The sequence below is a fragment of the Ylistrum balloti genome, unplaced genomic scaffold (genome assembly GCF_031769215.1).
Source record: "Ylistrum balloti isolate Yb309-2 unplaced genomic scaffold, AGI_CSIRO_Ybal_v1 Utg370686, whole genome shotgun sequence".
Taxonomy (NCBI): domain Eukaryota; kingdom Metazoa; phylum Mollusca; class Bivalvia; order Pectinida; family Pectinidae; genus Ylistrum; species Ylistrum balloti.
Window position 1 is genome coordinate 218,039 of NW_026782413.1, and position 144,179 is coordinate 362,217.

At 35.4% G+C, this 144,179-nt stretch overlaps 9 protein-coding genes across 10 annotated transcripts in view; 4 read left to right on the plus strand and 5 right to left on the minus strand.

Annotated features, from left to right (window-relative positions):
- Nucleotides 1–1,202: 1,202 nt before the first annotated feature.
- On the minus strand, nt 1,203–26,149 carry LOC132557532 (DNA (cytosine-5)-methyltransferase 1-like). The gene is made up of 39 exons (XM_060222027.1): nt 26,097–26,149; nt 24,871–24,919; nt 24,407–24,514; nt 23,473–23,659; nt 23,240–23,334; nt 22,857–22,941; nt 22,573–22,660; nt 22,153–22,278; nt 21,809–21,938; nt 21,541–21,650; nt 21,243–21,361; nt 20,405–20,497; nt 18,662–18,813; nt 18,184–18,365; nt 16,743–16,911; nt 15,160–15,257; nt 14,533–14,611; nt 14,035–14,085; nt 13,775–13,858; nt 13,079–13,203; nt 12,538–12,643; nt 11,985–12,091; nt 11,272–11,386; nt 10,891–11,079; nt 10,595–10,773; nt 10,339–10,412; nt 10,055–10,170; nt 9,413–9,484; nt 9,012–9,129; nt 8,676–8,827; nt 8,197–8,328; nt 7,578–7,780; nt 7,054–7,165; nt 6,005–6,154; nt 5,669–5,835; nt 4,251–4,491; nt 3,772–3,888; nt 2,881–3,015; nt 1,203–2,823 (listed from the first exon to the last, which is right to left on the minus strand). Exons 1-39 carry the CDS (start codon nt 26,147–26,149, stop codon nt 2,734–2,736), a joined length of 4,758 nt encoding a protein of 1,585 aa, XP_060078010.1. The 3' UTR covers nt 1,203–2,733.
- A 2,659-nt stretch (nt 26,150–28,808) lies between these two features.
- Nucleotides 28,809–81,212, plus strand: LOC132557535 (FIGNL1-interacting regulator of recombination and mitosis-like). Its single transcript, XM_060222030.1, has 24 exons — nt 28,809–28,898; nt 29,911–29,950; nt 30,433–30,521; nt 33,682–33,786; nt 34,935–35,075; nt 54,796–54,882; nt 55,222–55,297; nt 66,627–66,711; nt 67,053–67,188; nt 68,165–68,316; nt 68,601–68,749; nt 69,108–69,182; nt 71,185–71,271; nt 71,937–72,000; nt 72,892–72,973; nt 73,370–73,452; nt 74,679–74,820; nt 76,226–76,408; nt 76,544–76,771; nt 77,370–77,483; nt 78,015–78,206; nt 78,409–78,510; nt 78,727–78,777; nt 80,847–81,212. Exons 1-24 carry the CDS (start codon nt 28,809–28,811, stop codon nt 81,210–81,212), a joined length of 2,919 nt encoding a protein of 972 aa, XP_060078013.1.
- LOC132557537 (uncharacterized) lies at nt 41,093–45,693 on the minus strand. The gene is made up of 4 exons (XM_060222032.1): nt 45,610–45,693; nt 44,122–44,302; nt 43,508–43,620; nt 41,093–41,357 (listed from the first exon to the last, which is right to left on the minus strand). The coding sequence occupies exons 1-4, from the start codon at nt 45,691–45,693 to the stop codon at nt 41,109–41,111; spliced, it is 627 nt and encodes a 208-aa protein (XP_060078015.1). The 3' UTR covers nt 41,093–41,108.
- On the plus strand, nt 60,674–61,906 carry LOC132557536 (uncharacterized). Its single transcript, XM_060222031.1, has one exon. It carries the CDS (start codon nt 60,674–60,676, stop codon nt 61,904–61,906), a length of 1,233 nt encoding a protein of 410 aa, XP_060078014.1.
- A 2,313-nt stretch (nt 81,213–83,525) lies between the features above and the next one.
- Nucleotides 83,526–105,122, minus strand: LOC132557533 (solute carrier family 53 member 1-like). 2 transcript variants are annotated; one of them, XM_060222029.1, is made up of 17 exons: nt 105,033–105,122; nt 104,495–104,585; nt 103,193–103,244; nt 102,360–102,461; nt 101,956–102,236; nt 101,288–101,389; nt 100,742–100,822; nt 98,926–99,004; nt 97,764–97,951; nt 97,317–97,496; nt 96,618–96,765; nt 95,960–96,154; nt 94,749–94,924; nt 94,169–94,302; nt 92,662–92,847; nt 88,455–88,554; nt 84,280–84,359 (listed from the first exon to the last, which is right to left on the minus strand). In XM_060222029.1, the coding sequence occupies exons 2-16, from the start codon at nt 104,561–104,563 to the stop codon at nt 88,479–88,481; spliced, it is 2,049 nt and encodes a 682-aa protein (XP_060078012.1). In that variant the 5' UTR covers nt 104,564–104,585; nt 105,033–105,122; the 3' UTR covers nt 84,280–84,359; nt 88,455–88,478. The 2 variants fall into 2 exon arrangements, with proteins under 2 accessions (XP_060078011.1, XP_060078012.1); XM_060222028.1 differs by lacking the exon at nt 88,455–88,554 and having other exon boundaries at nt 83,526–84,359.
- Nucleotides 105,123–105,384: 262 nt separating this feature from the next.
- Nucleotides 105,385–119,201, plus strand: LOC132557528 (uncharacterized). Its single transcript, XM_060222023.1, has 6 exons — nt 105,385–105,792; nt 109,140–110,370; nt 114,436–114,496; nt 115,847–118,080; nt 118,419–118,599; nt 118,850–119,201. Exons 1-6 carry the CDS (start codon nt 105,385–105,387, stop codon nt 119,199–119,201), a joined length of 4,467 nt encoding a protein of 1,488 aa, XP_060078006.1.
- Nucleotides 119,202–131,780: 12,579 nt separating this feature from the next.
- On the minus strand, nt 131,781–134,944 carry LOC132557539 (tRNA-splicing endonuclease subunit Sen15-like). Its single transcript, XM_060222035.1, has 4 exons — nt 134,894–134,944; nt 134,509–134,590; nt 132,742–132,928; nt 131,781–132,318 (listed from the first exon to the last, which is right to left on the minus strand). Exons 1-4 carry the CDS (start codon nt 134,942–134,944, stop codon nt 132,081–132,083), a joined length of 558 nt encoding a protein of 185 aa, XP_060078018.1. The 3' UTR covers nt 131,781–132,080.
- Nucleotides 134,945–135,203: 259 nt separating this feature from the next.
- On the plus strand, nt 135,204–137,359 carry LOC132557540 (uncharacterized). Its single transcript, XM_060222036.1, has 2 exons — nt 135,204–135,444; nt 135,890–137,359. Exons 1-2 carry the CDS (start codon nt 135,204–135,206, stop codon nt 136,936–136,938), a joined length of 1,290 nt encoding a protein of 429 aa, XP_060078019.1. The 3' UTR covers nt 136,939–137,359.
- A 1,868-nt stretch (nt 137,360–139,227) lies between these two features.
- LOC132557531 (crystallin J1A-like) overlaps nt 139,228–144,179 on the minus strand; it is an 8,845-nt gene continuing 3,893 nt past the window's right edge. The window contains exons 6-8 of the mRNA XM_060222026.1: nt 144,028–144,179; nt 141,155–141,294; nt 139,228–140,393 (exon numbers count right to left, since the gene is read on the minus strand). The exon at nt 144,028–144,179 is cut by the window's right edge and continues 39 nt beyond it. Of these exons, the coding sequence (XP_060078009.1) occupies nt 144,029–144,179 (151 nt within the window). The 3' untranslated portion in view covers nt 139,228–140,393; nt 141,155–141,294; nt 144,028. The remainder of the gene's footprint in view (nt 140,394–141,154; nt 141,295–144,027) is intronic.

Sequence of the window (144,179 nt, forward strand, 5' to 3'; positions counted from 1 at the left end):
ATGACACATTTCTTCCAAGAAATACTGTCGCTTGTCGTATGCCGAGTTGCGCAATATTCAAATACTGAATGTCGAACCGTGCAACTTTAAGATTTCGGGTATGTTAAATGTCGTTTTGTCGATCTACACAATCTTACGTCGAGCTGAGTAACATTCAAAGTCAGAGTCATATCAATGACTAAGAAAATACCAAGATAGTGAAAACAACTTTTCTGGATATGCCGCAGTGGCCAGTACTAAACAGGGACGAAGGGGGGCCACATACATCTATGACCAAGTGTTAACAAAGCATGCCGAATTGACTACAGTATATTGTTACCACCATGTTTTTACTCTATAATCTGTTTACCGTCTCATCACACTATTTTCAACCTTAGTGTACATAGGATTATAGTACAGCTGAGAAAGTTGATTGATTCCTACCGTCTTGTACACTACGACGCCAGTGCTAGTAAGCTCCACACTGGTCATGTCTGATGGAGGTGACGATGTGGTCATTGAAACGTCACACTAATATCTTCTACTAGTCGTGTTATTAGAACTTCTATAAGTGTACAACACATGAAATGAAGTAACATATACATATAATTTCTAGAGATAAAACATCAATGTTCCAACCAATAGAACCACAAGGTATGGAAAGATATCTTTACCTTAAAAGCCCTCAGATGTGGAAACATTGAATGCGCTGATGTTTTATTTATATCTTAATTCAAATCATGTCTTTTGTAAAAATAATTCTGTAGAGCTAATATTTCCTTTGTTTGTTACACTTATGATGTGAAGTAAATCTTCTTGTTGAAAGGAAAGAACAGATAAAGAGATGAAAGGACAAGTTGTCATTCCCATCCCAAAAGGGTTATCAGAGACCACCAAGGAGTATGCTACTCCCCTAATGCTGCAAGCCAGGACATCTCATAAGACGCCTTGATAACACCTAAAGAGAGTATCCCAAATGCCTGTAAACAATCTGAAGAACCAACCACCCATGGTATATTAGTATAACAGTTATATCTTGGGTTTGACCTGGAGTCTATCTGCAGGAAATGGGCATTAACAGATAAACATATATAGAGGAAAAACTAGTTTCAAGAAGCAAATCAAGGAAGCCATCAATTTACCAATATTTCTTTATACTCCAAAGTACTGATACAAGATACAAAACAAACATTTGCAATTTGTTTATTTTTACATTCATCCATGCCATACAGTTATTTCATATTCAATAGGCAATTGCAATGTATAACTAGTGCAACAGAACATGTGGAAATGTATCTATGTATAACTAGTGCTACAGAACATGACATGGACCTGTATAAATAGTGTGACAGAATGTGACGTGGACCTGTATAAATAGTGTGACAGAATGTGACGTGGACATTTATCTATGTATAAATAGTGTGACAGAATGTGACGTGGACATGTATCTATGTATAAATAGTGTGACAGAATGTGACGTGGACATGTATAAACAGTGTGACAGAATGTGACGAGGACCTGTATAAATAGTGTGACAGAATGTGACGTGGACATGTATAAATAGTGTGACAGAACGTGAGGTGGACGTGTATTTATGTACAGTGTGACAGAATGTGAGTTGGACATGTATTTATGTTAGTGTGACAGAATGTGAGGTGGACATGTATTTATGTATAGTGTGACAGAATGTGAGGTGGACGTGTATTTATGTATAGTGTGACAGAATGTGACGTGGACATGTATAAATAGTGTGACAGAACGTGAGGTGGACGTGTATTTATGTACAGTGTGACAGAATGTGAGGTGGACATGTATTTATGTTAGTGTGACAGAATGTGAGGTGGACATGTATTTATGTATAGTGTGACAGAATGTGAGGTGGACATATATTTATGTATAGTGTGACAGAATGTGACGTGGACATGTATTTATGTATAAAGAGTGTGACAGAATGTGAGGTGGACATGTATTTATGTATAAATAGTGTGACAGAATGTGACGTGGACATATATTTATGTATAAATAACACTATAGAACACGAGGCGAGTCCACAAACCTGACATGTATTAAGTTACTCAGACAGTTTAATCATTGACAAACTTTAGTGAAAAATAAATAGATGATCTTTGACAACATTTCATTCATAATTTAATCTTCACTGAACTATTAAGCTTAGAAAATGCCTTTCATGATCAAAGGTATTTAGAATGAAAATCAGCTGATCTAATAATTTGTCTAATGATTGGAACTGTATCAAATTTCATTCAAGATTTCTAGTGTAAGCAATGGGCGAAAATTAACACCGCAACATTTATTTATTTTCTGTTCACTCTCGCAAGGTCAAGGCCAAGGCCAAGACCATCATCTTTGAAATCCAATTATCTATATCTCCACTACCAATGTCACACACATCAACATCATTAAACATTAATATGATTCTGACATTTCCGTAACCATACAAAAGTTAATATCTAGAGTGGTATCATGTCTGTGACACAACAGATTACACACCTTGCGGTCATGAATTCTCAGTACTTTTCCTGTTTTTCTGACAAACTGTCCTGTAAATTCTCCATCATTACTCGAGAGGGTAGGTCCTGGACTAAGGATAGTTGTTTATCTCAGTCTTGTAAACTCTCTGTACTCTCCCATATGTTCAGACCTTGCACTTATTCTCCCCTACATTTGCCCTCGTGACTGCTCACTAAGTTCAATCTTGTGTCACTCTATCAAAATCAGTACAAAACACCATCGCTATGACGATGACCCCGGTTTACAAGGTGACATTTTTTCCACTTTCTGTTTTGTATCATTTGTCTCCTTAACCTCTGTCATTTCTATGTCCTTGTTTGTTTCATCTTTGATCTCTGACATATCTACATCATTTGATTCATCCTTGACCTTTGCCCTTTCTATGTCCTTGGGCTCTCCTTTGATTTGTCCATATTCCATCTTATGCTGTGCATTCCATTCTAAACACTTCCTGATTTCCAGGCCAATAGCCTTAGCCATGGGAGGTGGTACTGCATTACCAACCTGTAACAAAAGTACACAATGAATGGTCTTGATGACAAACCGATGCTGTAACACACTTTCAGATAGATAAAAGTTCACCAACTCACCACAGAAAGATTATTGTCCAATCATTTACCACAGAACAGATCATTGTCCAATCATTTATCACAGAACAGATCATTGTCCAATCATTTACCACAGAACAGATTATTGTCCAATCACTTCCCACAGAACAGATAACTGTTCACCAACTTTCTTCCAATAGCCACTAACTTACTATTATAAAACAGACAATGGGATGTTTGTTGATTATTATCGCTTTAAATTATGGAAGCCTATTACTACAACTTTAAAACTTTTTTATTTTATGTTTTACACAGATTAATGTGTAAATCTGTAAATTTTACACATTATTCTGTAATTTTACACTTTGATATATAAATTTTACACATAAGTCTTGCTTAATTGCCTGTCAACCACACGGAAAATAAGACAACCATTAATATATAGAATTTACAGATAAAAGTTGATTTTTTTCCAGATTAAAGTGTAAAATTTACAGATTAATGTATAAAACATAAAATAAAAAAGTTTAAAAGTTGCACTAATATGTTTCTGTACTATATTCCTAGATGAACTTTAGAAAATTTATTTTAATCACAAAATACATGTAAACTGTACAAGAAGAAATTTGGTTTACAGTAGCAGAAACCCTGCCAGTATTTGTCCACGAGATAATTTGTTAAACATAGATGTAATTAGGACAAAAGCTAGTACCTGTCTGTGACGGTCCAAGATGGTACCAAAGAAGCGGTAGGTGTCTGGAAATCCCTGTGACCGGGCACACTCTCTAACACTGACCACACGGTGCTGTTCTGGATGTAACACACGGCCCTGGAATGTATGGACAAAACAGAGTTATAGAACAAACTAAGCAGCAGCTCTTAATCAGAAACAAACAACTATGACAAATATACAGAGAGATTTGCTTCAGAATAACAAAGCAGAAATGAATTGATGTTAAATCACCATAGATGGCTAAATACCTTGTGGTATAACCTTCTTCATTTGCTCAGAGGTTTTGTTAATTTTCAGTATTTAAGGTTAAAATCAAGGTTAAACAAAAGTCTCAGATTCTCTGCTACATAATATTCACTGAGCTGATAACAATGGATTTCCATTGGAAAACAACTGCATATTAAGTACAAAATGACGACTTGTATTGATATTCAACTTGACTGGTTTCTTATAGTTACCTGTTTGCCCATGGGTTCAGGATTAGTGACAGTGGTGGAGAAGAATCCGTCCCACTCGAGTCGGCCATACAGTCCTGCCCAGTTGTTGTGACGGTTGCCTGTGTGAGGGAGACACCAGGGGATCACAGTATTGAACTGACGGTCCATAGTCTCACAGGCCTTTCCTTCAGCACAGGAACATACACCTCTCAGACTACCCTTGCTGTTCTTTCCCTTCTGCTTGTCGTGGTGGGTATATCGCCTATTCAACAAAGAGGCGGGTACATAGACACATGTCAATTAATGAACTAATGACAGACTATTATACTTTTGCCGAATAAAATTAATTCTTAGTTTCTCAGGCATTTTTTTTTAAAAATCCATGAGGGAGGCAGGTTTTTTTTGGTTTTGTTTCAGAAACAATGAGGCAGGTATGCATTTTGTTTTCTAAAATGATAGGGACATCAAGGTCTCCATCAAGCAACATTGTCAAAATCAATCTTGTTTTTGTCAACCATTGCCGACATGTTGTAGTTTTCAAATTGCTGTAGAAATTCCCATTCGATGTCTAACTTTCTCTGCTGAATGGCTAAGTACAGCTCGGAAACGGTGCAACTCACTGAATCTAGAGACAATGCTCCACAGGAGTATAATCTTTGTCCCTACACTTATTTGTACTGTTAGCACTGCCATTTGGGCATGGGCGGAAATGCTGTTTGGAAACTAAATTTCAAAACAGCACATTCCAGTAACGGTGCATGCCGGAGAAATCTGGCATATTCGGACAATGCTGATTTTTTATGCGGCGGTTTTCTTTTTAATTTTTTCATATTTTCTAATAAAAATGGTCAATGCGGCGCTGAAATTAAGATGCGGTGGTGCCTGAGAAACAAAGAATTAATTTTATTTGGCCTTATGGAGTGGCTAGCAGGACAAACACATGCTCTAAATTTCGTTTAAGTAATTAGACACTCTTTGACATGTTTCGGAATATTTTCATCTGCTCTTAAAACAAAACCAGTAAAAGATTTGAGTGTGATGTTTTGATGACTATGTTGTCATCTTCATCAGACAAATTAACAGTGTGAAGCATATTAGCACTGATGTACATAGATGATGAGATTGTACTTTTTGGGCTGTACTATAAGTGTTAAAAAAGGTAGCTGAATTGACTACAGTACATTAATACATCTTGTGTTGGTTGATTCCTTTCCGTCTCATACTCTAAGTCTGTCAATGCTAGTGCGCTCTACACTGGCCATTTTCTGATGAAGATGACCATATAGTCCTCCAAATGTTACACTCAAACCTTTTACTGATTGTTCTATAAGAATAATACATATGCCTTCACATGTCATTTATAGCTAGACAAGAAACTGTTTTATGAGTGAACAAAAAGCCTGAAATGATGTAGCAGTACATATATACAATAAACTTACAGTTTTTTAGTCTTGGTTCCATCAGAAAGCCTGATTTCCAGGTTAGGGAGTGAGCGCCAGTCAGATCCAGGGGCCAAGGGAATGTGCTGCATACGGGTATGGACAAGAGCTGACATCTCTTTACAAATGTGATCTCTTAGAATAGGCTGGTGCTGCTTTCCACGGATCTGAAACAAAGTTAGGGTTCAATATGCAAGAAAGCCCTTTAAAGATTTTTGGTATGAGAAGATGGGAGAGTCATGGATGCAATTTAAAATGAAAGAATTTGGAGTTAAAGAGATCAAGATAAGATAAGGAGTCATTGTCAAGTCTGTATCAACAGGGATGTGTATTTACCAGTTTTTGGAAGTGGGAGTGGCCATCCCCTTGGTAAGAGATTTCTTCTGCTTTTGCTCCGTTGCGAATCTCGGGCAAATCTGACATTGTATCCCGAACTGTGATGGTCCGGAAAGGTGCAGCCTCCATTCTAGTAATGTTCGAGCTAAACTGAAAAAGAGATAGGACATTTTGAATAAAATGTGGAAGGTCCAATGTCCTATCAATGTCAAAGTTCAGAGGTCCCAGAATGTCAAAGGTTAGAAATCTTATGAATGTCAGAAGTCCTGTTAATGTTATGAGATCAGAAGATCTATCAATGTAACATATCTGAGGATCTAACAACGAATCAGAATGGAGGATCTTACAACTAAACAGGTCAGAAGATGTAACAGGTCAGGTATATAACAATGAAAAAGGTCAGAGGATGTAACGGGCCAGAGGATGTAACAGGTCAGGGATATAACAATATAACAGGTCAGAGGATGTAACAATGTAACAGGTCAGAGGATGTAACAATGTAACAGGTCAGAGGATGTAGGTCAGAGGATGTAACAATGTAACAGATCAGAGGATGTAACAATGTAACAGGTCAGAGGATGTAACAATGTAACAGGTCAGAGGATGTAACAATGTAACAGATCAGAGGATGTAACAATGTAACAGATCAGAGGATGTAACAATGTAACAGGTCAGAGGATGTAACAATGTAACAGATCAGAGGATGTAACAATGTAACAGATCAGAGGATGTAACAATGTAACAGATCAGAGGATGTAACAATGTAACAGGTCAGAGGATGTAACAATGTAACAGATCAGAGGATGTCAGAGGATGTAACAGGTCAGAGGATGTAACAATGTAATTAACAATGTAACAGATCAGAGGATGTAACAATGTAACAGATCAGAGGATGTAACAATGTAACAGATCAGAGGATGTAACAATGTAACAGATCAGAGGATGTAACAATGTAACAGATCAGAGGATGTAACAATGTAACAGATCAGAGGATTAACAATGTAACAGATTTAACATTTGTTTGGAAAGTCTAAGGACAATGTTCAAACCTTTTTCTCATCTACTTGTACAGACAACTGCATTGCCCGAGGAGCAAACACATGTAGAGGTTCTGGATAGGAGGGCAACTTGTGTCCTGGGGCTGCTGCCAGGATGATAGCTCTAAAACATAATCACAGGTTGATCTTATCACAAGCAACAAATTATTATAAAACAAACATAATAAAGGAGTTAGAAATCTTTGTCAAAGTTAATTTTACCGACAACAAAAAGCAACATTTTGATTGTTTATGATGTCCCTACAAAAGAAGCTTTTTAAAGAGACGTGACTTTGATTGCATTACAGTTGTTTTACAAATAAACATTGAAATCTATAAATATCCAGTATTTAATTTGTCTAGGTGTGTTATACATTTTTAAACCATATAATTGATTACCATAAACAACAGCCTTATTATATGGGGATAGTTGTGTCTAGAATGTTGAATTCGGTTTTGCTAACCGCAAATGACCAATGTTACAAGATCTGTACAAGTCCTGGGTCTGACTAAGATCATGATAACAGTTATCTTACCTCCTGCGGGTTTGGGCAACTCCATAGCTGCCAGCTTGTAATACTCCAAAGGTGCACTGGTATCCCATACGGATAAGGCAACGCAGGGCCAGCTTCAGTACCATGCTGCGCTTGTAGGAGACAAAATTTCTCACATTCTCCAACAAGAAGTAGCGAGGTCGGTAGTAGTCACAGTATGATAAGTATGATGCGATAAGCGAATTCTGTAAAGATGAAAATTCTTGTTTCTAGTGAGGAGGTTTATTACAGAGTGTTGAGTTGAATTCTGTCAGGTGTGAAAGAAATGTTTAGTACATGTTCAGCAAGCTGTAGCAGGTTAACAGTTTGAAACATTTGTGAAATATGGTACAAAGAAAGACAGATTTATATGAGACAACAATTTGTGACAGTATTTATACATATTTTTGTTGATCAGGATCTTTTTGCTAAGTGTTATCATAACTTTACTATGAAAGCTTAGATGTCTATTTAAAGGATTTTCTCTCTCAGGTGGGTTCTGGCCCCACTTCTAGTGTTAAATGAAAACTGTATGATAAATACTGGGTAGTGACTAAGTTCCAATTGTGAATCTTTACCATGTGAGTATAAAAACAATACAAACCATATGAATTTGACTCACCTTGAATCTTGAGTACTCACGGCTGTTGAACCTGTTCATACCACTGAACCCCTGACAAGGAGGACCACCACACAGCAGCTCTACATCACCCTTTTGAGGCAGTTTCTGGCCTCTGTCATTGCTTGTCTCCCCCTAGAAGTGCAGAACAATGTGGTATTGTTTTGGGGCATTTCAAATTTACACTGCATAAAATATTTCTTGGGATTTTTAGAGTGGAGTAGAATACAGATGCACTGCAGAGTGAGTGGGTGTGATATTTGAGCTGTCCAGAGTGGAGAATTATACTCGTGTCCTGCAGAGTGGAGTATGACATTTGTGCTCTACAGCGTGGAGTATGACATTTGTGCTCTACAGAGTGTTATATTCGTATTCTGGAGAGTGGAGTATGATATTCGTTGCCCTGCAGAGTGGAGTAATACTCATACCCATGACTGGAGTATGATAAGTCCTATAACATGAAGTAGGGGTATAATACTCACATCCATGACAAGACGGAGCAGAATATTACAGTCATCTGTAAAAACTTCACAGCCAGGATTGTTAAGCCTGAATGCCTGAGCTGCAGGCTCTTCCTTCTCTATGGCCCAGCGACTCTCTGCCATACCAGCTTGGTGGAAACCCTCGGACAAACCTATCAATTAAACAAGTCTTTAATCATCACTGTGTCGTGTCAAAATTGCTTTATAATCTTCACATTGTCGTGTCAAAATTGCTTTCTATGTTGTTCTCTTGATTGTGATACAAAAAAATATTACTCAATACTTTGAGATTTCAAGTCTAAGGATATCCAATATGAATAAGAGTACAAATCTTGCCTCCACAGCCAGCAAATACATCCAGACAGCGCAGCCTCTGAAAGTCCACAGATTTTTGCTCACTCATGTCGGGCACCACAGCTGTACTCTTCCCTTTTCCTTTACCCTTTCCTTTCCCCTGTTAACAGTGAAAAGATAAGATTTCTCCTGTGTCAACAGTGAAAACATAAGATTTCCCCCCTGTCCACAGTAAAAAACAATGAAATTTCGCCCTTGACAACAGTAAAAACAATGAAATTTCTCCCTTGACAACAGTAAAAACAATGAAATTTCTCCCTTGACAACAGTAAACAACAATACAATTTCTACCCTATCAACAGTGAAACAATACATTGTGATAACATGCTGCAGAGATATAATTAATGCGATCCCTTGATGGATTACTTGGGGCCATAACTTACCTTGCCCTTGGAGCCACATTGTGTTGCCTTAGTAGGAGGCTCCTCAAACATCTTGTTCTCACTATCATACATCTGTAACATAAAACATCAGTCCATCATATTGTTTTCTTACTGAGCAGCTCCTTATGGGCATTTGTCTGATTACAAAAGCACAACCTCATTCATTAGTGAACGAAAAAGCTTCATAAGGTTGTTACAATGAGCTGCTCCAGAGAAGAGCTTGTTGCAGCAAAATGTTCTAGAGATTGTGTGGCAAGAGATGTTGTGTTAGTTACACTAGAAATATAGTGTTGCTAGATACACTACAGATATAGTGGTGTTAGTTACATTAGAGATGAAGTGGTGCTAGTTACACAAGAGATGAAGTGGTACTAGTTACACTAGAGATAAAGTGGTGCTAGATACACTTGGGATATTGTGGTGCTACATACACTAGAGATGAAGTGTTGTTAGTTACACTGGAGATGCAGTGGTACAAGTTACACTAGAGATGCAGAGGTACTAGTTACACTGGAGATGGTGGTGCTAAATGCACCAGATATATAAATGCTGGACATTTTAGAGATCTAGTGGTGCTAAATGTTCTAGAGATGTAGTGGCATTAGAAGATGTTTGTAAGAAGTAGTCTTCAAGATTACTTACCTCTGTAAAATAGAACCTGTCAGGAGCTCGTGAGAAATAGTCTTCGAGATCACGAATGTTCTCACTATATACCACCTCACACCTGCCACGCACCAGCTGAAATTCCACTGTGGTTTCTGTGAAGGTCACAAGGTAATTAGATTATCTTTGTTGTCAGGCCATGATAGAGGAGTTGTTTAGTTAGTCAAAGTTAAATCAGATCTCAACTGAATTTAGTTTCGTATACGTGTATTGTTTTAAATGCTAATCAGTATTTCTCTCAGAGTGATGTTTGCTCCCCTTACCTTCGTCTGACCAGAACAACACATTCATGTCCGTATGATAACCTGCCGTCACGCCTTTGTGAGTGTCTTCTGGCCTGTAGCAGACATTCAAAAAGAATAACCAAATATTGGAATTTTCTTTGCCAAAGCTATCAAACAACCATTGCTATGTGTCATCCTACATGTTGATATATTTTTAGGTTGGTATGAATCACAAAGATCAAGATGTACCTGGTTTCATTTTCATGTTGGTAAAGATGTTGTAGATCATAATTACCTGTAGAATTTGGCCACCTTCAGTCTGATATCTGTCATGTCAGAAATCTTTGAGGTATGTGACTTTTTACAGAAGATCTGTAATATACGGGCGACCCTAAAGGGGCTGGGCAATTTGTCATTGGATCCCTTTATGTACTCTGTCTTCCTGTAGGCCTCTGGGTACAGGTCCTCGTCCATCTGTAAACCAGGCAATCACATGTCAGGCTTTCATTATAACTCATCTCATTACATATTTTCACCTCACCACATACTTTCTGTCATTACACAACTAAAATTTGTCTGTTTTATACTTACATCAGTTTTCTCTTGTTTAGGCTTTTTTGGGACTGCAGGTTTGACGTTGAATGTGAAGCCATCAGGCTCTATGTAACAACAGTCCCCAACTTTGTACTCAAGGCCGTCACGCTTCACACAGCTATAGTACACCCGGCTGGATGTGCCATCATCCACACTGATCTCCTCACCCAGGGCAGGGTTCTCCCTCTGTAAATAAACATTCCAAATACTGTGACACTGGTGTAAGAAAATTCTCACCAACCTTCAAAATGAAAATAAAACTGAAAGAATCATTTCTAAAATGAATATTAAATTCCTAAAATTAAAAAAAAAAAAAAAAAAGAAAGAAAGAAAAAAGATTTTAGTCTTCATTGCTACTAGTTCTCACACAAGACTTACCTTCCTCAGCTCATTCAGTCTGTGACAGCTGGTACAGAACTTGTGTTTCAGGTGATCAGCTGGTTGGAAGTCACATATTGGTGGGTCCTCAAACCGGGCCAAGTCACTGTCATACCTGTTTTATATAATAAAATACGTTATAATCATCATCAGCTTTCACCTTTGAACCATTTCTTGTATTTGTTTTTAAAAAACTTTGTGTGACAATTTTATGACTTACAATGTTAATACGGTGTAATCAGAATAGAGTGATACGCTGTGTTAACATTTATCTTTTCCATCAGCTTCTGACATCCAGTTGTAACTTTAGTTAAAGAAATACTGGACACTAAGTAACTTTATTTGTGGCATTGAGTTTTTTACCATTTTGTCTGACCCGTACCATTAGTGATAGAATTCAGTCTAAACAGATGGATCAATAACTTTGGGGTGACTGATCCTTATCATTGGTGAGTCTGACTAGACAGTGACATCCTTACTATTAGTGATAGAAGTCATTCTAAACAGACTGACCAATAACTTTGGTGTGACTGATCCTTATCATTGGTGAGTCTGACTAGACAGTGACATCCGTACCATTAGTGATAGAAGTCAGTCTAAACAGACCGACCAATACCTTTGGTGTATCTGATCCTTATCATTGATGAGACTGACTAGACAGTGAAATCCTTACCATTAGTGATGGAAGTCTGTCTAAACAGATTGATCCTTACCATTTCTGATAGAAGTAGGTATTTTCATCTTCTCTGTCAATATCTTCATCAGCATGTTCTATACCTCCCAACATCCCCCAGTTGGAAGGAGTCTTTTTATGAATTACCTGCAACACATCTTACCTTAGTGATATGTGAATGCATAAAATCTTAAATAGATCTGTTGGAAATTGAGAGGGGATATTCAGACATGACGATAAAAAAGAATGCATAGCAATAACTTTTAGAAAAACTGACGAATCAAAATGCCAAATTAGAATACACAACATGTTAAACAAGAGCACTGCAAATAATGAACTGTCATATATCAGTTCTGAACTCCGTTTGTTCAAGTCAGTGCCTAGATGTTTGAGAGGTTCTGTGCCTTTTAAATATTCCTGGAAGCCAAAAATTGTTTTCAATCGAGAGAGAAACTCCATCAGATACCATATTATGAAGACATTTCTATCTCAAGGTACATTCCCAACGCATAGTTAAAGATACAACTCAGCTTGATATCCTTTGAAAACTTCATCTTTTAAACTTGACACTACGTGATGAAAGAAAGACTTACCTTTACCAGTCCTATGGCCGTTTCTAGTTTACAGTCTTCACAGTCGTCCATCAGGAATAACTCCTGGGGATCAGAGGTCTCCCCCAAAATTGTATCTGTACCTCGGCTGCAATAAATACAGTTGAAAATCAGAACAGGACAAGAATCACACACAGTAGAGTCAGAGAGTGTAGTGAACATATATATAAAACAGAAGAGAGTTGTTAACAAGAGAGACTTTGATATGTGTAAAAAAATAAAACAGCAAATTAAAAAAAAAAAAAAACTGAACATTTTTCTTTTCCAGCAACTAACTTTCACAATTTCAACAATACAAGCTGTGGCAATTTACTTCCAGAAACCAAGAATTATGAGCCTCCATTGTAAAATTTGATAAACAGTCTTCATTTAAATCCCATACAGTTAGAGTACCAAACACCAAACACTTGTCTGTTAATTTCTGAATTGAATGAAATCTTTAAATCATTGTCAAATCACTTGCCAAGGGACCCATTTGAAAATTGTTGTAATTGGCCTTGACAAAATGGTTGTGTATACTGACCAGAACCAGTGGGCATGGAACATCTTGTTGCCATGGGAATCCTCCCACAGATATGCAACACGAGCTAAGTACACAGCCATAGAGGTGCTCTCTGGCTTTACAGAGATATAGTCGTCAATGGTGACCTGGCAACACCAAAACATTTATATAGTGGTAAATGGTGACCTGGCAACACCAAAACATTTATATAGTGGTAAATGGTGACCTAGCAACACCAAAACATTTATATAGTGGTAAATGGTGACCTAGCAACACCAAAACATTTATATAGTGGTAAATGGTGACCTAGCAACACCAAAACATTTATATAGTGGTAAACGGTGACCTGGCAACACCAAAACATTTATAGAATTTTAAATGGTGACCTGGCAACACCATGACATTTATATAGTTGTAAATGGTGACCTAGCAACACCAAGACATTTACATAGTTGTAAATGGTGACTTGGCAACACCAAGACATTTATAGAGTTGTAAATGGTGACCTGGCAACACCAAGACATTTATAGAGTTGTAAATGGTAACTTGGTGATACCTACACATCTATATAACCTGATACCCAAACTTTCCTGTGCACTGGATGTATGTTATCATTAAAGTTTTGAGTATGACAAGAACAGTTATATAGTAACGGATTCAACTTAAACAACAATCAACAAACCTTTACACCAGCCATGAACCCTAATAAACACCCACCTCTTGACCGTTAATGTTGACCCTCTTATAGTAAGAGTTCTTTCCGTCATTTTTGATAGGCTCTCCGATCCACTTGAGTTTTGTCTACAAATAAAGGGATGATTTTTTTATCATAAGAATTAAAATGTAAGTTATATATCTGAAATCAGAAAGCATGAAATGTTGTATTTATTAAACCAGAACCTAGGTAGTGGTAGAATAGTAGTGGTGCTGTAATTAGAAAATGTTCATGAGATGACCATTAAGATCAGGGTACTTACCTTTGTGTTGACCGACAATCTGTGCTTTTTATCTGGAGTCGTCACTTCTTCCTGAAAGAGAAATTTAATCTCTGCTCACTTTCTGACACTTAAAAAAAGGGTTTTGTACATTAAAAAGTAATATGTCCTTTTTTAAAAACGTGAAAATACTTAGTGATGACACTGCTAATTGGATTCAATTAGAGGGATGTTGTCATCAAAAATCTCTTTAAGAATGTGAACTTTGGGTGGAGGGTGTAAGTAAAATGTGAGAAAACAACATTAGGGCTAAGTTTTTAGACATTATTGAAAAAACATGAGATATTATTGAAATTCATGAAAACTACTGACACACTGTGTCCTTACTCTATTTGGGTTGGTAGCAAACGAGGGAATACCATCTCAGACTGGAAAAATTAATATTGTCTAATTTTTCAGTTGATCAATTTATTTCAATACCTGTAATAAGTCTATGACTTAAGTATAAAGCTTGAACACAACTTATTTCTATTTACAAACCATTTTCAGCTTCTTATCATCGTCATCTTCCTCTCCCAAATCATCATCCTCAGCATCTTTAACTGCCATGTTTGGACACCTGAAATATAAATGGCATGGAGACAGCTATAAACACTAGCCCGTATTATCATTATAAACACTACCTCTGTAGTTGGAAATGAACATACTGAACCAGGACGCTTTTTTTGTTTGTTTTTGTTTTTCCAAATCAATAACCACATTTTGCAATAAATTATAGATTTTCAGTCTTGACAGATGTCTAAATGGGAAAAGTTACATCTATATAAAATTTTATAATATTCAGCAAGTCAGAAAATAATCCCTGAAAATTTGAATGTGACCTCAATGTAAAAGGGAAAGTTTACAAGCCAAAAGTGGTATGCTAGACATTACTTTTCAATCATGTATAAATATTATTGAGATTCACCAACAGCAAGTCAGAATTTATGGCCCACATCTTGGTCAACTAAATGCTCTAGCATGACATTTTGGTCAACATTAAAATGTTTCAATAATTTAAAAGTAAACAGCACCATAATCAAACCAAATGAGATGAAGATAAAATGATAAATGAAAGTATGATGAATTGCCCAATGACTTGCTATCTGTATACTGTGAAAAGCCTACCTGCGCTCCATGCAGGCCTGTTTCGATTTCCCGGTGCCACCAAACTTGATCATGTCCTGACACGCCCGGCACTTTCCGCAGTCTGACTGCTGGCACACCTGTAACATAGATCACTTTTAAATTAATTGAGATTGCGGGAGTTGGCTATGAGCCAAATGTCTGTTCTTTAAAGGGTTAATACAAATCTCAAAATCACCAAAGATTCATAATTTGTTTTTACTCAAAAATAATGATGTAGATATGAGGTACAGGTAACACCTTTTTCACCAAGGCAACACAAAAATATATATTTGGGACTGGAACAAGAGATCCCAGAGGGATCTTGGCACCCACCATTTGAGGATCTGTTTTCAGTTCCTGAAGATTTATTTATTTTTTGTTTGTTTGTTACAGGTGTTGTAAATGTTCATGAACTGGTCTTCATTGAATGTGCTCAATGATGGCACAAGATATTCCTATTAAGCACCTATTAGCAAATATCTTTTGAAAAAGATCCCAAAGTATTATTAGATAGCAGTCAGTTACAGGTGGATAATGGACAATATACTTGTGCTGTATTACTGTTGACATCCAAGATGGCTGCCTGTGGGCCACCTTGATTTCAAATCAGTCCAAAAAAGGTACAATTCACAACTAGGGACCAAGGGAAACCAATATCTATGAAATATCAGAAGGATCCATCCAGGACTTCCTCAGATATAGCAGTAACAAGATTTTACTCTAAAAATCCAAGATGGCTGCCTGTCAGCCATCTTGATTTCAGATCAGTCCAAAAAGGTATAATGCACAACTTGGAACCAAAGGGAACCTGCATATGAAATTTGAGAAAGATCCATCCAGTACTTTCCAAGAAATAGCAGTAACAATCTTTTATATCCAAAATCAAAGATGGCCACCTGTCGGCCATCTTGAATTCGAATCAGTCCAAAAAGGTACAATGCACAACTAGGGACCAAGGGGAACCTGCATATGAAATTTGAGAAAGATCCATCTAGTACTTTCCAAGAAATAGCGGTAACAAACTTTTACATCCAAAATCCAAGATGGCCACCTGTCGGCCATCTTGAATTCGAATCAGTCCAAAAAAGATACAATGCACAACTAGGGACCAAGGGGAACCTGCATATGAAATTTGAGAAAGATCCATCTAGTACTTTCCAAGAAATAGCGGTAACAAACTTTTACTTCCAAAATCCAAGATGGCCACCTGTCGGCCATCTTGAATTTGAATCAATCCAAAAAAAAGTACAATGCACAACTAGGGACCAAGGGGAACCTGCATATGAAATTTGAGAAAGATCCATCCATTACTTTTCCAGAAATAGCGGTAACAAGAATTGTTTACGGACGGACGGACCACGGACGCAGGGCGATTTGAATACCCCACCATCTGATGATGGTGGGCTAAAAATGCAATTTCATTTTTAATCCCATTGCATTCTTGATTATCTATTTATAGATGTCTCCAAACATCTCTTAACTTGCCTTATTGTAACTGAGCATTTCTTGCCATCACCTCCTAAAGTTCGTAATATATATATATATCTCTTATTGGACACTGTACTAATAAAAGTAGATTTTACCTCACATATTCCACATCGTCTTCGTTTTGCTCCCTGGCCAGTTTTCTCATCAAGTTGACCTTGAAACATTTTATCGAATATTTCGCTGACCAGTGGTGTTACAGTGGCCATTGTATGGCCAGGCTTCTTCTCTTTCTTCTCCTTGCGTAATTCTTTCCTTAGAGCTCGCCTGACAATGAAGACAGACTACAACTCAGGAAATGGTTTACTATCTAATTCGGTTAAATTTACCTTCTTGGTAATAAAACCTTGTGATCAAACATCAAATACCAAGAACTGAGTCTTTAGTATCAAGTTAAACCAATGACAATGTCTTTAGTATTAAGTTAAACCAAGGACAAAGTCTATAGTATCAAGTTTAACCAAGGACAAAGTCTATAGTATCAAGTTAAACCAAGGACAAAGTCTATAGCATCAAGTTAAACCAAAGACTAAGTCTATAGTATCAAGTTAAACCAAGGACTAAGTCTATAGTATCAAGTTAAACCAAGGACTTAGTCTATAGTATCAAGTTAAACCAAGGACAAAGTCTATATATCAAGTTAAACCAAGGACTAAGCCTATAGTATCATGTTAAACCAAGGACTAAATCTATAGTATCAAGTTAAACCAAAGACTAAGTCTATAGTATCAAGTTAAACCAAGGACTAAGTCTATAGTATCAAGTTAAACCAAGGACAAAGTCTATAGTATCAAGTTAAACCAAGGACTAAGCCTATAGTATCATGTTAAACCAAGTACTAAGGCTATAGTATCAAGTTAAACCAAGGACAAAGTCTATAGTATCAAGTTAAATCAAGGACTAAGCCTATAGTATCATGTTAAACCAAGGACTGAGTCTATAGTATCAAGTTAAACCAAGGACAAAGTCTATAGTATCAAGTTAAACCAAAGACTAAGTCTATAGTATCAAGTTAAACCAAGGACAAAGTCTATAGTATCAAGTTAAACCAAGGACAAAGTCTAAAGTATCAAGTTAAACCAAGGACTAAGTCTATAGTATCAAGTTAAACCAAGGACAAAGTCTATAGTATCAAGTTAAACCAAGGACTAAGCCTATAGTATCAAGTTAAACCAAGGACAAAGTCTATAGTATCAAGTTAAACCAAGGACAAAGTTTTTAGTATCAAGCTAAACAAAGGACTAAATCTACTGTATCAAGTTCACTGAACCAAGTTAAACCAAGGACAAAGTCTTCAGTAGCGAATTTGATTAGAGACCAATTTACAGGAATCAGCTAAATGCATTTAGTCAAATCTATTGATCAGGTAGAAAGAAACCTCCCAAACTATCAATTATATCGTTACCATTATACATAAATCAACCAGCAGACATTAACAGGCTTATTATCTATACTACTGTGATGGTTCTCTATCAAACTTTTGTTTCTCTATAATATGTAGATAAGTTCCTAATAAATCACTCTTAAAGAAATATTTACCTCTTGCCTAAAGTAACTCCAGCCAACTTGATAAGTCCCCTCATACAGGGAGTGGTGATGAGAAGACCTTCATCCTCATCAGCAGCCTCATCATAGCTCTGGACCTGGTCGACAACAAACTGGGCGTGGCGCAGCAGCGAGTCCTCTGTCAGACTCAATAAACCAGTGGGAGGAACTGTAGTCTACAAAGGTACCAGGTGAAAGGTCAAATGTAAACAAAGGCACCAGGTGAAAGGTCAAAGGTAAGCAAAGGCACCAGGTGAAAGGTCACAAGAAAACAATTTCCTTTTTAGTAGATTGTATTGCAGACAATGTTTATTCATGAAATGTTATGATTGCTAATGTAGGAATATTTTCCATGAATATCCAATGTAAGGCATTATCACAAAAAAATGGCTTCTCATTGCTTCTTGATCATATTTATGTGTCTGTATAAGGAAATATATATCAGTCCCAACTGAATCAGCTCCTTACTGACCTCTATCTTGTTGAGAAGATCCTCGTATGTAGCATCCTGGTTGCGCTGCAGAAACTCGATGACCACTTTACTGATGTGAATCTTCTCTCTCATTGTGTCCATAAATGGTTTGTATGCTTCACTAGGACCCATCAGAATGTACTCAGCATAGGCTAGGAACACAAAAACAATCTATAAGCTAGGGACACAAAAATAATATATAGGCTAGGAGCACAAAAATAATTTATAGGCTAGGAACACAAAAATAATTTATAGGCTAGGAACACAAAAATAATCTATAGGCTAGGGACACAAAAATAATCTATAGGCTAGGGACACAAAAATAATTTATAGGCTAGGGACACAAAAATAATCTATAGGCTAGGAACACAAAAATAATCTATAGGCTAGGGACACAAAAATAATCTATAGGCTAGGGACACAAAAATAATTTATAGGCTAGGAACACAAAAATAATCTATAGGCTAGGGACACAAAAATAATATATAGGCTAGGAACACAAAAATAATTTATAGGCTAGGAACACAAAAATAATCTATAGGCTAGGGACACAAAAATAATCTATAGGCTAGGGACACAAAAATAATTTATAGTCTAGGAACACAAAAATAATCTATAGGCTAGGGACACAAAAATAATCTATAGGCTGGGGACACAAAAACAAGCTACAGGCTAGGAACACAAAAATAATCTATAGGCTAGGGACACAAAAATAATCTATAGGCTAGGGACACAAAAACAATCTATAGGCTAGGAACACAAAAATAATCTATAGGCTAGGAACACAAAAATAACCTATAGGCTAGGAACACAAAAAATAATCTATAGGCTAGGAACACAAAAATAATTTATAGGCTAGGGACACAAAAATAATCTATAGGCTAGGAACACAAAAATAATCTATAGGCTAGAAACACAAAAATAATCTATAGGCTAGGAACACAAAAATAATCTATAGGCTAGGAACACAAAAATAATCTATAGGCTAGGAACACAAAAATAATTTATAGGCTAGGGACACAAAAAGAAATTTATAGGCTAGGAACACAAAAATAATCTATAGGCTAGGAACACAAAAATAATCTATAGGCTAGGAACACAAAAATAATCTATAGGCTAGGAGCACAAAAATAATCTATAGGCTAGGAGCACAAAAATAATCTATAGGCTAGGAACACAAAAATAAACTATAGGCTAGGAGCACAAAAATAATCTATAGGCTAGGAACACAAAAATAATCTATAGGCTAGGGACACAAAAATAATTTATAGGCTAGGGACACAAAAAGAAATTTATAGGCTAGGAACACAAAAATAATCTATAGGCTAGGAACACAAAAATAATCTATAGGCTAGGAACACAAAAATAATTTATAGGCTAGGAGCACAAAAATAATTTATAGGCTAGGAACACAAAAATAATCTATAGGCTAGGAACACAAAAATAATCTATAGGCTAGGAACACAAAAATAATCTATAGGCTAGGGACACAAAAACAATCTATAAGCTAGGGACACAAAAATAATCTATATGCTCCACACACATGTAGGCTTGGGACACAAAAACATTATCTACTCAACATGGGCTGGAGATACAATTCATACATAACCCTCCCAGAAGGTTACTTAACTGTGGTCAGTCATCCTTTTCTACTAGGTTGGCGATAAAATGAAGGTTGGGAAACTAAGAATAGTGCAGTGTCTTTTCAGTAATAAGTACAGAACAAATGTCTTTAATTCTTACCTGTGCTGAACCCAATAAGTGCATTCTCTCCACCATCAAAGCCTGCTGTCCACCATTCGTTGATTGGGCCCATGTTGCGACAAGCCACACCACCTGGAAATAGCATTGCAACTTGTTTTGAAAAAAGAAAGTTAAAACTATTGCTAGAAATTTTACAGCAGTAGTTATTTCTGAGGCCTGTTTGAGATGGTACAAAATGGCGGACCTGAGAATCCTTGGAAGACACACAGGAAATTTTCTAAAAATTGAACATGTGATTCTTTTCCAGCTAACTACTACTGGAAAGTATGAGGTATATTATGAGATGAGAGAAGAGAATCACACAAACACCCTACAAACACACTGTAACTGATAACCTATAACCTTATCCTCAATACACATTAACCTTACCATCAGGACTAGAGTTCTCATCAAAATGACCTATAACCTCATCCTCCACACACATTAACCTTACCATCAGGACTAGAGTTCTTATTAAAATGACCTATAACCTCATCCTCCACACACATTAACCTTACCCTCAGGACTGGAGTTCTCATCAAAATGACCTATAACCTCATCCTCCACACACATTAACCTTATCATCAGGACTAGAGTTCTCATCAAAATGACCTATAACCTCAACCTCCACACACATTAACCTTACCATCAGGACTAGAGTTCTTATCAAAATGACCTATAACCTCATCCTCCACACACATTAACCTTACCCTCAGGACTGGAGTTGTCATCAAAATGACCTATAACCTCATCCTCCACACACATTAAGCTTACCATCAGGACTGGAGTTGTCATCAAAATGACCTATAACCTCATCCTCCACACACATTAACCTTACCCTCAGGACTGGAGTTCTCATCGAAAATAGGTTTGAGGGAGCCACTGAAGTAGAGTAAGACATTCTTCTCTATCAGGCCGGTGTCAAATGGACAGAGATGGGTATTTTTGTCGTACACACTGAAAAACAAAATGGAAATATATTCACTCCAACAAAATCATAACCATCCCATCAAGGCTGTACACAACAAAGCAAGTGTTAACAAATATAACATATTGAAGCTTCAAAGAAATATGCAGAAATCGATAAGCTCTACACTCAATGCTGGTAATACCACCAATCAAACATTGACCCTCACCTAAAATTTGTTATCTTATGTTGTGGCCGTTCATCGTAACTGTTGATATTCTCTTCATCACCAGTAAACACAGACAACTTTGGGTTGGTCAATGCTATAAACTCCTCCACCTGTAAAAACACCAGGATAAGTTTACCCCATTCACTATAGCAACTTGTCAGATTAGCATTCAAATAATGGAATATGGAGATAAATTAGTAAGTAAAAGATTCTACAGCTTCCTGGGCCATTTCTCTTATCTTTATTGTTAGCAACAAAATATACATACTGCGTCCTCTGCGTCTCCTGGAAACATTAACAGATCTGGGTCATCAAGCAGTTGTTTACATTCACGACATTTAGCAGGAGGTAGTCTAGGGGCAGGGCTGGCTTCCACCTTCACCTTGTCACATGGGTCCCTGATTCGCACAAAATATGCTGAATATAATTTCACACAATAATTGCTACAAAGCTAAATATATCAAAGTGACCGGTAAACAAGATTTGAAACATCAATAATCGTGTAACTGCACAAACTGGGAGGAGTGTTCGTGTAAACATTTGAAGCATTATCATCAGAAGTGGTTCCACATGATAAATTAATTTTTGTTGTTCAACACTTTGTATACCCACTTTGTATCCGTATCATCTGTGTCCATTTTATCTTCACTATCCTCTATCTTGGCTTTTTTCAAATCCTTTTCTTCTTCACATTTTTTGTCCTCTTCCTCATCAGCGGTCGACTTCCTTTTTGCTGGCCTGGTATGGTAATGACTTGTTTTAACAATGTCACCACAAACTCATGTCAAGTTATACAGACAATGTTCTTAAGGGCTGATATCAAGTTTTACTGTTTATACCTAAATATGTTCTTACATAACACTTTGAATGAAAATTTTGAGAAATTTAAATGAGAAAATATGAATGTACATATTTGAATCTCAGAACCACTGTAGACAATACTCAATCCTACAAACAATAATTTCCTTAAGAAGTGTACAAATTTACAATTGTAATTACAACACTGAATCTCAGGGAAGGGACATAACTCACACTTTGCTAAACATTGACATGATGGATGGTTGTCCGGCTCCAGTGGAGTTCTTGCTTCCTCGACTTCTGCCTTTTTTCCCGGAAGTTTCTTTGTAAAATAAAAGTGACATTGGTGCAATTTAAGCTCTTAATCTTTAATGTTTTAGCAATTTTTCTGATTCATTTCCACTAATACTTTGCTGCTAGCCTGTCAGATCTATAGTCTAGTCTGACACATTGTTTTCCCAATATAACGTAACCTGTTCAGTTATTTCTCTTATTCCTAAATCAGCAGTAACACCAACCTCGAGGTGACTTCACTTCCACATCCTTCTCTTCATCTCTTTCTTCACTGCTACTTTCCTTTTCTTTTTGTATCTCCATTTGCCCCTGAAGGAATTATAACATTTAATATTTTATTAAAGTCATGTGTGTAATCCTAATTTGGTATAGGAATAACATTCAGAGTTAACATGTGTGTAGAGTGCAGACTAAGCTTAACCTATTATACCCGTGTTGATCTTGAATTAATTTACAATAAACAGAATAATCAAAGTGAAATAAAAAAAACAAAAAAAAAAAAAACAAGGAGACATTTAGATATAAATTACATCATGTGATTTATTTCTACAAATACAATATCATCCCTTTGTATAATTTAAAAGAATACTTTTTGATTACTATTCACCTCTTTATCTTCGGTGTGATTTTCAACAGACATGCCATTCGACCCATTGGTAGCTACGGCTCCATTAGATACACCATTACCGTTGGTACCACTTTCTGGGATTTCTTTGGTCTGTACATCAGTACCATTTTCTGGGATTTCTTTTGTCTGTACATCAGTACCATTTTCTGGGATATCTTTAGTCTGTACACCAGCACCATTTTCTGGAATATCTTTTGTCTGTACATCAGCACCATTTTCAGCAATGTCTTTAGTCTCAAATCCATTTGAGTGCCCATTGGACCCTCTATCTTTGTCTACTTGATGTCCGTTTTGTTTTTTTCCATACTCCTTCTTCTTAACTACCACTGGGTCCTTTGATGTCTCTGTCAGTTTGAAGAATAAATCAAACACCTTCTTCAGCTTCTTATAATATCCTTTCTGTAAATAAAAATAGTTCAAAATGTAGTTTGTTTTGTCATATTTTGTTTTTTGTTAGAAAGCTGATAAAAATTATTAGCTATGTCACTTCACATTGCAAAATGTTGCTGGACAGAATCAAATACAGTTATCATGTCATAAACTCAGTTAAACGTCACGGTAAAAATATTGATTTTGCTATTGACAGTTCTTGTTTCATACATTTCATTTATGTCTCTATATTATTGCAATATTCATTCTATTACCAATGTCCAGCTTGACCACTGTTTGGATAAAAAAAAACCTGTCTCAAATGTAGCGCCAATAATGTTACATAATGGTTTTAAAAATGAGACAGTTTGTTTTGTTAACACAAACACAATATGGGCAGAAATAACAGTGACAGTAATGATATGGTAAGTTAAATCCTGTTTTTCAGTATAAAATTTTATGGGTGTGGCAAATGTTATTTGATAACTCAATTTAGAATAAAGAGAATAAGTGACATTAATTGCCAACATTGTCATGACTAATTTAGGTGGAAGCAATTTTTGTTTACAGACAACAATGTTTTGTGCACGTGTCGTCATAAATGATGCAAAAGTTAACATATCCAGATTGTTGATCAACAGATACTTCTTACCTCAATTACCACACATACAGTAACAAAAATAATTTACCAAACAATTACAAACTTACTAAGTTAACAACGACACCGTTAATGAAAGTACCACATTCCTAAATACATTGTAATGGTACAAAATTTACCTCTGTGATAATTTTATCTTTTAAGTCACTCTCAAGAGACAGGACTTCCTTCCTAGTTCTGTCAGGAATACTATCACCCAGAAGTCGGCATTTCTTCTTCCAATAGCCCTGAAATGAAAATTGGAATAATTTGCCACTCTTAACTAATCATTATCACTTAGGACAATGAAAAATAATCAGAGTTACTTCCCCTTATCAAGGCATGATGCTGAAATGATAGAAAGAACCACTTTCCAGCAAGATTTCAATAACAAAGTAAGTAACAGATATTTGAATATATTTCACAGGAATAAACCTAGTTTCTACCTTGAAATTGAGGTAATCTGAGATCAGTCACTTTAATGATCACAATTGAAAACTGATGAAGTTTTAGAGCAATAGCTTTGCTCTCACACATAAACAATGATGATAAGTATGATGGAAAAGTGTCGTCTTTATTTACATGCAGGAAGTTTCAGACAAACCTTTTCAGTGATATCTCCATCTTCCAATTCTTCATCTAATTCAAGCAATCTGAAATGGACAAAACGATCAAAATTAAATGGTATATTTAAAGAGTATTTGTGGTTAGATGTTTGATATGAATATTTTAACATATCAACATGCAGCGTCACAAAGCCTTGGCTATGCCAAAAAATATGGTGTTTAAACATAAACAACATTGTTCATTCAAGTGTGCCTTGGCATTTCTTTCAAGATAAATTATTATTCATATTCTATATTAGTGATTTCAGGAATGAAATGGGATAATTAATGCATTAACATTAAGTTCACATTCAGCATGTTGTCATAAAGTTTAAGCCTTAAATAGAGAAAACCTTGATCTTCATTTTCCACCCTGAATTGCAGGGGGGACGAGCACCAAAGGACTAGTGTTTGGGAAACAAGAATATAATTTCACCAACTGGCAGCAACCTCTCAAGTTAAGTTAGGCCAATGGATGATATGATGAGCTCAGTCAAACTGAGTACATAACTTGCAAGTTTAAAGGTCAAGAAGTTAAATCTTGAGTCTCTGGATGTGGCACTTCCCCTCTAATGCTACATTTATGCAAATTCATTCTCAATTGTATTTTGCTGGTCTATTTTGTTCATCTATTTTTTCAAAGTTCATCTTCAAGTTTCATGTCTGTTATCAGGGCTCTTGATCTGCCAGATTTGGGGCCGAATATCCCAATTTAGACCCCAAGATTTCCCAATTCTATGGAAAACGTCACTATTTTTCCCAATTCCAATGGCCCCTGGCCCCAGTCCCAAAATGGGGTGCGAGAGCCCTGGTTATCATTGATAAATTGCAAAAAACAGGGCAAAACAAGACATATTTCTATTTTAGTGGCACTTTGACAAACTAGAAGATCAAGTATACATCATGTGTATTAATCTTCATTATGTCAAGACAATGACTGTAGCCATGAAGATTATGTCCTTGCATAAAAACGCAGATCACATTCAATAATGCTTAATCTGATATCAAAATGTATAGTGGTCAGTTGCGCAAACAAAATTACTAAGTTAAAGTAAAGAAGTATATCATGCGTGCAGTATTTATGACTAAATGCCCATCCATTGCCTGTATATTGGATTGTCAAACTGCATATGAAATGTAAGAAGTCAACAGTGGTGAAATAAATATGTCTATGGTTGATCATGACAACTGCTGCAAATAAGAAATCGGCAGAGAAAATAATCACTTATTCCTGACGTCTTCATTCAGCGATGCTTGTGGAAGAGTTGCACTCGGCATTGTTGATTGTTACCGTCAACAATACCTATAATTCAGAAAATATTTCTGATCACTGTCTTACGGCATTAAAGAAAGTTTCCCGCGAAATAATAGGATGATCCAACTTAGGTGACTGTTTACTCCTTTAAACTTCCGGTGTTATGTAAATCCATAAGCATATTAATATCTCTCGAAATTTTACTGCAACGACAAAAATTATAGTTATTTAAGATTTTATTGCTTATCTTGCAACTTGACCGAACATTCATATTTATCTTATTATGTACATTAGGAAACCTGTCCTCCCTAATGGGGAATGGAACAAACCGGAAGTTTACAGACGATTTCGCAGAAGAAAGCGGCATATTTGACAGGAAAAAATGGCATGGTATTACAATTTTCTTCATAGATAAGAACACCTTGAAACGATTGACTCGAAAACTTATCCCAAATTTCCACATGTTTGTAACAAATTGTAGTCGTGTACCTATCGCTGATATATAGTTTCCTGATTATACATAGCGCACTAGTCTGGAGTGCAGAGGGGTTGTTTACATATTTTCAATGAACCATTTTGAAGTAGTATTGGCCAAGGCCTACTTGTACACTAAATATAAGTGTCAGATCTGATCAGGAGAAGTTTCTTAACAACTTATGTTGTGTGAATGAATGGATGCACATGCTTAAACCAGAAAAAGGTTTAAAAGGAAAACAAGCTTTTTTTGAAGTTTTTGAATACTTCGAAAAGGCTCATTTTATATAAAAAACAGCATTATTAGGTTGCATAATTCTTTGGCTATGAATTATCATGTAATAGGCCTATGTTTAATTGCTGTTAGAGCACTCACTAGGATTATGTTATTTCCAGTTATATAATTATTGGAAAGAAACTGCCCCTAACGCGGTTTGAACTGTGAGCTACATTTGTCTCCAGCCTGAGACTTTTCAGTCACTTTTCCCATAAGTGGTTGAAACAGTTGGACTGGCTGAACTAGCTGGTTGGGTTGCGACAGATTGGGTTCAAGGCTAGATTGCAGGATATTCGGCACATGCAGTTTGAAGAGGCAAGCCGTACACGTACCTGGCCAAACCTAAATACTCTAGTTGAACTTAAATTTCTCCTTCACAAGTCCCTCCTTTTACCCATATGCTGCTCCCTTCTCCACAATATTTTGTAATTTTGGTGCCTCCAATGAAGCATCTTGATCTCTATAGCTTTTACCTTTGGACTGATCAATGGTACCATATCTAGTAGGAAATGTTTTGATTTGAACTACAGAGACCCTTCAATGTCTAAACTTGACACTCTACCACTTGAATTAAAAAGAGAAATTTCCAAAAACTGAGGCTAGTGATGTGTCGAGAATTTAGTTTCACTACTTGAATGAATAGTTGGATATTCTTTTAATTGATGTTACAAGACTCTTGTTTTGTTTTGTATCTTACTATTGACTGCGCCTTTGATAAAGCATGAAGAATGTGGTTAGCTAGTTCTGTATATTTACATGTATACTATTAGCGTGATTATTGATTAAGTAAAAAGAGGTTCTGATTTATGATGATAATGTAAGTATTTATATACCGGTGACATATCATATTTGGATCCACCATCAGAAAATGACCCCCCCCCCCCCCCCCTATAATATTTTGATCCCCCTTAAGAGAAGTTATATTAACAATGCATATATGTATATAAACTATGTATATTTAAGGTGATAGTGAAAATACGATGATAGGTGTTATGTTAGCTGTGAAGTTGTTAATTACACCTGGCCAACCAGTCAATTCCATAAGAGGATTAAGGGTAGAGGTGTTCAAACCTGAGTGAGCACCCATGTGCACATGGCAGGTATACCCAGTGATCAATTAAAGTTACCTGTGGATAAATTCCATTACAGATTGATTGAGGTCATCATTTTACATAAAAGCTGTGTTTAATATACATTTTCCACTTTAAAATTAATACATTCAATTTAAAAATACTATTTTCTTATTGTACGTCTCTTTCTGTTATAATTATTGACCATAAAATCTCTCTTTCATCAAAATATATCCTTTTAGGTCAACTGTTAATTTTCCCTTTGCACGTATATATGCAGAAGTCTACATGCATACATGTATATAACAATTCTCCATTGAATCCATAAACTTATTTTCCATGAAGTATATTTGGGACAGGTTATATATAGAGTAATTATGTATGCAGTCATCATTTAAGCCCCTGTCAATCACTACCTGTACAGGGTAATCTGGAGCTTGACCTCGTCAGCCTTGGCTCCACAGGTGTTATGTAATCACACCTGTACAGGTAACCCAGGTATCAGTGACCAAGTCCCAGACACAGTTACCTATCATATCTCATTTTATTTATAAAGCTATAAAGTTTAAAATAAAATTCACAAGGGGGATCAAAATACTAAAGGGGGGGATCCTTTTCTTACGGGGGGAAAAGCAATCCCAAGGTCCTTTTCTGTTGAGGAAAAAGTGATCCTGATCCTTTTCTGATGGGGGATACAAATATGATATGACAGGTGTCCCGTTAGTTAATTATTTGTCTTAATTACTGCACGAAATGTTTCAACAACAAATATTGGCCTGTGAATTTCAGCTATAGCCTGTTTTATCTTTCAGAAGGTACCAGTACAGAAGAAAAGACGAAGCTGAGATAAGAAAAATCATCATGTCCCAGACCACATTTCTGGAGTCTGTGGTCAGCTGGAATGAAGAACAATGCCAGCAGAATTTGGAAGAGGCCCTGCCCAAACTTGTTGTATCCTTTTGCAATTACCAATCGATCATCTGATTGCTCCTTTTCTTTCAGATATCATAAATTTATATGTCCCTCACCAGGAAATAGGGACGACAGGTTTTCATTTTGTCTGTCCTCTTTCCAGCCTTTATCTTGTCTGGGCTCTATTCTCCACTATATGTCACTTGAACTTAATACTTGGGTCATTGGTTCACTTTGCGGAGGCAGTGTGTTGGGTATCATTGACATTTGGTCTTCATCAAAGGAACGCTTTTCTGGGCTCTATATTGTAAACTACTAGTCACTGTAAGTTTATTTTGTGAGATGGTGTGTCCTGTACAAAACTACATTTTGACCTTCAACATATATGAAATATATTTGTCATTTGGACTTCTTACTTTGGCCACGGATTCACTGGCATTGGAGATGTTAAAGCATACTTGCCTAACAAACAAAAATTTATTTCAATTCATACCAACAAATGTAGTTATATGATGAAATATGATGGAATACATGGTGTCACCAAATTTAGTAATACAGTTTATCATCAATTACATAAAAGTCAGTTAAAACTTAATATCTAATAATATGTCTTTTGAAATACATTCTTTGTTGTTTTGAAATTGATCTTGATATGCACACTGAAGACTTATTTTCATGAAGTTTTGGCAGTGCGTCCAGAAACTTTGTGGCATGGCACCCACTCACACCTAGGCATTATAACTGTGAAAACTTCAAGTGACAAAGGATATAAAACCAGTTTTAACACTTGGACTGATCTACCCAACTAAAATACAAACAAATCAGACTTCGGTGGATCTAGCTGGACATAAAGAGAGTAAATCTATTCTTTGAGATTTGGGAGGAATGAACCCATGATTCTTGTCCTGTTTCTGAAGTTTGTGCCTTTGAATTTCACAATCTTGTATCCCATGTTTTGTTAAGTTGATGAAAACACAGTAAGGTAACTGTAGCTTGTTATAGTCAGGTTGGTTCAATTACAAGATGTTGATGGCCTTAATCACACAAATAGACCTATTGTCATGATGCACAGGGAATACAGGAACAAGTTGGTAAGTAGAAGATACAAACAATTAATGTATTAATATTTTCACTATAATTTACTCGCCTATTAAGAGGATTATCAATCATTGATCTGTTGGTAATTTGATATCAAAATCCAAGCCAGACTTCAGCAGATTTTGTAAATAAATTTGTAAATCAAACTTTTCTTTTATGTTGGATGATGTTTCTAGGCTCGTTTGAGTCACATTTTTTGGACATCAGCAGATGGAACAAATGGATTACAGGGAATACAAACACACACCTGGTATATTAACAGTATCATGAATAGTAACTGATACAGGATTGAACTCGAAATCACCGTTTGTAACATTAAGGAATAATTTACGTTCCTGGTGACTTTGAGAATTCCCCTCCAAACACCCTGTAGCAATATATATAAGTTTCAGCACGGAGGTCTACTGTCACAGCTTTACTTTTATAAGTTATCCTGGATATTTGTAAGTTAATCATGAATCTGATTTCATTTCAGGAATATTAAAAATCATTTGTCAATCCTTCCTTCCCTGTGTTGATGTTCTGGAAGCAGAGTGGCGGGTTTATAGCCAGATAGTATCAAAGGTACAGATTCTTTCACCATTTCAGCAGGGAATATGCCATTAGGGAAACAGAAAAAAAGTCCTATCACACACCTTTTTTTTTCTGTACAAATTATCAGTATCTATGATCTACATCATAATTTAGCCCAAGCTGTTTTGCATGAGTCAAATGTATTTATTTTTCAACAACTTTCTGAAATTAATTTCAACTGAAAAATGAAGGAGTAGAATATGAAGTTGACAAAATCTTTATATTTATTCATTAAATATGGAAAATGAAGGACAGCGACTGGTATGAAGATGTAGTTGACAACAATGTAACCATCTGAAGATGATTCCAAATGAAATGATAATGACACCTGTTAACAAAATGTATGACAGCGTAAAGTTGTGAAAATAATTAGAATACTCTAAAATAATAAATGAAACATTGAGGAATTTAAAGGAATGACAGAAAAAGGTGTATACTGTAAAAGTATTTATTTTTTGGGGGCTTTATTTTTGCGGAACTGCAAAGTGTTTCAGTAGCAATCTTCTATCAGGATGCAGTGAATTTCATATATTTTCTGTTAACTCATCACATCTGCAAATTTCACATCAGAATAACTTTACACATACTACCAACTGTTTTTGAAAATTTTATTGACCACTGAAATATATCTCAATTTGCCAACCACTAAGGCTATAATATGATCACAGCAATGTCTTCATGAAGTACTTGGTAGCCTATGGTTGTGCTTTTTCTGGACAAATGATGGATGGATCATTCTAAAATTTCATAAGTAGATATGCAGTAGTCTGTATTTATATATTTTTTGTTTTGGGACTGATCGGGTAAAAAAGATGGCTAGCAGGTGACCATCTTGAATTTTGATGATTGAAGATTGTTGTTGATGTTTCCTGAGAAGTACTGGATAGATCTTTCTCATATTTCATAGGTAGGTTGTTCACTTGTGCTCTTTCATTTTGAGACTGATCAGAAAAACAAATGGCGGACAGATGGCCATCTTTGATATTGAGAATGGTAGTTTGGTATGGCTGTTTCTTGAAGTACTTGAGGATCTTTCACAAATTTCATTTAAACACTCTTCTTGGTCCCTAATTTTGCCTTTTTGATTTTGGGATGGATCAGGAAAACAAAATGGCTGACAGGCGACTGTCTGGGATTTAGATATTGAAGTTTGTTAGCACTATTTCTTGAGAATAACGTGGATCTTTCTAATCTAGGATTTTGACTATAAAGGTTTGGTATCACTTTTTCTTGAAAAGAACTAGATGGAGCTTTCTCAAATTCAGTGTGTATGTTCCCCTTGGTATCTAGTTATTCCTTTTAGATTTTAAGAAAAAAGAAACATATTGGCTGACAGGTGGCCATCTTGGATTTTGCAGTTAATGATTATAATTGTTATATCTTAAGAAGAATTCTCAAATTTCATTAAGTAGAGCAAAAACAGAGGAAAGAAGTGGAAAATCTAACTTTTTAAGTACAAATAAAGATCAAATGATGGTGGGTGCTAGGATCTCTTGTATTTAAATGTTTGGCATTTATACCTGATGGTATTCAAGAAATAAATCAATATGAAAATTACTTCAGTATATCTGAAGGTCATGAAAAATCTTTTCATCTAAACCTGATGCTGTTTCTCTGACTGATGGTTTGATTTTGCATGAGAAAATCTAAATTCATTTTTTGCACATCATTGTCAGAAGTGATGTCAATGAAATTAATTATTTTTACCTTTAAGAGTAATATTGTCTTAATTCCATTTAGCTCACCTGTCTGAAAGGTGATTGATACAGGCCCATTGGACCCTTTGTTGTTGGCTTATATTTTCTCAATAATCAAGAGAAATGATGATTAATGTCCGAGTCTCTATCATAAACTTAACTTAATTACAAAGTGTAGATGATTGCTGTTTTCATACAGTAGTGTTTGCATCTCTTATAATTCAAGCATATATTAATTAGAGTTGTCTCCCCTATCCCAGAATGATTTTTTTTTTTGGATTGCTATAATTAATACTGCTCTCTGTAATAATGCTAAGCCCCATTTATACTCCCACTGTCATGAAAATGCCATAAGGTATTTTGATGGGGAAAGACAGGAGTATTTGTTTAAAATTTAATGAAAATATGATTATTTTGACCAGTTAGTAGCATGTGTCCTCTGCAACTTGTGTAACTACTCTGTCTTAACATTGGGATGTTAAAGTAAGTTTCTGGTATTACAAGTTCATTCTAAGCTATGCAAAAATTTTCCCTTGTTCTTGGTACAGAAATATATACATTATTTATCCAATACATGATATTATTCATATGAGAAATAAATCTTCTTCTTTCACTTTTGTTTTCCTAGAATTTTATATCATTTTCACTTTCAGTTTCGAACTACTTTCAGAAAAACTTATCTCATATTCAAAGAAGTATTTTTTCCAATTTTAACATGAAACTAGGAATATACATAATCAGTAGCTAACTGCAAATTAAATAAAACATTTTATGAATTTGAAAATAGAATTGTGTATTCCACAATAAAATAATTGTGAGATTGATAATTTGTTAATATGTTTTTTGTGAATTTGTCTCAGATGATAAGTAAAATAGATGTTTTTGACATTATAGGCATCCCTTATAGTAGACAAGGTAGATATCTGTGTTATCAATTCCATGATCTACCCTTTATCTTATGCTTCTTTTAGTGTGATTATTTTACAACAACTCTCCTTTTATTTACAAATTGAACAGAATATGTTTTGGAGTTATAGTGATATGTGTAGATACATTCAGATTTTTCAAACCAAGAGAAAATGAAAAATAGACACTTGAGTTCTTAGAAAGACCGTTGTACCTGTTGCCTTAGTTTTGGACTGTTCCTCCACCAGTAACACTGATAACATCTTTGTGAAAAACTAACATGTTAGTGAGTTATGTTTGAATGAGCACTGTCCCCTGCCTATGAAGCCTATGTCTCATGCTGAGGTAATGAAAAAATGGTTGGTGTTATTGTGAGTCATGATGTCACTTAAAGTCATAAACACACAACATACACTGGCCATTTTCTAGTTATGGCAAATATCATAAGATCTTTGTACTCAAATGGATTATGGAGGTGTTGTGGTTTTAAATTTTTTTTTTTTTTTTTTAAAGTGTTTAAGCCTATGTGTATTTTATTTCTTTTCCAGATATGTGATACATTTGATAATATCTTAGAGACAGTACAGAATCTTTTGGGTCAGAACAAGCAGGACCTTGACAGTGTCCAGGAGGACATTCTCACTTATCTACAGGTATACTACTTCTGATCCTCATTTCCCTGCATGCTCTCCAGCGTACATGACCAGGATCTTATTTCATATTAGTCACTGTTCATTTGAAATGATTTTAGATAACCTTTGTAGGAATCTTGATCTGGTCTGGATTCTGTTTATGATTCATTTAAAAAAAAAAAACAGGTCAAGATACAAAACTTGATCAATGTATTGAATAACTTTGGTAATTTCATAATGTCATATGTGTCATGATTATCCAAGAGGATTTCCTGATGTCAGAGGTCTAGAACTAATAGAATCATTTACTTTGAAATAGCCATGAAAGTGATGTGAAAATTCTGTAAGCAGTTAAAACTAATGAAATTGGTCTTGTTTCATATTTTTTCATTAGACATGCCCAGCATGTTTTTAATCAAAGTTTATTCGCATTAAATAGAAAACTTTTTTTTTTTTTTTTTTTTTTTAAATATGTAATTCCCTATTGTAACTGATCAACACATTTCATCTTTGTATAAAATGTGACATAGAAAGGTCAAATTATCTATGTTCCTTCGGAATCAAAATCAAACTTAATCAGACAGCTTTCTAACCTAGTTGAGACAACATTTCAGATGTATAGGTTTTTTACTGTCTTTGATTTGTCCCTGGTGTTTTTAGTTCAAAGACTTCTGAAGAAAGGCTTTGATTTGTTTTGTCAAATTTCCACAAAGCATTCTGGTATTAAAATACTATCAGCTTGAATCATGAATGAAATATATTAGTGTATTCTTAAGGGTGAGTGAAATGTGTGATATTCAGAAGGAAACAGTTAGATTTAAGAAACAAGTGTAGGGAATAGACTAATCAGGCTTTTACAACAACACAGTCATTTTTATTGAATTCTCATTGTATTTGTTTTCTTCTGTAGTCTTGTAAGAGTTTGTATTGGAATTAAAATAAAAAAGTACATAGGGAAATGAGCACTTGATCTGCTTTTTCTTCATCTGCATCTGTGTGTGAAACTGTGTATTTCAACATAGATAATAGAAAGTACATGTCTGATCGATGAGTAGTAGAAGTGACAACATACATAGTGTACCAGTTTGCATAACTTTTGAAAAAAAGCTTAACATGTCTTATGGTGCTTTTGAACTCTTTTTTACATGGATTGATGTATAATATTCCAGTTGCTACTAGAGATTGTGGACTGCTGTGAAACATGTGTAAGGTTTTCCCAGAGTTCCCAGGTAGCTCTGTGTTGGAGTCATGTGCACTCACTTCCTGTTGGAACTCTCCACATTCTGAAGGGTACATACAGTCACTGTAAGGTAGGATTTCTTAATTCTTTTTAATGTTTTCAAAGTAAGTTAAGAATATAATGGAACCTGAACAATCAATCAGCCTTATTACTGTACAGTAGAATGCATTTGCCTTAGAATCCAAAAATCCATCGACAAATAGATAAAGATATTCAATCAAAATACAAACTTTTTTTGATTCTGTATAAGACTTTTGAACAAATTGTCAGATGTATTCATATATTGAACATGGGTAATTTCAATTATTTTCCTACATTCTTCGGTAGAAATTAAGAGCTGAATTTTAAATGTCATCTAAAAATTCACACAGCAAATTTCTGACGACACGGGAACAGGGTTGAAGTAGTTATGGACAACATTATGAAATTCTATTTCATCCCAGTATTTTCTGAAAATCTTCAGGGATAAATGTATAAATGATAGAGAATTTGTAATGGTTTCCAGTTGAATATCATATAATTCAAAGACAGTTTGCGGGGGATATCTCTTTTTTTCAGGATTGTTATTTACATTTTTAAAATGTTTTTAAAATTTTTGAAAATCAATATGACAGAAGATTTGTATTTTTCTCTTGTGCTTCACACACATTAAAATTATAGATATATTCTGTTACTTGAGTGATGTATATGATGAGTAGATGGGAAACTGATAAATTTTCCTTTTAATGTTGTTTAAAAGAGTTCAGGAAAAATTAGTGCATTTTTTGACATCAGATAGTTTGACATTATGCTTGACAACAAGATGACATCATTTTCAAATTAACTGATTCATGCTGTTATCTGGTAAGAATTGCTTACAAAAAATTTGATATATCAGATTAAATAAAACCAGAAATTTGCTTGAAAACCAACTTATTCAACCTTTGCTTCATTTACATCTGAAGAGAAAGTCGCTACATTTTTAATGCATTGACTAGAAAGCACTGCTCTTGGTCAAAAGTATATAGTATATCATCAGTGGAAAAGTTTTATCATTTCAGCAGTGTTAATGAAATTGTTAAATTCCTATATTTCATTGAGAAAAAAATATGAGAAAGTTGATCATTTAGTTGTGGTACACATAGTTAAATGTGAAGCAGAATGTTGTATAAGAGACTGAAAAGGGATACACTTGCTATGAAATTTTGTATTGAACAAATAAGAACAGAGAGAATTCCTATGAATTTTTTATTGATGTAAACTTAAAAAGAGAAAAACAATCAACGTGTCTCTTCACACCTGGCCAAGATGTAAACATGATTGATGAAGGTTTGATCTCTAATTGATCACCTTATCATAGACCAGATGTAAAGAGTGATAATGATACCCAACAGTACTGTTAATTAGCATAGCAATAGATCTTATACTAGCCAGTTAATATTGATTTCAAGGATTTCTAGTACAGTAAAACCTGCAGTATTGCCAACTCACCTGATTTTGTCAGGTCAACCTGATGTTTGCCATAGGATTCACCTGCTCAAATTGTGAAAAATGTGAAAAAAAATCACATATCTCTTGAATTTGTGCAGTATTCTAAAAGATTTGAATAACTTTTTAGATCTGGTTTGGTCAAAACAATGTTCAAACATAATATTGGAACATCATCTCAGTATAAACAGATGGGATAACTATATGTTGGAATTGATTATAAGGTCGCTTTCCTTGATGACCCTTTTAATTTTGAAGGGCTACGACCAGATATCAGAGTACAAGAGGTTGGCAATACTGTAAACATCACTATAGAATAGACATCACAACCAATAACAAAAACTAGGTAGTTTTCTTTATTATCCCTCATTGAAGGGACAAAATCTCCTCCAGTTGATGAAATTTAAAACTTCTTCACATGGTTTTAAAGCATTCTCCAAAATATTACATTTTGGTGGGTACACTGTACTCACAGTTTCAAAATATTAGGATTAACACTGTTTATGTGTGATTTTTTATTGGCTACACCGTCACCTTTATCGAACAATGATTAGTGTACGAGATGGTAATGAATCAACAAAACTGTAATCCTATGTACACTAGCTGGAAAATAGTATAATGAAACGGTGATAACACAGTACAAACAAGTCATATTGGTAATTTTCTGGATGTACATCAAAAGGTTTTGGCCACAATTTATCATTATTGGGGCCAAAATCATGGCCAAAAAACCCTTTAAGTGGTAACAATGTACTATTCCATGAGAGTTGATTGGGCTACACTTTGTGTTTGAAATCTGGTCATAGATGTTCAAGAGTTTAAGGGCCCTTTTGTCTCTCTGTGGAACTGGCCACTACAGCATATCAAATGACTTCTTGTAAGAACTTTTACTTTACATATCCTCTCCAACCTGAAAAATATCTTGACAATTATATCACTGATGTGGAAAAAAATGACTGATGACTGGAATGTTCGATGTGGACCTGATCTCTGGTCTTTGATTTAGTAAAGTAACACTGGTATCAGTGTCTTACATTGTTCTTGAGTTAATCACCTTGTGCATACCCAGGGTCATTTTGAGGCACGGTCGTCTTATAGTAGCTGGTGACTATCACACTGATTAACACATGAGGGGCCTGTTACATGCCATTTTATGTAATAAGGGTAAAGTGTCTTGCTCAACAACTCAACCACGTCATTACAGACCTGTCAGTTTCACATCTCCCTGAGAAACACAAGCAGTCATGACTAGGGAGTGTCAAAACACACATTTCAGGTCTTTACCAAAGGCTATGTAGACCAACACATTAACCAACTAAACTAACAGAGCCCACCTTTTGTATGTGAATAGCTATTCCACACTGTCAATACACAATACTGATAAATGATAGCCAATATACATATAAACAAAAAAATGTCACCATGGTAACAGAATGAGCTACACAGAAAGCATGATGGAAACAAAAAAATTCATTTGAAACTATAAAATTTACTTGTGACTGACTCAGACAGTACTGTATGTATCAAGTAATAAGCCCATGCCTGGAACTAAGCTGATCTTTTTTGTCAATATACTATTTCATAGCCCTATAATAAGCCCATTCCAGTTTTATCGTTGTCCTGTAATAAGCCCACACCTGACTGTTTTTCTTTGTCCTGTAATAGGCCCACATCCCTAGGTTTATCTTTGTCTTGTAATAGGCCCACATCCCCAGGTTTATCTTTGTCTTGTAATAGGCCCATATCCCCAGGTTTATCTTTGTCTGTAATAGGCCCACATCCCCAGGTTTATCTTTGTCTTGTAATAGGCCCACACCCGCAGTTTTATTTTTGTCCTGTAATAAGCTCAAACCCCAAGTTTTATCTTTGTCCTGTAATAAGCACACACCCCAATTTTTATCTTTGCTCTGTAATAAGCCCACACCTCACTGTTTTTCTTTGTCCTGTAATAAGCAGACACCCCAAGTTTTATCTTTGCCCTGTAATAAGACCACACCTCACTGTTTTTCTTTGTCCTGTAATAAGACCACACCTCATTGTTTTTCTTTGTCCTGTAATAAGCAGACACCTCACTGTTTTTCTTTGTCCTGTAATAAGCACACACCCCAATTTTTATCTTTGCTCTGTAATAAGCCCACACCTCACTGTTTTTCTTTGTCCTGTAATAAGCAGACACCCCAAGTTTTATCTTTGCCCTGTAATAAGACCACACCTCACTGTTTTTCTTTGTCCTGTAATAAGCCCACACCTCATTGTTTTTCTTTGTCCTGTAATAAGCCCACACCTCACTGTTTTTCTTTGTCCTGTAATAAGACCACACCTCATTGTTTTTCTTTGTCCTGTAATAAGCCCACACCTCACTGTTTTTCTTTGTCCTGTAATAAGACCACACCTCATTGTTTTTCTTTGTCCTGTAATAAGCAGACACCCCAAGTTTTATCTTTGTCCTGTAATAAGCCCACACCTCACTGTTTTTCTTTGTCCTGTAATAAGCAGACACCCCAATTTTTATATTTGTCCTGTAATAAGACCACACCTCATTGTTTTTCTTTGTCCTGTAATAAGCAGACACCCCAAGTTTTATCTTTGCCCTGTAATAAGACCACACCTCACTGTTTTTCTTTGTCCTGTAATAAGCAGACACCCCAATTTTTATATTTGTCCTGTAATAAGACCACACCTCATTGTTTTTCTTTGTCCTGTAATAAGCAGACACCCCAAGTTTTATATTTGTCCTGTAATAAGACCACACCTCACTGTTTTTCTTTGTCCTGTAATAAGCAGACACCCCAATTTTTATATTTGTCCTGTAATAAGACCACACCTCATTGTTTTTCTTTGTCCTGTAATAAGCAGACACCCCAAGTTTTATATTTGTCCTGTAATAAGACCACACCTCACTGTTTTTCTTTGTCCTGTAATAAGCAGACACCCCAATTTTTATATTTGTCCTGTAATAAGACCACACCTCATTGTTTTTCTTTGTCCTGTAATAAGCAGACACCCCAATTTTTATATTTGTCCTGTAATAAGACCACACCTCACTGTTTTTCTTTGTCCTGTAATAAGACCACACCTCACTGTTTTTCTTTGCCCCGTAATAAGACCACACCTCACTGTTTTTCTTTGTCCTGTAATAAGCAGACACCCCAAGTTTTATATTTGTCCTGTAATAAGACCACACCTCACTGTTTTTCTTTGTCCTGTAATAAGACCACACCTCACTGTTTTTCTTTGCCCCGTAATAAGCACACACCTCATTGTTTTTCTTTGTCCTGTAATAAATAAGCCCACACCGGAATAATATCTTAACCCCCTGGGCTTATTGTCAGGTAGACTAAGTAACTGATAACTTAGGCTTAAAAGAAAAAAATCACTTGTAATTAAAGAAATAATATTTCCTGCTCTTTACAACCCTAATATCTGAAAAACATAGACTGAAATATAAAAAAAAATTATGACAGACTCAAGCAATTACTGATGTTAATTCAGCCAATTTCAAGAAACAGATATATGTATCTCCACTTACGATAGCTAAAATGTTTGTGATGGAAGGACGGACTGTTATAAAATTATGTTTTGTTTATATACAAGATTAATACCTGAAATATGGCAAGTAAACTTTAACTTAAATATCATCTTCATCATAACTTCTTATGACTCTTCTTAACTGAACAAAATTGATGATTAATTTAAACAAAGCTTATTTTACACTGCATAAAGGTCATGAATACTGATGGTTATAGGTTTGTGAAACTTGTCAAACATCCACCACTTCATCTAAAAATAGTGTTGAATAAAAAATGATACAAGACTAACAAACATGATATATTCTATACAATAAAGATGAAGGTTTGCTATGTTTCACTATTATCCTGTTATACAGGGGTGTAAACATTTTGTTCAATGCACTAGCCCAGGGCTAATGGCCTGCTAAATTCCACTAGCCCAAAACAATTTTCTGTTAGCCCCAAATATTTGCACCACTTTATGAAATATTAAAGAAATATGTTGATGTTTTAAAATTCATTAACAAATGAATTAATTTAAAAGAAAACAAATCTGAAAGGAATCTGTTGTCTACAAAATTCAGATTCATTACTCATTCCCTGAAATTGAAAGGGAAATAAATCAGAAAAAATTCAGGATTCTGGATTTTTCTCAGGCAAGTTTGTACAGATTTCATCTCCAGTGAAGTTATTCCAGTTCATGAATTAAGAAATACTTATGCTATGATCATAATTCACTAGTGACAGCTGAGAAAAAAACCCTAAAGAATGTCACTGACCCTGGGCTAGTGGGTCTGTAATTTCCACTAGCCAAAGTTTAAAAATGTCACTAACCCTGGGCTAGTGGGTCTGTAATTTCCACTAGCCAAAGTTTAAAAATGTCACTAACCCTGGGCTAGTGGGTCTGTAATTTCCACTAGCCAAAGTTTAAAAATGTCACTAACCCTGGGCTAGTGGGTCTGTAATTTCCACTAGCCAAAGTTTAAAAATGTCACTAACCCTGGGCTAGTGGGTCTGTAATTTCCACTAGCCAAAGTTTAAAAATGTCACAAACCCTGGGCTAGCCAAAGTTTTAAAATTTGGTAGCCACGGTCATCTGGCTAGTGGATTTTCATACCCTTGCTGTATTAGACTGTCGTTATTTTCATTTGTACCGGCACATATGCCTGCAATCGTGGACCAACATCAGGGTTACAGAAGATAGGAGGACTGGCCTTTTGATCATCAGCTTTCTTTGGCAGGTACATGCCTGTCTCTAAGTCAAACTCAATAACATGACCTGTTTCTTTTGCCATTATTTTCCATGAGTTATTTCCTATTAACTCAAAGACAAATCTTGTGTCAAGGCTGTTGTCATCATATCCATGTTTGTATTCCTGTTACATAGAAAGCATATCTGCATTAGTGGTTATCATAGCTGTATGTTATTCTGTAACATAGAATGTTTTCCTGTGTTATAACAAAATATCAACATGGTTATTAACATAGCTGTATGTTATTCTGTTACATAGATAGTTTTCCTGTGTAATAACAACAAAATATCAACATTGTCATAAACATGACTATGTTATTCTGTTACATAGAAAGTTTTCCTGTGTTATAACAAAATATCAACATGGTTATTAACATAGCTGTATGTTATTCTGTTACATAGATAGTTTTCCTGTGTAATAACAACAAAATATCAATATTGTCATAAACATGACTATGTTATTCTGTTACATAGAAAGTTTTCCTGTGTTATAACAAAATATCAACATTGTCATAAACATGGCTATGTTATTCTGTTACATAGAAAGTTTTCCTGTGTTATAACAAAATATCAACATTGTCATAAACATGACTGTATGTTATTCTGTTACATAGAAAGTTTTCCTGTGTTATAACAAAATATCAACATTGTCATAAGCATGGCTATGTTATTCTGTTACATAGAAAGTTTTCCTGTGTTATAACAAAATATCAACATTGTTATTAACATGACTATATTATTCTGTTACATAGAAAGTTTTCCTGTGTTATGACAAAATATCAACATTGTCATAAGCATGGCTATGTTATTCTGTTACATAGAAAGTTTTCCTGTGTTATAACAAAATATCAACATTGTTATTAACATGACTATATTATTCTGTTACATAGAAAGTTTTCCTGTTTTATGACAAAATATCAACATTGTCATAAACATGGCTATGTTATTCTGTTACATAGAAAGTTTTCCTGTGTTATAACAAAATATCAACATTGTCATAAACATGGCTATGTTATTCTGTTACATAGAATGTTTTCCTGTGTTATAACAAAATATCAACATTGTCATAAACATGGCTATGTTATTCTGTTACATAGAAAGTTTTCCTGTGTTATAACAAAATATCAACATTGTCATAAACATGGCTATGTTATTCTGTTACATAGAAAGTTTTCCTGTGTTATAACAAAATATCAACATTGTTATTAACATGACTATATTATTCTGTTACATAGAAAGTTTTCCTGTTTTATGACAAAATATCAACATTGTCATAAACATGACTGTATGTTATTCTGTTACATAGAAAGTTTTCCTGTGTTATAACAAAATATCAACATTGTCATAAACATGGCTATGTTATTCTGTTACATAGAAAGTTTTCCTGTGTTATAACAAAATATCAACATTGTCATAAACATGACTATGTTATTCTGTTACATAGAAAGTTTTCCTGTGTTATAACAAAATATCAACATTGTCATAAACATGGCTATGTTATTCTGTAACATAGAAAGTTTTCCTGTGTTATAACAAAATATCAACATTGTTATTAACATGACTATATTATTCTGTTACATAGAAAGTTTTCCTGTTTTATGACAAAATATCAACATTGTCATAAACATGACTGTATGTTATTCTGTTACATAGAAAGTTTTCCTGTGTTATAACAACAAAATATCAGCATTGTCATAAACATGACTCTGTTATTCTGTAACATAGAATGTTTTCCTGTTTTATAACAAAATATCAACATTTTTATTAACATGGCTGTATGTTATTCTGTTACATAGAAAGTTTTCCTGTGTTATAACAACAAAATATCAGCATGCTATGTCTTAATTCTTTCATTTAATTTTTTTTTCTTTTTATTTATCCAATAATAAAATGTCATTTACTGTGTTTTTGTAATGTGTTGAATGTTGGATTTAACGAGGCATCTCCATCTATACATTATTTTGGCTGATGAGTCCCACATGTAAGAACAAATCCTCGAAAGATGAAATGGCTAGATGATACAGATGATTTTTTTATTTACAATCAGCATATATACCATAGGTATACAATGTGCTGTGCATAACATTCATTTTGAAAAGAAAAGTGAATTTCGCTTCTGTGTCTAGGACATTCTGCTACATGGTAACTACACTTTACAATTACGTACCCTTTTTCTATACCAGATAGTCAGCGACATGTCATAACTCTATGCTCTGTACAGTATAGGAATGATATGACTATAGACGCATTGTCTATACATAAACTGTTTCTTACCCTTGTTTTGAGGTTTATGCCATCCATGTAGAGGACCTTGTTCTGGTTTTGATCAGTAATGCCTATGATTTGATAGTAGTTGTCGCTGAAATCGTGGATCACCTTGAAAAAAGCTGAAAAAGAATGGATTTTTGTAATGAAGGGCAAACAATTCAATAGAAAACAAATATTTACTGTTGTCTTGGAAAACCATTGATATTGAAAAATATTGATGGTAAAGTAGATGATCATTCCCATTTGTCTAGAAACCATTCATATTGTCCTGGTAAAGTTCACTGTAGGCTAGATACATAGGATTTTAGTCACTTCCATGCGACCTGCAGTGATACTTACTGTCCTGGTAAAGTTCACTGTAGGCTAGATACATAGAATTTTAGTCACTTCCATGTGCCTTGCTATGATACTTACCGTTCTGGCAATTTCACTGCTTCAAAGACTTGTTGAATGGACAATAGTCACATTGCTGTCATACATACTGTTCTTCAGGCAAATTTCACAGTTACATTGTAAAACTAACAGGTGTCATGTTACTATAATGCAAACTGCCCTGGCCAAATTAACTATTGACTAAACTTCTGCAAATGATAGTAGTCAAATGTTGTTATGATACTTACTGTCCTTATCACAAACTTCACCATTGACACACACTTGGCCATCATGTTGGATCTTTAGCAATCCATTTCGTCGTTCTGCATAGGCGTAACGAAACCGTAAAACTTGACTTTCATAGTGGTTATCTGACACAGATGGCTTGGCGGCATAATTTAACAGCTCCCAAGTATCAACAGGTACCTGCTATAAAATATCCAACAGAAAGTTCCTATAATGATTGTCCTTAAAGATGACCTGTTATTTTAACTTACAATATACACTACTATATGTTTTTCCAATTATGAAGTTCCTGGGGCTGTGTAACAATTAGTGTTGTTCCGATTAATCGAGTTAATCGAGTATCACTTGTTTGAGATGTTTGATCAATTAATCGAGTAAGAAATCTGTAATCGATCATCGTGATGTATGAAAATAGATTATTTCAACATTGAAATTATTTTCAACATTAATAAAACTATTTTAAAAATAATGACATTTGTTTATATTAAAAAGTATTCTGTGCAATAAACGATTAACAAGCACACAAAATGATGGTGTAGGTACAACAGTTTTAGTTATTACGTGAATTGCTGTTAAAACATAACACAAAATACGTATTTAGACTTGAATAATATCCAAAAACAGACAATTAAGAATTAATCGATTTTAATCAATCATCGATCGGTTACACAAAGTTGATGATCGATCAGGAAATCTCAACCGCTTCCCAACACTAGTAATAATTGTTATCTTTGGAAAAAAATTAATTTTGACCAGTTTGAAGATGCTTGCTGATGTCTTGTAATACCTATTAATTGCTTAATATTTGTATTAGACTGTAGGTCTTCTATTCTTCATTTAGTGTTGTTTATTTTGGGCCTGAACTTTACCATTTGAAGTACAAGATTTATCATTTATTTATGAATCGTTGATTATTTAAAATACCAGTTTTAACATTTTAAGTATAAATTTAACAATGATGTACTTCATTTACAATTAAAAGTGTTATTTTTTTTATGCTCATCTGACCTGAAAGGCCATGTGATTTTAAGGCATGCCATGGCATCTGTCATCTGTCCAGCAACTTTTCCTACAAATCACTAATTGTCGTGAATGACTGAACAGATTTCAGGGATGGGTGGAAGGGGAGGGGGTGGGGGTAAATAGGGGAAATAGAACTAATTATTTAAAATCATAATTATCCTGTAGCAATGATGGGATTTTGCTAAAATTCAGTCCATTGCGTCCTTGAGTGAAGAGGAATCAGATTTGTATAAATGTTGGGTCTTTGCTCTATAGGGTGAGTGGGGCAGGGCCCAATATGTGAGATAAAACAAACACATGAAAATCTTTATCAAGCTCACCTGGCTCAAAAAGCATTTTATTTTTGTGGTTTGTAGCCACGGAAGCAACAAGTGTGTCAACACAATGAACTTTTTTACGCAGCATTGGTTTACCATATTTACTTTTTCAAGCATTACCTTTACCGTTTCTATTGTTTCATTACTCACTGTAACATCTAAAATGTGTAGGTTCTCAGGATCTAACTTGTGCTGGAGTATGAAATCTGCCGGGAAGTCAATCTCACAATCCATGAAATCTGCCGGGTTGTGAATCACAAAATCGGTGGTGTAATGCTAAGGAGGCTGCTGAGTAACTGTAACTATCAAAGTAACCAGAAATACAAAAACTAGATTGAAGTATCAGCTACAAAGCTTCAGGTTCAGTCTAACATTCAACATTTCTTGTACATGTACATATGTGAACACCATGTTTCCTACTGACTGCAGCAAAGTCAAGATGAACAATCCCTTCATATGACTTGAGACATTTTCTATATCACCACTGATTAAAGTCACAATCAGGATAACTAATAACCTGGTTATTATACACTCTGGTAAACATACAGACTGATAACTAATAACCTGGTTAGTTTACAGTCTGGTAATCATACAGGCTGATAACTGATAACCTGGTTATTATACAGTCTGGTAAACATACAGACTGATAACCTGGTTAGTTTACAGTCTGGTAATCATACAGGCTAATAACTGATAACCTGGTTATTATACAGTCTGGTAAACCTACAGACTGATAACTAATAACCTGGTTAGTTTACAGTCTTGTAATCATACAGGCTGATAACTGATAACCTGGTTAGTTTACAGTCTGGTAAACCTACAGACCAATATCTAATAACCTGGTTATTATACAGTCTGGTAAACCTACAGACTGATAACTAATAACCTGGTTAGTTTACAGTCTGGTAAACATACATGCTGACAACTGATAACCTGGTTATTATACAGTCTGGTAAACATACAGGCTGATAACTGATAACCTGGTTAGTTTACAGTCTGGTAAACATACAGACTGATAACCTGGTTAGTTTACAGTCTGGTAATCATACAGGCTGATAACTGATAACCTAGTTATTATACAGTCTGGTAAACCTACAGACTGATAACTAATAACCTGGTTAGTTTACAGTCTGGTAATCATACAGGCTGATAACTGATAACCTGGTTAGTTTACAGTCTGGTAAACCTACAGACTGATAACTAATAACCTGGTTAGTTTACAGTCTGGTCATCATACAGGCTGATAGCTGATAACCTGGTTATTATACAGTTTGGTAAATATACAGGCTGATAACTGATAAACTGGTTAGTTTACAGTGTGGTAAACATACAGACTGATAACTAATAACCAACAATAATGAACCGTAAAATTGTACAGTCTGAATCATGTAAATACGACACATTTAAAAACCCACATTTGCATTATGTTAAAATTAATGAAAAACTGCAAACATTTTTGCTAGTCCATAATTCCATTTCGCTAGTAGAAATTTTTGGCACTCGAATTGACCCCTGGATACCCAAGTGGAACTTAGATAAGACACTGACTACAATATTTTCTGGATTATAGGCCTCACCAGTATTTAAGCCACAAAGCCAATTTTTCACGAATTTTTTCTGTTTGATTCGACGGAATATAAGTCGCCCCCTTTCATATGATGTGGTAACCGTAATGTTTAAATTTAATTTACAGTCTGGTAAACATACAGACTGCTAACTGATAACCTGGTTAGTTTACAGTCTGGTAAACATACAGACTGATAACCTGGTTAGTTTACAGTCTGGTAATCATACAGGCTGATAACTGATAACCTGGTTATTATACAGTCTGGTAAACCTACAGACCAATAACTAATAACCTGGTTAGTTTACAGTCTGGTAAACATAGAGACTGATAACTTGGTGAGTTTACAGTTTGGTAAATATACAGACTGACAACTGATAACATGGTTAGTTTACAGTCTGGTTAACATACAGACTGATAACTGATAACCTGGTTAGTTTACTGTCTGGTAAACATAGAGACTGATAACTTGGTGAGTTTACAGTTTGGTAAATATACAGACTGACAACTGATAACATGGTTAGTTTACAGTCTGGTTAACATACAGACTGATAACTGATAACCTGGTTAGTTTACTGTCTGGTAAACATACAGACTGATGAATAGTAAACTGTAAGGGTGACTATGGAGGCTAAAAAGCTATTACAATAGTATTGCAATAGGAAAATTACTCTTGCGGTAGTATTGTGATAGTGAAGCTTTTAAAATCTGTCTTTTTCTAATCCAAAAATATGGGTCACCATCCAATTAGATGTGTAAAATGAAAAAAATCTTCACAATTTTATACAATCAAGTTTAAGCTTGATTTATGTTTTAAAAGAAGATTAATTAATTCAACAATGATTAAATCATTTGGTTTCGATAGTAAGTCTGACACACTCATACATTGTTGGGAGATCATGTCGAAGGAAAATCTATATCCGCCTAGTTAAGGTAGGAAAATAGAGCTATTTACCTAATCAATGTGCCTGTACTTTCACAAACGGGAGTTAAATTGTGATCAGTTTTGAAACACTTATTTATTTTCACGGAACCCGAATGCTGCCCTACCCATGTTTTTGCCTTTATGATTGGCATGAGAATAAGTTTTAAAAATGCTGCCGACTTCCCGCTAAGTTGTGTATTGAAATTTGGTCGTTTCAGGGATGGGTCTAAAACATGGACTCTGAGTTAGTCACCACCTCCATATTTGAAACAATAACGATACAACGCTTATTCAAAATAAAAAATTATCATTGTAACAACTTGGGTTTAAAATTCTGTTTCCATTCTAACTTGGTTGATTGTGTTGTTCTTGTACATAGCGTTAACCTCTAATCGAGATCCAAAAAACACTTTCATAAATAAACAAAAAGGTTTGCAGCTGTTTGGCAACTACTCAGATAAAAATCTTGTTTTCAAGAAGTATTTTTATTACTTAGAAAAAACATATTAATGATTGATAGTAGAACAAGCTATCACCATAGTGATACAACCTTGATAGATGGAAACTTATTTGTCTGTACCCTGGTGAACACAGGCATGACAACAAATAGTTGTAAATCTGGTTAGTCTCTTGTTACAATTCAACCTGGTTAATATATAACCAGCTGGTCTGATAACCAAGTTACATTACAGTTTGTTTAACCTTTTGCCTGATCATAATTACCTTTGTTAACTTTCAGCCTGGTATTAAGGATTCAGTCTGACGTAACACTATATCATTAAGTCCGCTGTAATATACATACCCAATATACATACATACCTGTGTAGTTAGTAAGGGTTTATGATCTGCTCTGATATTTCATGTATCGTACTGTAGACACTGATATAAGCCTATGATACAATATAATAATTATTTGTCACTCTGAGATGCTAGTTGATACCATTAATGCTTTGATTTGCATGCTCTACTAATCCTGCCTTATAATGTTTACAGTGTACCTGTCACGTATAAACTTGTTTACATAGAAGAGTAGAGTTGTAACAGAAAATTAGTCAGTGTAACTTACCTGTATGTTTCTCGACCAGGATGTGTACAAAGTGTCTGACAGGCGTCAACTGTCTCCACACACACTATAGATACTGCAGCCACTAGCCCACTACGCACGCAGCTGCTTTCCTGTGTGAATAAATTCAGGATAGCCCATGTGTTATATGCTGATTTATACCATGTGTGTGCTTGCACATTTCAGAAATTGAAACTTTGTGGTTTTCCCCAGGATTTCGGAGAAGCAGTTATAATCAACTGTTTGTACATGCGTGGCTGGTGGCACATATATATATATGAATGAACTTTTCTTTTATTTGTTCTATAGTTGTTTTCTGTGTAGGTCAGATGGGAATTTTGAATTTGAAGGCAGTACTATTTATAGATTTCTCATTTAGTTTCGGTTGTATATCACTCAGTCTCTTAAAAAGGGTGTTGAATTTCCTGAATAGGGTCTGTGGGGGGTGGGGGTGGGGGGCTACATTTCTGATTTGATTGTCATTTGAAAAGAATTTAACATATTGTCATTGTCAACTCTTTGTTTGATGTTCCTATAAATAGGCAGGAAAGATCACTTTCCCAAAGTTATTCATACACAGCCATAAAAATTACAAAAGGATAAAAAGCAAGTCTACTGTTAAGTGTTTTCAAGCCAGCTATAGTAAACCAGTTGTCCCATGGGACCATAATAATTGCTGCATTATAATTTGCTGATTTTGCTGTTTTTCAAAAGAATATCCCAAGCATCGTCTTTGAGTGACATGACCTTAGGCTTAGTTGTTTTTCCTAACACAGGCCATTGTTTTTCCCTATGAGCATTTTTAATTACATATCTGGTATACACTGGCACATGATCTTGTTTCAAAATCTATTCATGATGTTGAAAGTATCATTTTGATTAAGTACCCCATTCAACCCTCAAAGGGCAAAGACTTGGAACAGTTCCCAACCCTTCTCCCCACCTCCCCCGTATTCCTACTCTTGAAGGCTGTCACAGAAACATAAGAAAGTGGTTCTGTTCAGACAATAAAGCATTACATAAAGCACCTGCACATCAGATCAATTATAAAATGTCAACATGGCCATTCAAAACAAACAGTCTTTATTGACTGATGGTATCCTGATTGTTACCTAGGTAGATAGCATACCAAATCTTGTGCTTTGAACTACTCGGGTATCAAAGATGTTTTTGGAGAATGAGTGTGTTCAGTAGGTTCTGTCTGTATAGTATCATTATCCAAGGAATTGAGATATTTTAAGAACCTTCATTTTAAAAACACATGTAGCTTGAACAGGTATTTCTAAACTTAATGAGGGAAAAATAAACATTCTTGGACATGCTGGCCCAACAGTTTAATTAGAATTTTGTGTTTTTGTAGAAGATAATCTTGGTTTTGACTTAACATATTAATTAGAATTTTTCATTTTTGTAGAATTTAACTTTGCCTAATTTTATCACCTCATTTGTTAAAATGTGGTTATCTTTGTAATAAATCTTGCCTACATTGAGTTCCTGAGTTACCTTAGGTGACAACTTCTGTTTTGTAGAGTATACCTCAGTAACTGTGATGTAAAATCTGAAACTGACACACTAACATCTCATAATAACAAACGTTTTGGCTACAGTGATTTTTATATCGCCCTTTTGACAGAAGAGATAGTTAGGGATTCATGGACACCGACCATTCACTGATATTCAATTCTAGATAGTCCAGAACTGACCTCTGATTATTAGAATACCTGTATTTAGCTGCTCTTAACAATCATTAATGATGCAATTAGCTAATATAGTTTGAACAACTAGGCTCTGGTATTCCTCAGGTCCCAAGTAGTTCATGTTGGCGGGGTTTTACCTAAGATTGCATGGATTTGTGTATTTACTGAAATTTTTCAGTTATAGACTGCATCAATTCATGAGAAAGGACCTTCACCCACTATAAACCCACTCTATATTTAATCAGGTGTGTTTTACACTTCCTCATTCTAGTGGTTAATGTCCTCTCAGGATATAGGTGTTTGATACTCCTGCCCATGCACATAGTTTAGAAAAACCCAAACTTAATACACGTCTGTGAAGGTAAATACACAAGATATTGTTGTATAGTCAATATTTATTATGTTATACGTACATTTAAGTATATGAAGGCCAACGATTGGTTAATTGGCTGTCTGACCATCTGATAATATTGTATTAGAGTCATTTGTGGTCAGAAATATGATACCTCTACATGACTTTATTGTAAGGGACTTTTCTCCAGTCTATGAATTCAATGTTCTCATTGAAAGCCGGCTGCCAATAGAAGTAGTCATTCTGTTAAGCTTATGTAGGTTCATATTACTACAATTAAATTATCTTATTGTTTTGATTGTAACCAACAGCAATGATTATAGAGTGGATAATTTCATTGACCTGTCAGTACAAGTTTAAAAGGCTTGCTACTAATGTAACTTAGTTCATTTTTTAGTGTCTGAAGTATTGATGGACAAAAGTACCTGTCCTGACTACACCATCTATATAAGCAATGACATAACAGGACATAACATACCTATGTAGGTGATGACCAACAAAAGTACAGGACATAACATACTTATGTAGGTGATGACCAACAAAAGTACAGGACATAACATACCTATGTAGGTGACGACCAACAAAAGTACAGGACATAACATACCTATGTAGGTGATGACCAACAAAAGTACAGGACATAACACACCTATGTAGGTGATGACCAACAAAAGTACAGGACATAACATACCTATGTAGGTGACGACCAACAAAAGTACAGGACATAACATACCTATGTATGTGATGACAACAAAAGTACAGGACATAACACACCTATATAGGTGATGACCAACAAAAGTACAGGACATAACATACCTATGTAGGTGATGACCAACAAAAGTACAGGACATAACAGACCTTTGTAGGTGATGACAACAAAAGTACAGGACATAACATACCTATGTAGGTGATGACCAACATAACATACCTATTGTAGGTGATGACCAACAAAAGTACAGGACATAACAAACCTTTGTAGGTGATGACCAACAAAAGTACAGGACATAACATACCTATGTAGGTGATGACCAACAAAAGTACAGGACATAACATACCTATGTAGGTGATGACCAACAAAAGTACAGGACATAACACACCTATGTAGGTGATGACCATCAAAGTACAGGACATGACACACCTATATAGGTGATGACCATCATAGTACAGGACATAACACACCTATGTAGGTGACGACCAAGAAAAGTACAGGACATAACATACCTATGTAGGTGATGACCAACAAAAGTACAGGACATAACATACCTATGTAGGTGATGACCAACAAAAGTACAGGACATAACATACCTATGTAGGTGATGACCAACAAAAGTACAGGACATAACATACCTATGTAGGTGATGACCATCAAAGTACAGGACATAACATACCTATGTAGGTGATGACCAACAAAAGTACAGGACATAACATACCTATGTAGGTGATGACCAACAAAAGTACAGGACATAACATCATCAATTTTATGATGATTTACTAATTGATCTATTAATTTGAGATCCATATTTCAATTCAATCTATTTATAAATAATATCAGTAGACATTGAACTGATATAAGATAACCAGAGTAAATATGTACAGCTATATGAATTACAAGTGAAGTGGACTGTTGATAAATGAAGAGTTTGTGTCGCCTTTTACTAAAGGTCACCTATGATTGTAGAAGCTGCTGATAAACCTGGTGACCAGTAATAAGAACAGATGTATATCAAAAGAAGTAGCCAAAGCTATTATCTCAATCAAATTTGATAACTCCACTGTAAATATTTACCATGTAAATTTAGAAATAATCAATTATGATGAAAGTAAATGTTTACTGATGAAAAATTGAAAAAAACCAGTGAAAGGTCTTTTGATATGACTTTAAGACAGATGGTTCATTGTGTGACTGTAAAACAAATTAGAGCATTGTGTCACTGTGAGAGAGATGAGACGTTTGTTGTGTGACTTTGAGACAGATGAGAGGTTTGATGTGTGACTGAGACAGATGAGAGGTTTGATGTGTGACTGTGAGACAGATGAGAGGTTTGCTGTGTGACTGTGAGAGAGATGAGAGGTTTGTTGTGTGACTGTGAGAGATGAGGGGTTTGTTGTGTGACTGAGAGATGAGTGGTTTGATGTATGACTGTGTGACAGATGAGAAGTTTGATGTGTGACTGTGACAGATTAGAGGTTTGTTGAGTGACTATGAGATAGATGAGAGGTTTGATGTGTGACTTTGAGACAGATGAGAGGTTTGCTGTGTGACTGTGAGAGAGATGAGAGGTTTGATGTGTGACTGTGAGACAGATGAGAGGTTTGATGTGTGACTGTGAGAGATGAGAGTTTTGATGTGTGACTTGGAGACAGATGAGAGGTTTGATGTGTGACTTTGAGAGATGAGAGGTTTGATGTGTGACTGTGAGACAAATGAGAGGTTTGATGTGTGACTGTGAGACAGATGAGAGGTTTGATGTGTGACTGTGAGAGATGAGAGGTTTGATGTGTGACTGTGAGAGATGAGAGGTTTGATGTGTGACTTTGAGACAGATGAGAGGTTTGATGTGTGACTTTGAGACAGATGAGAGGTTTGATGTGTGACTGTAAGAGACGAGAGGTTTGATGTGTGACTTTGAGACAGATGAGAGGTTTGTTGTGTGACTGTGAGAGAGATGAGACGTTTGTTGTGTGACTGTGAGAGAGATGAGACATTTGTTGTGTGACTGTGAGACAAATGAGAGGTTTGATGTGTGACTGTGAGACAGATGAGAGGTTTGATGTGTGACTTTGAGACAGATGAGAGGTTTGATGTGTGACTGTGAGAGATGAGAGGTTTGATGTGTGACTGAGAGATGAGAGGTTTGATGTGTGACTTTGAGACAGATGAGAGGTTTGATGTGTGACTTTGAGACAGATGAGAGGTTTGATGTGTGACTGTGAGAGATGAGAGGTTTGATGTGTGACTGTGAGAGATGAGAGTTTTGATGTGTGACTTGGAGACAGATGAGAGGTTTGATGTGTGACTTTGAGACAGATGAGAGATTTGATGTGTGAGTTTGAGACAGATGAGAGGTTTGATGCGTGACTGTGAAATAGATGAAATGTTTGTGTGACTTTGAGAGAGATTAGAGGTTTGATATGTGACTGTGAGAGAGATGAGAGGTTTGATGTGTGACTGTGAGAGAGATGAGAGGTTTATTGTGTGACTGAGAGAGATGAGAGGTTTGATGTGTGACTGAGACAGATGAGAGGTTTGATGTGTGACTTTGAGACAGATGAGAGGTTTGATGTGTGACTGTGAGAGATGAGAGGTTTGATGTGTGACTGTGAGAGAGATGAGAGGTTTATTGTGTGACTGTGAGAGAGATGAGAGGTTTGATGTGTGACTGTGAGAGAGATGAGAGGTTTGATGTGTGACTGTGAGAGAGATGAGAGGTTTATTGTGTGACTGAGAGAGATGAGAGGTTTGATGTGTGACTGTGAGAGAGATGAGAGGTTTGTTGTGTGACTGTGAAATAGATGAGATGTTTGTGTGACTGTGAGACAGATGAGAAATTCAATGTGTGATCATATCTCAGATTAGAGTTTTTTGTGTGGTTGTGTGTAGGATAGTGTTAATACACCAAAAGGCCAAATTCACCTTCAGTTTGACGGTTTTTTGCACAGTATACAGTGAATATTAAGAATCAATAAATTTTAGTGTTTTTGATATTTCTCAAACTTAGTGTTTGTCTTCTTCTTCAGGAAAGTACAGATGTTTATGGGGACTACCTCCCAAGTGTGACTGACCCTCTGTCACTTCTGTTTAGAAAGGCTCACAGTCTACAGGTGGTAAGTAAGAGACCATTAACCTATAGCTGATAAGACGAGATTTTCAATCAGTGGTATGTACCTGATACCTACTGAACCAAAAGTGGGCAATATTTCAATATGTCATTGCAAAACATACATTAATTGTAATATTGTAACTTACTGAACTACAGGTAATGTGATTTTTTAAATAGAACATAACAGTTTGTCTGGAGATATTGAAACTAATAATTCAGGGTAACATAGCTTGATTACATCCAGTTGAACATGACTTGATTTCATTCAGATGTATACAAACCTATAGATTACATCCTGTTTTACATAATTTGTTTATATCCAGGTGTACATTATTTGTTACAGGTGTTCCTCAGTCTCCTTGACAAAATCTCCATTGACACTGACTCTGTTGAAGAAGATGCCAGAGATCTCTGTTATGGTAAATTGACTTTGGATTTTTGATGGCCTCTGCATAAGTAGCCTGCAGATTTGTGAGGGGGTTTGGGGGTTAGGGTTGATGTGGCTCCAGCAGACATGATGATTGACATTATGTACTTTTAAGTCTTTCAACACAATGTCTTTATTATAATAAACACCCTGTTGCTAATAAACACCCCCCCACACCCCTTTTCGCAGTGATTTTCCTCAACTAAGATCACAAAACTTGCCTTGTGCCAAATATCCACACATGTACATATGAAATTTAAAACAAGAAAATCCAAAGAACAATTAAATCTCAAAAAGGAAAAATACAGGCTGTTTACATTTCTACACAGTTAATGACAAGATTAATGTCTGGGACAACCGTATGAAGTACTGTTCTCACTGTGATCACTTTCACTTTCGCTGTTAGCTCTTGGATCAGGCACATGCGCACCACCTACCAAATTTTACGTAACATTATATGCAGTCTGGACATTATTTTCAGTAAAGCCTTCAAATTCTCGTTAACAAAGTCTTGCTTGAAAATACCATCCTCGCTACCGCCTAGTGAACTTGTAAATACAACATTTTTTGAAGGATTTCCTGACAGAAGTGGGAGTAATACTGTCCCATGCTGTTTTGACCCATGGGCAACATCACTGCCTTAGATGGGGCCTTATGATTCCCCACTTTAATTTTCTCCACAGGACCATTAAAACACCACTTGTCATACAGCTCTCCAAGCTTGTCTTTAAAAGTTTTGTTCCAGAAAACATTGGCTCGCTGGTGCTTACATGTACCACCTCCCGGAATAACAAAGAGGTCGTTGTTGTACTTCTGGCTTTTAACATCTTCTGTTAAATGGCCACGGAACGAGTCCCACACCAGCAGTCGCTTGTCAGTGTTATTAACACCCCAAATTTTCTTCAGCCAAAACTTTATACTTTCTTCATTTGTCTATGACTTTGCTCCCGCCCTGCACATACTACAATACCGTTCTGGATGACACATTTGGGTAGCGGACAAATTCCAGGCAAGTGTACTAAAAGGGCTATTTTTGTGCTGTCAACATAAGCTGCTAGTGTCCCTGTAATTTTTAGTTTTGTATAAGCTGCTAGTGTCCCTGTAATTTTTAGTTTTGTATAAGCTGCTAGTGTCCCTGTAATTTTTAGTTTTGTATAAGCTGCTAGTGTCCCTGTAATTTTTAGTTTTGTATAAGCTGCTAGTGTCCCTGTAATTTTTAGTTTTGTATAAGCTGCTAGTGTCCCTGTAATTTTTAGTTTTGTATAAGCTGCTAGTGTCCCTGTAATTTTTAGTTTTGTATAAGCTGCTAGTGTCCCTGTAATTTTTAGTTTTGTCAAGCACTGTACTATAAACACAGATTTCTTTGTCCCCCTTCAATGCTAATGTTGATTGACCAGGTATGTTGAACCACACAGGTATTTCTCCATATTTACAATAAATCTATTGGAATACTTTCAGAGCCTCCACATCTGGATTACAAAATTTTAAAAACTGTCAAAGTGACTGTCAATCAGGGAAATGTCATGTTGTGTGACATGGGTAGATCGCCTAAATGAAATGTTGTGTTTTTTTTTTAACTTTGTAAACCACCCATAGAAGCTTTGAATGACTGGCTTCCAGTTGTGTTAGGCATACCTAAGGCCTTAAAGCATAAAGCTTTCCCGGTTACCAGGATACCAGTTTCTCATCTGTCAGTCAGCCATTTTATTAATATTTTATCGATATTGTCATATAAAACAGGCTTTCCACCTCTTCACAATGCGTAGATGTTTTAGCAAAATTTAAACATTTATCTTTTTTGACACCAGTCCCACACTTGTTTTCTCTCTACACAGAACACATTAGTCGCAGCATATTTTCCATTTTCTTGCACATATGCAATAACTTTTAAGTTTAAAGGAAATGTCATAATTTTTTCTGGTTCCGGACATGGTGATGATGAAATGACGATGTTGGGATCAGAATTTCTATAGATTAATATTATTTTAATGTTTTATAATGACATATAAGCGATGAGAGAACAAAAGGTCATGACCTTCATCTCTTGACAGAAGTACAGGTCACGGTGAGTACAAATGACAACAATATTTATACTAGTGCAATTTCTTACATCAATCCCAAAACATTTGTAAATTTGTTTAACAATGATTGAAGCATTATACAGACATAATGGCTATAGATTCTGTTTATAACTTTATATTTACACCCAACAACCTTCCGAGTCTGAAATTTTGTGTTCTATTAAATGCCCCTTCCTTCGAAAATTGCATGTCCCTGGAGTGTTTATTAGAATAAATACGGTAAAACAAGTACATGTACTTACAGATGTAAATAAACATTGTAGATATATTAATTATCAGTTGATACAAGTCATTCACCCAAAGCATATCTTGTCAAAATTATTTCAGACTTTGAACATTGTCAGCGATGAATTTCAAAGTGTTTGTCATATTGTGTTGGAGACATAACCCTTGAAGTTCATCAATTTTCCACTTGTTGGAAAGTTGGCAGATAGGGTCTGTGGAAAGTATGAGGAGTCAGTTGTCCGTGTATAATACAAACTCTGATAACAAAAGGTCAACAATTAGCTTAATATTAAATACATCCTGAGGAGACCTATACTAGTATATCAGATGTAGGTCAATATCAATGTCTATTGCAGTCATTGACTTATTTCTATGGTTGTAAGTTCCATATTCCTCTGACAATAAGCCTATCTAGTAAAAAGTCAATGTATATCCATGGCAGTCATTGACTCATTTCTGTTGTGTAGGTTCCATATTCTTCTGACAATAAGCCTATCAATGTCTATGGCAGTCATTGACTTATTTCTATGGTGTAGGTTCCATATTCTTCTGACAATATGCCTGTCTCGTAATAAGTCTATCAATGTCTATGGCAGTCATTGACTTATTTTTGTGGTGTAGGTTCCATATTCTTCTGACAATAAGCCTATCAATGTCTATTGCAGTCATTGACTTATTTCTATGGTGTAGTTTCCATATTCTTCTGACAATAAGTCTATAAATAGCCCATTTCTATGTGGTAGATATATTAACAGATGATTTTTCATTGTTGTGCAATAAGCCCACCTCCTTTCTTTTCTATATATTTGTTGTGGTGGCCCAATTAACTTATTGTTGGTTACATATTGCAAGTGGTATTCTAAACACATTCTTAATTAGATATTGTCAGAGTTCGTATTTCTTGTTACAAAAGTGCATTTATTTCTATATAATTTGATCTCAACAGAACCACTATTTCTCACACAGATAACATATCACTTTCTTTGGAATTCTTTTGTCTAAAGCCATAGTGCTATATTTTTCATTTGGAAGATAAAATACTGAAGCATATATAACACATGAAAGCCGATCTATCATAAAAGTTTAGGTGAAATATAAAGTTAGTATGAAATTGTCTCTGGTTGGTTTGTGCTTGTCATATATCAACACATTTCTTTGTTCTAAAGAAAAAGAAAGAGAAAAACTTTGTTTTTTAAACACTACAACAAAACAATGATAGACAAAACTTATTAGGATTTTTTGTATAGTATATGGAAACCCTAATATTGAATTTGTTGGTGGTTAAAGATTCAATGACTGTTCTATTGTATTTATTGTCAATACGGTATGTATGCTATCAGGGAGCAAGATCAATAAAAACGACCTCCGTTAGAATGCCGGCGGGTTCTTGTTATACGTTTTTGGCACACCAAGGTTACCATATCGAACTAACCAGGTTTTAACACTTGATTTTATGAGTATTGAAGTCTTGAGGCCTCCAGTTATTTTTAACAGGGAATTAGTGAAATAATATTCTGTGGTAGTTAGCTGGTGGAACGTCATTATATAAACACACCTTACGTCTGATAATCTATCGATTAGAACTACCTAATACACAAGGTATTAACACAGGTGAAAAATTGAGAGAGTAGTAATTGGATAGATTCCAGACCAGGTATTTCTCCTCTGTCAGTCAATACCAGTAGGTCATATCTAAAGCCTGATCAAACAAAACCTCACACAAAATATAAACATTAACAAAACCTATATGAAAGTTAACAATGATTAAATCCATTTTTGTAATGATAAATAACTATCAATGATATCAACACTTTTCTGTAAGACATTGTGGCCATCCATTTACACCAAGCGGGAACCAACATAAAATGCTTATTGATGTTGATTGATAAAGAATCTAACATTGTCATGACAACTTCGTAAAATTACTACAGAGTATCTTGTCAACCTTAAAGAACTTTCAGGTTGTGAACTTCCTTACATAGGTTTGAAAGTACATGGTTTCATAGAGAGAAATCACCCCGAAGGAAGTTTATTTTAACGACGGATTAAACTCGATTGAATTGGTGTTTAAATTCCCTGTATTGTTGTGACAGATTTAAGACTTGGATTCCAATAGGACATGTTGAAATTGAATTTATCTGTGACTGCACTTCAGTGATAGTATACAGAATGAACAAAATGGGATTTAAATACTCACCTGTACATTAGCTTACTGATATTGATGAAATTTTATGAAGTGACTGGGTACTTGGTGGAGAGGAAGGTACCAGCCTGGCAACCATCGAACACGGACTTTCTTCATTTATCAAATAACCGATAAGGAAAAACAGTTTCATTCGCCAGAGTTCCAGTATATCAACTTGTAGAAAGATTTTGACATAACAGTTTAAAATGTTTCTCTGATAAATCGGGACCTACCTATGACGTACGGTAGGTCTATAGATTAGTTTCTACTGTACCTTTGAAGGGCTATAACATTAATCATGTGTCCTGTGGAGGAATTTTTTTATTCTCACAAAAGGAAGGACATCATTTCTGTGATATAATCATGTAAGGAATTACGCGGACAAATTTAAATGATGACGGTTAATTACTTTAAAATTGAGCAATATCTTAAGCCTGTGAATGATTTCAACTGAAGTGATGGTGTTTTAATTTCCTGTTAACATCTGGTTGGATTACCGAGGGCTGATTTATTACTATCCTATATTATTGCTTTCTTGATTTGTATCTGACTGAATATATTACCACTCACTTAACCAAATATGGTGTTTTAATATCAGGTAATATGTAAAATTTATAGATATTAACCCTGGCTAACTCTTACCAGTGGGAAATTGGCTTGGATGTTGTCAACTGGTCCTAACTTTGTGTAGAGACTGCTCAAACTAGTATTGGTGATAGAGGACAATAATCTGTGTTGCTGTGATTTTGAACATACAACTTTTTGGAAATCCTCTCGTTATAGTGATGGTAACAAATTGCTACATTATGGCAATTTAAATAATACAAAGGAAAGTATTAGATAGTGTGTTGTGAATCAGTATACTAATTCAGTTGCCATGGCAATGAAAAAACGGGACAGGAAGATGGATCCATCAGAGAAAGCTATACGTGAAGCTACATTCAAACATCTCAGTAACAACAATGAGGATAAAGTACTGACAAAAACAGTATTGTATGTGCCTCATCGTAGTCGCTACTTTGGTCGATTCCCAATTGTATCTGTTCACAAAAATCCCAAAAATGGTCGCTATGTAGTTGTTGAGCAACGGGCCATACACAGCGACTTCTCTGATCGTTACCATGAAATTAAACACTTGGAAGAGCTGGAGAAGGAAAGTGGAGCTTATGACCCTGAGATTAAATTCCGCAGTGTGAAACCAGCATGGAAATGGGGAACAAAAGGTCACCACATTGAACGGTCATTTGACAGGTCCTATTACGAACCATATTTGCCACCCATCAATATGCCATGGACATCTGATTCTAAAGTTGGTTCCTTGGAAAATGCCAACCATATACCTGGTGGAGGTTTCAAAAAGGTGCCACATTACAAGCTGAAATGGAATGCAAAAGCTAAGGTGGGATCACTAGATAATGTCGATTATGATAAGCGTTTGTTAAACAGCCAATCAGGGTCGGACGTTAGTGTCCAGAGTGACCCCGGTGTGGGTGGAGAGGGCGTGGTTCTTCCAAAGATTAAAGCTCAGTACCGTGGCCAGGCATTCTCAGGACCTTTCAGTTCCATGCATTTTGTCCCAGGTGGGACAGCACATTTGGTCAAAAAGAAAAACACAGCCAAAGCCAAAGTGGGGTCGCTGGACAACATTAACTATGAAACCTATGGTGGACAATCAGAAATCCCACACTTTGGTAAACCCAATTGGAAAACAGAGGCAAAAGTGGGATCTTTGGAAAAAATATTTCATAAACCAGGTGGGGGCGATGTCACAATACCAGATTTAAAACCAAAATGGAAGTCAAAAGCAAAGGTTGGGTCACTAGACAATGCTGACCACATTCCAGCGAAAAGAAAGTTTCATGTGCCTCATTTTGAGGAAAACTGGAAGGAAACGTCTTCATCAAAAGTGGGTTCATTAGCTAATGCAGATCATGTTCCTAAAGGTGGTAACACTATGATCTACAATCAGTCCCAGAAGTGGACCAAGAAGTCCAAGATTGACCACCTGTGGAAGAAAAAGGCAGTTTATGTTGACCCTAACGATCTGGATTATGATGAAGACAAGGAGATTGAGGCAAGAATTAGAGCCATGTTATATCATGGGGAGTAGTGCTGATGTTCTGTGATTCCTTTTGTTCTGTATGTGATATTACATGTTCTGAGGAGGGTAATATTTACATCTTGTATATCTGGAGAAATTTTCATCAGTCTAACTCAGTTATTTAAAGGGATATTTTAAGTCATATTTGTTATTTAAAGGGATATTTTAAGTCATATATTGTGATATCTACTGTAGGCTTAATCAGATTTAGTTACGGACTAAATGTCTTAGACACCTTACTTAAAGTGCTTACTTAGTATTGTGTTTCAGGTCAGAAGGTCAAAGGTTAAAGATACTGTTACTATAAATAGAAAATTAGTTTGAATGTGATAACTCAGGTTCCTATCGGTAGATTTTGTTCTTGTCCACTTGAGAGTCAATGAGATGATTTAGCATTTTTATAGAATTTTATTTGTATTTGAATTTAACTGTCACTAAGTTACAGTAAAGTCAGGGATGAATGGGAAGCTTACATGTCATAAGATAGTACATATTAATATCCGTGGTATAAGTATTCATTAGTACTATGTACATACTACTGGGATAAAAAGTGAGAATGTTTCTGAGAATTAGATTTTTACATTTTTCAAAATAAATTTGTTTATATTGTTAGATCTGTTACACTCCCTAATAAAATGTTGATATTTATTATATTCTTCTTGTTTTTATTTAAGTACTGGACTTCTTGAGATGCGATTTATAGTTGTAATGAATGACACAACATTGTAGGTAAATGTTATCTTTAGTGCCATGGTATATCATAATTATACCTTTATATCTCGAACACTAATTATTATTTGTAGTGCTGTAATGATACATTTTAGTTTTAATGTACATCACAATACATACCCTTCGATTGCAGTATTTTCTATACAACACACTATCTATTTTTGTACATTCTAACTACAGTACAAAAAACCACCAACACAAAATATCAATGTGAAGTGAATTAGAGAAAATGTGTGGATTATCTACAATGTATGCTAACTACCAACTTTTAACAAAGTACGAGAATATATCAGACATTATTGCACACTGTTAATGGACATGGAAATATCAATGACACCATGACATTCAGGAGGCAGTTTATAATTAATGCTAAATGGTGTATCATATTGAAGTAGCAAAGAGATATTAAAACCACAATTGGAAGGCAAACAGTATGACTTAGTATTTCATCATCATGAGTGGAGTATTTTGGCCATCAGTACTATTTCCATCCGGGATTATAATCCTTATGTTATGATTGTTATAGCCAATGATTGTGGTCCTTCATCACTTCTGTCTGTCATAGGGAAGTGTTATGTACTATATGTACTTAATCATCCCCACTCAGCACAGGATGACAGAGTCAGGGACATGTAATACAAGTGACTTAAGAAACTATGTATATCTTTTCATAATGATGTAGCAAATTTATCGTGTGAACTAGCCTTGCTGTGTTTATTGATCATTTTTCTCCAAAAGTACCTACATAACTTTATTTGTATGAATTTATTATGAAAATGATATTCACTTCTCTCTGGCCAAGAAATGGCTCTGGTTGGGCCAGTTAGTTCACAATTACTACCATAACTTATACTTATAAGTGAATAAGGGCTTGGTAGGCAACATCAGATAACAACTTTGATGGAGAAAGGACTATGATGACTTCATGGCCCAGTGCTCAAACACAAAATCTAATGCTCCCTGCCATGGTATATACAAACAGATTCATCTATCTATCTGTTTGTCTGGAGGCATTTTCAGAGTACATGTCCAAAATTGGTCATGATAACTTCACAAAAATTTCTACATACGAGTACATCAATTAAGTGGTCTAGTGGTGCCTTTTGTTATGCCTATGGAGCTATTTTCAATCTTAAAGATTTTTCATGTCGTAAAATTACTGGTTTTAGCATTATCAGAGTGTATCAACAAACCTATTAAAGATAACTCCATAAAGGTTTCTACACACATAAATCAAAGGATTTAATAGTGCCTTCTTGTATGGTGGAGTTTGCAGTTTGGATACCTCTTTAATTGCCTTAAAAATGAAAAGTTGAAATCACTGATTTAAGCATTTCTGAAGCATATCTCCAAGACCTTTTCCAATAATTCCAGGAACCTTCCTATACACACCAATTCTTTGTTTACCATGGCAACAGATAGTCAAATTCGCTGATTCTACATTTCTGGAACATGTCTCCAAAATTGCTCAAAATAACTTCATTATTAAGACTTTAGTCACTACTTCTGCTCTATCCTTCATACAGACATTGACCACTTAACATCCTATTAAATAATCTCAGCGAGATACTGTGCCTGTGACCCAGGTTTTAATATGCTTGGGGATCTGAATGACCTTGTTTAAAGACATTATATGTATGACCTTTTTTGATTTGGTACTTAGGATGCACTTTATAAGTCATCATGTTTACCTAATGATATAATTAAGGATAATTAGGTGGAGTACTAGAAACTATGTATCTTACTCGGGGACCAGAAGGCAACTTGACAGGACTGAAGAACCAATGAGGTTTATTGTATTCATGAGTATTTCTCCCAAAAAGTGTATGAGTTTCTTGTTGTAATTAGGTTGTCCCTTTGTTTGTTTGTCTGTTATCCTTTCAATTTTTAGGTCAGATCAGGTCTTGATGACCTTTAGTCATTGTGCTTCATCTGTCATCATCTGCCTTGCATAAACTTTTGACATTTCAAATTTCCCCCTCAAGTTCCACAAGTGCCATTGAACTTGAAAATGGTGAGAATGTTAAGGAAATGTAGCCAATAAAGTGTTGTTATTTTTCAACCTTATCAAAAATTTGGTGCGGCAACATTGGGGGCCATCTTATAATGTGATTGCGCAATCATGGTTTTCCTGTGCAACACCTATTTCAAACTTCTCAAGTTTCACTGGTGGGATTGAACTCCCACTTGTCTGAAATGATCCTGAGATGGTCCTGACCAAGTGTTGTTATTTTTCAGGCATTTCTGAAATCCTAGATTGCTGCCATCTTATAAAACATATTTTAAACTTCTTCACCAGTTTTGAATGTCATTGGTTATTATTGCTTATGGTATTTTGAAGCATAATTTACTTCAAATGAGAACTGACCTGTCCATAGGTCAAGGTCAACATATCAGAGGTCAAATTTTAAATATGTACACTAAAGCTTGCCTGTGTCAACCACACTTGAATTGATTACATTGGATGAATCAAGTGTTTTGTTTGGTCCATATTTTTTCTCTTTTTCATCTTAGTAAATTAAACATGGATGATTCGAACACTGTTGAATCAAATACCTTGTTTGTGTGTAAAATATATTTTGTGATCCATCTCTGCTAAATTCTACCAAATTTCTTATTTTGTTATCAAGCATTCAGGCGTCATCTTTTCTCAGGTAAAAATTCCTGACTTTGGTTCGAATAAGTGTGATCAGTCAGCCATGTCTGTGTTATTGCAACTTTCTGGTATTGATCAAATGTTAATTCCTGATTTAAACATGTGTGCAGGCTAAAGTTAAAATTCATAAAGAATTAGACAACCAAACTCAAATTAAATTAAGCTGTAGTCTATTAACCATAAATCTACGGTGTTCTGTATACTTTTTATGTGGGTGGCTGTTGGAAACTGGACCAAAAGCCTGTTTCTTGAATAATGATTTAATGTCAATATTCATATTTATTATGCTGTTATTGATATTTACATTTTTATTGACTACGCTCATTTTAGAGACAGAATGAACGTGCTCATAAAAGTTGCAGAAACACATCTACCATGTATGTGGTGAATTAAACCATTATTCCTACTAAGTACCCAGAAATCTTGGGTTAAACTTAAAACAGACTTTATTGCCTTGCTGACCTTTTCTGACATACAGTTTGCTACTTTTCAGCCATTCTAGTGTGACTGAGAAATTCAATTGTACCATGGCACCTTTGTCAGTTGTACTAATAACAACCTGGCACTGCCCATAATAGCCAAACTGAACAGTGTTTCAGGCAGTACTGGACAGTAATGGGCAGTAATTGGAAAGGTAAAAGGGAAAAACACACTAGAGTTTTTATAAGCTTACCTGGTCCAAAGGATCAATGTTAGCTATACCATATTGTAGGCAAACTTCACCAGATATCAGCAATTGATTTACAACAGAACTTGATTGAATTAAAGCCTGATACACGATGTGTGAGCACTCTGTCCATGGTTTTGAAATTTTCTAATGTAAATTTTCCAGACTTATTGAATTTTTTGTCTGGAAGAATACTTTTAACCTGGCCACTAGTCCGATAGATGAGTATTTTTGAAAGTTTTTATTGGGCCCTATGTGGCATCTGTTGTCTGTCAACATTTTCTGAAACTTCTTAACCACCGGCAGCCCAAGGTGACAGGGATTCAAAATCGTATAAAAGATGGCGCTGATTCTCCAAGGAGCTGAAGGGCGGGGCCAAAGAGGGAAAATTTGGCAATATTGCATTCAAATAACTTCTTTAGAACTATGCAATGAATATGACTGATATATCTTTGGAAGAATCCATAGGTGGTGGACGTTCAAATGGAAAGACTGAGAGACAGGGCAAAATCCTTCTTCTATAGCATTGACAAAATTCTGTATAAGTAGTGGGTTATTCATTAGAACTAAGAAATGGGGACATCATAAATAAATATTACATGACTGGTCTTGCAGAGTCTTTATATTACTGTTAGTGTAAAGGGAAATAACTCCCTTATTTCATACTAATATTGCAGTGTGCCATGGCTTGTTTGAGGTGTGTCAGATTGTCACAGCGTTGGACATGAAGTTAGTGGTCAACCTGTGGAAAGCTATATCTAGGTAAGACTTTTTACATTAATAATCTGTCTTACAATTTTCATTGTAAATTAGATGAATGGCTGTTTTAAGAGGTAATAACTATCTTTTGAATGCACTGAATTCCTTTTCTTAGTCTAGAAATGTTTGAGATGCAACTTGTTTGTTTTAAGAAGTTTTATAATGTCAGAGAAATACTTTTATGTCCGTAAGTTAACATAAATGTATCTCAAAAACTAATATATTAAATAATTAAATTTTTTGAATGCAAAGTGAAGATCACCTACCAAATAATTAAAGAATAAATTGTACATTTTTCATATTGTTTAAATCACAAATTATGGAGGTTTTTGATATTCTAACAGACATGCTGGACAGAAGAAGGAGATTCTGCGAGACAGACTGGAGATAAATAACCTCCTCATTTATTTGTGTGGAGAGATAAAAACCGGATATTCGTATCTATTTCAACTCCTGCCACGCACTGATCCTGATGGAATGGTAAATTTCCCATCCTTCATTGTGTCAGAAAGTTGTCTGATAGATTAGGCAAATTATATCAGAATTGAGAAATATAGGTCAGAGGTCACCTGGGGTCATGTAGCTACGGAGATAAGAAATCGTCCATTCAGAAATACTACTAGTATAAAGTCTATGAATTTCATCCCATGCTTGAAAAAGTCTTTGAATCTCGGTTGAAGTTTAAAAACTGTTCAGCTGATTAACATGTATATAACTCATGAAAAATCATATAAAAGAGTCCATTGTTGGTAGAATGTTAATGAACAATAATAAAGATGTATATTAATATTGTTTACCATATATGGAGATGTTTCGGTCGGTGATGAGATATTGTGATATGATTTTCCTGTATTTTTATTTCATGGTTATTTGAAAACATGAATAAAGAGATGTAAGACAGAGAAACTCTGTATCTTTCATCCTCTTCCTGTTTAAGATGTTTAGGAAAAACTTTCATAATTCACTGTACTTATAAAGATTGGTTTATGGGCAGTGTACCAGGAGCAGATATTACCTGTCAGTACAATAAAGGATTTTGAAATAACAAATTATACTTTGACATTATAAACTCTTTATTATCTTAATAATACTTTCATTTGAAAACGACGATATTGAAATGTAAATTTGACCTCATTTGTTTGCTCACTGTTGTTATGCTTCTTCCAAATTTGGTAATCATTGTCATCCATTCAGTCATTTACATGTTGAAAGATTCATACAAACTTGAGACTAGATCTTGTTTGATTTTAATCTTTCTCTAGGCTCACTGCAATATATTGCAATGTTGCACAAAAGTAGCATCACAACCTGCCAATACTCAAGAATGTCGACAGTGAATGACACATTGAATTTTTATATCAAAATATCAATTTTCATTTTCAGGTCAATAAAGATATGTTTGTATAATCTTGTTTCTGCTTGTTTTAAACTGAAGTCAAACTATCGGTATGTGTAGGTGCTGTCCCAGGGTGATGAACGTGGGTTCCAGAAGTCGGTGAAGATTGTGGGGTTCCAGATGAAGGTCCTGGTTATGATGGCACGAGACTATATCCAAAGTCTCTCTGAGGCTGCCAATGCAATCTACAGACTTATCCTGCATCTACTTAGGTACATCTTGCCATTTCTGGTGGATCTGAGTCATTATGTTAACGCATGTCTATTGGTTTAAGACTTGGTAAAGCTAATGTGATCATTATAAATTTGTTATGATATTCCACACAGATTTGATGTCCTTATGTTTGACATAACATGGTGCTGAAATATCAGATGTAAATTTATTGTGATATTCCACACAGATTTAATGTCGTTGTATATGACATAACTTTATTGTTGATATATCACATGTAATTTTATTGTGTGCTGTTGATTTTATGTCCTATTGTTGTTTACAGATATGTGCAGCCAAGTGTCCATGCAATACCTCTCCAAGAGAGCCACAGTCAGGAGATCCACAGACACCTTATCAATGCCACCGAGCCACTGGTAGCAAGTCTGGTGTTCAATCGTACATTTCTGGAGTGTTTAACTCAAAGTGAACCAGGTAATTATGCTATATACCTAGGCAATGCATTATTGTTGTGGTCTTCACTTTCAGCAGAAGTTCTGAACTTTGTATGTCTGTTAGGATGTTAATACCAACAGCCATGCATGGGGAATAATGCCATGTTTTATGGCTCAATGATATCTATCTTATTCACAACTTCATGATTACATTCCATAAGGACAAAATCTCTTGTCATTTCTCCATTTTTAGATTCTCTAAGTAATTTCCTCAGTTGTTTTAACATTGTAGTTTGGTTAATTTGACCACAGTGACCAAAACCTTATTTTGCTGATGTAGATGATACGTCAATGTTTGAACTATCAGGAGATTTTTCCAATTTCTCGGTACTTTACAGAGTTAGAGGAAGAGGAGAAATTTGCTCACTTACAGGTGTTGATGAGTGTGATGGAACAATTCCCCAAAACTACAGGTAAGTTGATGAGTGTGATGGAACACCTCCCCAAAACTACAGGTAAGTCTGCTACAGGTGTTGATGAGTGTGATGGAATACCTCCCCAAAACTACAGGTAAGTCTGTTACAGGTGTTGATGAGTGTGATGGAATACCTCACCAAAAATACAGGTAAGTATGTTACAGGTGTTGATGAGTGTGATGGAACACCTCCCCAAAACTACAGGTAAGTATGTTACAGGTGTTGATGAGTGTGATCAAACAACTCCCCAAAACTACAGGTAAGTATGTTACAGGTGTTGATGAGTGTGATGGAACACCTCCCCAAAACTACAGGTAAGTCTGTTACAGGTGTTGATGAGTGTGATGGGACAACTCCCCAAAACTACAGGTAAGTCTGTTACAGGTGTTGATGAGTGTGATGGAACAATTCCCCAAAACTACAGGTAAGTTGATGAGTGTGATGGAACACCTCCCCAAAACTACAGGTAAGTCTGTTACAGGTGTTGATGAGTGTGATGGAACAACTCCCCAAAACTACAGGTAAGTATGTTACAGGTGTTGATGAGTGTGATCAAACAACTCCCCAAAACTACAGGTAAGTATGTTACAGGTGTTGATGAGTGTGATGGAACACCTCCCCAAAACTACAGGTAAGTCTGTTACAGGTGTTGATGAGTGTGATGGAACAACTCCCCAAAACTACAGGTAAGTATGTTACAGGTTAAGTATGTTACAGGTGTTTGTTGATGAGTGTGATGGAACAATTCCAGGTGTTGATGAGTGTGATGGGACCAAAACTACAGGTAAGTATGTAAGTTGATGAGTGTGATGGAACACCTCCCCAAAACTACAGGTAAGTCTGTTACAGGTGTTGATGAGTGTGATGGAATACTCCCCAAATCTACTACAGGGTTGATGAGTGTGATGGAACAACTCCCCAAAACTACAGGTAAGTATGTTACAGGTGTTGATGAGTGTGATGGAACACCTCCCCAAAACTACAGGTAAGTCTGTTACAGGTGTTGATGAGTGTGATGGAACAACTCCCCAAAACTACAGGTAAGTATGTTACAGGTGTTGATGAGTGTGATGGAACACCTCCCCAAAACTACAGGTAAGTCTGCTACAGGTGTTGATGAGTGTGATGGAATACCTCCCCAAATCTACAGGTAAGTCTGACACAGGTGTTGATGAGTGTGATGGAACAACTCCCCAAAACTACAGGTAAGTATGTTACAGGTGTTGATGAGTGTGATGGAACACCTCCCCAAAACTACAGGTAAGTCTGTTACAGGTGTTGATGAGTGTGATGGGACAACTCCCCAAAACTACAGGTAAGTATGTTACAGGTGTTGATGAGTGTGATGGAACAATTCCCCAAAACTACAGGTAAGTTGATGAGTGTGATGGAACACCTCCCCAAAACTACAGGTAAGTCTGCTACAGGTGTTGATGAGTGTGATGGAATACCTCCCCAAAACTACAGGTAAGTCTGTTACAGGTGTTGATGAGTGTGATGTTACAGGTGTTGTAATGCTACAAGTGTGATGGAAAAAATCTACCTGACACAAACACTACAGGTAAGTCTGTTACAGGTGTTGATGAGTGTGATGGAACACCTCCCCAAAACTACAGGTAAGTCTGCTACAGGTGTTGATGAGTGTGATGGAATACCTCACCAAAAATACAGGTAAGTATGTTACAGGTGTTGATGAGTGTGATGGAACACCTCCCCAAAACTACAGGTAAGTATGTTACAGGTGTTGATGAGTGTGATAGACCACACCAAGCATTAAACAATGTGAAGCTTTCAGTGTTGGAGATATGGTGTTAAATGAACAGACAAACAAGGTTCAAAAGAGAAATAAGATTGTGTATTTCGGTCAAGAACATTTCATCTCTATTTCTCTGCAGTGTTTATATTTAGAAGTCAACAATTATTATTTGGAGTGATATTTCTTAATGACAAATAACTTTGACAGTGCAGAATGTTTGATACATTGAAACGTATACTTCAGAGGAGATGAAGGATCTGTGCCTGATGGATGGAGTAAGTGCGGACAGAGATGATCTTCTCACTTCAGTCTTCAAGGCAGCTCACCAGTGTAAGTCAATTCATCAAAAATAAAAGGGCAGAGCACACACTCTGTTAGCATCAAACAGGTGCTTTCTTTGTATTGTTATGACAATATACCAAGAGATATTTGTAGTTTTTTATTTAAAAAAAAAAAACAAAAATGATTTGTTATAGACATTGTTGTTTTGTTACAGCAAAGTTATACTGCAGCCTTTATTGGCCTTTACCAAAATTTTGATGTTAAATTTGTTCACGACAGGTCCATTGTGTAGTAGGGAGAAGTCAAAGTTCATAGGTAATAGAGGGGAAAATATTTTCATAACATTGGCAATGGACTTATTTAACTAGAATTGGTTAGTTGACAATCGTGGAAAGGAGATTAAACTTTATATGAAACAAGGTCCTCTGTGGTGTTAGGAGCAGGGTCCCGTAGAGGTAACTCTGTTTTTTATTAAAAACAATCTTTCTTCATCCTCCGGTAATGCTGGAATTGAATGGTATTGTCGATGGATATTTCAGTTGGAAAATAAAAAAATTCAGCCACAGGTAACAGGATGAAGTGCATTATTTTCTAAGTAAAGCTGTGTTCCAGGGACATTTCAGATAATTGTAAAAACCCTTTGACTTCTTGTTAAATAAACAATTTATATCTCCAACAAGACAATGCATAAAAAGGGTGTGTTTACATTACAGGTTATGTAGAGATGTTACTACCAGTGTATATACCCACCCCTGTTTGTGGTGGTGAACCACAGGGGTAAGTATTCTGATCTAGTGTACATACCCACCTCTGTGTGTTGTGGTGAACCACAGGGGTAAGTATTCTGATCTAGTGTACATACCCACCTCTGTGTGGTGGTGAACCACAGGGGTAAGTATTCTGATCTAGTGTACATACCCACCTCTGTGTGTTGTGGTGAACCACAGGGGTAAGTATTCTGATCTAGTGTACATACCCACCTCTGTGTGTTGTGGTGAACCACAGGGTAAGTATCCTAATTTAGTGTACATACCCACCTCTGTGTGTTGTGGTGAACCACAGGGTAAGTATCCTAATTTAGTGTACATACCCACCTCTGTGTGTGGTGGTGAACCACAGGGTAAGTATCCTAATTTAGTGTACATACCCACCTCTGTGTGGTGGTGAATCACTGTTAGTATTCTGATTGTGACTACATACCCACTCATAGGGTCCATCTTGAAAATCTTTAGAAAATTTCTTCAGAACAGAAAGTTGTACATATATTATGAAGAATGTACATTCATGAATGCCAGATGCAAGACTGTTGCTGTAGCCACATCACTTTAAATCTTGACATAGGTAATCCTCTTTTATAGGTCGTCTTTTACAGATAAGACTTTAAAAAATTACTTGTGTATAAATGGCTTCTGTAGCCACAAGCTAAACAATCATGTAATCTCTCCACTCCTTCAGAAAGGGAAGTTGTGTGGAGACAGGACTTTCCTGAATTAGTTGTGTATGGTCCATAGTTTGGCTATGATGGAAGTTAGGACCCATACGGCATAAAGATTGCTGCCATGGTTATAATCATACAAGTAAACAAAAAGTTGGACACAAGTAGAGCACCAGTTTCATCAGTTTACACCTGTTTTGAGTCTACTTTATTTTGAACACGTTGTTTTGCAGATGTGTAAGCCTCTATGAGTTCCTGTGTACACGTATGTGTGGATTAGCGGGGACATATTCTGTTAACAGATTTCCTGTACTGGTAGGTATTGTCAGAATACCAGTGTCACAGCTGATAATTTGAGAATCTTAAACATAACATTAGCTTTAAGTACTGTGTAATTAGTGTGATGTAGAAATTGTGACCTGTATCTTTATTGTTGGGCCCTGTGACTTTTCACTTTTCTGTTATGCCCTGTGAACAGTAATATTACAGCTATGCCCTGTCACTTGTATCTTTACAGCTGTGCCCTGTGATCTGTATCTTTAGTGTTATGCCCTGTGAACAGTAATTTTACTGTTGTGCCCTGTCACTTGTATCTTTACATGACTGACATGCCCAGTGACTTGTAACTACGTTAGTAGCTTTACTTTTATGCCCTGTGACATAATACTTAACTATTATGCCCTGTTTAATACTGCTTACTCTGTTTTACAGGAGCGTGTACTGATACAATGGCTGTTGTCTAGAAGTCCTGTGTGTGCTCCTCTAGCTGCTGATGTCTGGTGTTTCATAGCCAGGTGAAAGAGGGAATTCATTAAATTTCCTTCAGTAGAGTTATATATTTATATCAGCTAAGTGAGGAAACTGTTGACTTTTGAGCCGCCTTGAGGTATACTGAATGGATCATTCTTAACTTTCATTTGGTGGCTTCCATTTGTTCAGCATTGTCTGTTTTTGGGACAGATCAGAGAATCAAAATGACCAACAGGCAACCATCTTTATTTTGATAGTTATGGTTTGATGTTACTATTCCTTACAACTTTTGTATGTTTTTTTAACTCATAAATAATGGCAATTTTACACAAAAATTGTCTGTTGATAGCTTGTATATTCCAATGATAATATCATGAGCGAATTAGTACAGTAGATATTCATATCTGCAATGAAAACTAGGAAATTACACACTGATAACGAGAATCTCTAATGTGGTGCTCCACTCTCTATATGTAAAGAAATTGCAAAAAATATGTCTAACATGCATATGTAGACTTGTTTGTTTAGAAGACTGGCTATCAAAGCCGCAGATCAAGAGACCAAAGTCAGAAATATGTTTTATAAAGTTTTGAATGAATAGTGATAGTGATGACCATGTCTCATAATTTGAAATAGATGTGACCTTGTCCCAATATTTGTAATAGATGTGACCTTGACCCAATATTTGTAATAGTGATGACCTTGTCTCAATATTTGTGATAGTGATGACCTTGTCTCATTATTTGTAGTAGGTGATGACCTTGTCTCATAATTTGTAATAGATGTGACCTTGTCCCAATATTTGTAATAGATGTGACCTTGACCCAATATATGTAATAGTGATGACCTTGTCTCAATATTTGTGATAGTGATGACCTTGTCTCATTATTTGTAGTAGGTGATGACCTTGTCCCATTATTTGTAATATTATTTGTATTTGTAGTGTGAGTGATGACCCAATATTTGTGATAGTGATGACCTTGTCTCATTATTTGTAGTAGGTGATGACCTTGTCCCATTATTTGTAGTAGGTGATGACCTTGTCCCATTATTTGTAGAAGGTGATGACCTTGTCCCATTATTTGTGGTAGATGATGACCTTGTCTCATTATTTGTAGTAGGTGATGACCTTGTCTCATTATTTGTAGTAGGTGATGACCTTGTCCCATTATTTGTAATAGTTGTGACCTTGTCCCATTATTTGTAGTAGGTGATGACCTTGTCTCATTATTTGTAGTAGGTGATGACCTTGTGTCATTGTATATTACAGGTATGGAAGTGCTGATATGTGTTACAGCCATATCACTGTTCTGCTGGAGCTTTGTCAAAATATCAAGGGACACAACTCTGATTTACACTCAATTCTCTCCCTTGTGTATAGACTGTCCAAGTTCTTGTCTCCTGAACACCAGGTAAATTTAGCACCATGTTAATCATACAAACTAGTTCAACTGAAAGCCTAAAGTGATAAATAAGAAAGCTTGCAGATGTTACTGTCTTGAAATCCAAGTGAATATCTTTCCATTTCAAAATGTTGGAAAAAAATATTTGACAATAAATTTCATGTCTGTAGCCAGAGTTAATTGATTTGAGAAAGATGGCATCCAGAGCCCAAAAGCTTATGGTACTGGTAACACAATGTTGTGATCAATTTTTCCAAAAAACTTAATGTAGGATTTAAAATGTTCTATATTATTCTCCAACTTGGTGTTCCCTATGCCATATTTTAAGAAAGCTGATAAAAGAAGTAATTGAACCAATATGTATCAAAGATGAGCAGATCATAATTTTTTAGTTAGCACTGGCCCAACTTTAATCTTCAAGCAAAATTGAAGCCTATGCTATAAATGTACAATCATAATTTAGTGCATAATCACTTTTTAGCAAATTAGCGCAATGAGAAGTTTGTGTGTTCACATTAATTACTATGTAATATAAAAATTGCAGTTAGCACAATCATACCTTAGTACTATTACTTTCAGCATGAAAAGCACCTAACTAGTACATTTATAGTGACTTTAAGGTTAATCTATGGAAGTTGCAGAGATGTATTTGTACCTGCATTGCCTGTGTTACTCATTAAATGTACGTGTGTTCATGTAGATATACATCTCTGAGTTTACTACAAGCTTTAAATAGAGAATTGTATAAGTTTCATGACAATGAAGTACATATAAAAGGTGAACATTTCACTGACAGTTACTTAAAGTTGTGACAACTGAAAAAAAAATTAAAAACTGTGGTATTGTGTTTTGCTTTACATCATATTTCTTCTTGGACTTATTTCCACTCTGCTAGATACATTGTTATTTGGTAGAGCAACAAGCAAGGCTTTTTTATTTGGGACAAATTCTTTTTGAATTTTGTGCACTAGTATTGAAGGGAGATAACTATCATTAATAAATTGTAAGATTTCAGGGGCAAATAACCTAGAATAGTAGTAGAATAAGTGTACAAAAATGGAAAAATCAAACCTCAACTTCTACAAATATTCTCATAAAGAAAGAGTACCTTCAGACAAGTAAGACAGTAGAACAGGAAGGACAAAGTCCAAATAAAACTCTTGATTAATATTTATCACTTCATTATTTTGCTCAATACTCTGTTTACCAATGACTAATTCTAATTTATAATTACATTTCCTAACAACATAGGACACATACAAAGATGTGACAATGTTGAGATTGGTGAACAGCAGTCAAACAGCATTCATACAAAACCACCCTATAGATATCGGCCACGGGAAAGGAAGATATGATTGATAATGAATGAAACAATGTGTATGAGATGTTAACATGTTCTATTGTTATTACCCAGAATGCCCTTGTAAGGCAGTTTCCACCCTGTGACGACCTTACCTTGTGGTGTTTACTCCCTGTGACCATGTTACCAAGTGACCGGGTCCGTGACATCACAGTCAGTATGACATCACTATGTCTACAACACATGGAAAGCTTTATCAATACTCCAGATGTCACATGTCATCACACTGAGTTATTAGTGAGTATTATATTCTAAAACAATCTGTATTTCTACTTCAAAAATCGACATGATTCAGACCTAAACACAATACTGTTGTTATCTTTGGGCTTCCTTATAGATGTGTAGTTAGTAATTACTCTGCTGGATTTACAGATTTGTAGTTTGACCTACCTGATCAACACACAGACATGTCCTAAAGATTGGGGGAAGTTCATTGATCACCAGGTGCAGTCTTCCCTGGTGAAGTGTGTACAGAAGTTGTGGCAGGACGTGTTTGTGTCTGACTGGATGTGTATTCCCCAAACTCAGCTCTGCCTCGGAAAACTTCTGCAGTACTCTGGGCAGCTGGTGAACGAGTTTACCAACTCAGACCTGCTCAAGGTAGGGTTTGTACAGACAACTGACTCGGACCTGATCAAGTTAATGACCTCACTGACAATCAACTCAGACTTAGTCTAGGTAGGCACATCAATGACAACCAACTCAGACCTAATTTTTACTGTCAACCAACTCGACTTTGTGAAGGTTAGGATGTCACTGACAACCAACTCAGACCTAATCTTCACTGGCAACAAGCCCAGACCTGGTCATAGTAAGGATGTCACTGACTACAAATTCACACATGGTCAAAGTAGGTACCTCACTGACAACCAACTCAGACTTTGTCAAGAAAGAGACCTGAAGGACAACAGACTCATAATCAAGCCTGGTCAGAGTAAGGGTTCGCCTGTCAATCTGATGAGACTTTCACTGACAATGGGTAAGATAGTAGGACATTACTTAGACATTGAAATAAAACTGTCTTTGCTAATAACTTCAAAAATCATAATAAAGATAGAAACACAGCCAAGTCACATGTCCTTTCTGTTCTAAATGTATAACTATGTCATTAATTCTGAGAGATGCCAGTTATTTTGTTAGATCATTAGTCGCTAAATAATTTGAACACTGAATGTTTTTTTTTTTTTTTTTTTTGTAGATATTTTCTGTGATGAAATCATGCCTTGGGCAAAACCCATCAGATTGTCTTAAGTTCTCAATGGTAGATTTCCTTAAGAAATTTGGAAAAGTCAAACTAGGTGCAGATTTTGAGGTAAGTACAAAATATGTGTTTATAATGATTTTGGAAAGGATGTGTAAAGATGTATATGTATGTGAGACTGCTGACTAGTGTTTACTGTACCTTTATATATTTGTGGGGCTAAGAATTTGTGGTTTTACAAAAATATGATTTTATGGGTTCTTGAATTCCTGAATTTAAATCCCCTGGTCAAGTTACATATTGTTAGGTACTTCAAATGAAACAGGTAAGAGTGAAATTCTCAAATGGATATCACATTAGCATTTCAAATGTGATGTTTTGTCTGGCATTTTCTCATCAGAGGTCCATAGCACATCACATCTGTGTAAAAGATTGTTGTGCTTATGATGATCTTGTAGCAAAGACAGATATCTCAAATTAAATAGGATGATGCAGACTTTCAAAACAACTTTTACATGTTGTCTGTAGATATAGCTCCAATACCCACAATATCATGCCACAATTTTATTTTACGGATAAATATAAATACCCAATGTATCAATACAGAGTATGATTGTATAGGGACTTTCTTATTGCACACAGCAAAGTCAAGTTCTACAGAAAGCGTCTACAGTCTTTAGAGAATTGATGACCGACACCTGCTGTCTTGTTCATCACTGGAGTGTCGAGGCCTTCACACATTTTGCAGAAGACACCGTTCATGAGACGGTTGTACCAGATTGTATGGCACAGGACAACAGACTTGAGGACTGTGTAGTAGCCTACCTCAACAAGGTACATCAGTATATGGTTGATTCTCATCTCTTTTTCTTTTTTTGTAACATGACTAGTCTATATCTGAAATATGCAGACAGTATATCTATCTGCCTTTCCTTGTCATTGTTTTTTCATGGCAATACATTTTAAGAATCTCACATTCCATTGATAAAATGGATAACAGTTAGACAAACTCATCAAGTCATATGTTTTGTCACAGGTACCATTTGTTGCCCAGAAAGGTAGCCTTACCTCTGTAGAGTGTATCCAGGTGCTGTGGAAACAAGCAGAGAGACACCAGTCATCACTAGATGACACACAAGTTGGTATTATTTATAATCTCATCAGGCTTATAGTAACTTAACACTGCTGATACAGTAGAAGATAAAACTAATTATGATCTGTGTCTTTCTCTTCCATTCTGTATTAAAATGGTTACTGTATATTTCTTACATTTGAAAAATCTTTTCATCCTATACGTCCTTGTCAGGTTTTTTTTTTAACCATAATATGTTAACTCCGTTACGTTTCTCCACAGCCATTAAAGAAGAAAGCTAGGACATCATCCCCTGTTGTTGGTCCAGTGAAGGTAAGAAGTGAATACAGTCAAAATTGTTTACAACAACTTCTACAGGACCAGAAGAAATAATCTATTATACCTGAAACTCCTTACAGGATTTTCCTCATTCTTAAAAGTTATGTCAGGTTTTCACCTAATCCTTATCTAACATAAAAGCTTTCACATTACAAAAAAAAAATATGAAGACATTATTAGATGTAAAATTTTAATTGTGGGGAACTTTCAGAAAGCAGTCGAGCATGAATAACAACAACTAGTATATAAGCAGGACATGGGTTGGATTCTACATGTATATGTGTTGTAGTGGAGTAGTAGTCAACACTTTCTGTGGTAGGAGTATATAGATTTGTCTGTAAAATCATTGAAGTGTGAACTTAAATTACCATCCAATACATTTATGTTTTTTTTTGTGTATGTGTAGACTTCCCTGCAAGTCTATTGTTCATGTTACATTTACAAGTTCACCTATTCGTACAGATTACCGCCTTATGGACCCCCAACTTTCACTTTTAAACCAAGTCAGGAAACAACCCTTTTTGAAAACTTCCTCTTAAGTAATTGGTGCAAGTATTCTCATTGACAGCATGATGGTGCCATTTGGTATCAACAAAAATTTTCTGATAAGTAGATTTATTGTGTTTTGAAAATATGAAGTAAAAAGATGAGTTAAATTCAGGGATTTTCATTTACTTCTTAATACTTTAATCTCATTAATTCATTTTTATGGGAATTTTGTTTTTGTTGAATTTGTGTTTACTTTTAATCAAAGATTTAAGGTGTCCACAGAATGATATCCAGATAAACATTTACATGAACTTGAGTACAAACAGATTTAGTGAATAATAATTTCCATGAAATTTTATTCCAACAAAGATGCATATTTTTGTAAAACCAAAAAAGTTGAGCCCCACAAAAATATGTGATTTCACAGTAGATGGAAATGTGTATCAAACCTGTCTATCTTAGGAAAGTTTTACTGCATCATCTGAGGTGAACTGTCCCTGTCTTCATAAGTTTTTTTGTTACTGTTTGTTATGGTTTGATTTATTTGTGTCTACAGACCCCCACTATATCAGCATTTATTTGTTTTGTGTGTCTACAGATCCCCACTATCAGCATTTATTTGTTTTGTGTGTCTAAAGACCCCCAAACATCAGCATTTATTTGTTGTATGTGTCTACAGACCCCCAATGTCAGCATTTATTTGTTTTGTGTCTACAGACCCCCAATGTCAGCATTTATTTGTTTTGTGTGTCTACAGACCCCCAATGTCAGCATTTATTTGTTTTGTGTGTCTACAGACCCCCAAAGATCAGCATTTATTTATTTTATGTGTCTACAGACCCCCTGTATTAGCAGTTATCAGTTTTATGTATCTACAGAACCCTAGTCTTAGCAATTGTCTAGACTCCTAGTTTCAGCATATACAGCATATTCTGCATATATTTACATCTACAGACCCGCAGTATCAGCATTTATTTGTTTTATGTGTCTACAGACCCCTGATATCACTATTTATCTGTTTTGTGTGTTCAGCATATACAGCATATGTGTGCATATATTTATCTGTTTTTTGTACAGACCCCGATATCACTATTTATCACCCCCGATATCACTATTTATCTGTTTTGTGTGTCTACAGACCCCCGATATCACTATTTATCTGTTTTGTGTGTCTACAGACCCCCGATATCACTATTTATCTGTTTTGTGTGTCTACAGACCCCCGATATCACTATTTATCTGTTTTGTGTGTCTACAGACCCCCGATATCACTATTTATCTGTTTTGTGTGTCTACAGACCCCCGATATCACTATTTATCTGTTTTGTGTGTCTACAGACCCCCGATATCACTATTTATCTGTTTTGTGTGTCTACAGACCCCCGGTATCACTATTTATCTGTTTTGTGTGTCTACAGACCCCCGATATCACTATTTATCTGTTTTGTGTGTCTACAGACCCCCGATATCACTATTTATCTGTTTTGTGTGTCTACAGACCCCCGATATCACTATTTATCTGTTTTGTGTCTACAGACCCCCGATATCACTATTTATCTGTTTTGTGTCTACAGACCCCCAATTCCAGTCTTTATCAGGAGGTATTGGACACACTGAGGATCTGTGTACAGGAATTGGAGCAGACTTGTACAAATAAATCTGCTGTAGCACCACAAGGTTTTCATCCGTCCAGTATAGACAATGCTGGCAGCACAATGATGACAGATAATGACAACATCCACGATAGATTGAAGCCTAGTGATAACAAGTTTCGTGACAGAGCTACAGCCAGTGATGACAAGAAGTCTAGGAACACAGCTACAGCTAGTATGGACCAGTATAGAGACAGCAGATCTAGCGTTGATCTGTCCCCGCATCTTGTAGCTCACCTACAGCTGGCACAACACAAAATAACTTCTCTCCTTACTGAACATGGTTAAAACTTCAGTGTATGCTTATTTATTAAATTTTTAATAATTTTTTTGTCTCCTAGTTTGTGATTTTAGTCGTCTGAGCCAAATATTCAACAAGTGACGTGTTCTTTTTGAATTATGGCACATTAAAGTAATATATTGGAATGTGTTTTTTTCTGATCAACATGATGTTCTAGATAGCAGCAATCTTGAAACAAAACCACTTCGCATGTTAGTTCTGGTTTAAGGAAATATATGAGACTGTAGGAAGTTTTAAAATTTTGCATGGTGCTCATCCATACTTTTACCAACTTGTCTGGCCCTATCTCCTACACTTTTAGTCACATGAACTTCATACTTAGGGTATAGGTTCCTCTTGGCGACGCTAATTTATGTATCAAAACTAAGTCACTCTGACCTACATTTTAACCTTTGACCTACATCACTGGTACTTTTTACCTGAAAGATGGGTTCATATGCAGTAACTTTTTGGCCTTTTTTTTTTTTTATCATTTGTACAGGGACTGTTTCGTTTTCTCTCTTTAAACTTCAACTAATGTCAAATGTTTCTTTAAGATCCTGACAAAATGTTGCTACTTTTCAGGACTACTCAGATGGTTAAAGTTTTCAAAACAGCTTTTGATGGATTGAAAAGCCCGAGATTTTGATTAACTGTTTGTCAACAATGAATTTTTAGATTTGTTGAAACACTCAACTGCATTATACTGAACCTAATGTTAAATGTATTGACTCGCCACTAATAAGGCAATCTTGCTAAAATACAAGAATATCATTTCATCTTTCTCGTAATTTTATTTTACTTCCAATAATATAACAAATTTACTCCTGTACAAAAACAGCTATTTCTACAAAAGCATTAACAACATACCGTACAGTCATTTACACACATACATCTACCTTAGTACTGCTGGGTAAATCCATCCTTGCAAGCCTTAATAAAAGTTTCTCATTAATGAAAACAAACTGGATTAAAATCACAGATTTCAAAAACAGGAGATTTGTGACACATGATCTGTGATGTTAATCAATGATTACTTACACATTATCCTGTATTCATCCTCAGGATTTTATAATCACTCAAAAATAATATCTCTCATACACACTCCATACACAACACAGACATCAATCATTTCATTTCTCAGGACAAACAAATGTCATTATTTTATAACAATATAAAAGTATCTGGATTTCCTCTGAAAACATGTACACAGTTTCTTCATACACATATCCGTAAAAAGGTAAGATCTTGGAGGGATCTTGGCGCCCATCACATGAGGATATACATATATTTAAATCACAGAAACAGGATTCTCTATCTTTGTTCTCCTGTGATCTGTTGTTATGATTATATTAGGATGGAACTCAGTGTAGACAAATGCGCAAGTCTTTAATTCCAGGGCTTCAGTCTGTACATTTGAAAGTGGGATTCATGTCTTAAAATATTGCTTGGTTACATAAATGTCTGTATGTAGACAGAAATTAATTAAATTTTACAAAATGATATCTTGACCAATTACCCACTGCCTATTAATCACAATTGAAAAAAAAAAGACAAGTGGCCATTTTAAAAATCTGAATGGCCTACAAATAAGAGCTATTTCTTGCAGAATAAAGTTTAAATGAGAACTTTTAAATCATCCTCAAGGAATGAAAATATTAAGAATAGTTTAATGGGCAAAGGAAATAGGTGTAAAAGCCTCGAGATGATGATGGTAGGTAAAAATATGTGATACTGTATTTCTTCTTTAATGGCATTTGGATGCTTGGTGCCTCTCCTGGATTTTATCAAGACTTAAATAAACATACATGTACTATAGAAAAGTTTAACTTGTTCATCTCTCATTGGGATAAAATGTTTTGTTTCTCTCATTCATCCCTCCTACATAAGATATAAAAATGCACTTACATCTCTCAGGCACCATTGTAAAACACATTGTAACTGTGCACCTCTCATTTAGACAAAGATACAAGATTATACAGATCATGATTATGGAAAGTATATTTTTGGCCTTGTAACAATTTATGTTTACTATATAACTTGTATTGCACATTAATCCCCAAAAATCTATTTAAATGATGTCTGAACATTCCTGATAATCCTAAAGATAAGTTAATAAGAAGACTTGCAAAATTAAAAGACTTAACTCCAAAGTTGATATTCTTTTACAAGTCTTCATTTTATTTATTTATATATATAAAATATATATATCATTATTTTTTTTTTTTTTTACTGATGTAAATAAAAATTAATAATAATAATAATAATAATAATAAAAATGATTACTGAAATACTTCATACCTGAATTATGTCAGCAAATAATTGATTTAAGGTTGAACCATAAAAATTTCTTTAAAACTTTATTATGGCATAAACCTGTTGTGAATAAATTTTAAAAAAAGATGAATTTCAGGTCCATGTGTGTAAAAAACAATATATAAATCTATATTTGACATAAAAATCATATGAACACAAGGATAACATAGCACACAAAACAAAATCCGTTTACAATTATAAGTTGATCTGTATAAATACAAACATCGCACTAATTACAAGTGAAAAAAAGTTTGATAACATGAAAACAGTCTGGGTATTACTTACCTTTACACCTGATACGGAATGGATAACCGTGATAAACAAGATCAAACAGAACATGGCTTCCAACAGATTTTACGAAATAATACAAACATAAAGATACGTGTAAAAAAAATCATATCAATTCAAAAATATCTCTACCAACAAAATAATGTTTCATTCTTCCATGAAATCTGTTCAATTTTACTTCTACAGGAAGTAAAACCTAGAATGGCAAGACTACAACATATCTGGTTAGCTGACCTCTCCATTTATCATGTCAGAGATGTATTTCAGAACAACATATCTGGTTAGCTGACCTCTCCATTTATCATGTCAGAGATGTATTTCAGAACAACATATCTGGTTAGCTCTGGTTTGTTCTCAATAACAATAACAAAAAGTTTTCAACATTATTTTAACTGGACTTAAAGTTGGAGGGGAGTTATTCCCCTTTCATCCCTCTCCACGTGTCCCATGGATCTTCAGTGAGACATCACACTCCTTTGTATTTCCATGGGATCTTTTCCATGGTCTCGTCACCAAATACCCACAGTGCTCCCTTGTCCTTTTTAGAGGCCCTTTAAAATACAAGCATATATTATGGAACAACATCCTTATACATGTAGTCAGTTCTTGCCAGGTAAACTCCATAAGCACTTAAAAACCTTGCCAAGCATGTGAGATTATTAAAGAAGGGTTATATGAACTTTTAAACATGATTTATGACATCATGGTGCCAGCCAGTCGAAAGTACCAATTTGTATGCTCACAAGGAAATATGTGAAAAAATAACAAACAAACAAAACAAATAAAAGCAGTTTTGATGAGTAAAGCTATTAAACATAAAATAATTTGATTTACTAAAAACTTTTGATGAGTAAAGCAAATGATATGCTATTAAACATGAAAAACTAAAGTTATTTTGCTGAGTAAAGCATTAAACGTGAGATACAATTCTGATAAGTTTAACAAATATTTCTTGTCAGCACTCTACGAACTAATGCAAAAAGACCGGAACATACTCTTCCCCACATGAAAGATTCACTGTGCCAAAAAGCAGTGGTCTAGAAGAAGAATGCTGCCAAAAAGCGGTGAACATATATATGTCTACTTGTAGGGATGAATGCTTGGCCACACACAGATTTGCTTGCAGGAAAGCTAAGACATTGCTAACAATCTAATAGGCATATTCATAGTCAGCTCTGTTGTTACAATCAGCTATTGTCTATAGGGACAAACTGTATTAATGACAAATGGAAACTACTTGCAGAATAACTAGTACCATTTGTGATAAATATGTGTATATAAAACATTAATTACAAAACAAAAACTGTTAAAATTCAAAATGCCCCCCTTTCTCGGCCAAGTGGTTTTTCTGATCTGACACAAAATTACGGCACAACTAGGGACCAGTTGGGAACCTTCATATGAGATAATGTAGATCCACACAGTACACGTTATTCAAGAAAAAACAATAGAAAATTTTCGTAGTCAAAACCAAAGATGGTGTCTGCCAGCCATTTTATTTTTCTTGTCAGTCCAAAAAACAAAAAGTGCACAAGGACCAAGAGGATTTTACATATAAAATTCGAAAAGGATCTATCCAGTACAAAACTGTCTGAAGATGAACCATGGATGCAGGGCATCCTGAATACCCCACCATCTGATGATAATGAGTTGGAAATTCATCCTAGATTACTCCAGAACAAGCAAAATTGAAAACTATTAAGTCTGGGATAACCAAATTTTAGCAACAACAAAGTATAAGTTTAAACCCAACATGCTTCACTTTACATATATTCTGGAATTAAGAATAACAAACTTAAGAAGTAATATGTGTTTTATGTTTATGAGAAATCTGTTACAAGTGAAGCTGACTCTGTGTGCAATTTTTACATCAATACAGGGTGTACTAGGTATTAGCAAGTTATTTTGACAGTTGCTGGAAGTAAGCTTCTGCTGGTATGTTTGCATATGTAGAGTTCAAAGTATAACACAAACATTAAGCGATAGTATAACTAAATCTTGTGATTTGAATTTTTCAAATTCATCATAACTTCAATTTTGTTTCCACTGGTGAAGAAGCAAGGCATATGTAATTAAGTATATACATACATTTTTAGATATACCAGGTAAGTGCATTTTGCGAGCAACAGATAACAATGAAAGAGATTAGCAGTTTCTTTGTACAGATTAAGACTTTATTGACATCTAGTACACAATACTATAGTGATATCTAATATACAGATTAATATTATAGTGAAATCTAGTACACAGATTAATGCTATAGTGATATTTAATACACAAATTAATACTATAGTGATTTTGAGTTCGCAGATTAATACTATATTAATATTACCTACTAGTACTTAAGACTGAAAATACAAAATATAGTTTGCATGGTAGTTAATATAAAATTACAGTTAGAACAATGTCAGAGACTTGCTAATCTCCACAAAACTACGTCATCAAGCCTCCACCATGAGTTGCTATGTAAACACTGACTAGGAAAATTAGCTGAAAGAGTAAAAAGCAGGATGAAAATGACGAAGTCTACAATATCATTTTGCTTGAAGTCTATTTGTCAAAGTCTCACAGCCAATGACAACCTTTGTCTGATACAAACTTTAACCACTCGCTAGCAACACTTTCATTTCCTCAAAATGTTTCCAAAATTTCAGAGAATCAATTGCAAAGTTAGGCACAGTTTCTTTGTGCTATGTAAGCAGTGAGACAATGATGAACAAGGCCACTGGCCATGAGACACAAGCAAGAAAATAAAGCAAGCACATTCTAACAGTAATTATTTACTGCTATCACCAACATAATATACATGTAATCAAGCAGGTTTTACAACAAACCGTAGCAGAAAAAGTGATTTTATCTCATGCACTTTTAGAACAAAGTCATTGAGAATGCAATATTATGTGTAGTGTTTAACCAACCATCACTTACACTCAAGGTCATCCACTTTATAAAGTGACAATACACATATTGGAATACATGATGGGTTGTTGACAAATATTGCTGGACGTTACTAAATGGAGAGATGTTCATAAATATTCCTGGTCTTGACTAGATGGAGAATTGTTTACAAATATTCCTAGTCTTGACTAGATAGAGAATTGTTTACAAATATTCCTGGTCTTGACTAGAAAGAGAATTGTTTACAAATATTCCTGGTCTTGACTAGATAAAGAATTGTTTACAAATATTCCTGGTCTTGACTAGATAGAGAATTGTTTACAAATATTCCTGGTCTTGACTAGATAGAGTACAAATATTCCTGGTCTTGACTAGATAAAGAATTGTTTACAAATATTCCTGGTCTTGACTAGATGGAGAATTGTTTACAAATATTCCTGGTCTTGACTAGATAGAGAATTGTTTACAAATATTCCTGGTCTTGACTAGATAGAGAATTGTTTACAAATATTCCTGGTCTTGAAATATAGAGAATTGTTTACAAATATTCCTGGTCTTGACTAGATAGAGAATTGTTTACAAATATTCCTGGTCTTGACTAGATAGAGAATTGTTTACAAATATTCCTGGTCTTGACTAGATGGAGAATTGTTTACAAATATTCCTGGTCTTGACTAGATGGAGAATTGTTTACAAATATTCCTGGTCTTGACTAGATAGAGAATTGTTTACAAATATTCCTGGTCTTGACTAGATAGAGAATTGTTTACAAATATTCCTGGTCTTGACTAGATAGAGAATTGTTTACAAATATTCCTGGTCTTGACTAGATAAAGAATTGTTTACAAATATTCCTGGTCTTGACTAGATAGAGAATTGTTTACAAATATTCCTGGTCTTGACTAGATAAAGAATTGTTTACAAATATTCCTGGTCTTGACTAGATAAAGAATTGTTTACAAATGTTCCTGGTCTTGACTAGATAAAGAATTGTTTACAAATATTCCTGGTCTTGACTAGATAAAGAATTGTTTACAAATGTTCCTGGTCTTGACTAGATAAAGAATTGTTTACAAATATTCCTGGTCTTGACTAGATAGAGAATTGTTTACAAATATTCCTGGTCTTGACTAGATAGAGAATTGTTTGCAAATATTCCTGGTCTTGACTAGATAAAGAATTGTTTACAAATATTCCTGGTCTTGACTAGATAAAGAATTGTTTACAAATATTCCTGGTCTTGACTAGATAGAGAATTGTTTACAAATATTCCTGGTCTTGACTAGATAGAGAATTGTTTGCAAATATTCCTGGTCTTGACTAGATAAAGAATTGTTTACAAATATTCCTGATTGTGATTAAACAGAGAATTGTTTATAGATATTCATTTAAGATTTTAAAAAGAGTGAAAGTCAATGGAGGACATTCATTTTTGCAAGGGAAATAAAGCTGGTTGTTTATTTTTGTCTGGTTTGTTTTTGTAATACATTACAACTTTGGGGAAATACCTTTGATATCACATTATCTCATTAAGTCATGTGATTGAGTTACTTTTCTTCTTTATATTGAAATATAGGAAGAGATCAAATATGTACGCAAATCTATGTTCGTACTGAACTATGACTTTGGTATATTGGTGGAGGGTTGTTAAGAATGTTCCTGGTTATCGTTTAGAGATTGTCCTTGATTAAATGATGGATGATTAACACTGTGCAGATATATGGTGTAACAGTAAAACTCTGTGATACCTGACCATGTGATCTATCATCACATTAATCCCAAACCAGCTGATCAAAAAGTCGCAATGCCACTGAGGAACGGCGACGACCTAATGATGTCGATGATTTGCTGAAAGGAATTAACATTCTGATACAGCAGCATTTACTAAGGACCTGCACCCTATAGACAGAATGAACCAGGAGTAATGTAGTGGCCTGCCAGGTCTGTATTGCTCAACTTCTTGTCTTCTTTATTTCCAAGAGAATGAAGAACAGATGATTGTATTATCCAAGGTTTAAATTTGACCTCCCTTTGTACCAGATAAGTTTGTAGAGAGAAATTATTAAGATATAGCCCCTTGTCCTTTCCAGTGACTGTTCCTTGTTCTAAATAAGTTTCTGACAGTAAGCAATCATATCTGTATCCCATCCCAAAGATGATGAGCAGCCAGTAAATTATAATAATAACTGAAGATTATAAAGCATTTAATCAATGGACTGCAGATTTTCAAGTTGACAAGTAATTAATTTTAATATAATTACAACAAATACTTCCCAAATACAGAACATTACAAACACTGCCCAGATACAGAACATCACAAATACTGCCCAGATAAGAGCATTACAAACACCATCCAGATACAGAACATTACAAATACTGCCCAGATACAGAACAATACAAATACTGCCCTGGTACAGAACATTACAAATACTGCCCAGATACAGAACATTACAAACACTGCCCAGATACAGAACAATACAAAAACTGCCCTGGTACAGAACATTACAAATACTGCCCAGATACAGAACATTACAAACACTGCCCAGATACAGAACATTACACAAGTACTGCCCAGATACAGTACATTACAAACACTGCCCAGATACAGAACATCGCAAATACTGCCCAGATACAGAGCATTACAAACACCACCCAGATATAGAACATTACAAACACTGCCCAGATACAGAAAATTACACAAGTACTGCCCAGATACAGAACATTACAAACACTGTCCAGATACAGAACATCACAAATACTGCCCAGATAAGACCATTACAAACACTGTCCAGATACAGAACATTACAAATACTGCCCAGATACAGAACAATACAAATACTGCCCTGGTACAGAACATTACAAATACTGCCCAGATACAGAACATTACAAACACTGCCCAGATACAGAACATTACAAATACTGCCCTGGTACAGAACATTACAAATACTGCCCAGATACAGAACATTACAAACACTGCCCAGATACAGAACATTACAAATACTGCCCAGATACAGAACATTACAAACACTGCCCAGATACAGAACATTACACAAGTACTGCCCAGATACAGTACATTACAAACACTGCCCAGATACAGAACATCGCAAATACTGCCCAGATACAGAGCATTACAAACACCACCAAGATATAGAACATTACAAACACTGCCCAGATACAGAAAATTACACAAGTACTGCCCAGATACAGAACATTACAAACACTGCCCAGATACAGAACATCACAAATACTGCCCAGATAAGACCATTACAAACACTGTCCAGATACAGAACATTACAAATACTGCCCAGATACAGAACAATACAAATACTGCCCTGGTACAGAACATTACAAATACTGCCCAGATACAGAACATTACAAACACTGCCCAGATACAGAAAATTACACAAGTACTGCCCAGATACAGAACATTACAAATACTGCCCAGATATGACCATTACAAACACCGTCCAGATACAGAACATTACAAATACTGCCCAGATTCAGAACAATACGAAAACTGCCCTGGTACAGAACATTACAAATACTGCCCAGATACAGAACATTACAAACACTGCCCAGATACAGAACATTACAAACACTGCCCAGATACAGAACATTACACAAGTACTGCCCAGATACAGAACATCACAAATACTGCCCAGATATGACCATTACAAACACCGTCCAGATACAGAACATTACAAATACTGCCCAGATTCAGAACAATACGAAAACTGCCCTGGTACAGAACATTACAAATACTGCCCAGATACAGAACATTACACAAGTACTGCCCAGATACAGTACATTACAAACACTGCCCAGATACAGAACATTGCAAATACTGCCCAGATACAGAACATTACACAAGTACTGCCCATATACAGTACATTACAAACACTGCCCAGATACAGAACATCGCAAATACTGCCCAGATACAGAACATTACAAATACTGCCCTGATACAGAACATTACAAACACTGCCAAGATACAGAACATTACAAATACTGCCAAGATACAGAACATTACAAATACTGCCCAGATACAGAACATTACACAAGTACTGCCCAGATACAGTACATTACAAACACTGCCCAGATACAGAACATCGCAAATACTGCCCAGATACAGAACATTACAAAGACCACCGAGATATAGAACATTACAAACACCACCAAGATACAGAACAGTACAAATACTGCCCAGATACAGAACAATACAAAAACTGCCCTGGTACAGAACATTACAAATACTGCCCAGATACAAAACAATACAAATACTGCCCAGATACAGAACAATACAAATACTGCCCAGATACAGAACAATACAAATACTGCCCTGGTACAGAACATTACAAATACTGCCCAGATACAGAACATTACAAACACTGCCCAGATACAGAAAATTACACAAGTACTGCCCAGATACAGAACATTACAAACACTGCCCAGATACAGAACATCACAAATACTGCCCAGATAAGACCATTACAAACATCTTCCAGATACGGAACATTACAAATACTGCCCAGATACAGAACAATACAAATACTGCCCAGATACAGAACAATACAAATACTGCCCTGGTACAGAACATTACAAATATTGCCGAGATACAGAACATTACAAATACTGCCCAGATACTGAACAACACAAGTACTGCCCAGATACAAAACATTATAAATACTGCCCAGATACAGAACATTACAAACACCACCAAGATATAGAACATTACAAATACTGCCCAGATACAGAACAATGCAAGTACTGCCCAGATGCCCAGATACAGAACATTACAAACACTGCCCAGATACAGAACATTACAAATACTGCACAGATACAGAAAATAACACAGGTACTGCAGAGATACAGAAAATTACACAAGTACTGCAGAGATACAGAAAATTATACAAATACTACACAGATACAGAATTGTAACAATTACTGCCTAGACACTGAACATTACAAGTACTACCCAGATGCAGAACATTACAAATACTACGCAGATACAGCTGATGTTTTAAGTGGGTTAGTAGAATGGTGGGATTTTATAAGTTCTTTATTAATAGAAAAACAGATTGTCTTCAAAAACATTATATTAGTTAAGATCACCCAACACTGTTAACATCTGTGTGAAAATTTATTAGCTTTGCCTATTTCAGTAAATATTAACTCAAAGACAAGTTTGAAAAAAAAGACTGCACAAAATGACACACACCATGCCAATTAAACCCCACTTATTGGAGTAATTAAAAACAACCACTTGAATTCTTGCATAACAAAACAATAAAAGTGAATATCTATCCAAAAATGTCACCTGAGACCTGTGATAATCTATTTATCATTTTGAAAGAATCAAGCAAGAAGAAATATACAAATGCTGTAACATTAAATTATTGATCTAGAGCAAGATGTTAGTACAGCTAATTGATCAGGTAGGTTCAAATTTGAGATACAGATAGCTGCTAATATAAAAAAAAGAAAGAAGAATTATAATTGAATACAATACAGGTAAACAAACTGTTCATGCAGTTTACATTATACTTTTTGCTAAGATTTATTTAAAGTTTTATAAATTGTAGCAGCAGAATTTGAATACATTGTATGTGCCAGTGATATGTCCATAAGTATTATACATATAAACTTATACTACAGAATTTTATATACATTCTTGTTGTTCCTGTTAACAGAAAGAAAATTCAAAATACCATTTATGAAACTAAATTTCCATATACCCAGCATCTTTGCTAAAGGGCACAGAGTTTTCTTAATCAGAACACAGACATTTGTGAGGTGAGTGATATAACAAGAGAAGCTTTTATGTATATATTTACAATAAAAATGAAAAGAAACTAATGAACTATGAAAACAGTATAAAATGACCATTTACTAAACTCTGACGACAACAGTGAATGCATACAGTGTATATCAGCACCAGTGGTCCCACATACTTACTTGCCCATAAGTCGTTTACGCTCCGAGCGACATGTGTAGGCACCATCATCCTGGTCCATCATGTCCTCCAACTGAGTCTGATCATTGGAGTCAATGGGTGCTATGGAGATGTCACGCACCGCACGGAACTGACCACAGTTGTTCAAGTGCTCATTCTCGAGACGGAAGAAGTTCCACACAAAACGTCTGAATATTGTTGAAAAAAAAAAATACAAAAAAATACAGACACCTTCCCAAATCATCATATTATCAGAATACAACCAATCACATAAAACTGTTATGTTCTGTCTAGTTTATATTTATCTTAACCACGTGAAAACATTTTTTAGCTTTATATCACCCAACCTTTTCCTACTGGAAAAGTGTGAAATATCCAAGAGTTAAACTAAGCGCTGTAGACACTAGCTACAGGTTGTGCTTGTAAAAGACTTGATGGATAATGCTTAGAAATATCAGCATGAATGTTGATAAACTTAATATATATTTTATTTGAAAATTTTGTTCATACTATGATAAAGCCTAAGCAAAAATGAATCTGTAAGTTTCCTATCAGAGACTAACAATTTTAACTCCAATACGGTTTTACCAACAGGAAACTGTAACTTGACTTATCCTTGGCATATACAAGGTGTACATGTTGAAGTCTGTTCAAATCTGGGAACAGTTGATGCTTGAATGATCAACACTACCACTGTACAGCACCTGATAACTTGATCACAATCAGAATCCTAAAACTCCTTAATCTTTCTACACCTTCCATGCTAAGCAGTCTATCAACCTTACCAGAGTTTCCTTACCTAAATACTTCTAACAATGCCAGCAGTGTTTAATTACTGAAATACTTTTAGCAACCCAGCACTGTATACTGTAAATCATGAAGATTTCACGAATATTTTATATCGCAAACTTATCAATCACCTTTGCTGACAGATTCGCGAAAGGTGAATCTAGAAATTACTTTAAATTTGTGAATGATTGGCTAATATACATATGGGCACTGATATCAGTAACTGAATCAGTATGGATGTCATCAAGAATTATTTCTGTACAAATAATCATGAAAGATTTAGATTTGCCATTAACTTTCCTTGCATATGAACATGAAAATAAATCCTACGACAAATGTAAGTGATCTGCAGTATCTCAATACTTCTAACAACGCCTGCAATCTTTATCTCAATACTTCTAACAATGCCTGCAATCTTTATCTCAATACTTCTAACAATGCCTGCAATCTTTATCTCAATACTTCTAACAATGCCTGCAATCTTTATCTCAATACTTCTAACAATGCCTGCAATCTTGATCTCAATACTTCTAACAATGCCTGCAATCTTTATCTCAATACTTCTAACAATGCCTGCTATCTTTATCTGAACACTTCTAATAATACCATGAGTGTTTAATTACCTTAATATATCTAAAGATGTCAGCAGTTTCAACTTACCTGAATACTTCCGTGTTTAAATACCTGAATACTTCTAAAGATGTAAGCAGTTCAACTTACCTGAATACTTCTAATGATGCCAACAGAGTTTTGAGAGCTTCCCCAGGAAAGTAGCCTCCCTCTCCTACAGACACTGTTATTGTCCAGGCAAACCTCAGCACAAAGTCTTCCACCACAGCAAAATAATAATAAGCCTAAACACAAAATAACAGCCACTGTAATCAACCCTATAACAGTAACACCAAGTACACCATCATATTTTTCTGGATAGGATTGAAGGATAATTATAAAATAAAGAATTCTTTCACTTAAAAATCCATCTGTGAATCTAGTATCTCTCCATCTTAGTGTTGTGTGTGTCTGCCAAATTTTGTTTATACCAGGACCAGGCCAATGGAATTGTCAAAAGAATGCAAATTTAGAAATGTAAAGTTCTCTAGATATATAGTTAAAGGGTAAGTAAGGTTACTCTCCTGCCATTGACACTGATTACCCACTGCTTGTACAGAAGGAAGTAAACAAAGACACTTTAAGATTTGATGACAAATTGTGTTGTCCTCACCATTCTTTATAAGCATTATAAGCATTCACAACTTCTTTACAAAGAAATGGGTTTTCCTAAACATTCTACAGTAGGTACCTTGTAAGCATACACAATCTCTTCACGAAGGAATGTGTTCTCCCCAGCATTCTTGTCTAGTAGACCCCAGTCCATCTTAATGTCCCAGGTAAGAGTGTAACAAGTACTGATGACCGACGCCCCGATCCACAAGTAAAAGAATACGCTGGTCTGACGCTGCCCTTCTCCATACAGTTCTGTGTACCACAAGTACCAGGTCATGAGAAAATGACATATAATGTAAATACTGGTGACAAGTTCTTATTTCAGTCCAAAACACATCACTGAGAAAAATTTTCAAAAGATTTGTTTTCACAGTTCAAATTTCCAAATGATCGGCTTATCATTGAATTAAAAAATCATCAATATACACAATGACAGGCATGAAGTAAATACTTTTCAAATATAAAGAAGACAGCCTGATTTCAAATGTGTCTAAAACTAGACATGTTGGAGCAACATGAATGCCAAACCGGCACTCCAGGAGTAGTTTGAAATTTTCAATGCTATTGGCTCTGTTAAAAGGTGACTAATAGAACAGCACTAACATCACACATCTTTGGTCGTAGAAATTATAAGAGTGTTTGCCAATGTTCTGACGATGGCTAGTCTGAATCAATCGGAGAACACATGATTGACAGATAAACGATGTGTTTCTCATGTTTTTATGCCTAAACTATCAAGTGATGCTTTGGAAATGAGTGAAATCATCATACAAGCGATAGGATTTACTTTGTTTTCAAAATTCTGTAAATTAAACCAAATTAAATGCCATTAGCTCAATGGCGGCCGTGAACATCACACGACATCTCATTTATCTTTGATTGAATATCATGGCTTGTAAGTATACGATTAAACTTTAATCAGTGTCTAGTCTTTAATTAACCTCGTAACACAGAACTGATAATTGCAGGTTATCATAAACCGATTGTCAGGTAGCACTTTTCTTTGAATGTGTGAAATTGTGTCGCGGGGCGAAAATACCTGTACAGTGCAGGAATATGTTCTGTTCGAATCTTGAGGTGTCAGTTACTATGTTATCATAGCTTATGGTCTGTGAAAAAAACTTTGATACATCAGAAAGTTTGATTTATAAAACTTTGATTCATTAAGGGCTAAGTTAGTAGTAATATGTAGGAATAAAATACCAGACAAAAACTTTGATACATTGAGGAATTTGAATTATTGAAGTTCAATTCATAGAAGTTTGACTGTATATCTTTCCAAATTACCTATCTGCACTTTGTACAGTGTTGAAAAAACTGTTGTGAAGAAAGTTGTAGAATATTTCCCAGCATTCACCAAATGAGGAAAGGCAAGCTTAGTGTCACGATAACGACGGAGACACTGGGCAAATCGGAACCAAGCAGGAAGACAGCTTACAACAGCACGGATTCCATATTTATTCATAGTGCATACACCAGGAGCTGAAGTTGTCAACAACACAAATACTTGTAATTATATTCACAATACATAATAATCTGGACCTGTATCTATCAAATATTTTACAGGATCATTTAATGTTGTAACTACAGATTATTTGCAATAATATTTATTGTTGAAACATATGTGTCATTTATTGTATAATTTAGTGTTGTAACTACAGAATATTCACACTATTAGTTACTGATGAACTATATATCATTAACTGTATAAGTTAGTGATGTAACTACAAAATGTTCACACCATTAAACACTGATGAACCATATACTATTTACTGTATAATTTAGTGATGTAACTACAAAATTGCTGAGCTATATGTGTTATTGACTGTATGATTTATACTGTAACTACAGAATGTTCTCACTACTGATGAAACTCTGTGTTATTTACAGAATTATTGCCGTAACTATCGAAAATTTACAATACCATAAGATAAAGCATACTTACATGTACTTGAGAGCCAGTCGACTTCAAATGCATAAAAGCATATGAGGAATTCAAAGTCCAGTAGAACTGTTGATAAGCTGTTGAGCTGGTCAGCCAGCCAAAAGTCTGCAAATCCTACTTTGTAAAATGGTGCAAGAAAAATCCGCTTCTGAAGATACAAATCAACAGAGAGAAATTTGACACATATCAAATGAAAGAACTTTCTTACTGAAACAAGACGCCTAGAGGCCAAAAAGGTCACCTGAGTGAACTCAAAAATGGAATGCACAGGGACAGAAGAGTTTTACCTTAAGACCTTCCTATCCATGAAGAGCATTTGATTATAACATCTTTGGGTATGGATAAAAAATTTCAAATTTCATTCAATTTATCCTTTCTGTCATACCCATCAATCCCTGGGGGTCAGCAAGAGTAAAGCATCTTAAGACCCTTCCATCCATAAACCGTATTTCATTCTATTTGAGTATTGACAAGAATATTCTTGAAATTTATTTGACAATTTTTGACCCTTCCTCTCTTGCTCCTAGGGGGTGGGAACCATATAATTTACAATTTTGGTTAACCTTTGGTCATTGAAATTTTCTGACAAGTTTCACTGAAATGAAATCAGTGGATTTCCAGGAGAAGTAAAAAAGTTTACATATACAAGATGGACGACACCTGATGTAAGGGCATCTAAATAGGTACAGGAATACTTACCAGTACTGTGAGAAGCCACATACGTGAACTTTTATGAAGAATTGGTAGAGGATTGATGAGGAAGATCAATACAAATCCTGTCAGAGACAGTGGGAACACAAACGCTGGAATGTGGAGCGTATCACTAAAGAAATAACACAGCACACTTATAGCCCATAGTACTGCCAACGAAGATGCCAGCTGTAAAGTAGTAAAGGGTTCATAACATTATACACAAAAACTACTTCTAACACCAGAGAGTCTATAATTTTATTAGTTCCAGGGAATTTAATACTGATTTCTACCTCAAACAATAGAGACTCTACAGTATCATTGGTTACAGAACTGAATTTTACCTTTAACACAAGAAAGTCTACTGTTTTACTGGTTACAAAGAATTCAGTACTGATTTTTATCTCCAACATTAGAGAGTCTACTGTTTTACTGATTACAATAAATCCAATGTACCTCTAAGAGCTGTTGATGAGAAAGATGATGTCGAGGATCAATCTCAAAGATGAGAACATGATTGACTCCTGATGACCGCCAGCCATATGTATTGATCCCGAGCAGGAAAATCATCTGTATAATTAGAAATATCCCTCGATACATCCGTAAGGCTGGCTCCCAGTTCTCAGAGTGGCCAGAGAAAAATGCTGAAACAGATATCATTAAATGCTAATGTGAGAATCTTTTGACTGATAATTTTTGCTTGAATACCTCATGTAACAATTAAGTTTCCATTCAGAACAGGAGGCCCAGAAGACTTCCCCTCATTTTGTCAGACCCTTTCTATAAATGTCCTGTCACACAGGGATGCTCCAGAAATAACTGTCATATCATTACAATTCCTTCATGGGAGAAGGCTCTTAAAGATTTACCTCTCTTTCAATAACTGAGCCCTTTCAATTAATCCTGAGAAGTCAAACCCTTCATCAATTGCTGTGTTCCTTTCAATCAATTATTCCCTTTACTTCTCACAACACTCAAATCCATTTTTTATAAATAGCATTTCAAACACATAATCATTGTAACAGAGACTGTTACATATGTCTCCCACACAACAGCATACAGTTGTAATTGATGTACATATTGTTAAGTTAAGATTGATAAAATATCATGAAAATTGATCAATATTTGAAGTTCAACATGTTAGTTGTTAAACTCCATCCAGTTACTTTCAAGAAATGTGTCAAAAACCTCATGGAAGAAAGTGGAAGAAATTTTTATGTTAATGATCTGAGTGACTACACTTAAAAAGAAACTTGTTTATGGCTGGGGGTTCGAAGCTCAGGCGGTATACTTTTGATTTATTATATTTTTATGATTCATGTTTACATACTTACTTTCTCCTTGAGTCTAATATTTTTCGACAATGAAGCTGGTGAATACCAAACCATTTACTAAAATTATCATTCAGCACACAGGATTTTGTATGTTTCACCAAGACCACTGTATCATTTATCAACCAACCTCTTGGCCAATTTTACGATACTTTAACAAAAAACAATTATAATTTCTTAGACACTGTTGCATTTTAATTGCACTCATATGTAAATACATATTAACGATACACTTGCAAAAATAATGATACTAAGAAATGGAGCAAAATCAGTGTGAACAAACTTACCAGTTAGCACGAGAACCACAGACATCACTGAGAACCATCCAAAAAACAGCCCCACTCGGAAGGTTGTCCATGGTGATTGCTAAAACAGAATTGTTAACACTTGATACTTATATTTTTAACAAATGATGAAATTACTGACACAATACAGTAGACTTACATTTACATCAGAGGTGATTGTAAATGTAAAATCAGAAATAAAAGACATCTGTAAACAATTTTCTATCCATCATATCAAGGAAGCTTTCCGAAAACTTAACAGCAAATTAAGTCATTGGTGTTTTATGACTGCAATACTAATGTCCTGAACCAAATAAACTACCTTGACACTTGACTTTAAAATCAGAAGATATCTGACAACCAGGAAAGTCACCATGTACGGTAGACTTATTGACAGACAAAAATACAGGGACATCTGACTACAAAGGAAGTTACCATGTACAGGTAGTAGTACAGACAGACAGATAAAGGTACAGGGACATCTGACTACAAAGGAAGGCACCATGTACAGGTAGTAGTACAGACAGACAGATAAAGGTACAGGGACATCTGACTACCAAGGAAGTTATCATGTACAGGTAGTAGTACAGACAGACAGATAAAGGTACAGGGACATCTGACTACCAAGGAAGTTATCATGTACAGGTAGTAGTACAGACAGACAGATAAAGGTACAGGTACATCTGACTACAAAGGAAGTTATTATGTACAGGTAGTAGTACAGACAGACAGATAAAGGTACAGGGACATCTGACTACAAAGGAAGGCACCATGTACGGTAGACTTATTGACAGACAAAAATACAGGGACATCTGACTACAAAGGAAGTTATTATGTACAGGTAGTAGTACAGACAGACAGATAAAGGTACAGGTACATCTGACTACAAAGGAAGTTATTATGTACATGTACAGGTAGACAAAGGTACAGGGACATCTGACAGATAAAGTAGTACAGGGACATCTGACTACAGACAGATAAAGGAAGTTATCATGTACAGGTAGTAGTACAGACAGACAGATAAAGGTACAAGGAAGGCACCATGGACATCTGGACATCTGACTACCAAGGAAGTTATCATGTACAGGTAGTAGTACTGACAGACAGATAAAGGTACAGGGACATCTGACTACAAAGGAAGTTATTATGTACAGGTAGTAGTACAGACAGACAGATAAAGGTACAGGGACATCTGACTACCAAGGAAGACACCATGTACAGTAGACTTATTGACACAAAAATACAGGGACATCTGACTACAAAGGAAGTTACCATGTACAGGTAGTAGTACAGACAGACAGATAAAGGTACAGGGACATCTGACTACCAAGGAAGACACCATGTACAGGTAGTAGCACAGACAGACAGATAGTGGTACAGGGACATCTGACTACCAAGGAAGTTACCATGTACAGGTAGTAGTACAGACAGACAGATAAAGGTACAGGGACATCTGACTACCAAGGAAGTTACCATGTACAGGTAGTAGTACAGACAGACAGATAAAGGTACAGGGACATCTGACTACCAAGGAAGTTACCATGTACAGGTAGTAGTACAGACAGACAGACAAAGATACAGGGACATCTGACTACCAAGGAAGTTATCATGTACAGGTAGTAGTACAGACAGACAGACAAAGATACAGGGACATCTGACTACCAAGTAAGTTATCATGTACAGGTAGTAGTACTGAAAGACAGATGAAGGTACAGGGACATCTGACTATTAAGGAAGGCTAAGCTATGATAAAACCATGGATTCAGGTTAACCTACTAAACCTCCATACCACTTTATATTTGAATATGATAAGTCATACCGTTTCTCCTAGAGGTGGCACTCTCAGCCTCTTCATTGCCTTCTGTCTGTTTCCTCCTTCAAGGTCTGATGTCACACTGTTCTGTAAATATAGAAATGGTAGACAATATTGTGACTGGACACTGATAATACCTTGCATGGAAGGAAGACAGCACTCCTTAGTTGTATGAGATACCTCTATATTTACTCTTTTGTTATTAAGCTTTCCCAAATCTAAATGGTTAACATATTGACGTCATCATGGTCAATATTAGCTATCTCTGACTAGCTATAGTAAAGTGTAGTAAACTTAGCTTTGTCTGATTTTTTATTGCAAAGTTATTTTTAACTGACCTTTTATTGTTAAATCAGCTATTTCTGGTTTTGAATTGTAACTTTTAATTTTTAATTGAAATATTTATTAAAAATGTCAAAAATGTAAAGCATTTGCCTGCTTTCAGCTCTTTCCTGATGAAACAGCCCACTTTCTTGTAGAAGGGTACAGTGTCTACATGAGCTTTCCTATACTCTCCCAACCCTTATATATATTGTATGCTGTAACACTTACCTCTGTCTCTGTGATAAGGTGGTCAACTTCCTTGTTGGTGTAGAAAGGGGCAGCATCTACATGAGCTTGTCTCCACTCTGTACCCCTCTGTGTTGACATCAGCTGTTGAAAAAAACATATGTAGATTATTTCTAAACCTCAGATTATTTTTATAAAGAGATAATATATCATGATTTGATATTCTTCTGTAATACAGTGTATCTCAGAACCATTTGCATGACTGACCAAAGATTGTTCCACTGGTTTTTCATTATTGACACTTAATGCCTGACCGACTTTAGCTTGTTCCATTCTTGACTCCAAATGCCTGACCTACCTCTGCTAATTTAACTTAACTCTCATTCTGAACCCCTGAATTCCCTGTCTGATCTTCCATGGCAAGTTTAACCTAACTCATACCCTTTGATCCCTAAATGACTGTCTGACCTACCAAGGTCACTTTAACCTACCTCTTACCTTTTGATCTCTAAGTGTCATCTGACCTACATTGGCTGGTTTACCCAACTTGACTTCTGACCCTTTTACCCTTGAATACCCATCTGACATACCTAAATGGTTTTACCTTCCTTTCATTTATGATGCCTGAACTCCCTACATGGCATACCTAAGCTTGTTTAGCCTACCTCTCCCTTGACCTCTCAATACCTTACCTGGACTGTGTAACCTACCTTGTCATGTTTTTTGAGGATCTTTCTGAAGCCTGTGAAGTTTAGTGTCTGGTAGTTCTGAAGGAGGATGAGTGAAAGGTAGAATTCACTGAAGGCCAGTTTGAGATCATGGAGCTTTCGTGTATGGGCTACACCACTAACTTCCTTGTCCTTAAACAAGGTCTTCACACTAGCCCGTCTCTGGCGCAGGCCTACTGTTGATGGTTTGTGAGCATGCTCATGGTAGGCTTCCATCTCGGCCTTCAGACTAGCATACTTTCTATTGGCCTCGGAAATTTTTTCTTCAATAACAAATTGTATCTTTAATTACAGAGAATTATTTCAACTTAGCTCATGCATTAAGTTATTCAATAAATGCAGTAATGAGTATTAAAACAATTATACATTATCAACTAAAAACTTACCATAGAAAAAGGTGTTAATTTTAGCCAATTCCTTGTCACAGAACTGGAAAAATCTCTCATCAAACCTTGCCAGAAATCTCTGTATGATGGTCTGGTCCGTTACTACAAAAAAAGAATTACTTAATATAGGATTAACTTAATTTCAAAAACACTATGGTATACCTGTCATAAGTCTTGATGTAATAATTGAATAAGAATTACAAAATCCATTTATCTCTGAACACTTTTATGAAATTCTTCAGGATACACATATATCTTATGAGACTTGAAAAGTTTGCAATATTTTTCGACGTTGTACAACATCCAACAAAATCCTCTTTCAAATCAAACAAAAACAAAAGCCAGTAGGCCTGTCATATCTTATAAATTCAATAAAATTTGTATAGACATTTCAAACAAAGATCCAAACAGGTACCAGGAAAGAAAATTAGCACTTAGAAATTAAACACTGTCAATCAACATATAATAAAAATTAATGAAAAGAATGTTTAATTTGTTCTTTCCGGTCAAATATTTTGTTTTCCTTAGTGTTAAATTTATTTAAGTATCTAGTTATTTTGGGGGCTTTCTTGTACTTATTTTGGAGTGTTTAGTATGTTTTAGTGTTTAGTTTGTTGGATATTTAGTTTCTCTGAATGTCTAGTTTGTTTTAGTGTTTAGTTTATTACAGTGGACAAGTTGTTGGTTGGGAAGGGGTTTACAATAGTTCTGAGTCTGATTGAGTGTTCATCACTTTGATTAAGTTTCAATTTGAATATTCAGTTTGTCTGAGTGTTTCGTTTCTTTGGGTGTCTAGTTATAAATTAGCTTGAATGTTTAGCGTGTGTGTTTACCTTCAGCAGATGGTGACTGCTCTTGTGCCTCATACAGCATTTCCTTCATAGCCTGTAAACAAATCCAATCAGTGTAATATTATGTAATCTATATTGTATCAATGGTTAAGTTATTCTTTTTCCAGGAACACGTCTAGTCTGTTTAATCTGAAATATACTAAGTGTGGTACCAATCCATGCATATCACAATATACACTGATATAAATTTCCGCAAAGAGAATCCTTGTAACTCTTTATATCAGAACTTGGTCTCCAGCTCACAGATCTAGAATGCATATACAGTCAGTCTTTGTTGTCTTGAAATCTGATGACAAGATTGTTAAATTAAATTATATTTCAAGTCCTGGTCAAAAAGTTCATACAAAGTCATAAACATGCATAATTCAAAATTGGAAAACTTGAAAAACTTGATAACTAGAAATGAAATATTAGTCCTGATACCAGAAAGCAGAGTCTACATAAGATTGCTTCTCATTGTGAAGTGGTAATTCTATCCTATGGTTCTCATCTTTTCCTTGTTATGTACAATTAAGAACATAGGATAGAGGGACAGGAAGCTGTCTGCATCTCTTTGTAAATCTATTGCGAAGAAATTTGAGATATCTAGTCTTGCCGTGTTCTTGTACCAGATGGTTTCTCCAAAAGTACCCCCAATGTGTTTTCAAAATAAACAGTAGTGGAAAGCTTAACAATTTTCAAAAATTTATTGAGCTAACTATTGAGACAAATAATTTATGTGAACTTTTGATTATTTTCTAAACAAAACTGATGTTTAAGCTATTATCACTTGAAACACCACCCTTTACTGTTTACAATTTTCAGACAGAAATATGACGAAAATAATTCTTAAATAAATGGCATTAGAAAAGTCGAGTGGTTTTCTGTTTTACTCATGTCAGTTTTATGATACATTATTTCAATTTATCAGCATTACTTTTGTTACAAAAAATGATATTCACTTCTCGCTGACCAACAAAATGGCTCTGAGCAGGCCAGTGCAAAGTCTACACTTACTACAGAATAGAAGTTAATAGGGCATAGATAGATAACATTAGATAACTCTAAAGAGTGGAAGGTTTGATGACTTCATAGCTCAGTGAGCAAACACCAAAGATAGGTTTCCACTGGGCCTAGTTTTTTCTTATGTTTTTGTATTACAAAAATGCCGTATATTTTTCCACCACATCCTTTTGAAAACAGTTTTTGATTTGTGATAATTAATTTCAATAAAAGTTTGAAGTTTAGGATATTTTCATGACAGCAATCAAATCAAAACATCGCCAATGTTGAATAACATATTACCTCATACTGGATGTACTGCTTCCTCCACTCTGGAGTGATGTGCGCACCAAGATGTTCCGCAAATTTCATTTTTGCAGGCTGTCTTCACCAACTACAAAATATTAAAACATCACCATCTAACTAGTCCCTCACAAGAGATCCTACGTACATAAAGCTGTACTATTGAACAAGCAGAAGAAAATGTTGCTTACCAAATGTTGGGTGGAATTACAGTTAGCAACTTCAGGTTCTAAACAGAACTGTAAATATATCTCAAGTGGTATGTGTATTAGTATTGTCTTCAGGCAAACTGTTTGATGTTAGGCATACTAGTCTATAGATATCTATTTGTGTGAACAAAGTTCGATTTGGGGCTATTTTGATACATTTTCATTTTATCTGTATATGATCTTTGGAGGAAACCCTGTAGGTATACAGCAATAAGGCAATATACTTTGTCTTCAACGCTATCGCTGGATGTAATCGAGCACAGTAGGCCAATAGTAACGTTAGATCAAGTGTCGGTTGTACAATGTAAATCACGAGATACATTACTCACAATCGTAAAGATATTTGTCAAATCATCCAGACGAAATATCAGCGGATCATGTTCGTCATTCGGACTCTAATGACACAGAGCAATCGACTGCAGTACCTCGGCATCCATATACCCGTATAACTTTTGGTTACTGTTCGTGTACTACGTCATCGATTGTGGGAAAGCACCTGAAGTGTGACGTCACAGGGTTACTACACGAAGCCAACTTGATAGCGTGTACCAACAATGGATGGAAGGTGTTTACGTCGGGATGTCAATTGGATTAAATTATCAGACGCATTCACGAAGACTTGAAAATGGATATGGACGTTATAGTAATTAAACTGTGTGTGTTTGTAAAAAAAGAAATGAAATGTATTCAAGAAATAGAAGGCATCGTTCATCCCCTCGCAGTTTACACCTGTCTTCTGATAACATAAATACCACAGGTAAACATGTTGACACCATTCCACGTGATATTTATCTTGATCTGGTATCATCGTCCAGACTTCTAGACGAGCGACTTCGCAGAAGATTCAGTGATCGTCATAAACATGGTAACGGAGAAGACCTGCCTACCTCAGAGGAGAGTTGCAACAGAGACTTGGGAAATGGATCTAGAGGAGATGGAGAGGTCGAGCGAAGTTCTCGTAATACAAACAATGTCGAGCCAAGAAGAGTCGACATGGACAGCTACATACCATATGGAGTCAGATCCAGACCTCCAGAGAGAGGCAAATGGCTAGCATACGCTAAAAATATTAAACCACGAAAACAGCGGGTAAGAATTCTAGTTCAGATTGTCATTTCACTTCCTTTTTCTGGAAAGAGAAAGTAACAATATGGGAGGGATCTATTACTTAACCTTTCTGTTGGTTGGTTGAAGATGGATTGCATACATGTGGAATGTATATAGACGGAAAATATCTCACAGGTCAAATTATTTATGTGTATCATGACTTGATCTATTTATTGATCAAATAAAGACAGAACACATACAAATGTGCTGTAACAAACTCTATTCAGTATAACATTCTCTATGTACATAATGGCAGGTTCTCTATGTAGCTGCCAGCTTAGTGGCAGGTTCTCTTTGTACAGACCAGCATAATAGCAGGTTCTCTATTTAGATGCCAGCATAGTGGCAGGTTCTCTATTTAGATGCCAGCATAGTGGCAGGTTCTCTATGTAGATGCCATCATAGTGGCAGGTTCTCTTTGTACAGGTCAGCATAGTGGCAGGTTCTCTATGTAGATGCCAGCATACTGGCAGGTTCTCTATGTAGATGCCATCATAGTGGCAGGTTCTCTTTGTACAGGTCAGCATAGTGGCAGGTTCTCTATGTAGATGCCAGCATAGTGGCAGGTTCTCTTTGTACAAGCCAGCATAGTGGCAGGTTCTCTATGTACAAGTCAATACAGTGACAGGTTGTTTACGAACAGGTCAGAACAGTTATGTGTTTTCTATTTACAAGTCAACAATGTGGCAGGTTTTCTATGTACAAATGCAGATCACAACAGTGGCAGGTTCTCTATATATAGGTCACCACAGTGACACATTCTATATGTAGAGGCCACCACAGTGACACATTTTATATGTACAGGCCACCACAGTGATACATTCTATATGTACAGGCCACCACAGTGACACATTCTTTATGTACAGGCCACCACAGTGACACATTCTATATGTACAGGCCACCACAGTGATACATTCTATATGTACAGGCCACCACAGTGATACATTCTATATGTACAGGCCACCACAGTGACACATTCTATATGTACAGGCCACCACAGTGACAGGTTCTCTATAAATAGGTCACTACAGTGACAAGTTTTCTATATATAGGTCACCACAGTGACAGGTTCTCTATAAATAGGTCACCACAGTGATACATTCTATATGTACAGGCCACCACAGTGACACATTCTATATGTACAGGCCACCACAGTGACACATTCTATATGTACAGGTCACCACAGTGACAAGTTTTCTATATATAGGTCACCACAGTGAGAAGGTTTGTATGTACAAATAACCAAAGTGGCATGTTCTCTATGTACAGGTCATAACTGTGGGAGATAACATTATACGGATCATAGCAATGTACAGGTTCTCTATGTACAGGTTACCCTAATATGTAATGATTTATTTACACAAGTTAAAGAAAAGCACATCAAATCAATGTCAACCAAAGAAAATAGTTCAATTTTTTTACAAACCTTATTTGGGAGTATTATTCTTGAACTCAACCAGCTAGAGAAGATTGCAAATATAAATTGCTGTATATATTCAGTCATTAACTAGTTGTAACATAAATAATTGACCTGAATTCTATAGCTTTCACCACCTGATTTTACACTTAATGTTGCTGAATATCACTTATATTACATGATATTGAAATTGTTGTAAATATTGATAGAGAAGTAATGTATCCTTTTAACTAGATATGATGGCGGCATGGTTTGTGACCTTAGTAAGTAGATGTGATATGACCTTGTTTGACTTTTGTAAGTAAATGTGCTATGACATTGTTTGACCTTTCAATTACCTAGAATGTGACCTTGAGTAATCTTTTTGGTTCGTTGTTAATGACCTTGTATTACCTTTGCAATTAGATGTGGTGTGACTTTGTATGACCTTTGTTATGAGATGTGATGTGACATTGTTTGACCTTTGTAATAAGATGTGTGATCTTGTGTAACATTTGTGATTTGATGTGATGTTACTTGTGTTCCCTTAGTAATTAGATGCAATGTGACCTTTTATGAGTTTTCATAATTAGATGTGATATGACCTCTTATGACATTTTATAATTAGATATGACTTGACTTATGTGACTGTAAGTTTTGTAATTAGATGTTGTGTGACCTTAGTAATTAGATGTTGTGTGACCTTAGTAATTAGATGTTGTGTGACCTTAGTAATTAGATGTGATGTGACCTTGTGTGACCTTTTTACATGTAATTAGTTGTTGTATGGTCTTGTCTAACCTTTGTAATTAGAAATGATCTTGAACAATCTTTGTAGATATTATAGCATTGTTACCATAAGCTGTTGGTTCTTGATTTAGCAAATATAATGATAATATTATAGAAATTAACTTTTAGACTGCTTTGATTTTCAGTATTTTTTCCTCACTTTTTTCTGACTTGTCTGCTGAAATGCTGTAATAGTGGACATCAAACCCATTTGATAAATAAATTAAAAGTATTATTTCATCACTATAAGAATGAAGAGCACATGTTAATGAATTACATCCAATTATAGAATTGATGTAGATTGAAAATACTGAATAATTAATAATGGTGTTATTAAAAATAAATATAATGTAAAAGATTTATTTAATCAAATTTTATTTATTCTGCAACAATTGTGAACCAAGTTTTGCAACTAATATCGATCACTCTTGTTGGCCCAGATTGAAACCCACATTGGGTCTAACCCTGGACATCTAGGTGAAAGACAAGTGCATTATCACTGCACTACCTGACCACCCTGATTTGTCATCGTTGCTATTTATAAATTATACTATAGATCACTTATATTTCACATGTGATTTATTTTATCCATTAGAACAGGAGGAGAGTCAATCACAAATTAAACATCCTTTGTTATTGTTTGTATAGAAATAATTCTTGATGACATCCACGCTGATTCGGTTACCAATATCGGAGTTCATATATCCAATAGTCCATCATTTGCAAATTCAAAGTAATTTCTAGAACACCATTCACGAAATCAAGTATTTGCAAATATGTCTGAAGAGGGAAGGTTGCAAAATAAAATATTCGCGAAATTGAAGTGATTTACAGTAGTCACACACAGCAACTGGTCATAAAAGTGTTATCTGTAATTAAGATAGATTTCACCTCTTTTACACTGTATTGAAGAACTGTATATTTGGTAAAGGCTATTATGATGTCTTTATTTACTTACCAAGTAGATATGTGAAAGTCAAGATAGAGATTGAAAATTAGATGTCTTTATATTTTTTTTTTAATTATTTGTTTCGGTTGATCACAGAATAAATTCGTGGTTAGATGACTGATGAGGATTTTTCCAGGGATCAGCTGATGTACGGGATAATGTGATCAATCAAGATAATTTCATTTTACATTTCAGGAGGGATCTAACCTGTCACAGAGCATGGAGAACATCGACATCTGTACCAAGTATCCAAGATTACAGAATTCTAATTTTTATCAAAATCTCCATAAGAAATATCCTCAGGCTTTTCAACGTCGACTTATGTCTGAGACCAAGGCACGCAGACCTCGGCGATTATTCAACTCAGGTTTACCAGTGGAGTTTCATGGTGATATTTATGACTCTGATGACACCAGAAGTGTATGTTCTGAAAGACCCATGTCTAGCTTAGAGCATGATTTAAGAGGATTTCTGAGCTATGGTGATCTTCAGCAAGACCGTGATTGTAGAACCAGTCCAACTCCATCCATGATGTCAGACCTCACAGTGAAGGAACGCCTGAATGCAACATCTGACAGATTGTATCACCTCTTATATAATGGACTTCCTCAAAGTCATTACAGAAGCAGCTATGATCCCGGACTAACTCCAAGGTCAGAGGTAACTCCAAGGGCACGAATGTCCAGGACCAGCAGTGTGTCTTCAGATATGCATGGTTTTGATGACCTTGACAACTTGTCTTCCCCACGACACTTGGACCCATACCACAGGATACTGGACTCCAATGATCTGTCACAGGAGGAACAAATACGCTCCCTTCAGCAACAACTGGAACACAAGGACAGACAACTAAGGACATACAGACAAAAACTTAACCTTGAAACAGCAGGTATGCATAACACTGGCTCCAAACATCCTGAGAACCTTGAGTCATCCTACCCACGGGTAATCAGTCCAGACTCACCTTCCGATAGTGCTATTGATGTAGAATCTTCATCAGCACAGTCTGTGGTCTCCATGGATACCAGGTACCACCACAACACGGACAATTCTTCAACAGATGTCAAATACTCAAATGGATCTGATAAATTACACATAAATGGAAATCTGCCAAATACTGGTGCTAATTACTTTGCAAATGACTTGGATAGCTTTACTTTCACTGATGTCATACAGGAAGTAGACGAGGATGATCTTACCTCTGATGTTAACTGTACACTGTCCTCAAACAAGGGTGGCATAGTGTCCTCAAACAATGTTGGCAATGTGTCCTCAAACAATGATGGCAATGTGTCCTCAAACAAAGATGGCACAGTGTCCTCAAACACATGTGGCACAGTGTCCTCAAACAATGATGGCATGGTGTCCGCAAACAAATGTGGCACAGTGTCCTCAGACAAGGATAGCAGACTGACCCCAAACAAAGGTTGGTATAGAATGTTTAATGTTTAGAAAGCATAGGAACTTTTGTTTGCTTGTGCCATTAATAATGTGTCAATGGATAAAGTCAAGGTTTAGATCTTTTAAAGTGCTGTGATATTATCGTGTCACGGTATTACCACACACAAACTTATTGACTGCTACCACAGACTCATTGACTACTTCAACATACAAACTTATTGGCTGCTTCCACACACACCTTTTTACTACTATCCTTCACACGATTATTGACTTCTGCCACACAAACTTAATGACTTCTACCACACAGACTTATTGACTTCTACCACACAGACTTATTGACTTCTACCACACAGACTTATTGACTTCTACCACACATACTCTTTGACTACTTCAACACACAAACTTATTGGCTGCTTCCACACACACGTTTTTACTACTATCATTCACACAATTATTGACTTCTACCACACAAACTTATTGACTTCTACCACACAGACTTATTGACTTCTACCACACAGACTTATTGACTTCTACCACACAAACTTATTGACTTCTACCACACAGACTTATTGACTTCTACCGCACAGACTTATTGACTTCTACCACACAGACTCATTGACTACTTCAACACACAAACTTATTGGCTGCTTCCACACACACGTTTTTACTACTATCATTCACACAATTATTGACTTCTACCACACAGACATATTGACTTCTACCACACAGACTTATTGACTTCTACCATACAAACTTATTGACTTCTACCACACAGACTTATTGACTTCTACCATACAAACTTATTGACTTCTACCACACAGACGTATTGACTTCTACTACACAGACTCATTGACTACTTCAACACACAAACTTATTGACTTCTACCACACAGACTTATTGACTACTAGCACACAGACAGAATTATTGACTACTACCACACAGAATTATTGACTTCTACCACACAGACTTATTGACTACTACCATACAGACATAATGACTTCTACCACACAGAATTATTGACTTCTACCACACAGACTTATTGACTTCTACCACACAGACTTATTGACTTCTACCACACAGACTTATTGACTACTATCACACAGACTTATTGACTTCTACCACACAGACTCATTGACTTCTAACACAAACTAGTGTGTCTTTATTGTATTGACTGCATCACACACAGACCCCATTATAATAATTGTAATATGTAAGAAATAAACAAGAAAAGACAAATATTCAGTATTTTTGTTCATGATTAACATTCCTAATTGGAATATTGATCACACTTTAATATCAGATAAGCATATCAGAGCATGTCTGTTTTCCATCATACCCAAGGAGATGACAGGTGAATTATATCAAGCTAAAATTTTAGGGGAGGGAGGGATAATGAATGGTTGGAGATTCTTTTCCACTGTATATATTGTTTACTGAGAAGAAAAACCCCTGCCAGTGTATTGTATCCAGTGGACAAAAGTCAGACCTTATGAATGATTTACAATGTCAATTTTACACACCATAAAGGTAAATATGGTTGGCCTAGGTTTGTCCTGGCTATCACACCCTGGTCAACAAAACTGTCCTAATATGTTATCAAAATATATTTATTCACCTAAGTCAACACACTCTGAATTCTGGGGACTTAACAGGGTGGTCAAAGTAATATTGTTAAATTACGTTGTGTCCAAATAGTTATGTGTAAGACACTTGATCAGAAATATAACAGAGTAAGTCAATATTGGATTGATGTGTCATATCAGTGGTGATATGATTCACAGGAATATTTCAAAAATGTTGATACTAGCTCCGAATTCAGTTTGAGATTATTTGTATGCTTATTAAACGAACAATTAACCTGTTGAATATGACTTTTTAAAATGAAAATTTCAGTTGGAATATTTCAACTGTCAGCTGTGTATGTAATTATTTACCTGTAGATTCCAATTCACTGTAATGTCATATTCATACCATATACCAGTAGTCACTCGGCACGTCCAGACATGATACATTAGAAGACTCTATAAGGCCAAAAAGAAAAGAAAATTTGTGTTTCTTGTTTCTGGTCCGTCCCTGTTCTTTGCTACCAACCTTTTTTCAACATTTTGGCAAAAATTTGATCCAGAAATGATTTTGCTTCGGGTTTTTTTTCCTGGTGATCCCTAACAGCACTGGCACTGGAGGTGAATTCAATTCAGATGCTTGACATATACCGGTATTTATACAGACTGATCTTTCTGGGCATATAACAGTTACCTTGCCATTATTGGTCTTAGTTGTTTTAGCCATGAAATTTATATAATCCATAACTTCATTAGCGTTCATAAAAAGCAACTGTGAGATCAGATACATTTCTTAACCATCTCTACTGAATGTTATAACTCTGTATTGCTTTGACAGATGTTGACCAAACTTTTTTCCATTTTTTAAAATTTATTTTCTTTGTATAACCCCCACCTCCAAACAAGTTGGGGTTGGTATATAGGAATCACCTTGTTTGTCAGTCCATCTGCTAAGACCCTTTTAAAGACAATTCCTTCTATACTGTTCAATGGAACTCCATTGAAAACTTAGCACTTGATAATACAGAAAAGACTCACTTTCGAAAATAAAACATCATCACAGATTGTGATATTCAGCATGGTAAATATTTCATAATACACACAGGCAATGCTTATACATACCTGACTCATAAGTATGAACCCGAATCCATATAAAGTAATTCAGAGTCGGAGCCAAAAGTAACTATTATCCATGCTACCCATGGTCTCCATTTTTTCTGGGCAGAAACAGGAAACACAGATTTTTTTTTGTGTGGCCTGATGTCTGAATCTATCTATAGATACAACACTTCATCAGAAGTCTTTATAATATCTATATCTATATAGATCTATATCAATCCATCAGGTGCTTATAACATCTGTATAGAGGTCGATATAACAACCACAGGAAGTCCTTAATATACCTTTTCCGTGGCATGAAAAATAAAACTCTTATTAAATACCCTTAGTTTTACAGTAATATTCTTAATGAAGAGTAAAAACAAATGGAATTTATGTCATTTTAAAATTTGACATATATTTAGGTAACATTATAAATGTCTGACAGAATTGGCAAGACTGAGCGTGCTTTAATGGTATTCATTAATCTCTATGTGTTCAAATTTAAATCACCAAACTAGAATTCAAGATCATTACCCTATAAACATTTAAATGTCTGAACAGTATCCATAATGTGTTTACAGAGAAAAAAAAGCAGGTGCTTGGGACAAAAGACTTTTTTGACTGACACCTGACCATATTTTAGGATGGAATTTTTTAAACATTTTTATCCGCTTGAATGATTTAACTTTGATATACTTCGGTACTGTCGGCCATGTCTCTCCTATAATTACCAGTGTTAATGTACATACAAAGACAGTGGAAAAACCTTGACAAGACTGAGCGATCACTTCATAACAGTTGGAAATGATACTATTTGAATAGTAAACTAGTGTGTGGACTGGCTAACCTGACGGACATGTTTACACCTGTAAAGTCCACCTCCAGTCCATATGTAAATTCTTCATCTACAACTCTATTGAAGGGACTAATTACTTTGTCATCAATTTCTCTAGGGAATATCTCATCCTTACCAACAATTCTTGAATCTCTGCATTTAAATACCTTTTTTGGGCAGCAGGGTATTAAGCCCTGAAACTAAGTCACCAGAGTTATGCCTCCTAGCCCCCCTCCCCACACACACACACACACACACCCACAACCCTCTACAATCTAAATTTGTCATATACTATTGACATGGTATTTTGTATTTACATTTAGTCTAGTAAACTACAATAACAGTTTAAATTACTCTGTTTTAACAATTCCCAGGTATACTGTACAGTGATAACTCCCTACTCAATACTCCATAGAATCAGAGAGAGAAACCCTGATAACTCCCTACTCAATACTCCATAGAATCAGAGAGAGAAACCCTGATAACTCTCTACTCAATACTCCATAGAATCAGAGAGAGAAATCTGATGGCAGATATACCTTTATAATAATAACAAATGTTACTAGTTATGGTTAATGTTATTATGTTTCAGACAATGGAGAAAGTTATAGTTTGGCCGAGGAGGGAGAACCAAACAAAGAATTGATATCTAGGTAGGTCACAAATTACTTCATAAAACATTACATATGTAGATACAAGTATGTGTGTATATATGGGTACAGATACAGTGTATATATGGGTACAGATACTGGTATATATGGGTACAGATTCTGGTATATATGGGTACAGATTCTGGTATATATGGGTACAGATTCTGTTAAACATGGGTACAGATACTGTGTATATATGGGTACAGATACTGTGTATATATGGGTACAGATACTGTGTATATATGGGTACAGATACAGTGTATATATGGGTACAGATACTGTGTATATATGGGTACAGATACTGTGTATATATGGGTACAGATTCTGGTATATATGGGTACAGATTCTGTTAAATATGGGTACAGATACTGTGTATATATGGGTACAGATACTGTGTATATATGGGTACAGATACTGTGTATATATGGGTACAGATACTGTGTATATATGGGTACAGATACTGTGTATATATGGGTACAGATACTGTGTATATATGGGTACAGATACTGTATATATGGGTACAGATACTGTGTATATATGGGTACAGATACTGTGTATATATGGGTACAGATACTGGTGTATATATGGGTACAGATACTGTATATATGGGTACAGATACTGGTGTATATATGGGTACAGATACTGGTGTATATATGGGTACAGATACTGTGTATATATGGGTACAGATACTGGTGTATATATGGGTACAGATACTGTGTATATATGGGTACAGATACTGTGTATATATGGGTACAGATACTGTATATATGGGTACAGATACTGTGTATATATGGGTACAGATACTGTGTATATATGGGTACAGATACTGTGTATATATGGGTACAGATACTGGTGTATATATGGTACAGATACTGTACAGATACTGGTGTATATATGGGTACAGATACTGTGTATATATGGGTACAGATACTGGTGTATATATGGGTACAGATACTGTATATATGGGTACAGATACTGGTGTATATATGGGTACAGATGCTGTGTATATATGGGTACAGATACTGGTGTATATATGGGTACAGATGCTGTGTATATATGGGTACAGATACTGTGTACATATGGGTACAGATACTGGTGTATATATGGGTACAGATACTGTGTATATATGGGTACAGATACTGTGTACATATGGGTACAGATACTGTGTACATATGGGTACAGATACTGGTGTATATATGGGTACAGATACTGTGTATATATGGGTACAGATACTGGTATATATATGGTTACATAAACTTGTGCAAACACATTGGATATGTGCAACATGTATATATGGATGTTATTTTTTATGTAAATATAGCTGTTATTGTCTTAATTTTTCATGTCCTGCAGTCCCCCAGAAGTTGATGTGATGATGCATGAGATAGTGCAACAGACGATGTCCAAAATGCCTTCCAGTGACCTTAAAGTGTCGGACAATGACCTTCAGATCACAGCTGGCAATGATCTTCAAATCTCACTTGGCAATGACCTTAAAATTTCACCTGGAAACAACATCCTTCAAAGTTCATTTGTGAATTCTTCCATAGAAAGTGACCTTCAGATACAAGCTGAAAGGCACAATAGTCTTAACGAGGAAATAGATGACTCAGATCCACGTCTTGGTATTCCAGAAGTGAAAACTGATAATGAAAACGTGATACAAGAACGCTACTATGAAAAATGCAAAAAAATTAAGTATCGAACTAAACGGCGTTGTTTCACCCCTCGTGAAAAACCTGGAAGTACCTGTAGAAACAGAACCCGAAGTGAGGACCAAGTGTCTGTCTTGTGTTCACCAAGATTTGAGAGTAATTCATTGACCAGCAATGATATACTTCAGAAATCTGATGTGCATCGCTCAAACCACAGTTTAAATGTGGTCCCTGAAAGACTGGATTTACGATCTCGTAGACTAGCATCTGAATCAGACATTACAAATGTTAGCTTAGATAACACTGGAATCTTTTTCTCAAAGTCTTCAAATCCTGGATCCATAGGGTCCTTTCAGTCAGATTTGTCAACAAACACTCTAGTGGCGTCACAGCAGACACTGACTGAGGACGATCTCACAGAGTCCTACCCTAAAGTAACTTTACATTCTCATTCACCCAGGAAGAAAATTCGCTTTAAGAATATTTTTAAGTTTAAAAAGGGTCATTATAATCCATCTAAGGTAGAAGCCAATTTGCCAGTGGATTTAGAGGCCATGTTAAAACATTCATCTGTGTCAGATTCACCATGTAACCAGGAAGAACATCAAAATTTCTACTCTGTGCAATATAAGAAGTCAAAACATCACAGTCATTATGCTGGAGAGGGAGAATCAAATGTTGGTGAAAGTCCTCAAAGTGATAACCGGGGAAATCTAACTGAAGAGGATCTCTCTGATGTCAGGGAGCATCTTTTTGATGTTAATGTTCATTCCCATCCTGTGAATGATACAAATGACTATTTAAATGGTCAAACAGTACTTGGACCACCTCCTTCCTATAGTGAACATCTGGAAGACAGTCAGCGGAAGACCGCTTATGAAGTTGCCCTGGTCAGTCTTGACCAAAATGGATTGGATATTGATGAGTTGATTGAGAGTGACTCAGACAGTGTATTTTCAGCCAAACCTGTAGTTATAGATTCACAGCAGAGAAAACAAAGTAGCGGGTCTGAAGTTCAGGAAACTGATGAGGAAGGCACAAGGAAGGTAGGTCAGATGTCCATAGAAGAAGCAGAGAAACGTAGAAGTGTCTCAGTAGATTCTGAGGATGAGGTATTTACGCAAAATGTCATGACGACTGCAGAAAGAACACCTGTACCTAACCACGTCAGACTGGCTAATCTCAGCCTGAACATGGAGAAAACAGAGTCAGAATTGGTTGATAAAAGTGATGTTAATGAAACAGTACATTCTGAGGAAATTAACAATTTTGCTGTTGATAAAGCCCGGGATATGGATGAGGACAGTGAGGGGGATACAACTGAAGACAGTGACAATCTAGACATAGAACCTATAGTCATTGGTGAAGTTGATGTAGTGTCTCCTGTTAATGATGATATGGATATCTCTCAAAGTAAGAACAAAGCAGCAGCAAGTACTATGCAAAGCAACAACACACAAGAAACAGTCCATAGAATCCAGGGGCCAGAACAAGGAGACCAGATACCAGAACCAGGCATCAGTACAGAAAACAACGGGAGTGAAGTCCACGGAATCCAGGGGCCAGAACAAGGAGACCAGATACCAGAACCAAACATCAATACAGAAAACAACGGGAGTGAAATCCATAGAATCCAGGGACCAGAACAAGGAGACCAGATACCAGAACCAGGCATCAGTACAGAAAACAACAGGAGTGAAATCCACAGAATCCAGGGACCAGAACAAGGAGACCAGATACCAGAACCAGGCATCAGTACAGAAAACAACAGGAGTGAAATCCACAGAATCCAGGGACCAGAACAAGGAGACCAGGGACTAGTACCAGACATCACCAGAGACAGCAATGACCATGCACCAGTCGAGGGGCCATATGCCACAGTGACTGTACACAGGGACACCAGTGTAAGCTCAGAGACACAGATTAACTCAGGTGAGTATTCTGAAACATGGTAATACCTGTAAGCAACTTCTTCTATAAAACCAAAAGGCCATGGCAGTGATATCTTTGGCACGGTATAATGATAACTTTTAAAACATATTAGCTCACTAGGCTTATAGATTGATATACCTGGTAAACAAAAATTTGATATTACCTACTTTGATTATTACTGATTTACCAATAGTATTTTAACATTAAACATTATGAGTAATCATATCAGTATCATATCAGCTTTGAATGCTACCAAGTTTTTCCTATGTCCATTGGTACCACTGACATTGTTGATTATATCAATATTTTGTTTGGATACATATCAAATCTATCTTTAGATTCCAACATCTATTCTGAAGTGGAACTCACAGATAAAACACAGGATTCTGACAGTAACAAAACCAAGGGAGATAATCTGAGAAAACATTTCTCCTTTGTAACAGCAAGTAGCAACATGGATGACAGCATTACTGTGTTGGACCAAAGTGCACCACCAATACCAAAGAGGGCTTACCAAAGGTAGGTAATTCTGTGTCAAATTTGTCACTCATTCATAAAGAAGAAACACCACGGCAGTCAAAAACAGTGTGTTGTTAAGTGTTTCAGTTTGTCAATTGACATATTTTTCTTTCTTGTTTTGATATGTAGTTGTGAATTATTACTGCATTGATGTTTTATGAGATGTATCCTGATATAAGCAGTTGACAATACATATAAATTTACAAGCTTCTGTCCTGTTCCTCACCCAGACCTTGTTGTTATGTTACAGGGAGGAAAGCAACCTAGTAAGGAGCAAAGAACTGAGTGTGTCTAAGCAGTCACTTACTGATAAGGTCAGGTCGTCTGCAAGGAGCAAGTTCAAGGCCATCCGAAAGGCAGTCAGTTTAGACAAGGGCCTCAACAAGGCAGGGACAGACAACTCTGATGATATAACAAAGGACAAAAACAAGGAAAAGAAAAAGTCAGGCTTTAAAATGCCTAAGATCAAGAATCCTCTACATTTTGGAAAGAAGAAATCAAAACCACCAATGGCTCCAGTTTCTAATGTAGGGAAAGAGAGGTACATACACTCACAGCACCCGTGTGCATTTGTGTTGAATTGGTATGTGTGTTGTAAGTAAGTGTGTATCATGTGTGTAGTTGTGTGTATCTAGCTGGTATATGAGTATATTGTATATGTATCCATCTGTGTTGTGTGTATATACATGTTACATGTTTGTACTTGTCAAGATGAGTATACAAAGTTGTGTGTTTGTGTATGTGTTGTGTGATTACATCAAATGTTTTGTGTGTATGTAAATGTTAAGTTTGTGTGTTGTGTGTATGTAAATGTTACGTTGATGTGTTGTGTTTATGTAAATGTTAAGTTGATGTGTTGTGTGTATGTAAATGTTAAGTTGATGTATTGTGTGTATGTAAATGTTAAGTTTGTGTGTTGTGTGTATGTAAATGTTACGTTGATGTGTTGTGTTTATGTAAATGTTAAGTTGATGTGTTGTGTGTATGTAAATGTTAAGTTGATGTGTTGTGTGTATGTAAATATTAAGTTGATGTGTTGTGTGTATGTAAATGTTAAGTTTGTGTATCAGTTTTTGTCAGCTGGTTGACAGATGTGTGTTGTGTGTATGTAAATGTTAAGTTGATGTGTTGTGTGTATGTAAATGTTAAGTTGATGTGTTGTGTGTATGTAAATGTTAAGTTGATGTGTTGTGTGTATGTAAATGTTAAGTTGATGTGTTGTGTGTATGTAAATATTAAGTTGATGTGTTGTGGGTATGTAAATGTTGAGTTGATGTGTTGTGTGTATGTAAATGTTAAGTTTGTGTATCAGTTTTTGTCAGCTGGTTGACAGATGTGTGTTGTGTGTATGTAAATGTTAAGTTGATGTGTTGTGTGTATGTAAATATTAAGTTGATGTGTTGTGTGTATGTAAATGTTACGTTGATGTGTTGTGTGTATGTAAATGTTAAGTTGATGTGTTGTGTGTATGTAAATGTTAAGTTGATGTGTTGTGTGTATGTAAATGTTAAGTTGATGTGTTGTGTGTATGTGTTAAGTTGATGTGTTGTGTGTATGTAAATGTTAAGTTGATGTGTTGTGTGTATGTAAATGTTAAGTTGATGTGTTGTGTGTATGTAAATGTTAAGTTGATGTGTTGTGTGTATGTAAATGTTAAGTTGATGTGTTGTGTGTATGTAAATGTTAAGTTGATGTGTTGTGTGATGTGTTGTGTTTGTTGTGTGTAAATGTAAATTATGTGTTGTGTGTATGTAAATGTTAAGTTGATGTGTGTGTGTAAATGTGTGTTGTGTGTTGTGTGTATGTAAATGTTAAGTTGATGTGTTGTGTGTATGTAAATGTTAAGTTTGTGTGTTGTGTGTATGTAAATGTTAAGTTGATGTGTTGTGTGTATGTAAATGTTAAGTTTGTGTGTTGTGTGTATGTAAATGTTAAGTTGATGTGTTGTGTGTATGTAAATGTTAAGTTGATGTGTTGTGTGTATGTAAATGTTAAGTTGATGTGTTGTGTGTATGTAAATGTTAAGTTGATGTGTTGTGTGTATGTAAATGTTAAGTTGATGTGTTGTGTGTATGTAAATGTTCAGTTGATGTGTTGTGTGTATGTAAATGTTAAGTTGATGTGTTGTGTGTATGTAAATGTTAAGTTGATGTGTTGTGTGTATGTAAATGTTAAGTAGATGTGTTGTGTGTATGTAAATGTTAAGTTGATGTGTTGTGTGTATGTAAATATTAAGTTGATGTGTTGTGTGTATGTAAATGTTACGTTGATGTGTTGTGTTTATGTAAATGTTAAGTTGATGTGTTGTGTGTATGTAAATGTTAAGTTGATGTGTTGTGTGTATGTAAATATTAAGTTGATGTGTTGTGTGTATGTAAATGTTAAGTTGATGTGTTGTGGGTATGATATTTTTCTTTGGTTTATGGTCCATATTGATTTGTTGTGTGTATGAAGTGACCATATCTCAATCTTGTTGCAGGTCCAGAGATCATGGAACAATCCTAAACATAAGTTTTTACATAGCCAATCACATTTAACCTCTCTTTTCAAGATGTTATCCATGATTGGTACAATCAAAACATAAGACAGATTTATGATAATTTTATGATCCTGGGGCCTGGTCTTGGCACTCCTAAAGCCATTTCAGCATTCCCACAGCACTCAGTACTTCACACCGCTACGATTGTCAAAGTTCTTAAAAGATCTTTAATGTATAAATGACTGAATGTTAAAAATCTACTGTTCTTGCCAGTAACATACTTATTACATTAAGTAATAGGGTTTACCACAACGACATATCTATCAGTTTGTATTGGGAATTGACTAATCTAGGGCATGTTGACCAGTATTTTGATGGTCAGTGACCTGTCTGGTTGCTATACTCCAGTCAACACTATTGGTAGAGATATACGACCAATGACATTTAGTGTTACCATACACCAGGTAGTAAAGATATATGTTCTTTGACCTACACTGTAACTGAATACTAGGTAGAAGAAGTGTATGAACTTTGACCTCAATTGTTACTCTACACCAGGTTGTAGAGATGTATGACTTATGACGTCATACGTTACTGTATACACTTTACCAGTTTAGAGATGTATGACGTATTTTGTACATGTAAAAATGTTTAACGATATATAACTTATGACCACTAGTGTCAATATGCCAGGTAATTGAAGTATATGACTTTTGACCTTTAGTGTTACTGTACTTGTACCGATATACAAGGAAGTAGAGATGTATGACATGTGACCTCTATCGTTACTGTGTACCAGGCTAGAGATGCTTGACCTATGACCTCTAGTGTTACTGCTACACTTCATAATAGAGGTATATGACCTTTGACCGCTATTGTTATAACATTTGACCTCTATTGTTACTGCTATACCACATAATCGAGGTGTATGACCTTTGACCTATATTGTTACTGTATATTAGGTAGTAGAAGTGTTTGACCTATGACCCCTATTATGATTGTATAGTTTAGATATAAATAACCTGTAATCATTATATTATATGTATATTATGGTCAGTAAAATTGCTGTACATTTCAGGAATTGATTTTAAGATGATCAAGTACCTGTAGATGTCAAATTTTGTGAGATTTAATTAGTTCATTAAAAAATGTGCCACAGCTTGTTCAACACCTACTGCTCTCCACTAATTTATGGTGTTATGTATATTGTAGTAGTATTATCAACACAAAAATATCTAGACAGAAATTCTAAATATTTCACCTATGAAGCTTTAAATAGGAAATAAACCCGTAAATTTTATATCAATTCAATTAAAAGCATTGAAGTGATCATTTGTTCAATATGAAAGCTCATTTGTCTTAACAAAACGTTATTAGTGATAATACCTAATGAAAGGAAATACTGGTGATGACAAAGTGATGAAGTTTAGTGCACACATACTCTGTTTTTATTGATAATGTATTTGAAATAGCTTTAGAATACTAATTATTTCTGATGAAGAAATAACTATAGTTTCTGTAGTAATCTGACAATGTAATCAACAGTATATACTTATTTACACTATAGATATATAACAAACATATATATTGTGTATCAGAGTAAACCTCTTTTTAATCCAATTTTTTTTATCTGTAAAGTAAGAAATATTTGACAAAGCATGTATGTCTGAAGTTGTCCTGATCGAAAGACATTCTGATTACAGCTATGGTGACGGGAAAAGAATTATTGTTCATGATTTAACTTCAATACTTGAAATGTTTTAACTTTTTTTTGTCCGTTGACTCTTTGTTTTGATGATGATGGTACAACTAGGATACCAAGAACTATTTCATGATTTTAGCATTACAAGGGAGTGGTTTTTAGGTTTGATGTTGATGAGAATTACAAGGGAGATGGTTTAAGGTGTTAAAGCTATAAACATCTATATTTATATGTCGTTTGACCAGGTGATGGGAGGATTGTCTCTCGATAGAAATCAGATTTACATATCATGCCATAATGATCCGTCCACTAATGAGGCAATTCACTGAACCGTGACCTTGTGTAACTTCGGTGTAGGACTCCATAAAGTCTCTGATTTGCAATCTATATTTATTCAGATTTGTTTTAATTTATCAAATACAATGATGTTTATGTTGTTTCTAATTTATACTGTTGTTTTATAAATATACATGAGTGTATATCTTTTTTTCTGAATGAAAACTTTTTATTTCAATTCTTTGCTGCCATAATTCATGTATATATGTTCAACTTTTTGTTACATATTCTAACATCAGTACTGATGATGTCTGTTCCCTGAACACCTGTACTGATGTTCTTTGTGCACTGAACACCTGTACTGATGTTCTTTGTCTGTTCCCTGAACACCTGTACAGATGTTCTGTGTCTGTTCCCTGAGAACCTGTACTGATGTTCTGTGTCTGTTCTCTGAACACCTGTATTTATGTTCTATGTCTGTACACTGAACACCTGTACTGGTGTTCTGTGTATGTTCACCGAACACCTGTACTGGTGTTCTGTGTCTGTTCTCTGAACACCTGTGCAGATGTTCTTTGTCAATTCTCTGAACACCTGTACTGGTGTTGTCTGTTCTCTGAACACCTGTACTAATGTTCTCTGTCTGTTCTCTGAACACCTGTACTGATGTTCTGTGTCTGTTCTCTGAACACCTGTACTGATGTTATCTGTTCTCTGAACACCTGTAATCATGTCCTGTGTCTGTTCTCTGAACACCTGTACTCATGTTCTGTGTTTGTTCACTGTACACCTTACTCATGTTCTGTGTCTGTACACTGAACACTTGTACTGATGTTGTCAGTACACTGAACACCTGTATTTATGTTCTGTGTTTGTTCACTGAACACCTGTACTGATGATGTCTGTACACTGAACAACTGTACTGATGTTGTCCGACACTGAACACCTGTATTTATGTTCTGTGTTTGTTCACTGAACACCTGTACTGATGATGTCTGTACACTGAACAACTGTACTGATGTTCTGTGTCAATTCTCTGAACACCTGTACCGATGTTCTGCGTCTGTACACCTGTACTGATGTTATGTGTCTGTACACTGAACACCTGTACTGATGTTGTGTCTGTACACTGTACACCTGTACTGATGTTGTCTGTACACTGAACACCTGTACTGATGTTCTGTGTCAATTCTCTGAACACCTGTACTGATGTTCTGTGTCTGTTCCTTGAACACCTGTACTGATGTTTTCTGTACACTGAACACCTGTACTGATGTTGTCTATACACTGAACACCTGTACTGATGTTGTCTGTACACTGAACACCTGTACTGATGTTGTCTGTACACTGAACACCTGTACTGACATTATGTGTCTGTACACTGAACACCTGTACTGATGTTGTCCGACACTGAAAACCTGTATTTATGTTCTGTGTTTGTTCACTGTACACCTGTACTGATGTTCTGTGTCTGTCCTCTGAACACCTGTACTGATGATGTCTGTGCACTGAACAACTGTACTGATGTTCTGTGTCTGTACACTGAACACCTGTACTGATGTTCTGTGTCTGTCCTTTGAACACCGTACTGATGTTGTCTGTACACTGAACACCTGTACTGATGTTCTGTGTCTGTTCTCTGAACACCCGTACTGTTGTTGTCTGTACACTGAACACCTGTACTGATGTTATGTGTCTGTACACTAAACACCTGTACTGATGTTCTGTTTCTGTTCCCTGAACACCTGTACCGATGTTATGCGTCTGTACACCTGTACTGATTTTTATGTACTTTTACATATTACACCTGTGATGATGGTACATGTGTACATGCAATATGACGTTACACATACCTAGTTTGTGTCATCATACTCTTAGTATACCTGGATTGTACTTATAATGTAGCTTTAATTTATCATGTTTGCAATTTTAAAAGTTTTTATGCAGACTTATCTATATGTATCTGCAGTAACATTCCCACAGATTATTGACATACAATAGTATAAATAGTATATACAGTCAGTACAATAGTATATACAGTCAGTACAACAGTATATACAGTCAGTACAATAGTCTATACAGTCAGTACAATAGTCTATACAGACAGTACAATAGTATATACAGACAGTACAATAGTATATACAGTCAGTACAATAGTATACCTATACAGTCAGTACAATAGTATATACAGTCAGTACAATAGTATATACAGTCAGTACAATAGTATATACAGTCAGTACAATAGTATATACAGTCAGTACAATAGTATATACAGTCAGTACAATAGTATATACAGTATATAGTCAGTCAGTACATATAGTATATATATACAATAGTATATATACAGTCAGTACAATAGTATATATAGTATATACAATCAGTACAATAGTATATACACAGTATAGTATATACAGTACAATAGTATATAGTAGTACAATAGTATATATAGTATATACAGTCAGTACATATATAGTATATACAGTCAGTACATATAGTATATACAGTCAGTACAATAGTATATATAGTCAGTACAATAGTATATATAGTATATACAGTCAGTACAATAGTATATACAGTCAGTAGTATATAGTCAGTATATAGTATATATAGTACAATAGTATATATAGTATATATATACAGTACAATAGTACATATAGTATATACAGTCAGTACATATAGTATATACAGTATATAGTATATACAGTCAGTACAATAGTATATATAGTATAGACAGTCAGTACAATAGTATATATAGTATATACAGTCAGTACAATAGTATATATAGTATATACAGTCAGTACAATAGTATATATAGTCAGTATATAGTATATACAGTCAGTACAATAGTATATATAGTATATCAGTCAGTACAATAGTATATATAGTATATATAGTATATAGTATATATAGTATATATAGTATATACAGTCAGTACAATAGTATATACAGTCAGTACAATAGTATATACAGTAGTACAATAGTATATACAGTCATACAATAGTATATATATATAGTATATAGTCAGTACATATAGTATATACAGTATATAGTATATACAGTCATACAATAGTATATACAGTCAGTACAATAGTATATATAGTATATACAGTCAGTACAATAGTATATATAGTATATACAGTCAGTACAATAGTATATATAGTATATACAGTCAGTACAATAGTATATACAGTCAGTATAGTATATACACAGTATATATACAGTCAGTATATATAGTATATATAGTATAGTATATACAGTCATACAATATATATATACAGTCAGTACAATAGTATATACAGTCATATAGTATATACAGTCAGTACAATAGTATATACAGTCAGTATAGTATATATAGTATATACAGTACATATATAGTATATACAGTCAGTACAATAGTATATACAGTCAGTACATATAGTATATACATATATAGTATATACAGTCAGTACAATAGTATATATATCATACAATAGTATATATAGTATATATATAGTATATACAGTCAGTACAATAGTATATACAGTCAGTACAATAGTATATATAGTATATACAGTCAGTACAATAGTATATACAGTCAGTACAATAGTATATACAGTCAGTACAATAGTATATACAGTCAGTACAACAGTATATACAGTCAGTATATACAATCAGTACAATATATATAGTCAGTACAATAGTATATATAGTCATATACAGTATATATATATACAATAGTATATACAGTCAGTACAGTACAATAGTATATATAGTATATTCATTCTGTTCAATAGTATATACAGTCTGTTCTATAGTATATACAGTCAGTACAATAGTTTATATAGTATATACAGTCAGTACAATAGTATATACAGTCAGTACAATAGTATATACAGTCAGTACAATAGTATATATAGTATATACAGTCAGTACAATAGTATATACAGTCAGTACAATAGTATATACAGTCAGTACAATAGTATATACAGTCAGTACAATAGTATATACAGTCAGTACAATAGTATATATAGTATATACAGTCAGTACAATAGTATATATAGTATATACAGTCAGTACAATAGTATATACAGTCAGTACAATAGTATATACAGTCAGTACAATAGTATATATAGTATATACAGTCAGTACAATAGTATATACAGTCAGTACAATAGTATATACAGTCAGTACAATAGTATATATAGTATATACAGTCAGTACAATAGTATATATAGTACAATAGTATATATATATACAGTCAGTACAATAGTATATATAGTCAGTACAATAGTATATATACAGTCAGTACAATAGTATATATAGTATATACAGTACAATAGTACATATAGTATATACAGTCAATAGTATATATAGTATATACAGTCAGTACAATAGTATATATAGTATATATAGTATAAGTACAGTCAGTACAATAGTATATATATAGTATATACAGTCAGTATATAGTATATACAGTCAGTACATATAGTATATACAGTATATATACAATAGTATATACAGTCAGTACATATAGTATATACAGTCAGTACATATAGTATACAATAGTATATATATAGTACAATAGTATATACGGTCAGTACAATAGTATATACGGTCCATACAATAGTATATACAGTCAGTACAATAGTATATACAGTCAATATATATAGTCAGTGCAATAGTATATACAGTCAGTACAATAGTATATACATATACAGTATATACAGTCAGTATATAGTATATACAGTCAGTACATATAGTATATACAGTCAGTACATATAGTATATATATACAATAGTATATATAGTCATATACAATAGTATATATAGTATATACAGTCAGTACAATAGTATATATAGTATATACAGTCAGTACAATAGTATATACAGTCAGTACAATAGTATATACAGTCAGTATATACAGTCAGTACAATAGTATATACAGTCAGTACAATAGTATATATAGTATATACAGTCAGTACAATAGTATATACAGTCAGTACAATAGTATATATAGTATATACAGTCAGTACAATAGTATATATAGTATATACAGTCAGTCAGTACAATAGTATATATAGTATATACAGTCAGTACAGTCAGTACATATAGTATATACAGTCAGTACATATAGTATATATCATATAGTATATACAGTCAGTACAATAGTATATAGTATACAATAGTATATACAGTACAATAGTATATACATATAGTATATACAGTCAGTACATATAGTATATATAGTATATACAGTCAGTACAATAGTATATACAATAGTATATATAGTATATCAGTATATATAGTATATACAGTCAGTACAATAGTATATATAGTCAGTATATATAGTATATACAGTCAGTACAATAGTATATACAGTCAGTATAATAGTACATATAGTATATATAGTAGTACATATAGTATATACAGTCAGTACAATAGTATATATAGTATATACAGTCAGTACAATAGTACAATAGTATATATATACAGTCAGTACATATAGTATATACAGTCAGTACATATAGTATATATAGTATATATATACAATAGTATATATAGTATATACAGTACAATAGTATATATAGTATATACAGTCAGTACAATAGTATATACATAGTACATATAGTATATATATACAGTAGTACAATAGTATATAGTCAGTATAGTATATACAGTCAGTACAATAGTATATATAGTATATACAGTCAGTACAATAGTATATATATATATATACAGTCAGTACAATAGTATATATACAGTACATATATATAGTATATAGTCATATAGTATATACAGTAGTATATAGTATATACAGTCAGTACAATAGTATATACAGTAGTACAATAGTATATATATACAATAGTATATATAGTATATACAGTCAGTACAATAGTATATACAGTCAGTACAATAGTATATATAGTATATACAGTCAGTACAATAGTATATACAGTCAGTACAATAGTATATACAGTCAGTACAACAGCCAGTACAATAGTATATACAGTCAGTAGATACAGTCAGTACAATAGTATATACAGTCAGTACAATAGTATATACAGTCAGTACAATAGTATATACAGTCAGTAGATACAGTCAGTACAATAGTATATACAGTCAGTACAATAGTATATACAGTCAGTACAATAGTATAAACAGTCAGTACAACAGTCAGTACAATAGTATATACAGTCAGTACAATAGTATATACAGTCAGTAGATACAGTCAGTACAATAGTATATACAGTATATATAGTATATACAATAGTATATATAGTATATACAGTCAGTACAATAGTATATAGTCAGTACAATAGTATATATAGTATATATAGTATATACAGTCAGTATATATATATATAGTAGTACAATAGTATATACATAGTACAATAGTATATATAGTATATACAGTCAGTACAATAGTATATATATATACAGTCAGTACAATAGTATATATAGTACAATAGTATATATATATACAATAGTACATATATATACAGTACAATAGTATATACAGTCAGTACAATAGTATATATAGTATATACAGTACAATAGTATATATAGTACATATAGTCAGTATATAGTATATACAGTCAGTACAATAGTATATATAGTATATACATTCCGACCAATAGTATATACAGTCAGTACAATAGTATATACAGTCAGTACAATAGTATATACAGTCAGTACAATAGTATATACAGTCAGTACAACAGTATATACAGTCAGTAGATACAGTCAGTACAATAGTATATACAGTCAGTACAATAGTATATACAGTCAGTACAATAGTATATACAGTCAGTACAATAGTATATACTGTCAGTACAATAGTATATATAGTACAATAGTATATACAGTCATATACAATAGTACATATAGTATATATATACAGTATATACAGTACAATAGTATATATAGTATATACAGTCAGTACAATAGTATATATAGTATATACAGTCAGTACAATAGTATATATAGTAGTACATATAGTATATATCAGTATATAGTCAATAGTATATATAGTATATACAGTCAGTATATATATACAGTCAGTACAATAGTATATATAGTCAGTACAATAGTATATAGTCAGTACAATAGTATATAGTATATACAGTAGTACAATAGTATATATAGTATATACATAGTACATATAGTATATACAGTCAGTACAATAGTATATATAGTACAATAGTATATATATACAGTACAATAGTATATATAGTATATACACAGTACAATAGTATATAGTCATACAATATAGTATATACATCAGTACAATAGTATATACAGTATATAGTATATACAGTCAGTACAATAGTATATATATACAGTCAGTACATATAGTATATACAGTCAGTACAATAGTATATACAGTCAGTACAATAGTATATATAGTATATAGTATATAGTATATACAGTCAGTACAATAGTATATATAGTATATACATATAGTATATAGTCAGTACAATAGTATATACAGTCAGTACAATAGTATATACATGGTCCTGCTATACACACTTAAGCCTGTTCCTGCTACACACTTTAGTGTGTCCTGCTACACACTTAAGCCTGTTCCTGCTACACACTTTAGTATGTCCTGTTACACACTTAAGCATGTTCCAGCTACACACTTAAGCATGTTCCAGCTACACACTTAAGCATGTTCCAGCTACACACTAAGCATGTTCCAGCTACACACTTAAGCATGATCCAGCTACACACTAAGCATGTTCCAGCTACACACTAAGCATGTTCCAGCTACACACTAAGCATGTTCCAGCTACACACTTAAGCATGTTCCAGCTACACACTAAGCATGTTCCAGCTACACACTAAGCATGTTCCAGCTACACACTTAAGCATGATCCAGCTACACACTAAGCATGTTCCAGCTACACACTTAAGCATGATCCAGCTACACACTAAGCATGTTCCTGCGACACACTTTAGTATGTCCTGTTACACAATTAAGCCTGTTCCTGCTACACACTTAAGCATGATCCAGCTACACATTTAAGCATGATCCTGCTACACACTAAGCATGTTCCTGCTACACACTTAAGCATGTTCCAGCTACACACTTAAGCATGTTCCAGCTACACACTTAAGCCTGTTCCTGCTACACACTTAAGCATGTTCCAGCTACACACTTAAGCATGTTCCAGCTACACACTTAAGCCTGTTCCTGCTACACACTTAAGCATGATCTTTCTACACACTTAAGTATGTTCCAGCTACACACTTAAGCATGTTCCAGCTACACACTTAAGCCTGTTCCTGCTACACACTTTAGTATGTCCTGCTACACACTTAAGCATGTTCCAGCTACACACTTAAGCCTGTTCCAGCTACACACTTAAGCATGTTCCAGCTACACACTTAAGCATGTTCCAGCTACACACTTAAGCCTGTTCCAGCTACACACTAAGCATGATCCAGCTACACACTAAGCATGTTCCAGCTACACACTTAAGCCTGTTCCTGCTACACACTTAAGCATGATCCAGCTACACACTAAGCATGATCCAGCTACACACTTAAGCATGTTCCAGCTACACACTTAAGCCTGTTCCAGCTACACACTTAAGCATGTTCCAGCTACACACTTAAGCATGTTCCAGCTACACACTTAAGCATGTTCCAGCTACACACTTAAGCATGTTCCAGCTACACACTTAAGCATGTTCCAGCTACACACTTAAGCCTGTTCCAGCTACACACTTAAGCTTGCTACACACTTAAGCATGTTCCAGCTACACACTTAAGCATGTTCCAGCTACACACTTAAGCATGTTCCAGCTACACACTTAAGCCTGTTCCTGCTACACACTTAAGCATGTTCTTGCTACACACTTAAGCATGTTCCAGCTACACACTTAAGCATGTTCCAGCTACACACTTAAGCATGTTCCAGCTACACACTAAGCATGATCCAGCTACACACTTAGCATGTCCCAGCTACACACTTTCTACACACTTTAGCCTGTTCGAGCTGACTTTAACAAATTCCATCCATACGATTTCATCATATTGTTCAATCGTTGCCGTGTACTTTCTTATCTATTTCTGATTCATTTGATCTCTCTATCTTGCCTTTCTTTTCTATATATTTATCTACACTGGCTACTGCATGCAGTCTTCTTTTATTTGTCACTTCTGTCTGGTAGAATTTCTTTCTCTCTGTTGATTCTGGCGAAGCGGGTGGTACAAGGCCATCAGATATTTTGTAGTAAACAGTTGTGGAATCTGTATCCATAATGGCCATGGTTATACTGAAATATATACCAATAACATCTTCACTAAGATTCTGTGGATACTATTTTATATCAATACATGTTAGAAATTATGAAACAAATTCATCCATGTAGATGAAATAAAATACAACACAATATTTTCTTTAATATCAAACTATATTTTTACAACTCAAGAAAAGGTAACATGCTTTTAACATGTACTAGGGTACACCCAAAAAGTCACGAATTCCGACATGTTGATTATCAATAGAGCAATTCACCAAGAGAAACAGCCATTGGGACAGCTAATCATCCCCATGGTAACATGATGGATGTCATTCATTAAACCTCACACTTAAATCATACTTCTCTCTTTTTAAATAAATACATTCACATTGCTATGCAAATGTAATACATAATTCTGAATTTGTACAATTTTTTTGACTCAATTTAAGTGCTCACCCTGATGTGTGGTATTCCTCCAGACTGACACTGTGGAGGTAGTTCTGGAGATCCCCTGGGGTCAAGGAACATCCGCTGGGTACAGGGAGCACTAACTCTCTAGGGGTGTGTCTTGCTGCATGTCCAGATATAAATACAAGGTCAAGGTCACAACAAGGATGAAGTTCAAGGTTCCACCACTGTTTATCTACAAAAATGATACTATAATAGGGGGAATTGTCCACACACACATGCTCTAGCCACATACAATTCACATGTGTATAGTAGGTTCAAAGAGAGTGACCAAGTCAGCACTACCGTTAAATCCCAAATCATGATTGTATAGCCTTTTTTTCTCAGAATGGGAATCACCAGCCATCACAACAGTCCCCTCTGGACCTCTCTTTCAAGGTTACAGGCCTTTATAAATCCAGATTTTACCACTAGGATGTTGTGGAAGTACAGACTGATCCAATAAATCAACAAGATGCTCCAATATATATATGTAACAGAGGTCATTATTTATTTCAATGCCTCTGCTAGGAATCGAACCCGGGACCCCTGGCTTACTAGTCTGATGCTCAATCAATTGAGCTAAAGAGAAGTTCTCTCTAGCCGAGTGGTATATTGCAGCTAGTATTTTACCAGGGCTACATATACAAACAACTTAATTAACAAGACAGAATAAATACATAACAAATGTAATTTAAAATCACAACAACAGTGCTGACTATTGACACCTAACACTAACCAAGTCAGCTACATTATCCCAACATAAGCAAACCTAAACCCTTCCTACACTGTATGTATGACACTGACCTAATTTTAGCCTTAACTTAGCTCTGACTAGGCACACTGCAGAAGAGGACCAGTCATTGAGAGTGGGGAAGAGGATGGGATCCTACTCTAAATCATTCTAGATATGTCTATAATATAATGGAAGTCAATCTAAATTTCATTACAAATAGTCACTAATGCTAACCCAGACCTAACTTTTGGGCCGGTGTTATCATTCCAGCTCTTTCTAAAACAACTGCAGAGAGATCTTTATTGTGTTGGACATTCCCACAACAGTCTAGAGCCATTAGCTTATGTTAGTGTTGTACATGTATGTTGTGTAAAAAACTAGATGTGGCTGTGCTAGTTTTACACATATTTCAGATCATCAGAAGCAGAGCTCTACTGTGTTCCTTATAGTTCCTTAGATATGACCCAGAATCTCCGTTTTGTTACCCTTACCCATTCAATATTGTGCTTGTGTATGATGTGAAATCAAAACCAAACTTCAGGTACTCACTTATGTTTCCTGTCTAGTAAGGTACAACTAACTCGTTAACACCCTACACATGTGACACAACCTTGTAAACAGACAGAAACTGGTAAGTAGCAGCTAATCTACAGGAGGCATACACTGAAGAAATGCTCCATTCTCCAAAAACATGTGACAGAGACACTGTATAAAACAACAAGAACCTGCTACAGTTGTATATAAATGATAACAATATGAGAAGTACCTGTTCTCTCACAATAAAACTAGCAATTAAGTTAATGTGTTAACTTTGTGGCCTGTGTCACTGTCCGAATCATTCTGACGTTCTATCAATTTTTTTTATAAATTTGTCTTGATCTAGAGTCAATGAACTGCACGACTAATATAAAAAAAGGTATATTGAACATCAGAATAATTCAGACTACCTATGTCACTGTTTTGTTGGTAAATGTTGTATGGTTATACGTGTACAGTTGATGCTCTTTTTCACAAACTTTATAGCGGAGAGACTGACTCACCTTCACATAGATCCATGTAAACCAAGAAAGCAGCTTTCATCTGATCCTCATTTAGGAGCTGGAACTTTTCTATTTCCCTGTACTGTTTAGAAATGGAAAACCAGTATTAATGACTTCCGAAAAACTACATTTCAAGAAAAACTGGAAACGACTATATCAAAACTTGAATAAAATACGAAGGTAACTCGGTTACTAGATCTCTGCTCACTAGGCCTATATATAAGTTGTGGAGGATAAATCACTTTATCATAGCTATATGTACCGACAGAGAGTGTATGACTACAGTATCTGCAACATGTCGAGCTACGTGGTAAATCTAACACGATTTTTTTAATTTTTCATCGTGTCCAGCTACCTGTATATAGGTTAAATTATTAATGCTAACCTTAGGGTGTTGGTACATGGACGATCTTTCATCTTTCTCTTCTTGAAGCATGGCTCTCCGATCTTAATATAACTTAGGTGATTCCCATAACAAAGTCCCGTGAAATCTCGCGATAATACTTTAATCCAATCAAACACACCATTCTAAAATTAGGAACAATAACATGTTGTCAGAGTCTGTAAATAGTAGTTGTTCGTCGTTACCCTACGGTTGTGCAATGTCAGCTATATAAAAAGATCAGCAATGATAAATCCAGTGCCATTTGTTGCCTGCCTCGCCAGTTGGTACTGCCAAGCATTAGTTAAGTTTCATGGCGTCTATTTTACTAATGGCAACGCCGACCGAAAAAGTTTCGTTTTCTGACTCCGTAACGACAGGAGACGGCAAAATTTGCCCATCGCCAATGTCCACCTTCGGAAGCGATGTCATGGACAACTTGTATTTGCATGCGTCAAACGCTGGTGTTTTTGTAAGAACAGACTACTCTGAGTTAGCATCCAAGGCTACAAATAATCTGCAACGATTAGAAGGTAAATATAAGAAGAGAATATGTGCATATGCTTAATACGCATGACCTACTTTCGCTTTGTTTTGTTTCGTTTTTTATTGTCATGCGGTAAATCATGTTAGAATACATTTAATTGGACTTGAAATAGTATTCAATCAGCGTTATATGTGAATAGAATAGTCGATAAAACGCAATGATCATATATCCTATCAACTTATTTCGAGGTGATTTTGAGAAAGATACACGTAAAGAGTGCATACTTATCAAATATATGTATATCTCTGCATGGTTCTGTAAAGATTCGCCTTACAAATTTGTCTGAATAGTTGAAACTCTCTGTCATGGTAGGAAGGTGGCTAAAGCTCTACAGACTACTTTGAGTCAATAAATCGTGTATGATAGAGAATACTGAACACACAGTGTTGTGTTATCAAAAGCAGTCATGATAACAAATGTTTTATACCTCATTCTAACAGAACTGACAACAGACAAGATGATAAACAACACGGACGATAATCTTGATGAAGATGAAGATACTGATGAAGTAATCAATGAGATTGTAACTATTGCTGTTTTTGCAACCAACATGAGGAAAAATGACATTCAGTGTGAAAAAGATAAATATCATATTAAAATTAAAAGAGAAGTGAACATTAAAAAACACAAAAAGAAAAATGTGAAGAAACAGAAGAGGAAGAATGTTGCAGAAGATTTTGGCTTTTTAAATGTATCCCTTTTCCCTCGGCCATGTCATGTTCCAGAAGATAATGATGAAAGTGCCTTGGAACGGTTTTATGCAGTAGAACAAAGTCTCAATGATTTTGAAGATTTAGTTGCACCCTATGAAAAAGAATTAGATATTGAAGGAAGGCACACAAAAATGGATAAACACTTGCGTAGTGATAAAGACAGGAAAAAAACAAAAGCTCACATACAAGTAAAGGACAAATATTGTAAAAGTGTAAAAAACAACGGGGGACGTAAAAAGTTGTTTGTTCATCACAGAGTCTATAAACTCATGGAGCTCGAGATACAAAGACTTTCTTACATGCCAAGTCCAAAGAGGGCAACACGTGATTTACAGCGGGAAGAAATGAAGGCGATTAAGCACACTCCAGTTCGTCCAGCATACAATCCACATTTCAGGCCTGCCCCTCGAGGAGGCATCCAAAATTTGGCTTATGCCATTGACAACAACAATGCTGCACAGGACCTTGACAGTGCACTTGTGAATGTTCTGATAACACTTCAGCACAGGGACCTGACACCCGAGGACTATGAAACACTTCTAAGACTGGATGAGAATGTGGCACCAAAAACATTACAGAAAGATGTTTTAGAATCGTTTAGGACTGACATTGTAAATGAGAGTGGGGTCCATGAAACATGTTCAATATGTATGGACCAATATACAATAGGACAATCTAGGAAGTTTCTACCCTGTAATCATGTTTTTCACACAAACTGTATTGATATGTGGTTGGAGAATTCATCTCTGAATTGTCCAATTGATAATTTACCAGTGTCTAACAGCTGACAGGGAACGTGTGAATATCCCAACTAATTATCACTTGAACATACAGTTTAGTCTTATGAACATTATAATTGCGGGAGTGTTTGTAAGGCTGTATGACTACTACAGAAATTATGACGTGAAATGTCACATGCCGTCTATAATTGCAGTTGTATGACTACTTGTAAGAAGTTGTTTGACTAATATTAAAGCATGTTTTGCCTTGATATGGCATTTATAGCTGTTATAAATGACAGATTGATCACTGATTATATTTTAATTGCCAACACTTTCTTGCTGATTTATGAACATTCTGATTTTATCTAAACTCAGTTGTTCATTACTGACAGTATAATGCTTTGTAGGGAATATTTTGATGGCGTTCCGTCGGTTTCTATGGTAACAATTGAGGTTTAATGATGCTCATGCAAGAAACAGGATTTGATGTCGGACAACTTCACTTCTGTCATACAGGTGTATGTAAGGAATTTACTTTCCAAATTTAATATTTTACCTTTACTGAATATGCTACAATTTACATATATTTCAGATTTATTTACATATTTTTTTTATAAAATATTTATTCTACAACTTGTATTGAAACAGTGCAGTTGAACGGTTTCTTTACATGACAATGTTTCAATAAAAAGACAAAACAAAATACATCAGTTTTATTTCTTATGAAGTTTTAAGTGTTTGTCAAAAACAATATGAAAACCTCCAATCTGTTGTCTGGGTGCCCTAGGGACATAAGATATCCCACATCTTTTGGTGGTGACCTACATGTAGCTACATTGTGTAGTTGTGAAACAAATAGGTAACACATACTGCTCTGCTGTTGTTACCTGCATGCATAGAATTTCAAACAGATCTACTAGTACTTCTCAAGCAATAGTGATAAATAACACCACCATGGCCACCCAACTTAGATATCAAGGATAATATTTGTGAAATTTGAGAAAGATCCATACAACAAACTTTCTTGAACAAAATCTAAGATGGCCACTTCCAGTTGTCAGCCATTTCGATTTTTTTATCTGAACCCAAATCTAAAGGCCACAACAAGGGACCACCAAGTGGAAACTACAGTATGGACAGACCAGGGATGAAGGGTGATTTGAATAACTCACTATCTGATGATTATGAAAGGAAAAACCTGTTAGACTGGACTTTGGCCAAGAGTCCAGAAGTTCTTGTGGCACAAGGCATTGTCATAGAGTTTGTGGACTTCCCTGCTAGATCTTAAGTATACAAAACAAAAAGAAAAGTAGTAGGGGCTGGAACTCTCTGTTGTTGTCACATTCAAAGGAGTTTTTACTGCTAACTACCAAACAAATGAATATAAATTTTTAAATCCATTGATTACATTGTACATATAAGGAAAATATGTAAATAGAACAACATTACTTTAAAGTTGAATTTATTGATTTTAAACATACACATGACTTAAACCCTATAAAGTAAACATATAATGGTGTGGATTTTTGTTAGTATGTATAAGTCAAATAAGAAAAAGAGCAATATTTCCAAGATATGTCAGCACACCACATTTCCATAAAATATTGTTTGGGTGACATATATAATTAGTAGATGAAATCAGAATTATGAATTTCTCTTTTTGTTTTATCATTTATGAAAGCTGTCTACAATAATATTACCTCTTATTAGCAAAAGTGGATAAAGGACCACAGCTTGATATAGTTTAATTGGCATGAACAATTGTGTGAAGACAGTGCCACCTGGTGTAACTATACTTGCATACACAGGATTTTGAAAATATGAAAGCATGTATGTTCACATTTTTGTTACTTACACACTTAGAATACACATATAATAGGACCAATAAGATACCTAGAAACTAAGTAACATAACTGTGGGTTTATTGATACTGGTAGTACGTCGTCTCGGGGTTAGTAAGTACATTTTTTATGTCTCTATATGAATCTGGTTGTCAAGCAAACCCAGTCCCCATAACGACAAAGATAGTACCGTAAATATTCGCGTATAGTGCGCACTCGCGTATAGTGCGCAGGTACTTTTTGGAGATCAGATTTTAAAAAAAAAATCTTCAGAAAAATTAATTGACTGGTCACTGCGACGAAACATTTGATGTGGTCTGATCCATTAATAATTAGGAAATCACAATGAGCGTGACCCTAACACAGGTAATTACCTTAAGTAAACAAATTTACCCAGGTGACCTAACATTTCATCTCGGAGTTTCTAATTACATATTTTATATCTGAGAAATGAATCTGGTTGTCAAGCAAACCCAACATCTGTAAATAATGTACATAAATATAAGGAAGTTCATGTAAGTCACGTGGTTTATTTTAGAATCTGCTTAGAATGTACACGAGAGTGATCAACTCCTCAGACCACCTGGGTGATGGAGTTAAAATTTGATAAGAGATTCCATCAAAACAAACACCTGTTACAATACCACAGTCCTTCTCAAACACTTGTATTGTTGATGGCGGTAGGGATAGCCCAGTTAGTTCGGCAAACAACATATTCATTCAGTGAATATATATATATATAAACACAGTCTGCTTGCTCATTGTGAAATACCTTCTGTACAGTAGCAATACAGTATTACAGGTGACCTACAGTATATACACACAGATCTGCCATATATTTTACAATTGATATAGACCTGAACATAAATAACATTTTACATATGAAACAAACATTTTGAAGATCATGTCATACATATACTTTAGGTGAACATTCAAAATATACAAACAATGTATAACAACTAGAACACATAGAGAATTTCAACATTTTACTTTGTATCACTATTAAATTTTAGAATTAAAACTGTTTTGTACTAACACCAGCCACGTGGCACTAATCACAAATTAAAATGGTTTTGTTCTAACACCAGTGACAGGGTATACTAATAACAAATTTAAACTGTTTTGTACTAATACCAGTGATGGGGTACTAATAAATTAAAACAGTTTTGTACTAACACCAGCGATGTGGTACTAATCACAAATTGAAACGGTTTTGTACTAACACCAGTGACAGGGTATACTAATAACAAACACCAGTGATAATGACAAATAAATTATAATAATTTTTTCAAGGACTTGAAAGATGAAATATTTCATCATAAAATATAAACACAAAAAACCACAGGTAATCACTGAAACCTGATAAAATATCATTACTTATATAACAGCAACAAAAGACAGTAAAAAGTTCAAATTAGCATTTCCGATTCCATCTTCTCATCGAGTTTTGGATGGTACCATCATTAGCATTAACTTATCTCCCTTTTTAAAGTTTTGTTGTCCTTAGCATATGTGGTTTACAGACTCTGCCCCATCGACTTCATCAGTGTAACTGGAAACAATTCTTTGTAATAAAGTCTATTGGGGCGTTATAACACAGAGTTCTTGAGTAAGTTGTTCATTTTCTTTATATCTTATGGTCTTTTCCTTCCATTCGTCTGGAATAACATCCACACCATACTGTAACAGTGAGAACAAATATGAGAAACAGGCTCTTGTATCATTTACTGGTCAGGAGCTCTAAGTCATGCCACTTCCATAGTTTGAAAATGTGTGAGCTGTGAGAAAGCTTGTATGTAACCTCCTGCACTATAACTCATACCTTCCTAGTACAGGTACTTACCCAAGCTGTGAGACAGGCCCTATGTAATGAAAATATAATATACTAGAGCTATTTGTCATACCTATATACTTACTTAAAAAACAGGCCCATATGTAATCTATTGCAGCTCTAATTCATAATCTTACTACGGGTATATACTTACCTGAGCTGTGAGACAGGCCCCTATGTAATCTACTAGAGCTGTAAGTCATACCCTTACTTTATACTTACCTGAGCTGTGAGACATATGATATACTTACCTGAGCTGTGAGACAGGCCCATATGTAATCTACTAGAGCTGTAAGTCATACCCTTACTTTATACTTACCTGAGCTGTGAGACATATGATATACTTACCTGAGCTGTGAGACAGGCCCCTATGTAATCTACTAGAGCTGTAAGTCATACCCTTACTTTATAATTACCTGAGGTGTGAGACATATGATATACTTACTTGAGCTGTGAGACAGGCCCCTATGTGTTCTATTAGACCTGTAAGTCATACCCTTGCTATATACTTACCTGAGCTGTGAGACAGGCCCCAATGTAATCTACTAGAACTGTAAGTCATACCCTTACTATTTACTTACCTGATCAGTGAGACATATGATATACTTACTTGAGCGGCGAGACAGGCCCCTATGAAGCCAGCTCGTGAGCTGTTGCAGCCTCCATTACGAATGGTGGCTTTGACTGCTGCAGTATATTCAGTGTGGGAAACTACTCCATGTAAAGCCAGTTGGAAAGACCCAGGCATTACTGCAATAACCAAAGTGAAACAACTAGATAATCTAAGCTTAAAATGTCTACAAACTAAAACCATTAAAGTTGATACTTAGTATCTTGAAAGTTGTCTATGCCAGACGTAATCAGGACCTATTATTCATGATGGCACTAACCAGGACCTAGGTTATTCATAGTGGAACTACCATAATAAGGACATAGTTTATCCATACTGGCGTTACAATAGTCAGGGACTAGGTTATCTATACTGGACCTAAAGAGGGCCCACAACCCTATCTATGCTGAACCTTATCAGAACCTAGGTTATCCATACCGGAGCTACCATAACCAGGACCTAGGTTATCCATACTGGAGCTACCATAACCAGGACCTAGGTTATCCATACTGGAGCTACCATAACCAGGACCTAGGTTATCCATACTGGAGCTACAATAATTAGAACCTAGGTTATCCATACTGGAGCTACAATAATCAGGACCTAGGTTATCCATACTGGACCTAAAGAGAGCCCACAACCCTATCTATGCTGAACCTTATCAGAACCTAGGTTATCCATACTGGAGCTACCATAACTAGGACCTAGGTTATCCATACTGGAGCTACCATAACCAGGACCTAGGTTATCCATACTGGAGCTACCATAACCAGGACCTAGGTTATCCATACTGGAGCTACAATAATCAGGACCTAGGTTATCCATACTGGAGCTACCATAACCAGGACCTAGGTTATCCATACTGGAGCTACAATAATCAGGACCTAGGTTATCCATACTGGAGCTACCATAATCAGGACCTACAAACTACAAATCTATACTTAACCTAAAGAGGATCCACAACCCTATCTATGGTGGACCTAAAGAGGGCCCTCACCCCTATCTATGGTGGACCTAAAGAGGGCCCTCACCCCTATCTATGGTGGACCCACCTAAAGAGGACCCACACCCCTGTCTATGGTGGACCTAAAGAGGGCCCTTACCCCTATCTATGCTGGACCTAAAGAGGGCCCTCACCCCTATCTATGCTGGACCTAAAGAGGGCCCTCACCCCTATCTATGCTGGACCTTAAGAGGACCCACAACCCTATTTATGGTGGACCTAAAGAGGGCCCTCACCCCTATCTATGCTGGACCTAAATAGGGCCCTCACCTCTATCTATGGTGGACTTAAAGAGGACCCTCACCCTATTTATGGTGGACCTAAAGAGGACCCACAACCCTATCTATGGTGGACCTAAAGAGGACCCACACCCCTGTCTATGGTGGACCTAAAGAGGGCCCTTACCCCTATCTATGCTGGACCTAAAGAGGGCCCTCACCCCTATCTATTTAGGACTTAAAGAGGACCCTCACCGTATTTATGGTGGACCTAAAGAGGACCCACACCCCTGTCTATGGTGGACCTAAAGAGGGCCCTTACCCCTATCTATGCTGGACCTAAAGAGGGCCCTCACCCCTATCTATGGTGGACCTAAAGAGGACCCTCACCCCTATCTATGGTGAACCTAACGAGGGCCCTCACCCCTATCTATGCTGGACCTAAAGAGGACCCACAACCCTATTTATGGTGGACCTAAAGAGGGCCCCCACCCCTATCTATGCTGGACCTAAAGAGGGCCCTCACCCCTATCTATGGTGGACATAAAGATAACCCACACCCCTGTCTATGGTGGACCTAAAGAGGGCCCTTACCCCTATCTATGCAGGACCTAAAGAGGGCCCTCACCCCTATCTATGCTGGACCTAAAGAGGGCCCTCACCCCTATCTATGGTGGACCTAAAGAGGACCCACAACTCTATTTATGGTGGACCTAAAGAGGGCCCTCACCCCTATCTATGCTGGACCTAAATAGGGCCCTCACCTCTATCTATGGTGGACTTAAAGAGGACCCTCACCCTATTTATGGTGGACCTAAAGAGGACCCACACCCCTATCTATGCTGGACCTAAAGAGGGCCCTCACCCCTATCTATGCTGGACCTAAAGAGGGCCCTCACCCCTATCTATGGTGGACCTAAAGAGGACCCACAACTCTATTTATGGTGGACCTAAAGAGGGCCCTCACCCCTATCTATGGTGGACCTAAAGAGGGCCCTCACCCCTATCTATGCTGGACCTAAAGAGGACCCACAACTCTATCTATGCTGGACCTAAATAGGGCCCTCACCCCTATCTATGCTGGATCTAAAGAGGGCCCTCACCCCTATCTATGGTGGACCTAAAGAGGACCCACAACCTTATCTATGGTGGACCTAAAGAGGGCCCTCATCCCTATCTATGGTGGACCTAAAGAGGACCCACAACTCTATCTATGGTGGACCTAAAGAGGACCCACAACCCTATCTATGGTGGACCTAAAGAGGGCCCACACCCCTATCTATGGTGGACCTAAAGAGGGCCCTCACCCCTATCTATGGTGGACCTAAAGAGGACCCACACCCCTATCTATGGTGGACCTAAAGAGGACCCCCACCCCTATCTATGGTGGACCTAAAGAGGACCCCCACCCCTGTCTATGGTGGACCTAAAGAGGACCCCCACCCCTGTCTATGGTGGAAGAGGACCCCCAAAGAGGGCCCTAAAGAGGACCCCTATGCACCCCTATCTATGCTGGATCTATAGAGGGCCCTCACCCCTGTCTATGGTGGACCTAAAGAGGACCCCCACCCCTGTCTATGGTGGACCTAATCAGGACCTAAAATCTGTTGACAATAAATAATGTTAATTACATGTCACTTTTCCAGTAATACCTCAGTCTATCCGTAGCTGTTTTGCCATGTCACTGTGGCTGGTCTGCTTTCCTTGTAAAACCTCACGTAGCTTGCCTATCATTGCCCGGTCAAGTTCCTGGGGGTTGGCCCTATTTGGGTCATCCATCTGTTTGATCACAGCCTCTAGTACT

Bases quoted from the DNA above. Each gene is read 5' to 3' on its own strand.
- LOC132557532 (XM_060222027.1), bottom strand. From the start codon at position 26,149: ATGCCGAGTGCAACTCTTCCACAAGCATCGCTGAATGAAGACGTCAGG. The intron at 22,279-22,572 runs GTGAGTTATGTC...TTACCATACCAG, and splicing joins ATGTCAATGTTTAGCAAAGT to GCCAGCAAAAAGGAAGTCGA. The intron at 7,781-8,196 runs GTGAGTCAAATT...TCATCTTTACAG, and splicing joins GTGAGTACTCAAGATTCAAG to AATTCGCTTATCGCATCATA.
- LOC132557535 (XM_060222030.1), top strand. From the start codon at position 28,809: ATGTCCCAGACCACATTTCTGGAGTCTGTGGTCAGCTGGAATGAAGAA. The intron at 68,750-69,107 runs GTAATTATGCTA...GGTACTTTACAG, and splicing joins TTTAACTCAAAGTGAACCAG to AGTTAGAGGAAGAGGAGAAA. The intron at 78,778-80,846 runs GTAAGAAGTGAA...TTGTGTCTACAG, and splicing joins CTGTTGTTGGTCCAGTGAAG to ACCCCCAATTCCAGTCTTTA.
- LOC132557537 (XM_060222032.1), bottom strand. From the start codon at position 45,693: ATGGATTGTGAGATTGACTTCCCGGCAGATTTCATACTCCAGCACAAG. The intron at 43,621-44,121 runs GTAAGTATCATA...ATTCTTTTTCAG, and splicing joins TGAAGTTTGTGATAAGGACA to CTTTTTTCAAGGTGATCCAC. The intron at 41,358-43,507 runs GTAAGAAACAGT...TCTATGTAACAG, and splicing joins GCATAAACCTCAAAACAAGG to GAATACAAACATGGATATGA.
- LOC132557536 (XM_060222031.1), top strand. From the start codon at position 60,674: ATGGCAATGAAAAAACGGGACAGGAAGATGGATCCATCAGAGAAAGCT.
- LOC132557533 (XM_060222028.1), bottom strand. From the start codon at position 104,563: ATGAAATTTGCGGAACATCTTGGTGCGCACATCACTCCAGAGTGGAGG. The intron at 102,462-103,192 runs GTAAACACACAC...CTTTTTTTGTAG, and splicing joins GCAGTCACCATCTGCTGAAG to TAACGGACCAGACCATCATA. The intron at 84,360-92,661 runs GTAAGTATGTGG...TGTATTTTAAAG, and splicing joins CGTAAACGACTTATGGGCAA to GGCCTCTAAAAAGGACAAGG.
- LOC132557528 (XM_060222023.1), top strand. From the start codon at position 105,385: ATGTATTCAAGAAATAGAAGGCATCGTTCATCCCCTCGCAGTTTACAC. The intron at 105,793-109,139 runs GTAAGAATTCTA...TTTACATTTCAG, and splicing joins TTAAACCACGAAAACAGCGG to GAGGGATCTAACCTGTCACA. The intron at 114,497-115,846 runs GTAGGTCACAAA...CATGTCCTGCAG, and splicing joins AACAAAGAATTGATATCTAG to TCCCCCAGAAGTTGATGTGA.
- LOC132557539 (XM_060222035.1), bottom strand. From the start codon at position 134,944: ATGCTTCAAGAAGAGAAAGATGAAAGATCGTCCATGTACCAACACCCT. The intron at 134,591-134,893 runs GTTAGCATTAAT...ATTTCTAAACAG, and splicing joins CCATGTACCAACACCCTAAG to TACAGGGAAATAGAAAAGTT. The intron at 132,929-134,508 runs GTGAGTCAGTCT...TCATTTTTGTAG, and splicing joins TTACATGGATCTATGTGAAG to ATAAACAGTGGTGGAACCTT.
- LOC132557540 (XM_060222036.1), top strand. From the start codon at position 135,204: ATGGCGTCTATTTTACTAATGGCAACGCCGACCGAAAAAGTTTCGTTT. The intron at 135,445-135,889 runs GTGCATATGCTT...AACTGACAACAG, and splicing joins TAAATATAAGAAGAGAATAT to ACAAGATGATAAACAACACG.